Source organism: Crocodylus siamensis, chromosome 3 (assembly GCF_052110815.1).
Source record: "Crocodylus siamensis isolate JL-2025a chromosome 3, ASM5211081v1, whole genome shotgun sequence".
Lineage (NCBI taxonomy): Eukaryota > Metazoa > Chordata > Crocodylia > Crocodylidae > Crocodylus > Crocodylus siamensis.
Window position 1 is genome coordinate 69621629 of NC_143397.1, and position 144179 is coordinate 69765807.

Consider the following 144179-nt stretch of genomic DNA (forward strand, 5'->3'; position numbering starts at 1 on the left):
AATCTTATGGTGAAAAATAGTATGTTTTCTGCATGATTAATATTATCAGGCTGCAAGTAATAATTACCTTTGCTAAATCCTAAAGTTTACTAATTTATCAGACAAGATGAGAATTTTCAGAATTGTTATGGATGTTGAAAGAACTGTTTAGTATATGCCGCATAAAAATTACTAACAGCCACCATGAGGATTTTAATAGGGTCTAGTCTTCCATCATGGCAAATGAGTAACTTCAGCTGATGTTAATGGATTTCTGTGTGCATCAAAGATCTTTAAAGAGACGGCTAAGAAAGTGAAAATGCACCATCTTCATAGATTTTTTTCCCCATAATGAAGCAGAGTCAACTTGTAAGAATCATATACACAAAAAAGGTCATTCACTGTTCTCAGTTTGAAGCAGAACCCTCCCTGGGGTCAGTGATAGTAGTATGGTGACAGCTGTATAGTGATTCAAAGTAGGAATAGGAAAGCAGGAGACTAGTAAGTCATTAGGAACCCTTATTTTCCAAAAGCATAGCAACAACTTCTCTGCAATATTTTCCATTTCCCATATTGTAAGGAAAAATGAAAATGTAATATGACATTTTAAAAAATATATACTTAAAATAAAGCTAGACACTATTCCACATATTAAGCATCTAAACAGACATAAGACACCAAATTGTGATCTTTTGACCCCCTGTTCAAGGCCCTGAAAATTTATCAGTGCATCTACTTTTATACCATTCCATCATCTTTTCTTAAGACTAAGCTATAAAACAGCAGCAACAAGAGAGAGGACATATCCAGCTTTTGCATTAATAGTTTTTTTTAAGAATTCAAACAGGATGGATCAGTATCTGACTATGGGTCCCTAGTCCCCCATACATTTAACTAGAAAACCTTGTTTTTTCTAGTTTTCGAGGGTGAGTCAAACTACTCTACTCTGATGGCAGTGATTTTGGGTTGCTAATTAAATGTAAGAGACAAATAAGAAAGCTCACATGTAAAAAAACATGTTAACTGAGTCAAGACTGCTGAAGTGTATTTGCAAATAGCAGTTACTAACAATAAAAAATAACCAATATTTTATCATATACAACACGCACCTTTCCCCAGAACAAAATCAGTTCTCCCAAAACTAGATGTATATATTAAGCAGTGGAAGCTGATTTTCTGCCCAATATTGAAACACCTGTTTTGGTCCCTGCTCCATAGTGCAGCAGCTGATGCATTACAATTCAGGCAGCTAGAGAAAATCAATTGATTTAATGGCTCCTTGTTCTTCCGTCTAGGAAGTGTTAATGATAGTCTCTCCTTTTTAATGGTCCTGATGTTCCACAAAAGAAGATAACCTTTCTTGGAGGAATTTTGCTGTCTACTAAGTGTTCTTGGTCTCTCTCCTATTCCAAAGACTTGGAGAATAGCTATTTTCAGAATTATATATCCACCCATGAAGACCATTCCCAGGAGCAGCTAGGGTTTCAGCTTCTGTTAAGCAGGAAAGGGAGGGTGTATCAGCTGAAGGCTCTATCCCTGCTCTATGCAGCCACGATTCAGGACAATTTTTTTAAAATTAATTTTGCTGTTCAAAAACAAGGTATGCATTATATCCTGGGGTGTGATATGTGAAGAAAGTAGGGTATCAGTCAAGGCAACATTGACTGACCTCAGTTCACATGTTCTGCCACCAGACACCATACTACTTAAATATATATACAAACTTCTCAAGTGTACAATATACTTTTTTTCAGTTCCAAAATACTACTACCCACAGTGTGATCACAGCACCATCAGCAGCACAACCTTAACTCTTAGCTCAGCTTGATTAATGCACATATTTTTAACTTGAAAAGTATTTGCTTTAGTATTACCTAAGGAAATCAAAGATTAGAGTTAAGGTTCTGAGCTAGAGTGAAATGTTGAGGACTCTAGGAAATGCCAAATTCTCTAAAGGGAAAAATAATCAGGTTAAGAGAAAATGCATTTTGTATTATTGCTACAGACTGGTTAATGCAGAATGCTGAGTTTACTAAGGTATGAAATTGGGGCAAATGGAAAACAGCCATCTCTTTGTAGAACTAAAGAAGGATCAATAAATAATGACCCTGAGTTTTCAATTCTCTTAGCTAAAGAAACAGAGGCTAAAAGAAACTGTTTGTATGCCCATATGGAATTGGTTTCTTTCCCGAGTTTTGAAGGGAGGAGGGATTCAACAGGCCTTTTAAGAATATGTTAAAATGTTTTCAGAGAGGAATTTATAAAACAGTGGTTGAAATAGTAACAGGAGACTTTCAGGCATAAGGTAATGTGATGGAAAGGATAGTGCTAATATTACAATAAAAAGGAGAAAGAGAGAGACAGATGGATAGAGAAAGATTCTGCCTAAGAAGGGCAGAGAGCAGGAGAAAAATTATGCCTGGTTGAAATTCTCTGGGGTGTAAAGATGATGGCAGGTAATGTGAATGCGATGCAGTGGGACACAGGAACTTGATGGAAGGCATCTGAGAGGTGAAACGAGAGTGATGGGAGAGGAAGTGATGCTATGGATGGCTTCCACAAGAGAAAGGTAAACAGCTGACAAGCCAGAAAAGAAAAAAAGGGAAGTTAACAAGGTATCAGATCACCAAAGCAGATACAGGGGTTTAAGCCTGCAGCCAGAGAAGAGAAGGAAGCTACAGGAGGTGAGTGAGAAAGACGAATCTGATATTTAGACTGGAGTGAAACCAGTCGCTAGAGGAGAGATGCAGAGGAGTTGTGGGAATGAGCTTGGTGCTCTGCAATATTCAGGCATCATTGGGAGAAACTAAAGTAGGAAACCACACACATTTTTGTCACTCCCTGTGCCACTGTGTGCCTTACCCATCTCTGATATATTTGAGAATCAGGGCTGTTCTATTGCATACTGGCCAATATACATTTTTAAAAGGCCAGTATATCACCAGCCAGAGAGATATGGTTCTCTAGGCATATCTCCAACTATGTCGCTGCATCGGGGAGTAGGAGAACATGGACTACATTCAGCTATGGCAGTTCTAAGTGTTTCCTGATGCCAGGGCAAATCTGTAGCAAATTGGTTCTGCTGGGACATATATAGCTGAACCTACCCTCCCTGTTCAAAACCTCAAGCCCATCTTGGCCAGCCATCTTAGCAAACTAGACTACTCTCTCTAATTAAGACGCAGGGGACTTTGGCAAATTATAATTGTTATTTGTTATTAATTCTTCTCTATTCCAACCAATTTATACTAGTGCAAGAACAGACCCATGACAATAACAGGGCCCCTGCTGAGGTATTCAGTCTATTTGGGGAAGATGACTACTGCTAGGACCTCCACTGTATTAACTGAACTCTGCAGAGCACACAGAAACACGGAAAAACAAATAAGGCTTATTGTCACGTTCCCTCTACAGGTTCCAGGTGATAAGAAGGGCCTGCCGGGCCAAAGAACATGCACTGGGATACAAACTGTGAGGGAAAAGGCAGCATCTATTCCTTGGTTACATCGATGAGGACGAGGAAGAGATAGACTTGGACTATGACTTGCTGCTGCTGGGGTGATGAGCTTAAGCTGGAACCAACAGGTACCAAACTGTTCCTTTGTGCATTAATATGACTCCTATGTGTACCATATGTGGTGTCAGGTTGACATAGGAAGGACTTAGGCTTGCTGTGAGAGGGGCAATGGCTGAGCTTTTCTCATGTTTGGCTAGGTCTGCTGGACTTATACCCCACATTACCTTCATTCTTCACCGGTCCTTTGGAGCCTTGGTCTTTACACGGCTCAAGTATAGGTGTACACACCATGCCTGAGCGTTGACATGTGGAAGCATGGCCATGTTCTGACTTTGGAGATGTCAGCCATTCTAACCTCCTGGATGTGGTTTGCTGTTGCAAAGCCTGTAAGATGCTGCAAGTGTTAAACCCAAAGGAACACCAAGGAGAAGAAAGAGCAGTGGATAAAAACAGTAAATGACACTGGCTGTTAGTTTCTCTTACAGACTCAAGGATGTAATGAAGCTATAACATTAATTATCATTTAAACTGCTGCTTACCTATAGCAATCAGAGCAATTCATTCTGGTTACTTACACATTCTCTCTTAAACTGCACTAAATCAGAATCACCAGTAGTGTGAATTTATAAGGTCTGTTTTGCTGAAGATGCACTAATGACCCAGGCTGAAAAAGAAAAAAATCAATGGCACATTTCAATACAAAAGCCATCTGAGTTCTTAATAAAGAAATAATATGGGACTTATTTAATTCTCAAGAATTCTGTGTTTAAAGGACCCCTAACAAAAACACCTTTTCTTCCCATTTCTTGATGAAGTTAATTTGTACTGTGTCAGCACTGTAAGCTTTCTGAATATGTTCAGGACAGGCTGATAAGGGCAGATCAGAGCGAAATAATGTGTAGTAAAATCAATAAACGTTATTACTAGTCACTAAGGGGACTGATTTTATGTGTATAAAAGTAAAACAATTATAGCAATATTAATGGCAGATTCATCATAGTAATATAAAAATCCAAGTATGCTTGTCTGTGGGGAATCTTTAATTCATCCTTGTGTAGTAAGTATTCACTAGGTAAGAGAAATAGTACCCATTTCCTAAACAAGCTGTGACCTCTGGCAGTTCATGTTGTTATCAAAACAGATGCTGAGAGAGTTCAAAAACCTTGTCAAAAAGCTCTCTCAGTGGCACCCAGTCAAAGATAAAGTTAAAACCTACAAGTATCTGGCTAGTCATCTCATACACTAATTTAGTGTTTTGCTGCATTTATAAAAGTGGAAAAAATACATAGGACACTGTAAAATGTCCAGACTTTCACTTCTGAATAATGAGGGTAAGAATGCTTAAAGTTGGCGACTTATTTTTGTGCACAAATTACACTTCAGGGAAGTTTTATGGATGACACGTGGGGCAAAGTTTGGCCCAGGACATATAATGTACACAGCTGATTATTTCTCAAATGCAGGCATTAGTTATTTAAATAGAAATATAAGCCATGTATTGAAATCAGTGCAAAGACTTCATTGACAGCAGTAGATTTTGGCTGTAGCCCCACAGGTCTGAAAGGGAAAGAAAAGGGATGAGGTGATAATAAAGCAGGTTGGGCATGGAAGGGGTATGATCATCTTGCCTGCTATTCAAGGGAAATACTGCTAAACTGGTTTGCATGGCTGGGACCCAAGCCAGAAGTACTTCTAAGCATACTAGCAGCTGCATGGTGCCTCCAGACTCCATCACATGCACCTGCTGGTGTCTAGGACACACTCTATTTAAGTCGCCCTAAAGAAAGCAAGTTGAGACAGACGCCAAAACATACAAAAACAACTTTTTTTTTTATTCTGATTGCCAAATTATTTAAGGCAGGTATAAAAATGAAAGCATTCAATATACATTTTACATAAAATAAACTAGATTACAGCATAAAACAAGTAACCAGGCAATGGCATTAAAGTCTCTCTTCTAAAACTGGATAATTGTAAACATTAAAAAAAAGACTGCAGGACTATTCAAGTAATAGAACAATCACAGATGTCTTCTGGTATGCAGGCTATTGGGTTATTTGCCATTCAAGATTATCAAAAAAGACATTTCATTATTCACAGATGCTCATTATTTCCCCATTTAAAATCTATACATTATGTACAACACAGTTTTTGTGGTACTGGCAACCCCATGCCTTCCAAATGTATCTCTCTCACAATACACAATTACAATGAAACAGTGAGTACAGTAACATTTTACACTGATGAATCTTAATAGGAGCCACCAAATAGACATCTAAATTGTACCAAAGTGTCATCATCACAGTTAGCCTCTCTGAAGGCTTGTGGGTAATATTAGAAGGGTATGCAAGGTTCAGGCACACTGATACATAACATTATTTATTTACAATTAAAAAGCAAAAAGAGGAGAAAAGAAACAAACAGCCTTTTGTGGTTAACACTTTCTAAACATGACAAATACATTTCTCATTTACTGTGTGGTTTGCAACTTAGCAGCAGACCCTGTGTGCGAGCCTGGTTACTGATACAAAAAAGTAAAGAATATATATATATATATATATTTATATATATATACGCATATATATATATATAAAAAACAGAAGTCTAATTACAGCAACATTTGTTACTCTGATAAAATCTGCAATTTACAAAAATGAAATGACTGGTTTTTGCCTGCCATTAAGGCATTTCAAATTAACACCATGGAACTGATGTTTGTAATAAAGCGCTTCCTCATGTGATCCAGTCACATGACAATGTACATTTCCAAGCTCATCATTCTCTGAAAAAGAAAGAAAACGGAAGTTTTTAATGCATTGTCCCTCTTCTATCATTTACTGAATACACAAAATGCATAAAAAACAAAATAATAAATTTACATTGGCAAACTCTAATGGTCCAAGATCCTGAATCGGGTCTCCCTAACCCTGAGATGTTTTAAAGCAATAGAGTTCTGAGGAGCTGATTTCTGGTTTTTGAACCTTTAGGATCCACTTGGATCACATTTCTGGCTTTCCTTCCAACAACTATAACCTTGCTTTTTAATCAAATGAAAACAGATATTCTTGTATAGTAACTTGCCACCAGGAGCTGGGGCTCTAAGAAAGACATCAGGCATGCTTGGAGTTGGGATAGTATCACAGGATTTGTAATACCAGGTCAGATTTATCATGGAAGCACTGGTATAGACTCCACAGTTAGGCAGGATTTAGCTTTTCACTTAAAACAGGATATTTATTACATACAAGGTTTTCTTTCCCTTTAGAGGTGGAAAAACAAACCCTACCTAAAAGGAAGCAAGTAATTAAAAGGCAAAGACATGATTCTTATGTAAGTTCTAAATTTAAAATAAAAGCATCTGAAAATCAGTGAGCTAGGCACCCAATGGGACTACATAAGAGAAGTTTAGTCATATAGTTCCCCCTCCTTAAATAATTGTAATTCTTTATTATATTTCATAATGGCCTTAACGTTGCCAAGACCTAAATGATATTCTTTGAAAATCACAGAAGACAAGCCGTCTGTATCACTGATTAATTATCTACATTATGATTAAAGGACAACAGTAAAAGACATGTGTCATGTTAAGAAGAATAAAGCTACAATTAACCCTAAATCCCAACAACTGTTCTCTCCTCCATAAAAACTGCAATCTCTAGTGATGTAGACCTCCAGATGAAGAAACCTATTATTTGCTTTCTCACCTCCTTATTAAGATGTCTATGTAAGTGTAATTCAAGATTTACTGAATATTTACCTTCTTTGTGCAGGAAACATACCAGATGCAGATGCCTGAGCAGCCACCTGCTGAGTGGCAACAAGGGCAGCAGACGTCAACCCTGAAGAAAAGGAGCAAGAAAAGAATGTGGATATATTTCTGGATTTTGTGGTGTTCAAGGGAAATGGTACTGATAGCCGTCAGTGCAAAACAACATGAACCACAAACAGCAGCAAATCACTTTACACCAAACACATATGTGAAACATTTCAAGGAAGAAAGGTAAGACAACCTGTCTAGTCTGACCAATATGCCTGCTTACAATGTACTGAGCTCTCCTTAATAGGCATTTTACAAGAAAATATGGCATTCTACCTTATTGTATTCCTTTCCAAGTACTGCACTGCATGGTGCTAAATGGTTTGTATAAATTCCTGAATAGGAAGCTCAGTAGAAATAATGGAAACAACAAGAATCAAAAGTCACAGTGAATTACAGAAACGACATGCTAGCTGCTTGGAATACAATGCTTTCATAATAACTTATCATTTTTACATTTTTCCTACTGAATGAGCATAATGCATCCCATAAGGCATATGGAATCACTGAATCAAAGTTAGAAATTTCAAGACTTTTTACACAGAAAAATGACTCCGAAGGCACTGAGTGAATATAATGAATTAATGTCATTTTAGTTGCAAATTGTGCTAGTATGTACTTTGCTGCATGGGAGTGAATATGCTTTTTAATTCTGATAGAATGCAATGTTAGGGAAAACAGTCAACGACAGGTATAAATTAGGGAGAGCGAACAATTTTTTTCTAGCGTCTTTTATTGTGTGTTTTTTTCCTCCCCGTGTGAAACACCATTTGCTATATTCACTTAAATACAAACAGTTCACGTGCTATTTAGGAAGTTCAGGCTGTAAGAATCTCAAGGTTGACTGCAAGGTCCCGATTGTACATAAAAGTCTTCAAAATAAAACCATCTCTCTCTTCTCCATGCTTGCCATTGTTTGCAGAAGACTAATTATGTAAGAGATTTATATTTTTTTTAACTCCTTTGGGTCTTGCTAATCAGTGAGTGTCAGTTTTTATTATGACTTAAAATATTCATGTAAATGATATCAACGGTAATAAGTAAAATGTTAATAATTTTCTGACAATCAAGTTTTTAATTCAAACGCAGTATCACCCAGGAGTGAAAATATAGTTACAGTGTAATTTGATCATACAGCTCCTACTCCTAGCCAAGTATTTTCAAGCCTTCTTCCTAAACCCAAAAAAGCAGTTTACATTTAAGTAAAGGTCAATCTCTTTATTTAAAAAGCTTCACAGTATACTTGCTACGTTAATTAAACAGCATCACAACACATTGATCCTACACCTGGAAACCTCTGCTCACCTTGAAATGGGTCATATTGACCTGGGATAAGTGGGTAACCCATTCCAACGTGTGTGTGGTGGTGCGTATGAAGGTGCCGCTGACTAAAGGGGGAGTGACGATCCCGCTCTCTTTCTGCTTCCCGCTCACGCTCAGCTGCTGATTTTTCCACAGGCTAACAATAGAGAGATGAAAGAGAACTGATGTAATATATGTGAAAAAAAAAAGTGTGTGCGGGGGCTTATTAACATGCATACACACCCTGGTTATTTGGCATAGCCTATTGAACACTCAAACCATGGACCTGATTCTGCAGTTCATTCAAGCTGATCTGCACTACTCCTTGGGTGCCAAGCTGTCTCATAACTAGGCACTGGAAGATTCCCCAAGGTACAGGGATTCTCAGGCAGCACTTAGCACCTTCAAGTCATAACCTCCCCCACCAGTTTTGTAGGAGGCCTGGTCTGGGCTCCCTTACGCTCAGCTGATCTATGGCTCTTCAGACAGTCTATTTGGGCTGCAGACAGGGAACATAAATTAACTCTCACATTTCTCTAATTTGCCCTGGGGAACAAACCAGCACTCAACTGAGCTCAGGATCACAGGATTGCTTTTAAAAATAGAATTAAGGTCTGTGACCTGCTTTCATCAATTAAAACTGGCACCAATTTATCTGAAAGCAAACTAACCATGTTTGCTCCGACATGGAGATCTTCAAGACAGATTTCAGTAATCTGCTATTAGAAGATATGGCGCTGCAGCAAAAATATTGAAGGGATATTACCAAATCCCACAGCTCAACTTCTCATTGCATTATCTGTTTCAAACAGGAGCATCCTGGCAAACTGCAATAAACTGTGCCATGCACCAACAGGTCTCTCTGAATCTAAATTTCCATATGAATCTATTTACATAAGTTAAGAAGAATCTTAGCACAGAACCCTATTATACTTGTCACTTCCAATTTCTGCCAAGGACCCCACCTAACCTGAAATTATATTCCTTCAAGTATTGGTAAAAAGAAAAGAAAAGAAAAAAGAAAAAGACGACAACTTGAATTCATAACATGACTCCAAATATAGGCAGTTTTTGTAAGGTGATGTTCTCTCCCTTTTTCTTTCCATCCCCCAATGTATGTATTGATCTTCAATAACAACAAAGGAAGCCTTACAGCAGGGGACTTGCTGCGGTACTGGTTGGCATGCTGCTGGAGCAAATCCAGTGCTTTAGATTCAGTGGTTGATTTCGCATTGATGCTAGGGCTGGTATTGACTTTCTCCGCCTCTTCTCTCCCTGACATCTTCCCATAAACAGGATAATGAAATCCTGGAGAGAGATAGGCCCCTGCAGATAAACAATAAATGCCACATCAAGTTACCGTGTTTACATTTTGGTTACACCAATGTGGGAATTCTAATACAGGGGATAACATCAGAAATGGATCATATGACTATAACATTGTATCTTTGTTCCTTGACTTTCTTCAGCTAATTCACTCTGATGAATGGGGGTTATAAAGAGGGTTGAGCTTAGAGCCATTTCAGACATTTATGGGTCCTCTTAAGTGAAAGGAATAGTAACTATAATGGTTCTGACAGTAAGTGCTTAGAATATTTTTATAGGCAATAAACTATCTGTCAGTCTCACAGCAATAGCAGACTGTCAAGGGTTGTGGAAACTGTAGTTGGGAACTCTGACAGTTCATAAAAGGAGCATCTTGTATTAAATCAGCTTTCATCCACAGAACTTTCCCTTGCATAAGAACAAGCAAAACAAATCCTTGAAGCTTCTAATTTAGCTGAGTTGCTAACTGCCAGTATTAAAATGCAGGCACTACTACACTGTTAGTGTGTAAATCTTTATTAAAGTGCAAAAGCTAGTTCCAGAATACATACCAGGATAGCTGTGCATTAGAACAGGAGAGACGGCACGGTATGCAGGATGGTTGGGATCATACATCTGTGGGTAAGGATAAGCGTGCAAGTACTGGATATATGACTGATGCTGACTCATCGGTGAGGAAACTGCAACTCTAGCACCTCGAGAGTCCTTCCAATTTACAGGAGTCTTTCGATCATCGTTTTTTATCTTGCTGTCTTCCACTGATTGGGAATCAGAACGCTTGACTTCTTTAGGCTCCTCTTTAATGCTTGATAATGAAACAGGAAGGTTTGGTACGGAACTTTCCTTATTAGGTGTTTTTCTAGGACTGTCCTCTTTTAACTTTTTCTCCCGATCAAGTTCTTCTGATTTTTGCTGATCAAGGTATTTGGGCTGATAGACATAATGATGCCATGTTCTTGAATCTGGGTCCTGCTGTAGAGAAGAAACACAATTTTATTTGATTTTGTGTTTTGAAACATGTTCATTTTAGTATTTCTCATCTCTGAGGAAATACCTTTTTTACAGTAGTTTTAATAATCCACCTAGATTACACATATTAAAGGACAAACTTGCTTGTTACTAGGTCAGCATGCCTTTAAGCCAATATTACAATGTAATAACAATAAACTGTTACTAGTATGCAATAAAATTGCTCTATCTTATATCCTTCCCTGTGCCTTTGACTTGTTTAATCATAAAATGCATACATATGGTGTATTATAGTTCTGTGATCACATTCTACATAAAATACATATTTCAATTAATTTCTATAAAGAAATTTTCCTATCAGTGTGATAACACCCATAAATCACAATATTCAAGCTACTTAATGTTATGTCAGAACATTCACATTACCTGGAATGATAAACCTGAAAAATGGATGTCTCTAAAAAAAGGTAGTTATAGCAGCTCTGATCTTGCAAACAGTTACATATTAAAGGAATGTTAGACATTTAGGTACTCCCATTCAACTCAGTGGGACTATCTGCACATGTAGAATTATAAATGTGCACGAATATTTGTAGGATGAAGGCCATGCATGAGAAATGCACAACTATTACAAATCAATTTGCAAACATGTTATAGAGTAAGTACCTGATTTCTCTGCAGGGTGACATAAAACATAACTATCTTTATTGAACATTAATGGAAAGATGCTCTTTTTTATGTAAGGCATACATAGCTGATTATTTTTTTTTGTACAAGAGTCAACCTTCACAGCATAAAAAACAATGATAGATTAATTTAATAACCGATGATGATATAGTTGAAATAGTCAACTGAGTGTTTAGAAATCTTCTCAAAGCCAGCCATGTACCTACCATCTACTATCTACTTCCTATCTAGTTCCATAATCCTCTTTCACTTGACCCCCCTGAAAGCCAGTTTTTGAATGGGGAATCTAGGATACACCAAATGCCAGAATGTGAAGTAGCTACTGCTGAAATACTGATTTGCAGTAGAGACACATTAATATCATGGAGTGTACACTTGAATGGAGTGTATTCCTTCAGGCAGTCAAGGACCTGGGAAGGACAAGCATCACCACTGAATGAAATCCTGACTCTACTTAAATCAATGGGCCCGTGATTTTATCCACTGTGTAGGCCTGTTTTGCCTTAGACTTCAGCTAAAGGGTGTAGGAGTGGAGACAGGGAAGGATGCTCCCTTAATTGTTTTGGAAAGGTCAAATTAAGTTGGGATAAAAGAGGTGAGCTTCAAGTCAGCTCTTCAAAGTTCTGCTCATCCATCTTTAGTAAATGCAAACTGGCATTTAAAAAAAAAAAAGGTAAACTACTTTTCAAATCTATTTTAAGTTCACTGACAACAAAGTATGCTTATCTTGTTTGAAATTTCAGTTTTCTGAACTAGGCAGTGCAATGTTATTTTTACTTATTTCAATATAAAATATGGATTATGTTTAGTTAAGATTTTTTTTTTTAATGAATTAACTTTTAAAACCTGGATTCTGTCACCCTCCACTGGATATATCCTCCCTCTTCTACAGCCCTAGGAAAATATGTGTAGGAAAATACTCAAGAGATGGGGAGTGAGAGAAAGGAGCCCTCAGGAAAGATAGAAAAATGCAATACAAAATTACATCAGAAAAGCCTTTGTGTACAGTTTAAGAAAAGTTCAAGTTACAGTGACCTCACCTGTTTAAATCGTGTGGTAGGATCTACTCCAGTCTGTTTCATAGAGTCCATAACAGACTTCATTTCCACAGCTTCCTTTATAAGCTGGTGGTTTTCCATTTGTTTGGCTTTGAAGCTATCAGACTGAAGCTGCTGCTGGTGATTGGAAAGAATCTGTGACTTGCTTGTCTCTTCCGTTTTGTTAGGGACTGATGACCCTATTTTACCATTATTTTTGCTTGACTCTGGAGTTGAAGGCGCCTTTGAGATAGTAGCAGATGGGATATTTTTCTGCTTGTTATCATCCTTTCCTAGCTCCTTTAATGGGGGTTCAGTCTTTCTTTCACAGTCTCTCCCTGCTTGTGTTATTTTCTGTTCTGTCAGCCTCTGGTCCTCATAATATTTTTCATACTGCTGCCTGTAAGCAGGGTTGGAGACCATTAAGGACTTTTGGTCCATGTAAAGCCCATAGGCATACTGTCCATAATAAAGTGACTGGGCAAGTGCAGGATGTCTTTGAGTTATTACTGACTGGTGTTGTGGCTGTAAATTAGAATTGGGTTCATTTTTCTTGGAATCTGGTGGTTCTGCCTTCTCTTTCTTTTCAGCCTCTTCCTCAGTCTCCTTTTTGATCTTTAGCCCCTGTTGGGCACTGCTGTTCCCAGCTGCAGGGGTGCTGACCTGTCCAGAGTGCATGTAACTTGGAGAATAATAAGGATCGTAGCCATGGTAATAGGGAGAATGGGACTCTTTTGCTTGCGATGATTGTGCTGTGGTTGAAGAATGCCCTTTTACAACACTGTCCTTATTAGAAATAATATCTGAAGGAGAGCTGGCCTTGGACCTCATGCCCTCTGACCTGCTGTCAGAACCACCATCATCAGCAGCATCAGAAATATCTGAGTAAGCAGGGCTGTTGGTTTTAGCAGTTGCACTATCTGCACCATTTTGCGTCAACACATGCAGTGGCGCCATAGAAGATTGTCCATTCACCAAAGTGCTGCATTCCATTCTGGAGGCACTCCCTATAGAAGGGCTGGGTGCATTGTCTGTGAAAGTGTAAACCTTATCGGCTTCGGCTTTAATACTTGCCATCCTGCTCTCTTGAGACTCTGACAGTCCATTAGCTAACACTTCATTCTTGTTGAGATGGTCCTTTAAAAAATGTCCAGATAACTCTTTCCCAGACCCTTTTGAATCCTCTAGCTTTCCCAGCTTAGAATCCATTTTAGGACTTCCAGTCTCTTTGCTTTCTTTGTCTTTTAGCTTTCTCTTCTCCTTTTTCTTTTTGTCTTTGAGTGATGTGAGAGCAGGGTTTACAGTGCTTGGCTCTCCCATAATTGTGGGCTTTGGTTGAATAGGTTTTAACGGAGGGCTCTTTGGTGTAGCCTGAACAACAGTAGTTGTTAGCGAGGGCAATCCTGGTATTGTCCCTGTAGTGGTGGTTGTAAAGGCCGTAGTGGGTATAGCTATTAATTGGGGGGGAGTAGGAGCTGGAGCAGGGGCAATGGGTCTGGCTGTTTTAAGTTTTGAAAGGTTTTTATCCACTTTGCAATTAGTAGCTTTTTTGCCTTTGTCTTTATCCCCCAGATTTTTCTTGTCTATTAACCCTTCGGCTTCCAGTTTGGGCATTTCAGTAGCCAAACTGCCATCTGCTACTGAGCAATTGTCCAATGTGGCTGCCATATTAGAAATTACAGGGAGGCTGTTCAGTTCACTGTTCAGACCCTTCTTTTTCCCAGAATTCTTGCCTGTTTTAGAATTGATAACTGAACTTGGGCCATTATTCGTCAACTCCCTTTTCCCCTTGGGTGTCCCAGGGGTACTAAGGGAACAAGGAGATGTTGGTGCTTTTAGCGGATCAAAACTTGATAAACTTGTGCTTGGCTCACTGCATTCAAGTGCCACATTACTTAATGCTTCCTCACAGTCTGAAATCTTGTCTTCGCTGTCAGGCTCAAACTCCAGTTTGTTTTCTGGATCTAAATGTGCATGAGCCTGGTGGTACCGTAGTCCATTGATGTGCTTGTACTTTTTGTTGCAGTTGGGGTGAGGGCAGTCAATCAACACTGGAGAAGAGCACCCTTGGTCCAAAAAAGTACTCTCAGGCTTCCCCTGTGGGGTGGTTGGAGTGCTTCTCGAATTGGTACGAACACGTTTGCCAGATTTATTGTCCTCTGAACTGGAGTTCAAATCTAGCTCCATCGGAGGCTTGTTTTTCCTTTTATTTGTGGATGAGGGGCTGGCTTTGACATCCTCCACTGCACAATTTGGGGGTGTCCTACGCCCACTTGAGTTAAGGCTACCCCGCCTTCCCTTCCCATTGGCACCACCTCTGTTCTTATTCTGCAGTCCTCTTGCTTCTGTAAAGCTAGTGTCATTTCCAGGTGCAACTGCAGCTGCAGCAGACCTTGCCCGCTTTCCTCTGCCCCGGCCTCCTCGCATTTCCAGGTCACTCGTCGGTGATTCACAAAACCTACGTAAACAAGAACAGTCGTCAGAACAGACAGACTGAAAAATTATCAGGGAAACCATGAAACAAACACATGAAAACTAGGCAGCTTCACGCAACAGGCCTAGCAATACTGAGAGGGGAAGGATGCCCCTTTACAAATAGGAATACTTCCAGCACAAATAAAATGTCATTAAAGAACATTTCCTCTACAGTATTCTTAAGAGAGAGAGAAAATATTCTAAACATCCAAGAAAATACTTTAAATTCACTCAAATTCAGTTTAATTCTCCATATATTTTCCCATTCATGAAGCAAAAGGAAATTAAAAAATCCCTCCTCAATGTCTCCATTTGCAGTGTGTAATAGAGAATTACTCATTTCTGTGCTGTCTGGTTTCAATTATATACAGTTGTTTTTTATTAATCTAGGCACAGTTTCTTGCTAGAGACTGAAGGAGAAAGGAGAGAAAAAGCAGATCCAGAATGGCTGCCTACCTGGGGGGGGCCCAGTCATGTTTTGTGCAATCCAGCAGTGTCCCGACATAAGTCTTGTTCCGCCATGTAACATTTACCACTAGGACACCTGCAGGTGGGAGAGAAACAAGCATTATCACAGTTAGAACAACAACTTTTTCTTTTCTATCTTAAGAGAGAGCTCCATTCTCATTTTGTTTGCAAGTACTGTGGTCTATACTCTTCCTCTTTTGGTTTCACTGACCCCAAGTTAAAACCCACAAGAAAGAGAGAGACAGAATGAGTATGTGCGTGCGTGCGTGCATGCATGCGTGTGCGAGAGAGAGAGTGCAATCAAGACGCAGCCAACAGAAGGAAATGGTTTTTGCCATGTCCTGCTGTAAAACGGCAACACTCACCTCTTAATTTTGCTATTATTGCACATAATCGCTTTCGTTTGGCAGCCAGCCAGCATAAACTGAGTACCAGTTACTAGTGCTTAAATCAGTAGGTGACTGAGAAGAATCTGCTTTGTTTTCAGTGATACAACCAACAGTGGCATATCTGAATGCACACAGATAGACAAGTTTGTTATGCAGAGGTAGGAACATTGGGCTAGAAGGACTTCCTGGATTGTCCAGTTCAGTCCTCAAAATATGTACAAGTTATATTGTCTACATTCTCTCACCAACTGTGAACCTTGCAAGTCACACATCTGCAATGAAAATAGGAAAGCGATTTAGAAACAACACTATTTTTTAAGAAAATGCTATGCCAGTTTTAATGTAATTGATTCTTCTGTTAAAAATTAAATAAACCTGCTCAACAAATGCAGGCTCAGAATTTTGCTCTCTGAAAAACAAATGTACTACGTATGAATTGTAAGGGCTTTAAAAAAATGGAGTTTCATTCGAAACCATTCAGCTTTTCTCTCACCCATTTTTCAGAGACAATTCATAATGATGTTTGTGGACTAGTCGACATAATTACACCTTTAATTCATTAACTGCTGAACATAAACACAAGGTAATATTCTGAACCAATTCTCATTTCTTTTTAGAATGTACACAATGGAAAGTTTTTTCCACCCTGGCAGAAATAAGGCTTGGGGCAAAATGCTACCAGGTTCACTGAAATTTAAAAAAAATCTTGTTTAATATTGATTGCAAACCCCAACCCCATGGTTTTGTTTTTCTCCAAGCTCCCCTTGTCCTAGCTCTTGCTTTTCTACAACGGAAATAATAATGGCACTGTGCCAAAATGTTTCTAGCCTGTCTGCTGGCTTTGTGTTAACAGTGTGATTTCTAATTTTGCACTAAAACTATATCCCACTCTGCAGCACCAATGTAAAGTAAACATGTAACCTGCAGCTTATTTCCTCAGGGCCCTTTTAACAGCAGGAAAGTATTTGAAGTGCTGTTAGCTAAAGTACTAGGGAAGAAGGGATTTCCTTGAAAAATTCTCAATACCACATTTGAAAATAGTTCCCTGTATGGTTTTAAGTTCCTATTATTACAAGGTGACAGTAATATTCTATATATTGAGGCAACTTGGTAAAAAGGGCAAAAGATAAACCAGTCTTGAACCATGATTACAAACAGACTTCCAACATATGGAGGATTAATCTAAAATAGCTATTAGGGCAATCGATTAAAAATAAGTCTATTTTTAAGATTTCTTTTTTTTTTTCTATTAACCAGCTTAATAGCTGGGAAAATACATTTTATTCCCATGCCCTTAGAAAAAAAAAACAAACACCTGAAAAGGCTATGATGGGGGGGGATGATGTTTTTCTCATCATTTGCTCTCTAGGGCTTCGTGTGTGGTGTCAGGGACCTTTCCAGCTGCTTAAAATTCTTGAGCATGTCAGCTATATTTACAGCACTGGAATATATTTGTATTGCCAGAAGGTTACTGCATTTAGCTTTAGATGCAATAGGCTGAATCACCGTGTTCCAAAGTCTCTGATGTAGCACAAATGTATAATTAAAATTGCTTGAAAGGAAACATGAAAGAAACAACAAACCCTCCATTCTTAGAGTAATAAAATTAAAAACAGGAAAAGTCTGCACAGACACTTAACATTTGTCTGCAGTGAAAGGCTTTTGTTATTGCTTTCCCCTAAGGGTTTCACATTTCCAGCAAAAGCTGGCTTTGGATTGGCCATCTCCTGCTGGGAACACTATTATCTGATTGGCTGGGCTGAACACTGCAGCACAGACCAAAAAAGCAAGCACTTTAGATAAATGAGCTTCAAAGGAAAAAAATGATGCAACACCACAGTAGAGAGCAGTGAGTAAGTGAGAGGCTGATGGAGTGAGTGAGTGAGAATGTATATGCAGAAACTGTTTTATCAGGCAGGAATAATCCTAACAATGAGAGAGGCTTGCCTAATGCTTCCTGACTCTGTAAATCAAACACTGGTTTGTTTGCACTAACTAGGCTTGTCAACGTGATGAAAGGTTACTGTCTGCTAAACTGCTTTGTGTTTATACGCTAAGACCCATGTCACTGAACTGTTTAAAACAGCATTCAAACCTACTCAATATTGTAAGAACTGAATTTGCCCATTGGAAAGTAGGATTAAGCTGTCCTAAAAAACAAGTAGTTGATTATTAGTCATAATATGTGGTAGAGGGTACCATTTTATAAGTAATAGCCAAGCTGCAGCGGATACCTCAAAATGCGAAAAACACCCAAATCTCTGTTATTATTTCTAGGTAACATCCAAGCCGAAGCAGATGCCTCAAAATGCAAAAACCACCCAGATCTCTGTTATTATTTCTAGATGGTTTATTCAAGTAGCAGTATCACACTGTGATTCATAAGCAAATACAAGTAAACGAAGGTAGTTTTATCTTCAAGGAGAAGGGAAAGAGAATGTGCCTTCTGGGAGATCACATGAATCTACACTGGTCAAAGCAATGCGCCTTTGCATGAGAGCTCTGTAGCTGCACATTGAATTGCCTCCATAACAATGTCTGTTTCTAACTATGTCTGCAAGAAAGGAGCAAACATTTCCAGAGCTCCTCTCCTATAAATCCCCAAGTGGATTACTCTCATGTAGGGAAGTGCACATTCAGACAACATCTGACACTACAGCTAAATAAGAATGGAACATTCTGGCTTTGGAAGAATAAATGGTATAACATTTTACTCAAGTGTTGAAATCACATAATGTTTTATAACCCTGGGAACAACTTCAGTGTATGGACAAAAAATTAAAAGAGGAAAAAAAATGCCAGTAAAATCTATATGGGGAAAAAAGGGTTATTTAGTGCAAATTTCATTTCTAGAAGCTAGATGCTCAAAACGAAATGTCCACCTTCTCTACTTGCATTAAAATGGTATCTCTGCTGCAACCTTAATGTTTTCATTTCATTTTAACAGCCTGTCAGTAGAGTGATTCTGTAACTCTTGGAATGGCTATCGTAAGTCTTTTCCATTTCTAAATTATATCATCTAACCCATATCTCTGCTACTAAAGAATTGTTCCCTAAAGTCCATTTCCCAGTGTTTTGTCTCATCTTGTTATACATGTATAAAGCAAGTGGGGTTTTCTGACTTCCCTTCAGAGATTATGCCACAGAAACAGAGCCTTTTCTCTGTTAAAAATATTCTGTCTGAATGTACCCTTTATTAATTTCTCTTACTTTTGGTAAAAGCATGTATATCTCACTTTTCTTCCTTAATACATATATTCTTGCCTACTATTATGTTGTCCTGTATTTAGTAATGTTAACATATATTATGTATCTCTGTATAACTTGTTACATGTTTTAAATATAATAAAAAGGCATCAGAAATAGAATCACAAAATAACTGAGGTCAATAAGCATTTCAGTGATTCTTAGAAGACATTCAAGTGACCTTCTGGTACAAGAAAATCAATACTGCAAAACTGGTAGGAGCACATTCTTCCCTTATAAATCAATTATACTATAGTCCTACTCATTTTTGATTGCCCTTGTCTAAAGGCTCCAGTTCAGCAAAATACTTAAGTACATGCTTAACTTTAAGCCTGTGCAGAGCCCTATTTCAGTGGGACTACTTGCATGCTTTAAGATAGCTATAGGGTTAGGTCTCAGGACTAATAATTTGTCAATATTTTTTAGCAAATACATGGTGGGAATGGACCATAAAACAGAACAGGAGCCTTTTCTCCTGTTCTGTTTTAGAAAGACTGTGGAAAGGGAGGAACCTTAATTCCCTTGTGAAGGGAACATTTCTACAACTATAGGATAGCTTGCTTAGAACGCGGAGCAAAGAAAACAATCTGTTAAGGTTATCACAGAAAAGGATCAAGTGATCAAAAGGTGAGATGTAACCAGAAGACTCACTGGGACAGAGATAAAAATGAATACGAGGAAAACCCTTCAGTGAGTCTCTCCCTGCTGGACATGTCAAATGCTTGGCAGAAATAAAAAGGACTTCTCCACTCGTTGCACCTAAGTACAATTGTGGAAGGCCCTTATTTTCTTGCATTCTTATCCCAGCGCACAGCTCAAGTAACTGAGCTACAAACCAGGGAGCTCCCTAGGGACTGAAAAGGAAAGAATACTTTCCAGGTTTCCAAGACATTACACAGACAGTACTATAGCAACCTCTAATCTTGCTTCATCTGAATCCACATGGTACATAACTAGATTTGCCAGGCCTTCTTTGACCTTACTCCCAATACCTTCTTGTGTGCTAGACTGCAGAGCCCTTATATGTTACATGGTGCAGACACACTTCTTGCTAACTTAAGTGGCATTTGCAGCTTCTGAAGTTGCAAACTGGGCAAGAAGCCAGCTCTGACCCTTAAAAACAAAGCTTTACAAAAATGGAATAAAAGTAGATACCCTGCCCAATTTTAGTAAACTGATGCCAATAGGGAGTTTTAGCTAGTAGACAATATGGAATCAGGCTTCTATCTTTGCAGAAGAAATAAGCTTTGTAGTACATATTCCCGTGTATTTTGTAGAGGTGCACCGATAAGGATTTTCTTGACTGATACCAGTGGCTGAATATTAACCAGCCATATTGGCTGATACTGATCTAATAGCCAATTTATAGGAATGCAGTGTGGAGAGCATCCTCCTGCTTGTAAGCCTGTGTGGGGAAAGGGGTGTGGGGGAGAGAAGGGGCACGGAAGGCAGATTGAGGCCCCAATGGTGAGGGAGAGAGTAGGGCAGAGGCCGGGAAAGGGGTAGGCGCTGCTGAACTGGGGCAGTTAACGTGACCCCAGGAAAGGGTGTGGGGCAGAGCTGCAGGTAGCTCTTCCAGGGGTGCGGGTGGTGGGGAGGGGTCTGGCTCCCTGCCGCTGCTCACACCTGAGGGGAGGCACGGTCAGCATGTGCCTCCCTGGATTTGTGCGCAGGGTGAGGATGGGCTGCCCACTATGGACTGGGGGCCAGGGGCTGTACCAGTCTCTTCCCAGCAGGGGACTGGGCTGGGGCTGCGCTCAGGGCAGGTGACAGTGGCGGTGGCACTGGGGAGGTTTGGGGGGCTATGAACACCACAAAATTCCCTGTAGCTCCCCCATAACTGCCACTGCCATGCAGCAGAGCCTGCCTTGACTGAGCCTGCCCTGAGCACAGCTTCGACCAAGCACCCCTCCCCCCCCACTGGGAAGAAGCTAGTGCTGCAGTTCCTTGCCTTAAACTTGCAGTGGGCAGCTTATGCTCGCCCTGCACACAAATCCGGGGCGGGGGTACATGTCCCCATGCCTCCCCCACGATGCATGCAGCATCAGGGAACTACTCTCCCCCCCACACTCCCTGCGTCCCCTGGACAAGCTGCCCACAGCTCTGCCCAGTCCTGGGGTCACATTCATTGTCCCTGCTGAGTAGCACTTGCCCCTGCCCCACGCAATGTCAGGACTTGATCTGCCCAACCCATACCCCTTCTCTCCCCACAGACTTACCAGCAGGAGGCTGCTCTCCAAGATTCTGGGCTGCATTCCTGGCTGTGTGCATGCTGCAGCTGCACACATATATGCAGCATTTGTTGATGACATTATTGGCCAAAAACAAGCCAATTGCTGATAATGTTCATTTTCCTGTTATTGGTGCCAATCCAATATGCAACTGATATATAGGTGCACACATAGTACTTTGTAACACATACGAACACAAAATGGCTTCTCTTCCAGTGAGTAGGCCATACATAAAAGTACATGATTCTATCCTACTATGTCTAAATTAACATATCCAGTGCTTAAAAAGCAATACAGGCTCATGGTCTTAGATTCAGGGACTACCAAGTTCAATTTCTATTGAAGATCCAACCAGCAGTTACATCTGCTACAGCTGCACTTTTATTTTATATTCAGGTAGATGTTTACAAGATGAATGACTCTCCTTTATAACAGTAGGGGATGAATTCTTTCCTCTGCTTATGGCCTACTATTAAAACTTAGACTGTCCTATATTTCTCTTGCCACAACCCCCCAGCATAAGTAAGCTTGAAGTGGACTCCGGGGACTCCAGACGCTGCCACTACTACAGGCCACCATGACTTAAACAAGCCCAGCGTATCATAGGTTATGTCCTCAGAGCCCAAACAACTTTATTTTTCTTATCTAAAATAAAAAGGGGAAAAAAAAGAAAACTAAGCAAGCTACAGATTTACCTTTGAGTCAGTCTCAATAAATCCCTTGCAAATTGGCGTAGTATTACAATACAGCGATTATATCTCCTGGACTTAGTCTGACAGCTTGTGTCCCCATCAGGGATGTACTCAATTGTATGAAATGCAAGGATTTTAGAGGGGCATATTTCTTAGCTCACATTACTGTAAACTGTGCCACTCTATGTAAGTAGTAAAGACAAAATCTTTAGTGTTCCAGAACAAAATGAGTGCCAGGATGTGTAAAAAAAATCTCCTATGATGACCATCTCTTTAGTATTATCTTGAGTTCCTGTGTTTTACCTGGAAATGCCTTTTACATATGCACGACTAAGCAGACTGCTAATTTATGGCTTATATGTCACCTTATCATATTACTAAGGGAATCTGGGAAGGGGGGTACCAAAATGCATGTACTTATAACCCTGGCCCTCGACCCTGTGTGCACGCGCGCACACACACACACGCACATGCACACACACATAAATACATACTTCCTGACCCCGTGCGCACATATACCCCAATCCTATACACACACACACACACACACACACACACACACACACACACACACACCGTCTGCCAACCCTGTGGTTCCCAGGTGCCCTGATGGCAAGGTAGAGTAGGACAGCATGGAGGCCCATGGCTGGGCTCCATCCCCTGCGTGCAGAAGCTAGACTCAGCTGGGAGAATAGGCACAAGTTTTCAAAATAATGTAAAAATATTTTTTAATATTAAGTACATAATAAATAATATTGTGATTATTAAACACAGTCGAATAGGGTGAGATTGGGTTGCCATATGTAAAAGTTTTACAATTCTGTTAACTTACACTAGTCGTCATTTTTTCACCATAGTCCATTGACCAATTAATTATTTGCTGAGGAAAGATTATACAGAGATGCCTTAATGTAGGGGTAAGGGATGTATTTAGGACATAACCCAAATCCCACTGCAATCATTGGTAGATTTACTTTTGATTTCAGTGGCCTTTAGATTAGTCTATTAATAGCAAGCTAATTTTCTGTTAAAATGTTTGCTTATTTCACAGTAGTTGCATCATTCTGAGGTCCTTTCATTGCTCTTCAGCTTCAAACACATTATAGCCATTGCAAAAACGAATCTAAAATGGTTGCAAAAAATCCCACCCTCTCTCTTAAGGATATAAACTGATGCTTGCAATACCATTCTCGATAAATATTACTCAATGTTGTTATTATGAAGAGCAAAAACAGTAGGAATGCAGGCACATTTTCACTTACATCTGTATAAAAACAGATGCCACACCATTTTTAGAAATGGAAATATCATCAATTATTTCAGGGTGGGTAAGCAGGATTGGTGGGGTAGCGTTAGTGGGTCTGCAGTGGGGGGGGGGGGGGGAGGGGGGGAGGAAGGTGGAAGTAGGAAAAGTGAAGCCCCAGGGCTGAGTTCTCAACATGAACAGGTTTGGTTAGATCAGAGAGCAGTTAGCCTGATCTATGTAGTGGACCTCCATATGTGTACTAAGTTAGATTGAACTGGCCATTTTTTTCACTTACCTAAACTCCCAGAATGTACATACAGTTTGGCACTAAGATTGCCCTAACCTTAGTTAGGTCAAGCAGCAAAAGTCCCTATGGGCACCCATATGGCCCTAAACAGAGAAGAACCAGAGCAGGGCTGTCCTGCTTTGGAGTGGACAGCCCTGTCCACTTGGTTGGAGTGGACAGAGCAGTCCAGTCAGCGTGGCAAGTGGAAACTCAAGGAGGAGCCTGGGGACCCCGGTGGAAACAGCATCAGCAGCTAGAATGGCAGGAAAACTGGTGCCAAGGCAGTAGCCTGGAGGCCACAAGTTAACTATGCAGCCTACAGGTTGCAAGCTGGACAGCCCTGCACCAGAGGATTAATTTTAATAATCTAAAAGAGATACCATCTTGTTTGCTCTCCTGGCTCAGTTCCCAGCATAGTAATAAACTTAAGCCAAGTAATGCTGAGTATACAACACTCAGTATCAAGTCACCTGGTTAGTTATCAGGTTTGGAGAGCAAGTCTCCTCTCCAATTTGTGAACATCTTGGCTTTAAAAAAAATAAAAGTTTTGCTCAAAGTCCAGTACAATTAATTAATAATCAATCAGATGAGGAAGTCCACTTAAATGTTTCTAACATAGGCTATTTTTTATTTGTATCACAACAACTACCAGAGAAAAGCTGGAGTTGGTTTCATATATTATCTTCTTAAATAACTCAAAGATTAGATTACCTAGATTACCTCCATATGTGCTGGTGGAAATGTGTGTGCAGTTTTTCTGTTGTCAATAAAGCTTTCCATTTTAAACAAGCAAAAAATTAGCCCATAGTTTTTGCAAGAGACTAATTAAATTGGCAGGCTTACCCAAAGACCTCCGAGCCATCTTCTCACTGATTTTCCAGCAGAAGGAATCTTTTTTCCCTTCTTTATCAACAGTCTAACTCTACTGTTTAAACATGTTATAAGTGGAATTCTATATCCTCAAGATATCCAGCCTGGTAATAGTCACACCTAATTCCATTGATAGACTGCGTTCTATAAAGACTTACAGCTTTCAAATATCATTTGGTGGTCTGAAGTCACAGAGAATAGCTCCCAAACTTGTTTAAAATAATTTTACGCCAAAGAAAGTCAAATTCTGGCAAAGTTTTTCTGATTTAGTAACTCTCAAATGTTGAAAGACTCGGTCACCGTGAAGGCACATACACACTAAATCAGTTTTGAGTATTTTCACTGTCATACATTTTTGTACAAATTGCTATTTGTCCTCTCTCTGCTAGGTATGATTTATAAAAATACAGCCATGAGTAACAGCTGCAGCATACTGCTAATGATGAAATACACTGCCACCAATGGATTAAATTAACATCATGTACTTATGACTATCGACAAAGTTCCAGGCATACCTGTTTGACATCATTGTTTCCACAGTAATTAAAGTGTTTCAGGAGTCAAAATGTTTGAGGGAAGAAAGAAAAAGCTACAACTGTAGGAGAATAAGGCTTATAAAGTGAACTTTTTATTGCCACCAATTTAGCAAGAACACCATAATGCATGTGCTCTAAAATAAACAACACAGAATGGCACTAACAATTGCATACTACCCAGCATCTGCCATCTAGGTACAAAAACATACATGCAGTTTATATGAGTCCTTCCATGCAAAATATACTTCTGTCCATTGTTTTCAGTAACCTAAGAGCCAAGGAAAGACTTTACTTACAGGTCTGTGTTATCAGAAAACTACACGTTATTTTTTCAAATGGTTTTATTGTAAAACGTAGAAATCTCACTGTATGTACAGCAGCTACACAAGTAGTAGACACCAAAATCAGCAAATCTGGGAATATAATGATTGTCAGATGGCCAGAAAATGCAAGATGGTGGAATTTTCTTTCCCTTTCCCCATCCCCCATTTTTCTTTTCTTTCTTTGCCAGTGAGCTGGCTGACCAGCCCAACATACTGCTCAGACTCCCTGTGCCCCCCAGCAGCAATATGGGCTGCCTCTTTGGCATGCTGCCCTGGAAGGGACTCTACGCATGGGTGGTGTGCACCCGGCACGCTCAGCTGCTGGCTGGCCGCCCTGACACCACGTGGTGGCAGCGCCTGGCGTGGCCCGGGACCCCAGCGTGGCGCACACTGCCAAAAAGACCAGTGACCTCCAGTGGAGATTGCTGCATGGCATCCTGGCCACTGGCACCTTTGTGCACCACCTGGACCCGGTGGCCTCGGCGGCCTGCCCCTTCTGCCCAGGGGTGCTGGAAGAGGACATTTTCCACACCTTTCTTGACTGCTCCTCACTGCAGCCGCTCTTTGCCGCCCTCAGGATGCTGCTTCGGGCACTGGGCCGGGACTTCTCAGAGGAAATCTACATCCACTCCTTCCCGTACCAGGCGGCTGAGTGGGCCGCAGTCAGCCTGGCCAACTTCCTGGTGGGCCAGGCCAAGGTGGCCACCCTGAAGAGCCAGCAAAACCGGCCCGCTGGGACCGGGATGCATAATGCCCTGCAGCTTTTCCGCCTGCTGTTGCGGGCCCACCTCTCTCTTGAATTCGAGCATGCAGTCCTGCGGCGGACGGTGTCCACCTTTGAGGAATGCTGGGCTGTCAACGGGGCACTGTGCCGAGTCGCGGCGGGATGCCTGCTTTTTGCCCTGTGACACCACCAGCTCCTCAAGGTGCAGAGGCGCACCCAGTGAGCTGAGACCTTGGGCTTTGTCCAGGCAGGCTGACCCCTGATGTCCTGAGGCCCCCCTGGGTGTTCCCACTGGCAAGAACTGTGTGTGTGTGTATATATATACACACACACACACACACACACACTTATTTTGTTCTTTGTGGGGTTTGTTTTTTTTGTCTAAAGTGTGCGGGCAGGCCTTGCAGGCCATGAGCCCAGGCCTTGTCCTCGAGGCCCAGATCCTCAGACCGAACTGTACATAATTTCTACTGCCCACCATTTGTCACCCTTCCCGGAATAAATGTCTCTTAAAAGTCAAAAGTCTTGCTTTCTTTCTTACATTCTTTCTTTTTTTATTTTTTTTTTTAAGAGCCCTACCACTGGGGCAATGTTTGAATAGTCGCTTTAATCACATCCTGTAATCAAACCATCTGGAACACAGACCTGCAATTAGTCATCCTGGACACTGGGCTTTATCTGAAGACCTAACCTTCTGTAACAAATACTGTACACCAATGGAGCTGAGGAGATGGGGCAACATTAACAAAAAGAAGTGTAATGAAACACTTTATGCCCTGGTGCACCGCTGCTACAGTCATAAACCTTTGAGACATTGCTCTAGTGTTAATGTACACCAAGCTTAAAGATTAAAGAACTGACAGGCTAAAAATTGCTGGTTTAGAGTGTTGCCCAGCTGGTGGCTATGGTAGGTTGGCATTATTCTATCCACATTAATTACAGTCTCTTCAACTAACTGTTTAACATACTCAGTTTACTTATAATTTCCAGCAAGTTTTGAGTAATGTCCATGTATGTGTGTATGTCAAGTGTTTTAACCAAATGCCTGATTTTTCTCTCTTGTTTCTTATTAACTATGAAGTCATCACCACAACTTATTTTAAAACCACCAATGCCTCCTTATCTTGAAAATGATTTGTTATACATTTGGCAAGCTACAAGCAAAAAAACACATGCAGAGAACCTGTATTACATGCTTCCATTAACAGGGCATTCTTGGAATAAGCAACATTAACACAACAAAGATTATTTCTTGCAGCTATTGTAACTGGCCATCAAAGAGACAACCTTTTTATGCCACCTAAAAAAAAAAAAAAATAATCTAAAGATTTCTCCCAAAGCACACAGAGCAAGCATTGAAAACCATAACTGAAGAAGGCCTGTTTCCCCATGGGCCCGTGTGCTTTAATACACAAAAGAACACACAGCCACTTCCATCACTGTCACATCCCCCGCAGCCTTTGTTCTGAAGCCTGATGAGCTGTATTGATTTGGGAAAATCGTTGAGCTTCTTGGAAAACTAGACTCTAGCTTATTCACCACCATCTATTTCTTTCTCATGAAGACAGTTGGTCAATATTCAGTTGACTGGTCAGCTAAAAGAAGATCTTGCTTATTTTCTTTTTCTTGCCTCCCTAGTAACATTATCCTTCCCCAGCTCTAGCATAAAATACAAGAGCACATTAGGAAGGTTTGTTGCTAAGGGTGATATGAAATAGTAATGTCTGTGGACAAAGCTACCACCTAAATGCTCAAGTTTGTGCTTTTCTGGAAGCTAGGACAGCATAAAATAAAGCGCTAGTATGTATCTTACCAGTTTTAATGATAAAGATACTGCATCATTTACCATACATTTCTTTTCCATCATTTTTAAAGTGGTTTTGCTTAACGAGAAAGCAAAATCTATTGTTCTGTTTCTACCATCCAAACATTAATGTATATCAGTAGCTGATAACACAAAGGCTCCTAACTCAGAAAAGGCTAAATCCTGAACTCTTTAAAGTGGAAATAAAAGAAGACTCGATGCACAGCAGCTGCAGAGGGGTATTTCCCTGGCAGGCACCATAGATCTGACCCAGAATGACTGACAGACTTACCCACAACTGATTAGCTATGCTAATATACCCTAAATATAACCTATTTGGAACTAGGATTTCCTAACTGTGAAGGCCCAGCAAGCAACATAGGTCTTTCTTCTTAGACTGACCTAAAAAAATTACTGGATTTCGGCAATATCCTGCAAATTTTGGAGTAACTGCTGCTATATTTCTTGAACAGCAGACCACAGTCAAATAGACACTTCTATAAACACGCTGTAGATTTCTGACCTCAGGAACACAAACTGAAATCTATATTTATTTTATTCACACTTTTTCCTTGCTCAGAGCAACTGAAACACTTCATTGTTATTGTAAAGCTTAAAAACAAGACTGCAGATTTTAGGGTCAAGCGTTTTACTGTTTTAATGGTTAAAAATCTTTTAACATCTGGATGTTCTGAAGATGACCAAAAATCTGTTTCAGGAAAAAAAGCAAACAGGTATTGTTACTTCCAGCACCATTTGTTGTTCCTTAACTGTAATAATTATGTGTGATTCATATTCTTTAACATTAAAAGAAATGCCACATGGGACCCATTTTGCTATACGGAAATGCTCTTTTGTAATCTCTTAAATTTACAACTCGTTTCTCCAATAGTGTTATTTTGGTCAACAGCTCTTATCCTATGTTGCTGCCCTGTGGACCACATGGCTGCTGTCTTCCCTTTTACTATGGGGCGGGGGGGAGGGAATCCCACTGCCTTTTGCATTCCTAGGACCACATCATATGCAATAAGCAACGTAACACAAGGCATTTCAACATATCCATTACACTCCCTTCGTGCAGGTGATATTAATTACAGGATCTCTTCAGATAGCTGTTCCTCCCCCAAAAAGACTTTTTCACCTTAAAAATGAAGTAAACTAAAAGCAAGACCATAACAAGGCAAGACTATAAAAAATGAATAGTGTTTATATAAAAAGTAAGGCAAAAAAGGAAAACCAAAACCATTCCTTCCCACTCTGAAAAGCATTTTAGTAATTATCTGCCACCTTCCTTTTCCTTATCTCAGATGTCAGACCACCTAAGCCCTGTTTTCAGCAGAATACAGCTGAGGAACAGCTGCCACAACAGGGAGGCCCGTAGTTTGGTTTAAAAAACTTGAACTAAAAACAAACAAGTGAGGAAATCAATGATAGTGAAACTTTGTGTTCCACTTCTACATTTTCCTTCTGGAGGAAAAAGCCACTTACAGAGCTGGTAAATGCAAAAACAAAGCAAAAACAAAACCAGGAAAAAATAAACCTTCTGGTGCCCTTCAGCTTGTTGGTATGGGGTGATAAAAGGTTGCCAGGTGTGAAGATTGGCACAATTATTTGTCAAAGTGTGGAACAGCTAATGAAAATAAGGTGAAAGGAAGGGGAATAGAAGAATTCCGGAGAAGAAAGGAGAAACGACACTAGGAAAAAAAAATCATAAATCAGCAACAAAAGAACCCTTTCTAAATCTGTGGACTGTAGATATCAAAATGCAGTGGGAACTGGCAGACAGTTCAGCTCAAGCTCAAAAAGCTACTGCTGATCCATGTATCTCATTGGGACCAAAAGGCTCTCCTCATATAAATTATGATGCTTTATTTAAAGTCAAAGCATTTATTTGCTTTTGTGCCAGCTTTGGATCCTTTTCATCTCTAGCTACCAGGCCCAAGAGAGAACACATTCCTATAGCTCTGTTGGCAGCCAGCTGTGGCCTCAGTAAATCAGAAAGCCTCCTAACAAGCCATTCTTTACAAAGGCCAACTGCAGTTACTAGACATGATCGCTTCTCTATTATTCCACTCACTGGAATTTAAAAACAGCAATTTAAAACAGCAGCTGAAATTATTGAAAGCCATTGAGCTGCATTTTGCGTTTGTGTGTGCGCGCGCGCGCATGCACGCTCACACACATTAAGTTTCACATATTGTTTAAAGACTTCATTGTCCTCAGTCTGAGGAAAGGGCACGTAATGAGGAAAACACCTGAGCCAGATGCACAGAAGACAAAAGGTTTGGATAGAGTGTGTATGCAATGCATTTTACATGACTCCCTAAGGAATTCTTAGTATAGTTAATAAGGAACAAGTTTCTCATTTTTATTTGCCATTGGGCTTGGGGTCACATCTTGTGTTATTTTAGTAAAAAAATCTCTCAAGCTCTTAATTCTCCACATAACACAACGTCACAGAAAAATAACTAAAGCTTGACGCATTCTTGCCAAGTACAGTCAACAATAAGAAGTATGCTAGAGTTAAACTCTGGGAAGCATTTAGTTGTGAATGATTAAGGTTACTCATCTTCCCTTTCCAGTTTCCATGCCGTCACCCCCCGTCCTTCTCCCCACATATATGCCCTTCAGATAATACAAAAAGAAAAAAAGAAAACTCACAAAGAATCGAGTTTGATCTGTTCCACTTCCTGCCCTGACTTAAAAAAAAGAGAGAGAGAAAGAAAGAGAGAGGGGTGGGAGCTCATGGACATCCCTCACATAAAATTCCTAAAAAAAACAGCAGCCTTTTCAGGAATTGTTATTGCAAAGCCTAATGTAGACTACAAGTATACAAAATCAATGCTACCCATTGCTATAAGAACAATAACCAAGCTCATAAGAAGGCTGAAAGCTAAGTAATCTAATTCCTCTCTGAAAAAAATCAGTGTTCCTAGAAAATAACAGGTAGACTTCCCACCCTCCCCTGTTGTCTACATTCCAAAATTCCTATCTTTTAATAGGGAAAAAGAAACTCAAAATAGTTACAAGTATTTCAATAACATGCTTAGAGACCAGCTCTTTTCTGTAAACAAGCCTAATGAAGTGTGACTAATAGTGTTCTCCTTGAGCAGAGGAAAGGTAAAAAGGGCCTTTGTTAACATTTACTGAAGCAAAGTAGTCATTTTGCCCGGGCAGAACAAAAGTTAGCTAGTTATTGATTGACCAGCCTCAGTAGGTGTCAAAACTTCACAGTCCAGTTCAATTTTTTTTCTTTAAATAACCTCCCAGGTGGGTGAAGTTGGTAGAACGGCTGGTAAACCAGTTGGCTTCACCCAATATGAATGCAATGAAGAGGGAAGCTGCCAGACAAAACTAGTTGCCTCATTAGCGATCACTACACTTCAAGTGATCCAAAAGGTTTCCCTCCTTTTGCCTGTATTACTAGAACCATCTTCCTATAAATCTCCTTTGTCACGTGTGTCCCAATTTCAGTGTTTATTAGTAAGAGCCATGCCAACTTTCCTTGACCTGCAGTGATCCATGCAGTTACTACAGCTTCACTTGGCTTGTTTACGTACTAAAGCTAATCCACCTTTGACCTTCACGGTTTTAGAAACCAGAGTGTTTCAGAAACGGAAGACAGGCCAATGAGACATAACATTTAAATAAAATCTTAAGAATTTCTGTATTAGTAGTCTTAAAACAATCAGCTAAAAAATTCCATGCACTTTTAGCTACAAAGATTTTCCTGAACGGCCACACATCTCTTTTTCTTCTCATTCTAACATCACTCATTCTGTGGGAGAAGAAGTATGTTCCAGTGTGACTGAATAACTTCCTCATATCACCATGAGCAAAAATGAGGCTGATCATTCAGCCCTGATTTAATTCTTCCCTTGGTCATACAAACAAAGTCAAATAAAACTTGCCTTACTTGAGAATCCACACAAATTTCTGTATAAATTATTGACTGCACTTTGGCTTCATGTGAAGCATTGGCCCCTGAGGCTGATAAGCTCTGACCCCAGGTGGCACATCAAGTCCTCTCAGAAGAGGCAGGAACATTATTGCTTTGCACTGGGGATTGCAGCGTGAGAGCCAATCAATCAAACTCCTTGACAGCTTTTACAGCCTCCTCACATTAGACCTAAGTCAAACTCCATGGCTCCTATTGTTCACATTATTTTCTTTTTCTCTGCTCTGATGAAGTTAGGGCAAGTCCAAGTTTTCAAAGAGAAAGAAGGGCTATTATGACCAGCTCAGAGTTTATTGACTCTGATCTTTAGAACAATTGCCTGAAAGTCTTTTCCCCAAAAGTAACACATTCTTTAACTGCTAACAATCACCATAAAATAGCTCATCTCTTAGATACAGACTTTCAGGAAAGGAAGAAATAACTAAACACTTAAAACAACTCTTGTTATAAAATCGCCATGCATTATGAGATAGTCCATAATACCATCATGCACATAAACACAGTCAGCTTTCAGAGTTTCACTGACTTGCCATACAAATGCTGAATATTTACCAGAATTCAGTTAATACACCAAAACAACTATACAGATTAAACCAGAACACAACTAAAAAATATAGTACATAGTATCTTTGGAATCATGTTGTACAACAAGTAAACAGTTTATTTTCACTTCACTCTAGTACATTGTGGACGCTGACAGATTTGCAGGAGCTCCCTCTGCCACTGCCACCGCCACTCTTAACCCATAGTGCTTTACATACTGTTCGCCTGTTGGTGGGGGGGAGGGGGGGGAATTGAACCTGCCGGCAGAGGAGCTGCCCCTCTCCTCCACCCCCAGTGCTGTCCGCAGGGAGGGAAGAGGGGAGCAGGGGAGGGGGAAGGATCTGCAGGCTGGGGTTTGCCTGGCCTGAGCCGGAAGGGGGCTGCGAGGGTTGGGCTGTGAGGCAGGAGGGCTCCAATCCACTCATCCCCCATCCAGGTCAGGCTGGGCAAACCCCAGCCGGCAGTTCATTCCCGCTCCCCTCTTCCTTCCTCAGACAGCCCTGGAAGCTGGGCTGGCCTGATGCATCAGAATCACACCAGAAATTAATCCTAGGGAAAACAAGTTCCCTAAGGCACTCCAGAGTATAGCGCCTTCATCTGATCCCTCATTTGATGAGGATGAAATTGTCACGTGACTGGCCACTTTAAAAGCACTCTGCAGCCGTGCATGTGTCAAAACATGGCTGCAGAGTGCTTTCAGGGGGCCGATCGTGCAACTAATGTAACTTCTGTCTTCACCCTTTTAAGTTAGACAGTACCCTTTTTTCAAAATGGAAAGACTTTCAGAAATGATGGTGCCATTACTTCCCTCTAATGTTCATTTAATGTCTAAAGGTTTTTCTTAAACTGCACAACTTCAGTTGGAGATGGAATTATGTGAAAATTCATTAATTATCACAAAATCATGGGAACAAATGAAGCAAACAACATCAGACTACAAGTGAACATGGATCAAGCATGGTATCTGCTGAGAAATAGGAGAGCACTAAATCAGGGACCTCAAGCAACAATAAAGAACATAAATTTTAAGCAAGTGACCTGCTTCAAATATTATATCTATCATGACACAGGGTGGTAAATAAAGGAAGAATGGTAGCAGGAAATAGAGCCTACTTTGCATTGCACAAGCTGCTGCCATACAAGCTCATCCCAAGGAAAACTAAGCTACAGGTTATAAAACTATAGTCGGCTATGTAGGGCAGTAAAACCTGGGCTCTCTCACAAGCAAATGAGATACTACTAGATCATTTTGAAAGGAAGATTTTAAGGAAAATCTCTGGTGCACAGTATGATCCTATAACGTAAGAATGGCATGTAAGAACCAATAATGAGCTATATCAACTGTACAGAGACACAACCCTGACACAAAATCAGATCACAGCAACTACAGTGGCTGGGCCACATCAAAAGAATGGAAGCTATAGCTATCCAGACACCAGAGAAAGTGCTCTGTGGGGGTCAGAAGGAAGCAGGCCACCTGGACAACTAAGACAAAGATGTCTAAATGATGCAGTGTCAGACCAAATTGGAGAATGAAGGCACACAACAGATAGGAATGGATAAGCATAGTGGAGGCAGCCAATTTTGTCTGGGGTCCATAGAACTAAATTATCCATTGTCACCACCACCGTCCACAAAATCACAAAAAACACACCTGGAAGGGACCTCAAAAAGTCATCTAATCCAAACCCTTGCTCAAGGCAGTATTGATCCTCTTTAAACCATAACACTAAAGTGTTTGTCTAACTTAGTCTTAGACACGTCTAAGGATGGAGATTACACAACCTCTTTAGGTAATATACTCCAGTGCTTAACCAGCCTTATAGTCAGAAAGTTCTTCCTAATATCCAACCTAAATTTCCCTTGTTGCAAGTTAAGACTATTACTTCTTGTCCTGTCCCCTGCAGCCACAGAGAACAGTCTATCACAATACTCTTTATAGCCACCCTTCAGGTATTTGGAGATTGTTATCAACATACCCTTTCCACGGTCTTCTCTTCTGCAGACTAAATTATCCGAGTTCTTCCAACCTGCTAAACTACGATTATGATTATTTTAAGCACCTGGAAGTCACTGTAGTTAGTGTATGAATCTTATGATCACCAACAGTTAACTGATGCTACTGTGAGGTTCCACAGAACAGCCCTATAGATCTGAGCCCCTTTTCTGTAAAGAGCTGAACATTGCTTAATAAATTCCTAATTCTTACAAGCTTGCAAAGATGCCTCTGTGACTGAACATGAATATATTTTATTTTCTATTTATCAAAATGAAAAAAAAAAAAAGAATCGTTCTGAAAAGAATGGAAATCATCTGGGCAGAAATCACATCCAGAATTCTTGAATTCAATTGTTAGCTACTGCAGATATAGAAGAAACAGAATAGCTTGTTTTTAACTCAGCTATAGCTTTAGATGATTCTGCCATAAAATCTCCAGCCTTTAGGAAAGGATTATCTCATTTTAAATTATAAAACAGCACTTGATAGAGGACATGAATATTTACTTACTTTCTTAAACCTGAATACCAGTACAAAGACATTGAAGGACATTTTCAATTAAACTCTGTTCCATCCATATATTTGTTAGTGTCGTGACTTCAATATCTGAATGGGACCAGTAAGAAATTCAATGAGCTTTCTGGAAAGGTGCTGGTTGAGAGAACAGCAGTTTCCTTCTGTTAAATCCCCTTGATACAGCAGCTTGCCCTTTCAGCTGTCATTCAGCCCAGCACAGCTTTTCATACAAAACCAGAGGAGATCAAGTGCAGACTAAAAGCTTGTTTCAAATAAAGGATACCCCCCCCTTTTATCTTGCCATACTTACACCCTGAAGAATGAAAAGAATTCATAATTTATAGTACATCAAATAATGTGTTTTCAGATAGTGCCAAACATGAAGTTTCACAATTATTTCGGAAGACAACTGAATAAACTGACTGCAGTCAGCGAATAAAACACAATAGAAATTAAAGTATATTGGGCCTTTTAAGTTACTTATGTGACTGCTGTAGATATAAAAGCTTCTATTTTATACACATTATATTACTCTTTTCTAAAATAACAACTAAGTGCACACCACATCACATTTCATGTCCCTAAAGGCTGAAGTCTATCTTCTTCGACTTGGTTAGGTTGAGTAGAAAATGAATCGTGTTCTCATCACTTGAGTTGGCTGAGGCAAACTGGCAAGGCAGTGTGAAGAGGTATGCAGTGCCTGAACTGGAGATAAATGGAGGATTCCAGTTTAAAATGCTGTCAGACACCTTTGTAAGCACTACATTCATTATGTGAGATTTTTTAAAAGGGAAATAAGAGGGGAAAAAATCAGAGAAGAAAATTCTTTTCAATTTACTTAGCTTAGAGGTAATGTGGTTGCATTTATTATGAACACTGTTTGTAAGGGATGCTTCATAAAGCAAACAATACGCAAGTTAGAGGAATTAATTTTTTTTTGCTGAGCTTTCCAAAATAAACATCCATTTTAGCTGAACTACACAGGAGGCTGTGGAAGCACATTTTTCTCTCAGCTGATATATATGTACTAAACACAGCCTATAACCCACCTATCCAAAGCAGCTCCAGACAGTTAGCCTCACCCACATGTCCTTGCAATTTAATGAACAGTCATATCCAACAAATCTTACCAATAGCCTGACAGTAGTTATTCTCTTAGACTCCAGGCCCAAAAGAGAGATTTGTCATTGCTTAAATAAATTTTACAGATGTAATAGATAAAGGCAATAAAGAAAACAGGGCTTTTATAAAACAAAGTCGACAGAGCAGAAAGCTATTCCTCTAACATGTGCATAACCGTGTGTGCACGCACATGTGGTTGTGCGTACCAAAGGGAAATAGACAATGAAGGTTAGGAAGCATGAAATGATAGCCTTCTCTGCCTTTCAGGGAACGTAAATTTTATTTGCAGAATGTAAATCTTAAAGCCATGGTTTTTGATTTGCATGTGTGATCACCAGAAATTGATTTCAAGGAAGATTTAAAAGTATTTAACGTATTGCTCAAAGACGGAAGTTCAATCCAGCACATTCATTATTGTGAAACAGAGAAAAACCTAGGGCTGTTCCTATATTGTAGGTCTGCAGACATGCACAGTTCATTGAGCTTTTGGTTAAAATTAGGCTCTCTCTACACTGAGGCACATGTTCAAAAGCTTTAAAATGTTTTAAAACTGCTACAAAGAACCCCAGAATACATTTTTTAAAACACAGCCTAAATATGGTTACACCCCAACCTCCCAGAGCCAACACAGCTTTCAAAAGCTAAAATTGCTTCATGGCAGTGACCTAGTGCAGAGACACTTAAGACAAGGGATGTAGCTGTCATGGGTGATTTAAATTACCCAGACATCTGCTGGGAGGAACAGTCAGCCAGTTCAGACTGTTCCAGGAGGTTCCTGGCCGAGATACAGGACCTCCACTTAATTCAGGAGGTGCACAGTCCCCCCAGAGGAAATGCCCTGTTGGACCTGGTCCTGGCCATAGGCAACAACCTGGTAAGGGGCCTCCAGGTCCTTGACCACCTGGGTGTTAGCAATCATCGCTTGCTGGAATTCACCATCCAGCACAGGGTGTAAAGGGCCTACAGCAAGGTGGTAGCCCTAGACTTCAAGAGGGCTAACTTCAATGAGTTGAGATTAGTGGGAGAGGTGCTGGGGTTCTCGAGCGCAGGGGAACTCAGTGCCCAAGATGAGTGGTCATTCCTTAAGGAGACGATACTCAGGGCCTAAGGGATGACCATCCTAACAAGAAGCAAGGGGGGGCAAGAGTGCCCAAAAGACCCCCTGGCTCATCAAAGGCATCCAGGAATGCCTGATTGTCAAAAACGCGGCGTACACCCAGTGGAAGGGAGGTGCTATCTTGAAAGAGGAGTATACCTCTGCTCGGGCCTGTAGGGCGGCTGTCAGGAAAGCTAAGGCGGACACAGAGCTAGGACTAGCGTCCAAGATCAAAGATAATAAAAGGGCCTTTTTCAAATATATAGGGAGGATGAAGAAGGCACCAGGAAACGTGGGACCCCTGCAAGATACGCTGGGCAATCTGGTGGTTGCGCCAGAGGAGAAAGCAGACCTCTTTAATCAAGTCTTCACCTCTGTTTTCTTGTGCAGGGACCAGGACTTCCCGACCGTGAAGAAAGACAGACTTGAGGGGCATGCCTCCAGACCTCAGGTTGGGGAGGACTGGGTTAGAGAGCTTTTGGAGGGGCTGGATGTGTTCAAATCAGTGGGTCCAGATGCTCTCCACCCCAGGGTATTGAGGAAGCTAGCAGAGGTTATTGTAGGGTCACTGGCATGGCTTTACGAGTGCTCGTGATGCTCAGGCCAGGTGCCAAATGATTGGAAGATAGCCAATGTGGTCCCCATCTTTAAAAAAAGGGAGGATCCAGGCAACTATAGGCCTGTCAGTCTTACCTCAATCCTAGGGAAACTCTTTGAGAAGATCATCAACATCTGCGATGGGCCAGCTTCAGGGATGATGCTCAAGGGCAACCAGAATGGTTTCATTAGGGGCAGGTCATGTGAGACCAACCTGGTTGCCTTTTACAAGCAGGTCATAAAAGTATTGGATGCAGGTGTCGCTGTGGACGTAGTCTTTCTGGACTTCAGCAAGGCCTTTGACACTGTCTCCCACTCCATCCTCATTAAAAAACTAGGCAACTGGCATTGATGCCTACACAGACAGATGAATTGCAGATTGGCTGAAGGGTGGTACTCAGAGGGTGGTGGTGGACGGGTCATAATCGACCTGGGGGGAAGTGGGCAGTGGAGTCACCCAGGGCTCAGTCCTTAGGCCCGTGCTGTTCAATTTCTTTATCAGTGATTTGGATGATGGGGTGAAAAGCAACCTTTTAAAATTTGCTGATGATACCAAAATTTGGGGTGAGGTGAGCACGCTAGTAGGGAGGGACAGACTGCAGCAAGACCTAGATAGGTTACAGGGGTGGGCTAACAAAAACAGGATGCATTTCAATACTGACAAGTACAGGGTGCTGCACTTGGGCAGTAGTAACCAGCAGCACACTTATAAGATGGGAAACTCCCTTCTTGAGAGCACAGAGGCAGAAAGGGATCTTGGAGTCATTACTGACTCCCAAGATGAACATGGGCCGAAAATGCGAGGTCAGGGTTGGCAGGGCTAACTGGACCTTGTTGTGCATCGACAGGTGCATCTCAAGTAGGGCCAAGGAGGTGATCCTCCCCCTCTACACGAGGGGGAGGCCACAGCTGGAGTACTGTGTCCAGTTCTGTGTGCTCCACTTCAGGAGGGATGTGGACAACATTGAGAGGGGCCAGAAGAGGGCCACCCTCATGATCCGGGGACAACAGGGCAGACACTACAGTGAGAGACTGCGGGACCTGAACCTGTTCAGCCTTCACAAGAGGAGGCCGAGGGGGGACCTGGTGACTGTCTATAAACTCACTGGGGGGGACCAGAACCGTTTGGGAGAGACCTTGTTTCCCGTAGCGCCCCCGGCATAACTAAGAATAATGGCCACAAGTTGTTGGAGAGGAGGTTTAGATTAGACATCCGTAAGAACTACTCCACAGTCAGGGCGGCTAGAATGTGGAACCAACTTCCAAGAGAAGTGATGCTGGCTCCTACCCTGGGGGTCTTTAAGAAGAGGCTTGATGCCTACCTGGCTGGAGTCATTTGAACCCAGTTTTTCTCCTGCCCAGGCGGGGGGTTGGACTTGAAGATCTACAAGGTCCCTTCTGACCCTACTTCTATGATTCCAGTGTAGATGATGCCCTTTATGGTTGTTGGAAATACGTAGACATTTTTTGTCTTCACCGTGTGACTTGCGTCTCTACAGTGACAGTTTTAGTTGAAACCTTAATGTAAAACTTGATTTCTCTTTTCTTCATTACTACTTCAGTTTACCCCTAAACCAAATAGCTAGAAGAATCTATTAAATCAAGAAAACCAAAACAATGGTTTCGTTCAACGAGGTAGGTCTGGGGAGCATTAACACACACATGGCTAAAGCTAAATTCTGCTTCTTACCCAAAACAGAAGTACTCTTGAACACAGATGAGGCTTTCTTGGTGCAGACAGAAGTGCAGCTCCTAGCTGTAACTCAGAACATTTTTTGCCAAGTGTTCTGAGTTACAGTGTTACCTCAGACCAAATGGAAATTCACTACTAGTTCTAGGGGGCAGGGGAATCTAGCTGCAGGTAGGGAGCCTGCAGCCAGGTACCCATAAAAATAGCCCAGGCTCTCTGCCAGTGAGAGCTGTTTTCAGAATGGGAGGGGAGAAAGGCCGTGGAGGGAGTTCATTCTTGGAGCTCCCCAGCTGGTGCTGAAGGGTGAGGTGGGTGAATTGGAGCCTCCCCCCCACCCAAACCCTCAAGACTGAACTCCCTCTGGTCCATTTCCTCCCTCCCATTCTGAAAGCAGCAACAAGCTTGGAGTTCTGCAGTTATACATTACATTTGGAAATGTCTTTATCTGCTCCCTCATGCAAGTCATTTTTGAGCTGTTTGCAGCCATGTGCACTTGTGTTTGGCCACAGCTATAAACTGCTTTCTGGGCCAGATCAGGCAAAAATTGTTACTTCTGTCTGCACTCCCTGACGCAACATCAACAAAAATAACTTGCTGTATTTATAACACAAAGAAAACTGGTTAATTTCTATTTCAATAAATTGTATGAAGCAATAAAAATATTCGTAGCCTGTTTTGTGGTTTGTTTCACTTCCTTGCCTCAAAAATTAATGAGTGCCTCCCAGACTCTATCCAGCAACTCAGGTTTACATTAAAAAGCACCTTTCCCAAACAGATAAAACATACGGAGTTCAAAATCTCTCAAAACCTCTTTTCCCTTAAAGTTTCTTGAAGTATGTTGAGCAAATAGCTCCCATTACCCTCTTTATAGTTGGACTATTTGTGGCTGTACTCAAGGGCAATTAATTTGTGAAAGTATTAAAAAACCCCATCAATTAGTTGTTAGTCTATATGAAAAAAAGACTGAAAAAAAAATCACATTGAAACTGAGGTAGATCTAAGAAGATCACATGACCATAGCCTTAATGTTCAGATAGTTATTTAAAATCTTGAACGCTTTCCCTGTGGCATAGTTCAACTCTAGCAATCCCCAGATAGGAGCAAACAAAACAAATATATTGTTATATGGGACGGAGGTGGGGGGGAGGAGAGGAGGGAATAATAAAGATTCTGAATTTAAACAGATTAAGTTTAACTCTTACCTGCATGTTTTATCATCATTTAAGTTCTTGGACCACACGAGGAAAGCTGTTTTTGACAAGCCACAAAAGCAAGGCTTCTGGGAAATGGTTTGTTCTCTCCCTGTAAATCTCCTGCTGCATTCATTTCCTGACCTCTCTCCTAATATAAAACTACAGCTCACTCCCTACATGATCATCTTTGTCAGAACAGCTTCTATTCAGACAGCAGCTAATCCACTACAGCTAATGGTTTCTGTCAGGAAGAAAGCAAGGGAGATGATACCATCATTATGCTATAGAGAATGATCTACATACTTTACATGGATCCTTTCTTTTGTCAAATAAAGCAATGCATAAAATTCAAAATCCATTTTTCTTAATACTAAAATGTTTAAGCATTTTTTTCCTTAGCTGCCAATGAAGATGCTATAACTTGGTTACATCACAGGGAACTGGGGGTTAATCGTGGTAAATATTCCTCCTCTTGCAATCAAACATGTAGCATGAAAGGACTTTTCACCCTCTCCATCTCCTTGGTCTTCTATCTAGGACTATTTCTATAATTTATGTGTGTGCGATGATGACACCTTAGTGTGGGGGAAGTGGGGTTTCAGAAAGAATACCAAGAAATTAATCATATGGCTGGATAGAATTCAATAACCATCTAGCTTTTGACGGATTTGCAATTATACTTTATCTGGACAATATACAGAAGTTTTACCTTAAGGGAGTGGTCAGCTACTCAATGCACAGTAACCATTTAAATGATGCTAATGCGCAGTAGACTAATTCCACTGCAAATTCCCTCCACAAAGCTCTTATAAAACAGAGCATGTTCTGGTTTACTTAAATGGTGATGTAAGTCTTCAAGAAAGAAATACGAGAAATGATTATAGAAATGAAATGCAGGAGAACATCCAGAGAAATCCATGCTTTGCATAAAACGAGCCAACTTGTATATAATGATCACAGAATCATACAGTTTTGTGTCATCCACAAATTTAATAAACACTCAAGTCCAAACTCCCAGCTTTTAAGGAAGATTTTAACAATACTGAACCACAGTTAGAACTGGGAAACCTCACTAGATATTTCTTCCCAGGCTGACATTGTACTGTTAATAAGTCACAAAACAGAAGATGTCTCATTCTTCAGATACCCTTCTTCAGGCAATATATATGAGAAATGATTGCTTGGAATACAGGAGAGAATCCAGAAAAATCCATATGTTTTGTATAAAATTAGCTAAGTTGTCCATAGCGATCACAGAATAATAGATTCAGAGAAAAATAGGGCTGGAAGGGACCTCAGGAGGTAATCAGGTTGAAACCCCTGCTCAGTCTCAGTCTTGCTTAAACCATCCCAGATAAATGTCTAGATTTCACTTTAAAAATTTCAAGGACAACTTCTCTAGATAGTCTGTTCCAATGCTGAACCAACCTATTAATCAGAAAGTCCATCTTGATGTCTAACCTAAATCTTTCTTGTTACACCTTATGCCCATTAATTCTTGTCCTGTCCCAAGTGGAGATAATGATTGATCATCATCCTCTTTATAATAACTCATTTTTATATTTGAAGACTCTTCAGTACCTGCCTCGGTCTTCTCTTTTGTAAATTAAATTATCCTAATTCTCCCAACTTTCCTCATGTGTCATGTTTTCTGGACCTCTGATCATTTTTCTCCTCCTTTCAAATTGTCCACGTTGTTCTTGAAGTGAGCTGCCAAAAATGACACAATAAGCTAGATGAGTACCATTCAGTGCAGAATAAAGTGAAAGGCTCTTCTTGTGGCTTGTACTTTACATCCCAATATATTACTAGGTTTTTGGAGGCTGTTTTGCAATAATACTGCATTCCTGCCTCATATTCAGTTTGTGATCCATTGCAGTCTTCCATTCTAACTACTCATGTCCCATATTTTGTGCATATGACTGTCTTTTCCTAACTGCAATTCATTGCCCTTATCCTTACTGAATTTCATTTTATTTCAGGCCATTGCCTAATTTATCATGGTCATTTTGAATTCTGATCTTGTAGCAAAAAGTGCTTGCTATGCCACCCAGTCTTGCGTGATCCACAGATTTAATAAGTGAGCACTCAGTTCCAACCTTCAAGTCATTAATGAAGATCTTATCAGTACTGGACCCTGGATAGACCTTGGGAAAACTCACTTGATACTTCCAGTCTGACACTGAGCCATTAACGAATACTCTTTGAACACAATTTTTCATCCAATTATGTTCCCACATTAGAAGTGTTTAGAAGTGTTTTTATTTCCTTAAAAAGGATAGTGCCATAAGCCTTACTGAGGTTAAGGTATATATATCCATGCTCCTCTCTCCTCACCCCATCTGTCATAAAAGGAAGTCAGATTGGTTAAACATGACTTGCTCTTGACAAATCCATATTGTTTGTGATTTATCACTTTATCTTTCAGATTTTGACAAAATGTTTGATTATACATTACTATACCCTACTATCCTTTTAGATAGACCAGTCACTCTTGACTTTGCTAGCTGGATTGTCCTGGTTCATCCTAAGTAGTAAAGAGGAGAGTGCTGTTGCCCTTGACTCATTCTTCGTTCTTCTCCCTCTCCATGGTGCTGGAACTTGGAGACAATAACACTAAGAGAAAGTAACATGATGACTGAGAAAATCCTATGAGGCGCTGTCTTGACATGAGAGAGAAAATAATTTGAAAAGAACAAGAGGAGTCAAAAGATCCTGAGGTGGCAGATGTGAAAATCTTTTATATGAGTGACTCATCTTATTGATGTACAGAGGGTGAACATCCATTAGCCTCAATAACATATACTTAATTACATCTTTGAGACCTTGAAGGAAAACATTTTTTCTTCTGTCCAACCAAGACTCAAAATGTAGCCAACACTACTAAAATAAACAGGCCAACACCAATAAATACATACTGCTGGTGTCTCCCAAAAATATCTAGTTGGAAATAGACTGGGGAGCTAAAGGAGAGCAGCAATAAATTTCACTCATCCTGCCAGATCAAAACTAACAGCTCTCTTCACAGAAACCAGTTAGTATTATTTATGTCCTTGCTCAGAATCAACAGTATATTTGGTGACCCTTAAAATCTTGTGCCATGTTTGCAGCATTTCCTTTCCCAGTCTTTCATAACAAACCTGAAAAGCTTACTCTACTAAAAACTGTGGCTACAGGGAAAGTGTTCTTCGAAGATGCTTACTAACTAGATGCTGGCATAAAAAATAGAAGCCTAATCAGGGTCTAAATGTAGCCCTTCCACTCGGATGAAGAATGAGTACAGGTGGGCCTTTTATCATAAAAAGGGTATTCTTACTTTTCACATTAGCCTCTAACTGATAGAGTAGGTCATCTGACTAATAGGTACAATTTCAGGCTCTGACTTCGGGCAGACTATTTTCCACTTTTAACCCTTTTTTTTTCTTCCTTTAAGTGCTATATAATATCCAAACTGCATCAGTTCAGGAACTGAACCTCAAGCCAACTGCAGACTGATATTGGGATGAGCAAAATGTCCTTATGTTTCCTAGGCCATAAAGAAAAGTAAGAATATGATGGGAAAAGCACACACTCAGCATTACACGTTTTTAGATTTTTAAAGTGCACTGGCAAAAAGCTGACTCTATGTAGGAAGTCACCATAACAACTAGTGTGGCTCTAAGGTGTAGTAAATGCTTTTCTACATGCTTTGCCTTTTATCACGACAAATAACAAGAGGAAACTATGTCTTTTACATTGCAATTTTATTCAGATTTTTAGTGATAACTACTCAGCTCCTAGAAGGATTTAATTCAGAAAAATATCACATGCATTCTCCCCTCTACAGTGGTGTCTGACGAGTTTTAACTCTAAAAAAAAGGAAAAATGATTAATTTTGTTCTAACTTCACAGGAAATATTTGTCTGACCAGGCAGTGCGAGGACAGGGGGGACAAAATCCAGAATATCCTCAGTTTACCAAAGAGCTTTAATTCAGAAACTTTATCCTTCTCTAAATGAACTTATTGTAGCTATGGAGTAGTGGGCATTTTGCAAAATAAATGTAGGCAAAATAACTTTACAATTACACATGTGATCGGTAGTACATATTGGGTGCATCTACACATGCACTTTACTGCGGAACTGACTAATTTGCACTGCAGTAAAGCATCAGGGTCTACACAAGCGCTAGTGTTAGGGTGCAGTAGTTTAATTAACTCTGCCCTAAGATAATACTACAGCAGAGTAATTAACTCTGCTGAAACATTCATGTAGGTAGTGACCGGGGCACGAGGATGCAAAAGTGTGAGAGCTGCCTCCTGCCCAGCCTCGCACTTAAGCATCCTTGTGTTTCAGCCAGCCCATCCCGCACCTGGAGCCCAGGGCTGACCCACCAAACTCCCTGCCAACCCAGGGCTGCTCTACCCTGGCTCCATCTGCTGCAGTTCTGGATGCACATCAAGGTGCTGCACCTGGGAACAGCTGACTCCAATGCAAACTGCACTGGAGTTTATTCAGGCACACTAATTGCACGTATAGATGTGCCCACTGTCTCTCATCTTGCGCCACAATACAGAAATACAGATTATGGGGCAATATGACAATTAATTAAATCCTACTGATGATATGGTTGATAAAATACTATTTACTGGTTAATTTGACACTGAAGTGTGTTTCCTGCATATGGGCATTTGGGGCTGAGCCTCTGTACAGCTTCTATTTTGCCCATAATCACCCTATATTAGAACTGCAGTTAACTATTACCCTTTTCACTGAGTTTATCAAAGAAGTTTTTTTTAAAGGACAGAAGGAGAAAGACTGTTGGCTTTGCTGATCTGCTTAACAACAAAAACCTCCTGTGAGGTCTTCAAAAATAACAGTTCAGCAAAAACTGAGTGTATTGCAGCCACTGAGTCAGCCCCTATAAGCCCTTTTCAAAAAGGCTGCTTTCAATGAATCCATTTTCAATGTTTTTTTCTGTTATTCTTATATAGGAACTTTCCCCCCAACTCCTTTTCTCTTTGGAAATTTGGTAACCATAGTTTCTGTATCCTGCTGAGACTTGATATGTAGAGCTGTATTCTACCTGCTATTAAGCTGCTGATAGCAGTGTTTCTGTTGCAATTTATGAGAAATGTCAGTTGAAGGCAGAGAGTATTGTACACACTATATTTTCCCAGCTGGATACCTCCGTGAACAGAAAGCAAAAACATGAATACACATGCACCATAGGTTTGAGGAGGGAGAGATGGCTACAAGTTAGATTTGCTGGGTGGTCTACACCCAAATGAGAATGAACACAACAATAGGAAGATACAATCAAAATGATCGTGAAACAGTGGATGTGCCCAACACAGTAATGCTATGTCACTGATTGGGAGCCCCATTTTTTTAGAATCCATAGCTGCTATAAAAGTAGAACTCAGCATTATCTTTTTTGGATTTACAATATAAAATTCTCTGTCTGACCCAGTCTTCAGGGTTCTATTTAACATTTATTACGAAAATGTGTTTAAATACAAAATGCAGGTGTCTGTTTCCATATGTATTTATTTTTAATAGAACAAGTCCTGACTTGCCAAATACAGGAAATACAGCCAGTTTTGAACTTCCCATTCAGGCTTTCTGAAATCAATTTCCCTCCTTTTATTTTGTCAATATGTTTGCTAGCAAAAACATTTTAGTCTTTCCTGGGCAACAGATACTTCATTGTAAAAGCTCATGGGTTTCTGCATCAAACAACTGCTTTGAATTGAAGGTAATGGAGCTTACAAAACAATGGGATAAAAGTCCAACTTGGCTAAGAGTGATGAAAGAAATAATGTGAAAATGCCCGCTGTGTGTAACTTCTAAAATTACAGCACTATCATTTTCCCCCATAAGTCTGTACTCTGAGTTACAATATAAAACATTGACAAATAAATGTTATCCAAACACTATCTGTAACGGATCCAAAGATCTGTGGTCCAGGTTTTAACTCTATAGAAATTATTACATTAGACCAAATGTTTCAAGGCAATTGATTTGATCAAGTCTCATGGTTTGTGCTTACTATGTCCATAATACATGAAAATATTCAGTTGAGCAAACTACTCCAGATGTGAAACTCAATAGTAAGAAGGGACAATTAGAAAAGCAGAATCATGTATTTAAAAACATGTTTCTTAAATAACTTTTGTGTCTTCCCAAAAGTTGACAACTCCTGCCACAAGCAACTAGCTTCCAAATGTGTAGTTAGTCTTTGTCAGTCCCTAAATCACCCTCTCTATTAAAAACACAAAACTGAAATAATTAAAGTCCAAAACCTACTAAACTTGAAATGTACATAGTCAAACTGAGGAGAGAGCCAATTACCATTTAAATAACAACATGAAGTTCTTTGAAGGAAGGGCCTTTTGATCTCAAAAATTCAAATGAGGAACAGGGAGAATCTGAGTTCTCTAAATTTCCAGGGAAAAAAAACTGTAGAAAAGAACTATGACCCAAGCTGTCTGTCATGTGCTAAACCCCTGGCGTATTTTACTGTTAAATATAGCTCTCTTGGCTTATAATTAGTGACAATATCAGCATCAATATCACAGATATAAAATGTTTAAGTACTTCTTTTCTGACAGAAGATTTTGGGAAGGGTAGCATTAGAAAATATTAAAGTTGAATTTAGTTTGATTTATTCTCGCTATGAAACATTTAATTTTTTACATCCCCAAGTTGTTTGAGTCACACTTGTTTTTTGTGTGTAAATTTTACACATGTGAATGCTTTGTTTTATTTCACATTCATAAGTAATCTGGGTCAAAAAGAATTACAAGCTGTGTTTATGGCAGAAATAATAATGCCAGCCCTTTTGAAGAGGAGAATCAAACAATACAACTGTGGTAAATCGTGGCTCTAAATGCTGTCATTTTTTTATTTCTTTTCTGAAAAGCCATGAATAGTTGATGCTTTTGAAGACTACTTTAGCCTTTGACAGATTATGGAGTTTGCTGATGTCACGCCTCCTAATTGACACAATGCAGGGTCTGCATGGCACATTGCTACAACATTTGTTTTACAAGTGCACATTTCACAGGAAACCAAGGATTAATTTTCCCAAGACTTACAGGCATGCACTTCCAAAAGGGGAAAAATAAAATTGTTACGTATCCATACAAATCAAAATTCATAGAATGGTGGCAGGCAGCCAAACACACTATTTCAGGTCTGCTCTACCATCTGCTTGGCCTGTTAACTATTGGAAAATACAAGCAAATTGCTTCTTTTGCAACTAATTTTTAGGACTGCTTAAAAACAAATTCCATGATACAACTTTAATAAGACAGGATGCCTTGGAATGATCAATATACCTTCCAGCACTGAAAAAGTTAGACAAACCATCACAACAATGAATATCAAGAAAAAATGTTCTCGTCTCCATCATGAAAAAGGCACTTAGCCAAGAAGCTATCATGGATCAGGAGACAGTCGTATCCTCTAATACCAAACTGAAAGTTATTCTCAACTCATTGATGCAATTTACTGCATCAATATACATTAATTAATCTACTTCAGGTTTTTAATTTATAAATTAAAAATAAACTCTTGCACTGCTTTTGACAACTCAGCTCTGCACCAATATATAGTAATTAATTTACTGCAACTTCTTAATTCATAGATTCAAAAATAATTTGACTAGAAGCATTTTCAACAGCCGCCCATAAATCAGCCTGCTCTGCTTGTAAAGTTCAGCTCAAGAGTTATTGTGTCTGTTGTGCATCTAAAGGTTCAAAGCAAGAATTATTCATGCATTCATTCATAGCCAAGAATGTATCCCAGCAATGAAATTTACCCTTCAAGGCTGACCCAAGCTTTACCACTGGATTGACTAAATAACTGAACTGGTCAATGATATGCTCTATCCCTGTTTCAAAAGGCTCTATTTTGGGTGAGTCTAGCTAGAATTCTGACCAGTGGTATGTAATGGCAGAAATCCTAGAAATGTAAACAGTTGCTCTTTACAAATAACGCCAAACTGTGAATAATGGAACACAAACAAACCTCTCGGTTTCAGTTTAGGTTTTAAAAATATTTAAATTATAGGACTATAAAATGAGTTTTGTGGAAATAAGGACTAGAAATGCACTGTAAATGAAAGCGAAGGTGTTATTTAGAGAGTGCCCCTATATGCAATACACGTTAGCATAAATTAGGAAATGTTGCCGGCACAAGAACATCAATGCTGTCACCTCCTTTCCTACCCACTAACTGGATTGCTTTTCTTTTCTGTGCAGGGTTTTGTAACGGCACCACTACAAAAGGACTGGTGTGTTTGTAGAATAGTCAGAAGACTTCCAGGCAACTACGTCCTTTTCCAGGGGGAGGAATCTGGTGCAGCACATTCAGTCAGCATTCCAACCTTTCCTAGCTACAGTAAGCCAATGCAACTAGACTGAAGATTAAGGAGAGGGAAACAATTACACTGTGTGCTACTGCCAAGGATGCAAAGACTCTAAATCTCCTTGAAGCTGAAAACAAATTAGCAGCTTTGCCTGCGTCAAGCTGTCTGTCCAAATGGAGGTTGCTTCACACAACAGCATTACTAACTGTGCTGCTCTAAGATAACGCTTTAGGGATACAAAAACATTTTCTCTAGCTTATTTCCTGTCACTTTCTTGTCTAGACCGACAGAACAGTTTGTAACCCAGTCACCACCTTCACCCATGGAGCAACCAGGCCTGGAATTACTCTTTTCCCTGTAAAGGCCCCCCTCACCTTGCTTCTACTAATCTAATAAGACCACTTGGTCTGGCAGAATCAAGATAAGCGCAGAGAAATTGGTTAACTCCGTTTTCTGTTTCTTGTTTCATAAAACCCCCACCAACATCAGTGTTAAATCCAAATGTCTATGTGTAATCATTTGCCACCTTTAATCTTTATCTGAAGGAGAAACTCTGCCTATTCTTGTGGAAAAACCTCTGTTTCAGATACCCAGCCATAAATGATGGAAATGCTTCACTAACTCATTTCTCCTGTTAAGACAGAAGAGGTAGCAGTAAGGCACAAGAGTCAAGCAAAACATAGGTATTGCCATCGTAAGCCCACTGCTTTTCTAGCCAGTAGTTTGAAACAAATGCCTTCCTTCAACAAAGTAGAGCATGAGGCCTTCAAAGCTTTTCTAAAGAAAGAAAAACTTAAAAGTAATACAATACAGCAACAAGAACTTCCAGAGCAAGCAGAAAACTGAAGAAACTACTGCCAAGTAAGAATTCAGTATTTTGTTTCAGTTACTTGTAGGTAATTTGCAGTGGGGCGAGTTAGTAGGGTGCACTGTGCTAATTAAGTAGGAGCCTTGGACTTCTGAGTGTTGGCTTGCAAAAAGTTTGAAGCACTATGAAGATGCTCGTATGTTTGTGGGGAGAACTATTTTGCTCTGTTACGGTGTTTCTACATTGCAAGTCGTTCACGAACCGTGTTTAAACCTGGTTCCAGCCGATATGGTTTCAAACAAATCCATGCTGGACTGGATGATTGGAAATGAAACTGTTGGACCAAGACATTTCAAAGCTCATGTTCAGCTTCCATCTTAATTAGCCATCCACAAAAAAAAGTGGAGCACAGCTTTCTGTGAGAGTGTCTGCACATAGCTGTCAACTTTTGGTTTACTGCGAGGCCAATGTACGGTTATATAGATAATCTGGCACATTTACAAATACAAAATTCTTGCTTTTAACCACTTCTATGGGGCAGGCAAGTATTATCACCTTTACATGATAAGAGGAAACCAGGCAGACAGGTTTAAGTCAACATTTTTCAACTTCAGTCTCCTAGTCCACATTTTAGCACTGATCTGATTTACAAAGGTGGTAAGCACCTACAGTTTCCACTGAACTCCATGTAAACTTCTGATTTTCAGTCTCTAGATTTTGGTGCCTAATTTCATACCCCACGGTCTGGACTTACTAACCTTTAATTACTCTCCTTTTTCCTCAGCTATGTGCTTAGTCCAGTAGCACATGATGACAGTCACCTACTGAGCTACCCCTCCTGATAGCCAGAGGTCATGCTGTCTTGTCCACAGAGCACCCGACTCAGGTGCTGGCAAGAAAGAGCATAAAGTGGGTCCAGTGGTGGTTTGAGCTATATTATTTCCTGAAGACATGAACCTTCTTTAAAAAAACCTAAGGGCCCAAGGCCTTATGATGTTTCTGAGCTCCAAAGGCCAGTTACGGGAAGGAGCTGGTAAAATAAATTAATATTAAAAAAAATCTGCGACACTGTAGGTTTCCATCACATTACATCTTCCTAAGGAAAACAGCTTGGAAAACATCCTCTTTTAATGAAAGCTGACATTCTCCTTTACATCTCTAAGTCCTCCAAATGAGCAGGGGTCACATAGCTTCAGGCTCTGCAAGGGCAGTTCTATTTGAATGGAAGCTCCCCTTTAGACAAAAGCACATGAGCAGAGCTAGGTTCAGTCCCTGAGAGAGAAAGCAAACAAGCAGTAAACCCTAATGAAAAGCTTTGTCCTATGTAAACACAGACGTTTAAGTTGCATTTTTACATTCTAGATTAACGGAAGATTTCTCAGGAACTGACTTTGCTTGAAGCTAATTTTCTCTGAGTCATTGTTTTCAGTGTTAAGGTGAGAATACAGAATTGCCATCTACAGACAATTAACTTCAGTTCAATTTTATTAATGGAAATCCCTGTGATATTCAGTCACTTGGGATTTTTTTGACACCTTGACCTAGTTGGTATGGTAAAATGTAAACAAACAAAATACATCCTATGGATGATTTTGAATGAATAAAACTATTTAAACACAGAAAAATATCAAATGCATGATCTCCTTGAATTTTCATGAAAAAGGAACTAGTTAGCAAGGATTTTACAGCTACAAAGTACATGGGGAAAATTTTTTTTGAAAAAAATCTCTTTACTTATTAGAAAGGGACAACAAACCCAGTCCAAGAACTGCTAATAATCTACACTCCCATTTCTGTATTTATTTTCATAAAAAAATCTACATGAGATTTGAAAGTGTGTATAGAAGTAAAGCTGAAAGAAAATCCAAGCAGACCCTTTGTTTTAATATAAGCACAAACACCTTTAAAGTTAGTTAATACTTCTTTACAACAGAGGAATAAAATGAATCTAGTAATACAGAAAAGCGCACTCCATTTTTAAAAATTGTTTGGTTTATATTTCTTTCCATAAATCTGGAGAGGTTCTGGGATATAAAAATGATGAACTTCAATTGAGGTTTTCTTTGCGCTACTCCATTTAATAAACTAGACCCAGCTTCTCAGTTCAAATCAAGAAAGCCATTTCCCTCGAGCTTTTCTTCTGTGGATAGTCTCCCTCTCTTCACAGTCAACTTTATCTTTCTTCCTCTAAGACAAATATAATCTTGGAATTTCCTAGCCAGCCTAGAGGCAAAGAACTGAAACTTTTCCTAAAATTTTAAATTGTTTTCCCCTTATCGTCTTTGGATTTTCTTTTGCCAGCTACAGTTCCTAACTAGTAACCAGTTACTATATGTTTAATAATCCAAAATTAATAAGCCCTAAAGCCACTGGTAAATCTAATATATTGAAAACTCTGGGCTAAACCCTGCTCTTTTTTAGCAGGCTTTGAACATATGGGCCAAAAACACATGATAGAGAGAAAAAAAAGGAAGTTCCCATTTGTTGGTGTTTTGTGATCTGTAGCCATGTGCACTCCAGCAGCAAGGGGGACCGAACCTGTTTCTCTCTCTCTGTTGCATACTGTAACCTAGCATTTCCCAAGCTAGGAAGTGTGCCCCTCTTGGGAGTGGGTGGGGAGGGGATAGGGAGAGGGCAAAAACTTTGGGACCTGCATGAATGATGGTGACAATAGGCAACCCCCCGCCACCACCGCACGCACACACACACACACACACACACACACACACACACACACACACACACACACACACACACACACATACTTCAGGCACTGATTCCTCTTCTTTTGCCACCAGTTATTTTGCGTTCCCTGTACTTCAGGTGCTGCCACTTCCCTCAGCTCCAATTCTCCTGTGCTCCCTTACTCCAGTGGCAATTAATGGTAGGGGAAGCAGTGGTGACGGCTGAAGTCCAGAGGAGCCCAAGACTACAGGCGGCTTCTACGGCTGGGTGTAACTCACAAGGTTGGGAAAACACTGCTGTAACCCAATACCTACAGCAAACAAGACCGGACATTTCTGAAGGAAATCCGAGACAGTCAGATTCTTACAGAATAACAGTACCGTGGTAGGGATCATCTCTGGGACAAGCTAGGTGGGCTTTCCTCACTCTAAGAGTATTCATTAAATTTAAAAAAAATGCTTTTACATATATAAAACTTACTCTGAAGATACTTTTCTGTAAATAACAGGTGACAAATGTGGACTCAAGCTGTGTGTACTTTGCACTGAAATGGTGTCAGCCCTAAAAATCTGCTGCTGTCGTGGTTTTACTTTTGAGCACTGATTGGCTTCTTGGTCTAAAATCAACTCTTTCACTGTTCATAACCTCACTGCTGGAGCAGGCTCAGTTTCGTGCTCAAATAGCTTCAAGCCAATGTTTCCAATCTCAATTATCCTCCTTCCTCTTTCTCTGCACCCTCCCCACCCCCATATGTTTGTTTGAACAAGGAATAATTTTCTCTGTATGTACAAGCAGTGCTGGGAGTCTTGCTCTCCAGCAGTCTGGCAAGAAGGAGCTTTTTATGTGAGCATTGTCTGGAATTTGTTAGTTTTTCACATTCTATGCCTTGGGTTATACCCAGATAGCCGCACTTAGTCTTCTCACTGAGCTGTGAAAAGTGGCATTTGCTGGTTTCCCTTAAACAAGCTGGCCTTTACTACCCTGACTAAATAAAACACTTTGGATGTTCTTGATCAGCTACAGTCAGTAAAAACCGTGGCTATGTTCTGTTTAGCATTACATCTGTGTCTATCAATATGATTCAACAAACTGAATAAAAAATGATACACAAATGAACATACAGGATATATGCAACAGATACACATTAAACAATGTCACAGGGAGTTCCCTACATAATGGAATGACAGATGTGCCACCTTTATAATCACTAATGAGAGGCAATATTTTGATCGGAACTTAACATGTTAATAATGCTGTTACAGTCATTTTGTAGATACTTAACTTTACAGGTTTCCTTTACAAGAAAAAAAGAAACCACTGTTGCTGTGGGTCAGAAGGGCTAGTTTAGCTTTTCTTTATAATAGGGCCCTGCTTAGATGTTCAAATTAAAGCTGGCTAGAAACCAGCTATAGAGTTGTTATACATTTTCAAGCACTAACTTTGTAGCTGATTGGCTCTTTTTATAGCCGGATAATCATTTTTATCGTGATAATTACTTTGTACTTATGGCTGGCCTAAATTTATTGTGCAATTAACCAGTTGTGTGATAATTACTTTGCATCTGTGGTAGGTTTTACTTTGCACTGCAACTGGTCTAAATTTATTGTGCGATTAACTAGTTATTTGTGATATATATGTAATGTAGCATGGGGCAATAAGTTCAAAAAATGGCCACCACTTTTTAATTTTTTTCCAATTACATGTTCAGGTCTAGTCTAACATGAAAACACTGCAAGAACTAGAGTAATAAACATGAGCAGACTGAAACTGAGAGAGGAAAGAAATTCTAGTCTGCTGTGATGACTTTTTCAAACATTTTTGGAAAGGGACATCTTTGTAAAAGTGTCAGCATGCTACCCTGTCAATTAAGTTATGACAAGTCAAAATATATAGCTGTAAGAGATACAGAAGGGCTCTTGCTGTTATACTATTTTTGACATTTCAGGCTAAAAATAAAACAATAAAAAGAAGAAAACTGTTAGAAAGGAACTTTTTAAGCAAAAAAAAAAGAAATCAACACCACTTGCTCCAGGCCTTGTTTATATAGAGAGTAGTAAAAAAAGCGACAGATCCAACTTAAAGAAAACAAAGAGAAAAAAAACAATAAAAGAAAACTATACTTTTTGTTTTAATCATTTAGTTTGAAAATCACTCTACTGAATTACTAGAGTATCTGTGTTTTGCATCAACACCTTATAACAAAGGATGTTTGCTTTTATATTACACTGTTCTTTCCATCATCTAGGCCCATGGTGCCCACTAATTTTTAGCCAATTACAAATTCCAGCCTTTGGGGGGCAATCCCAAGGTATGTAATTACCCAGATGGTGCATAACACAAATTAATCTTGGTCTTATACATGGCCTGGATCATTCTCAGCAATTTGTACATTGAGCTGCTGAAGCAACTGCCTTAAGTATCTGTACAATGGACCAAGCAAATCCTAGTGTCCAAGAAAAGTTGTTGTCTGATTTTCTTTTACATGGCACATCTACATGAGATATTTACCATGTAGCTGCCTAATTAGCTCCTCGGTAAAGCCTCACTGACTACAATACCTCAACGTCTACACATGTAAATACAAGTACTATCCTGCGGCAGAATTCTTTAGTGCTCAGCAATGCATGTGTAGATGCTGACCCAACTGCTTGGGGCATGAGGGTGCATCAGTGCAGGGGCTCCCTGTCACCTGGCCCTGCACTGGAGCACCCTCGTGCTCCAGCCAGCCCCTCTGTAGCACGATGAGTCAGGCAGGAACTGCCCCATGCTGGCAGACTGAGCCCCCAGGTCCCCTGCCAGCCAAGCCTGCTCTGACCCAACAGGTACTTCATGCTAATAGCATGTGTAGATGAATCCACTGACCAAATCGAGACGTGCACGTACGTGCAGTTTGTGGCACTGCAAACCTCTTTGCAGTGCCGCAAACAGCATTTGTTGCACATTAAACCATTTGCTGCACTGCTAGTTAACAGGGCTGGAGTAAAATTTGCTACTGGGATTTCCCAATAGCAAACCCCTGAAACAAAAGCAGCACAAACCACTCCAAAGCGCTGTGTGGTGGGGCAAATGTGGAGACAGGGGAGCAGGAAGCCCTAGACTGCCCGCTCCCCTGTCTCCATGCACTGTGGAGCCCCTGTGCTGAGGTACCCTGCACCCCAGCCAGCCGCTCCCTGGCTAGCTGGGGTGCAGTGTACTTCAAGAAAGGGGAGCAGCCAACCATGGGCTGGGTGCTCCTCTGTCTCCCCATGCCTCCAGCATGGGGGGGCTCCACTGAGTGGCCCCTGCACTGAGCCACGTAGAGCCCTTGCACTGAGACACACTGTGGCCAGAGCTGGCTCTTTTCCCCGTCTCTGTGTGCCTCAGCACAGGGAAACGTCTGCTTCATGTGCTGTGGTGGGGACTGTGGGGGGCATTAAGGCACTCTGTGCCCCAGCCAGCTGGGGAGCAGGATGTCTCCAGATGGGGGAGCAGGCAGCCCTGGACTAACTGCTTCCAGCTCCGCATGCCTCAGCACAGGGACTCCGCTACAGAGCCTCACGTTGAGGCACATGGACACAAGGAAGCAGCCATCCCCAGGCTGGCTGCTCCTCTCTCTCAAGGCACACTGCACCCCAGCCAGCTGCTCCACAGCTGGCTGCAGCGCAGTGTGCCTCAGCACAGGAGGCTCAGCACACAAGCTGCCTGCCAGCTATCGCCACGATGAGGCACCCTGTGGCCTGGCCAGAGCCCCTTGCAGCACAAGCAGCAGTATGACATATTTACTCAAATAGGAGATGACCCTAAATATAAGATGGTGCCCAATAATTAGATCTGATATATGGAAAATTTATCAATTTGTTATAGTTTTCCAGGTATAGAATCCAATTATTGGAGATTTGCCTTGCTTTTGTTCCCCCCTCTGACTACTACAGTACAGAAACTAAATTGGGGGCGAGGTGTTCAGGTGGCTCCCTGAATTTCTTCCCCCTACAACATCCTCCTGCTCTTACGGTCAGACCTTGCTTTCCCCGAGCACACGGAAATGAGAGGCAAATTTGAAAACACTTTGAAATCAACATATATGCAAATTACTATAGGTACTTCATTCACCCGGAATTGATACATTTTACCATTTCTGAAGCTGCTCCAAGTTTTAGCACAGATACTAGCTGCTTCCATCTCCACATGCCTCAGCACAGGGACTCTGCTACAGAGCCCTCAAGCTGAAGCACATGGACACACTTTTAAGCAGCACTTTTATACCAATTTATGTCCAACACAAACTATGCATGACATTAGTCCAAAACCAAAAAGCTCATGGTTTACCATATAGTTCATTGGGTTGAGCCTCAGCAGAGCCAGCAGCATTTCAAACCATAAGGACTCCATAGCTCAGCACTGTTCATTATGCGTATGTACTCCAGATACCCCCACAAAGGAGCCACTCATGACTGGAAATAGATGTTCTGTCACAAGTCCTGGGATCCTCCAAAAATTTATATTCAGATGAGGTACAAGGGAACCTGATCTGGCTCCATCTCATGGAAGGTGGGGCCACATTGATTATATGCGACAATATGGGAAAGGGGGTGACACAGGGATTCTGGGTGAACTGTTTGCAGCCCTGCTTAGTGATGTCTGCCAGACATTTTAAGGTTGGTGAAGAAACAGCAATCATTAGAAATGGGAAAGGAAGGCACAGCTCAGCCATGGGAGTGAAAAGGAAGTAAAAATGTATTCAGTGTAGTGGCTCACCAGTGTAGTGCTCATTGAAAAAAGAGTTGACACTGAGGAGGGTTAAGTGCAATGGGCACTACCACATATCTTATTCAGATGAGCTGTACCAACCTATACTCAGGGTAGGTTACCATCAGTATGGTTGCCTGACATAGGCCATGTGTTTTATATCCATCAGAAGTGTTGGTTGTATTTAATCAACTTCACAGTTGGTTTCCATTACTGACCACATACTGCTTTGGGCTGCAGTTTAATGATAGACAATGTATTTAATGAGGTTTCCTTATATGCAATTATAAGACAAGAAGCTGTTTTTCCCATCCTGATGGGAGGGGTGGCTTGTCTTATATTCAGATAAATATGGTTATTTCTCATACTAAATATTTCACTAGTAGATCTCTCAAGTTTGTCTTTAAATGTAATAAGTGCTCCCTCCAACGCCTGTGCATAGCACTATGAGCAAGAACAAGAAAAGCTTGCAATATTTAATAATATGGGATTGAACATCACTGAGAAATTACTGAACATGGGTAACTTAATCAAATTTCTGTCTAATATCATGCAAAATCTATGCTTCTTCAATAAAGAAAACAGGGAAACAAAAACACATTTCTTTCTACTATTTGTATTCAACGCTCTTTTCAGCAGCGTAAGCTTCCCTGCTTCATTATATCTAGTGAACTGTATCTAGTATCATTATATCTAATATTTGTGAGTTTTCCATACATGTTTTGCATATGAGAGAGAGAGAGAAACGTTTGTGAAAGGAAGGAAAATTAAATAGGTTGAAAAACGTATTTCAAATTGATTGTGCTCTTTTAAATAGAGTTTGCAAAACCAAAGCTATACAGGACTACAGAGAGAACTCATGTAGTGAATAGGTTTTCAAAATATGCTTACATACAAAATATATGGACACAGGAACTCAGGAAAGCCACCCATAACAGATTCAGGCACACTTGGGTAAATGGGTAAATTAAGGTGTCGGGGGGGGGGGGGGTCTCAATTTGTGTATTTCTGCAAACTTATGGCAAATTTGGTTCCAGAATAATTTTTTAAGACTCCAGTACAGATCAAATTAGCTCTCTAATAAGAATCTGCATGATAAAGTAACAACAAACCTCCAAGTCTTAGTGCTTATATTTAGAACAACTCTAAAAAAGGCAACGATGGCAACACAACACCTTGAAAATAAATTCATTTCTCTATTGTTTATTATCTAATGACAACAACAAATTTATCCAAATTATACGAGAAGGAAGAACGTCGATCCAGAAATGTGAGAACTTGAACACTACCTGCTGACAGCTTGTTTTGCACACAAAGGGTGTGTACACACATACTAAGTCAACGTAGCTACTAAGGCAACTTCACTACTAAATTGACTTACGTAAGTTGGCTTAAGCCACATCAAAACATACACGCATGGTGGCATCTATCTTGTGAGCTATATTGACTTAACTAACGTAACACAAATTAATATACCTCGGAGGTGTACTATCTTGTGTTGCGTGTAAGTTGCCTCTGCTCCACATATGTGTGTATGCTCTGACAGTTAAGGCAACTTAAAAAAGTTTAGCCAGCTTAACTGTCGGTCAGCACACACGTTCACACTCGAAGGCAGCAAGGTGCCTGATGGCCATCTCCCAAGCAGTTTTCAAGCAAATAAGTCATCATTATAACAAGTACTTCTTACAACTTAAGACTGATTCCATTATTAGATGCAGTTCAAAAACCTTGACATGACCCAAGGCAACTGAGTGTAACAAACAAAATAACAACAACAACAATCACAAACAACACCAGCAGCAATGTCTATGTACTTTTGAAAGTTCCCTTTCAAACCCATTGTTCGGTCTAAGCAGCCTAGTACATTTATGCACTCTATAACCATTTTACAAGCAGACGACTTACTTTAGCAAGTACCTGATTAGCTGTATTTCTAAATTTCAGAATACAAACTTGTTCTAGAGAAAATATCTCGTGATAGATAAAACACGTAAGCAAAACACACACTTTAACACTACCAAACTGTTTTATGTACACGATTTTTACTACTGCTGAATGGTAGCTTATTGTATCACATCAGCTACCAAATTTCAGGTTGACTTGCCTATAAACTATTCCTTCATTCCACTTCTAGAAAGTAGCTTCAACTAGCTCTTTCATTCTCCTTTTTTTCTCCACAACCATTAATAACATATTGAAAACATTCCAAGCCCCAGCCAAAAAAGCATGCTCTGCATATAAAAAAAACACTAAATGCCCACAGTACCTGCATGAAAAATAAACACAGCACATTTGAGAGGTGCCCGTATGATAAGCAGCATTCCCAGACAATTATATTTGTAAAATCATAAAATTGTTTAATTTTAAAGTCCCCTAATAAAACGTGACAGACTTCAAATACCAGTTTCTCTTTATACAGCCTAAAATTAGAAACACTTTGAGGAAAAATGGTCTTGTTTATTTAATTTTCTGATCAAAATGACTGGATAGATTAACCTGAGATAAATAAAATAAAAAAATACAGAAACAACTCGGCCACACTTTTGTCTGAAATTCAGTATGCTTTTTCTTTTGGACCTGTTACTTCATAACCAGGAAAAATAAAAGCAAACATGATCCTCCTTATAACCTTGAAGAAAAGAATAAATGCAGCAGAACATGACAGTTAGGGTAATGACCCAAAAAAGGAACCAGTTATTTCAACTACTTGATATGTTCAAAACATTCATTCACAAGTACACATTAATTCTATGAAAGCATCCATCCAGTTTAGTAACGAACCCTAAATAAAATATCTAATCCTCTCTCTCTCAACCCGCTGTACTGTTCTCATTATAGCTATAACCACCACATACCCTCTGTTTCCATTCCCACTGCTAGTTATTGCAGCATATGAAAGCTGCTCAGCACGCACATTTGGTTCATAGTTCCCATATGCTACAGGATATGCAGACGTCCTACAAGCACATTCTAAACACCAAACGATTCATCTTACCAAATGGCTAGATCACATGCAAAATAAAACAAATATATTAGAACTTGGACGAAGGTCAGAAATTCTCACATCTTTGACTGTTGTAATTCTGCTGCTGGGCCTTGCAAAGCCATGGTTTGCCTTTTTTTTTTAATGGGTTTGAAGGGGGTCAGGGGCAGAACATGGAGATGTTTGAGGCAGGGCTAGGGAGCAAGGGAATGGGGACAATGGCTACAATAGAAACTCAAATCTCAACTGAACATGATAAACAACAAGCAAGACTCTGAGCTCAGCTACACTGCTGGAAATTCTGGGTAACTTCAATCAAGTTATACACCCATGTATAAGAGGCCAGCTTGTATTCATGAAAGGACTTTAACAAAATTCAGTGCACAAAGATTCATACTTGCTATTATACAGATCTTCAGAAAAAAATAGCAAATTTTAAAACAGGTAAATACATGCATGCATGTGTCCCCAAAATGTCAGCTAAATCATAATGGAAACTCTATTTTCTAGGGCAATATTCCATAATACAGTTATGCGTAATACTCTACCTTTGGAAAGAGTAACAAAATATCCACACATAAAAATTTCTCCATTTAAGGATGATAATTTCTTTTAGACAGAATCAGCCCAATTACCTTGATTTTTTTCCACATAATGTTACTCCACCTACACTGGTAAAAGTGAATATTTTAAAATCCTGTTTCAACTAGTGTTGTAATTATTCACACCTAGAATACTCTCGTGTAATATCTGTATGCCTATATTAAGAAGCAAAGGTTTTCAAAGGTCATTAAAGCAGTTTTTCATTGCTTCCTCAGTTGTTCTAGAAGACTCCTAGAGGGTGGGTGGGAAGATATTAATGATATCAGGGGGTTAATTTTTATTAAATAACAACATATTTTAAACCAGAACACTGAGAAAAATGCAGCTGGAATATTACCTTTGCCAGTGTGTTGGACCTTGACAGCATACTTCATGTTTGGTCCAGACCATTAACAAGAAGGGCTTCTTAAATTCAGTGGGGTCAGAAGTTTAGTTTATTTTGCAAGAATAACACTATTAACAGCTCCTATTCTTTCATGTCACCAGAGTTAACACCCACACATTCCAACACTGGTTAATGCAGGCCAGCCAAGTGAAGACTGGAGCTACTAAGGGCAGTCATTTTTGCTGGGATATTTTAAAACAGAATTTATACTGTGCTTTGAAAACAATCTAAAAGGATCAATCTACCTTATGAATCTGTTGTAGACCTACAGAGAGAGAAAGATGGATGGATGAGAGCATATAAAAGCAAGTAAATCTGACTCTGTATATTGATTTTTCAAAGGACAGTGTAGAGCATTTTGGTGAGATCTTATATATCACTGCTAAGGACCAAATGCTGTTGTGCATATGTCTCAAGAATGTTAGTATTCATCACCAGCTGATGCACTGTTGTATGCTTTCATTATGTAGTTTTGTAAATAATCTGGTTTTCATTGGAGGAAGTTACAGTTTAATACACCTCAAAACAAACAGGATAGAATATCACAAGGAGATCTTTGTGTAGCTTTAACTAAGGAGATCCCTTGTGGTTGTCAGATAATCAAAATTAGTGGTGGTTTGAAGTACACAAGCAGGTTTTTTTTTTTTTAGAGTTCTTTTCATCAACAAGAGGAAATCCATGGTTTAATAATGAAATCAAAATAGAAAAATCTGCCTATCACACCATCTTCTTCTCTCTGTTTCCCTTTTTCTAAATCACCAACCAATCAGTATGAAGTATACAGCATCTCTATTTGAGTAACCATTTTCTAAATATTCTAGATAAATTAGTCGGATTTAGCTTCCACTTCTTCATTTAACAAAGCCCGCCTTTCCGAAGAAGTGTTTTCTTCTTAAAATGTTCGAAACAAACAATATGCAAACAGAACTCGCAACAAAAACCTGAATATTTTTATAGATTGCTACATAGTAGCTTTATAGCAAAATATAGTATGTGAGATCTAGAATAATTCAGCTCTAGTGTTCATTTGTGCCACTCACGCAAACATTCACATAATATACTTATTCCTCAAGGCACCCATTTAAACAAAAGTGTTTTATTGTAATACATTTCTGCTATTCTGCTAGTGAATCTTTAAGATTATGTTTTACTGAATACCATAAGATATAGTTAATTGTTTGGTCGAAATAAATGTATAATGCTCAACACTGAGACAAAAAGATCCTTTGCTCTTGTATAAAGTCAATAAACATACTGCCTTAACAAGATTCTTTACAAAAAATGAATAGCTCACCAACTTATCTATAAACCTGGGACTGACTCTGCAGATGAGAGTATCTGAATAGATTAGCAAACCACCTCCAAGTAATACTCCAACAGAAACAGCAGAACAAGAGACCCTATAATATTTGTATGTAATATATGATGTGAATGGAAAATGCAGTTTACCTTCTTCGGTTTCATGCCACACAATTCCCTCCAAGTTCACACTGGTGCCAGGCTCACAGGGTCCAAGGCATTCAGGTTCTGTTACTACTCCAACTTCACAAGTGTTTACACCCACTGAACGAGTCCGTACCAAAAGCTGCTCGACTGGTGCTGCAATATTGGATGAAGATGGGGAAAAGTAGGAAGGCAGAATCTGAGGTGTGATACTGCTGGAAATCGGAGGTGGAGGTGCAGGCACTGTAAACAGGGGATCAACCTGAAAACAACAGACAATTTTACTATAATGGTGCTCAGATTAGAACAAAATAGAACAGAACATGAGAGTGCTTAAAACTCTGCTACAGTGCAAACAAGTATTCAAGTACATTGTGGGGTGATTTCAACCTTGCATTAGGACCTCTTTTGGCATGTAGATTCATACTGCACATGAAGCATTCATTATGGAAAATCTGTTATGCTAATCAAAAGAAAACACTAAAGTTCTGGAAGAATATGCCCCATTGCCTTAGACTGCTAACATAAAATAATAAAGAATTAAAGCCACCGTTTTTCTTGGCTCTGGCAGAAAAGTGATTTGTGGATAGAAATTAATGTTTCAAAAACAGGAACTGCATTTTTTTTCAAGAAAAACATTTCTGAAAGCACACAAGGATATATGAATGCCACACTTCTCTGTGCACCATAAAGAAATTATGTATGTGGTGCATCTCAAATACTCAATATACCATACACAATCCCTTGTCATCCAAGCATTTAACAGGCATTAGGCTTACCCAGCTGATAATATACAGACAAAAAATTATACCCATGCCCTTACAATAACAAAGATTACAACCCTTACAGAAATCAAAACTACCCAGCTAACTGTAAAGGGTTACCAAAATACAAATTACAAGAACAAAAATTATTAGCCAATACATTTTATTTGTATGCTGATTTAGAAACACCACTACATTTTTGCACTGCTTTCATGAAATTGCAAGAGATTTTCCACATATGGGGCTCTACCTTGTGGGGTGCTGAGGACTCAGGCTTGACCTAGCAAAGACTTTACTGTGTGATGGGGATTTTTAAAAAAAATTTTTAGGTCTTTTCCATTCTGTAGACTCATTTCCATATTCACCCCCAAGCATTTCAAAGCTCAGTATTTTACTATGGACATAATATTCTCTTTGTCACACAAAAAGGAAGTAAAAGGAGGAAATGAGCTCCTAGTTAAACAGCTGAACCAGTCATCTGTGTCAGTTTCTTGTTTATATCTGTGAAGGACTCTTCTACACCGTGGTACATTAAAATGATAAACTAATGTGCATTTGGCACATCTGATCCAAAATTTCACCAAAACATCCTCCATCATCTGAATGTTTTAAAGGTTAAATTTCCTGTTGTCAATTCTGTAATAAAATGTCTTTAACTCTTTGTCCCTTTGTTGTACTGTATCCCTAATGATAAAGATGAGGAGCAAAGACATCTAGAAGCCATGCAGCAGATGCTATGATTTATGTTTCATGTAAATGCAGCTCAATGCAGTTCAAAATTCATATTGATGTTTACTCTTTTAAAATCAACTTGACAAATGCAGACCTAGAGAGGGGAAAAATTGGAGGGACCATGCTAATTTCTGCATTCTTTATGTCACATATAAACATTTAATCACAGAATTTAATTTAATTCCTCAGCCTGATGAAGGGTGTTAGTGCCTGAAAGCTTGCAAAAAAAGATTTTTTTCCAACTATTTGAGTTGGTCTAATAAAAGATATCATATTTACCCAAAGAACCTTGTCTGCTTATGTCCTTAGACCAACATGGCTACAACCCATTACCCTTTAGTCACAGAAAGCATATTCATGATTTCAAAACTTTCCTTTTGAAAAATGTTGATTGACTTCCTTCAAGCAGCAAGTTTTACTTGTTTAAGCATTGCTCATGCATCTAAGAATTGGACCATTGAGCTGCGCACAGAAATCTAAATATATAAAAGGCCTTAAACTGCCTCTTTTACCTTTGGCCTAACTGGTCATAAACAAAAAGGAAAGGAATTCTGGCTGCAAGCCTGAAAATCAGATTAAGTTTAGAAGCAGCTGACTGAATTGTGATCTCAGTTACACTGGGTTAAGTAGGGTAATTAAATTCAAATTCTTAAGATAGTTATTATATTAGGACTAATAATATTTCTGGGTTAAAACACAGGAAATTGGGGGGGCGGTATTTTAAAAACAGACCCTAAAATGTTACCCGCAATTTTGCAACCACGCTTATCCACATCTATGCTTTTGCATGTAAACTGTATTATCTACCTCTGGATAGCTATCCACCTGATCTGCATATACAAAAGTTCACTTGTACACATGCTATTTACTTCCTTGCAGTGAGTTCACTGCATTTTAAAGATTTTTTCCCCCCTGCAGGCAAATATAAATGAAGAAAATAAATGAACAACTGAATCAATCCACCAATCCTGAAAGCCTATTAGCACCTGCATACATTTACAGACTTAAATGGAGTTACTAGAGCATAAAAATGATGTAACAAAGTATTTTCATACCTCATACTTTTCTTTTACCACCATTAAACTTAAGAGATAGGCAACAGTAAAAATAAGGAAGCATAGCAGTATGGAATTGAGAGCATGCAGGTAAGTCAAATGTCAACTGACCTTGAAAAACACTTAGTTCTTGCAAAAATTCTTTGAACCAAATAAGCATTACATAAAACAATGCCTATTCATTCAGAGAATAGAGAAGAGACTGATTTTAAACTGCAGAGATTACGACTGTAACTTGCCAGAAGGGAATTCCCTTGTGGAAGCAAACTACTACATGGCATACAGCCCTGCTACCTTAGTGTAGGGATTATGGCAGAGCTCCACTCCACCAATCCTCTAATGGAATAAAGTGCCTTAGGGACAAAATAGAGGAGCTCTTAATATACTCTGTGTCATGCTGGAGAAAAACCAGGCAGCAGAACCTGGTACGTGGAAACCTCCACTCCATCTTGCAAGTACTGAAAAAACCTAAGTCTGTGCCCTCATAAAACTGTGTAATGCTAAATGAACTGCCTGGCTGCTAGTTTTCACGTGGCTTTGTAAAGCTGATCACATTCCTGCTTCCCAGATGACATAATTCTTCTATAGCATGCACCTATCACAAAGCAAGAGGAAACAACGTGTTTATTGCCGGGACACTAAGAAGAACAAATGTTGTAAATGAATGAAGCCAAGATTGGGAGATACTGTTTTCCCATTCCCAAAGCATTTCAAAAAAGAAAAAAAAAAAGGAAATTCATTTTTAACAGTTTACACCCTCCCCCAAATACCCTATTTGCTACAATATTTTGCACTGTTCACTTGCTTCTCTCAACTTGCTGATAAATGTCCAAATTTTCTTACTTACTAAAAATACGCCTCAACTAGTACACTACAACCACAAGGAACTGGGTTAAAAAAGCTAGAACGTGAATATTACAGGGAAAAAAAGGAACTGTTGTACTGTGAAATCAATATAAAAAAAAAAATCACTTGTACAGAGATAGATGATTTTTTGACTGTTCATATAGTCTCTGCCAGCGCAAACATTTCCTTGCTTATAATAAAAAGTGTAGAACCTAAATATTGCTCTGGTTTCCAATTTTTTAAAATTATCCCTTCTTATTTGATCATCATAAAGGCAGGATAGCAAAGTGGTAGTTCTCAGTGATCATCACTGTGGTATCACAATTGTTTTTATGAATTCTCAAAAGGGCACTGATGTAAGCTATTAGAGGCAAAGAGAGAAGCAGGAAGGCAACCATCTCCAGTGGAAAAAAGGCATGTAAGTCTAACATCTGGTGGTGGCAGTCTGTCAAACTGAGGAAAGTTAATGTCAAGAACAGACGCTCTGCAGTTTCTCACTGTTATTTTTGCATGATTATTCCCAGGTGTTGGTACATGCTGAGCAGTAGCCTCGCTATTTATCACACAGGAGATTCCAAATGGGTGGGGGAGTTAAAACAGAGGAAGGTTATTTACACAGATCATGGCTCTCAATATACACAATCAAAGGGCTTAAAAATCTACAGAAATATTCAAGCAATATTTTTTTCAATCATCTTATTCAAGGGCTTTTTGAGAGCCGATTAGTAATGATGGCTACAAAGCTGGAGTGTTGTTTGTGGCAGCTTTCCAGTGCCTAGTCTTTGATTGTATCAGGCAGTGATGGTTGTCAGTACTAGAAAGCTGACAGAAAATGAAGAACGCCTGCCAACGAATGTATAGAAAGTGCTCCACTGCGCACTCCTCTATCTGAACATGACAAAAAAAGACATTTTAGTGACTGCACTGTGAAGGATTCTCTTTAGGAGGAGGGTAGAAGAGAAAAGCACTGTCACCTTAACTGGAAACAAGAATGGCTCTTTAATGTATGTGGTTTTACTTTGGCTTCTCTGCACTTCTGGGCTAAGTATACAGACATTCAAAAAAATGGAGGCAGAAGCGATCCAATCTACTCATGTTTCTCTAGGCTGTGTAGACTGAATTGTGAGCAAACGAAACATATGTTTGCCCTTTGTTGCAGGGAGGCAGGGAAATGCCTGCACTGGCCAAGACCAGGAGGTGTGGGGTGCTCCTGCGTACCTCCCAGAGTGCCAGACACTGAGGAGGGCAGCTGAGCCCAGCCAAGCAGGTACCATCCCGGACTGGCCTGGTGCACAGCCCCAGCCCACTGCTGTCAGCCATAGGAAGGGGGAGCCGGCACAGAATCTCTCCCCAGCCCTGCCACGGCAGCGAGGGAGGGGGAAAAGTGGAGGCCCCCACCTTACGGACCTAGCTTCCCCAGGCAGAACTGGGGTCTGCACAGCTAGGATCTTCACCTGGGCACATGGGAAAGCCCCTGCCACATGCCCCCCCCCAACTGTGAAGACCCCAGCTGGGGCAGGGAGAGGGGAGGCATGGCTGGGGACTCTACTTCCCCCTACACTGCTAAGAGGCAGCAACTTATAGAGAGCCCCAGCCAGGTAGCCAGAGGCAGCAGAAAAGAGGGACAGGAAGTCCCCACAGCACTGGCTCCTCCAGCTGTGAAGACCATGGCTTGGGGAGGGGTCTGGGAGGTACTCTGTCTCCCCCCCCCGGCCTCCTGGCTCACAGGCACAGGCAGGACACTGGGCTTAGGAGCAGAGGCTTTGCTGGCAGGATCAGCAGGCCTGAACTATTTTGGACCAAGGTTGAGAAGTAGGCTTAAACTACTGGACAGGTCTCAGACTTACACCAGTCACCAGCCCCCTTTTTTAAAATCAACATAAATTTAACTTGAGCGTCTTCACAGATTACAGCTGTAGAAATATATCATGGAGGTTAATATCTCAGGAAGGAATATCCAAAGCCACACGGAATCATTTCATGACATGCATGAAAGTCATGATGTGACCTTTCCCAAAATACATCCTCCATTACAAATCAAGCAGCACAGGCTGCAAGCTCACCTTAAGATTATAATGTACAAGAAAATGCAGCACCCTAAAGTGGCATTCACTTTTTTTTTTTAATATACATAAATGAATTTCATTTTCATTGAATCATCTCTTCTAAAATAAAACTGGGGGAGTTTGGAAATTACTTTCCAAAATTTTGAGACCAAATAGCATGTAGTTTGGCATTACCGTAAAGCAGTGATTCTCAATCGGGGTGTTGCAACATCCTGGGCTGCCTTGAGATCTTTTCAGAGGTGTCATAGGATAGCATGCAATATTAACACTTTAGGTGTGCAAATACGATTAACAAGATAAACCCAGCTGTTTTGAATAAGAGCCCATAGTGTTAACCAAATTCTGGTGTGTTGTGTGGTCTTCGAGTTCTTTGCAATACAAAAAACTGCTATACGATTTTTCCATAGTAAAAAAAATGAGTGAAAACTAAGAGCTGGCATATTCCAAGGAGTGCCTTGAGTCTAAAAGGTTGAGAACCACTAGCCTAAAGTATATCTGTCCTCCCTCCAGGTAGTACTGAAAAAACAATAACCCCAGACCGCCTAATTCTAAGCTTCCAACAGTGTAAAACAGGAGTGATACTATTGAAATTAAAGGAATTACAGAGGTAAAACAGTGGTAACAGAAGTGTATGACATTAAAGACAATGCTGTTCCTGCTACAACCCCTTGAAAAAAACTGAAATAATACTTTTGTCATGATCAAAGAAGAATCTGAGTTTCCTCTGAAAAATCTGAGTTTTTGAAGAAATAAGAGAAATGTATCTCTCCATTAGTGGAAAATTTTAAGTACTGAGCTAATGAAGAAAAACAATTCGGTGTCTCTAACACCTTACAGCCTGTCCTATTCTCCACAGCTGTATTTGCACTATTGGCAAAAAGAATAAGGGCAAAATTGAATACAATTCTGTTTTTAATTTTTATTACTATTTTATATTGTTTCATTTTATTAAATTTTATGTATCATCATATATTATGTTTGATTTTACTTTTGTTTAAATTACTAGAATGTGTAATTTTATTGTATGCTTTTACCAATAACTACAAATTATGTCATTTTATTATATAATTTTATTGTTAGGTCTACTATATCATTTTGGCAAAGGTGTAAATAAACTGCTATTAATAACAATCCTTATTTCAAAACCTTTTGGTCACTGCTTACTGTAGTACTACCAAAAGAAAGTTTAAATTAAAAAAAAAATGTTTTTCCCAAAATTCATAGAGAAAAATGTTAGGTCAACAGAAAAATGTTTAAAAAACAGAACGCAATATTAAATCTTTTAAGCCCTTCAAAAGCAAATTATGGAAACAAATATAAGTCCTGCTGCCTTCTTTCAATAAAGTAACCATGTCTGTCAATCCCAGGGGTGGGCAAAATGCGGCCCACGGGCCGGATCTGGCCTGTCAGACCATTCTATCCGACCCGTGGGGCCCCTAAGAAAATTTAGAAAATTAATATTTATCTGCCCCTTGCTGCCTGTCATGTGGCCTTCAATGGCTTGCCAAAACTTAGTAAGTGTCCCTCCGCCTGAAATAATTGCCCGCCTCAGTCTATCCCCTACCTGTCTTCAAGAACTTCTATACCAGTCCAGTTGCTGGGTTCTAGATCCTTTTAGCCAACAGAGTACACAGTCTTTCAAGGGCAACATATGTATAATCAACATGTATAATAAGGCTCAGACTTCAGATGAATACCTCACAAAAAGTATTTTCACGGAAACTGGGCTGACCGCACTCTTTAGGAAATGAACAATGCTAATGAGAAAGATTATAACATGAACTAAAACCTTTCAATAAATTCTGATACAGGGATTGAACTTACTAGTAGATGTTAAACTGTATAAATAAGGACTTTAAACTTGTAAAGAATCTCAAGAAAAAGGGAATTAACAGACAGAGAAAATTCCTCTTGTTTTTCAACAACCTCTATTAGCTTACATGCTTGGGACTTCCCAGAGCAGTTTCACCCATTTTAGCATGGGAGAGATTAGCATTTGACAGCTGCCAGCAACACCATTCTGCCAAAGCTGCATCTGTGAAAGCCTGCATGGCAACTCTAATGTTTGGCAGAGGCCTGGGATGATGCCTAGATAACCACCTGCAAATTTCTAGTGAACATGCTTCCCTTTTTTCAGCCCAAGAAAATCACAGCGATTGTAATAAATGGCCCTTAAATGTCTCTGGCACAGTTTTTTTTTTCTCCTGGAAACACAAGTCTTCTTGGAAAAGACTATCCACTATCTCAAGTTGCCGCCTGGCCCTTCTCCAAGCCTTAATGACAAATAAACAGCCTTCAAAAGGCCCTGACATACACTATCCTGAAGAGTCACAGCATTCTAAGGACATCTAAATAATGAGAGTCTTTCTTTGTTCTGATTGGGGGAGAATGTAAATATAAGACTCTCTCCTGTTTCCAGTGGAAATCTGATGTCTCAGTCTGAATTATAGGAGAGTTCTAAGATCATGCTTGTTTTGTGAAGGATCAGATACAGCTATTTCCTGAGAGATGCCTGTAGTTCTATGGCCTTCCAGATGAACGCACCCCAACAAGGAAAATAAATTCTAAAGACAGTAGTCACACAGGTGTTCTTCTCAGAAGGAGTCTCCTGTGGTTCAGTGGTACAGTCCCTGTCTACCACACAGGAGACCTGGGTTGGATTTCCAGACACTTATACAACTACAACCATGAAGGCACCAAACACCTGGGCTCAGTCTGGTCTTTGGATTCTGTCTCAGTGGCCTAAAAGGAAGATGGAAAGTCTAGGCAACCTCCACTCCTCCAAAAATTCCTGCCCAGGCATATGCATCCAAGGTCTGGGTGGGACTCCTGCATACAGCATGATCCAGTAGGATCGACAGTTGCCATTCTTCTCAAAGATTTAAGGATTGGAGCCTTCAGGAAGCTCAATTAAAATAAAATGTGGTATCGAACTATAGAAAATACTCCACCAAACCAGTAACAGCTGATGTTCAAAACTGAACTTAATGTAGGTGAACTCAACTCCATGCCCAGCCTCACTTGTAGAAAGTTGGAGCAACCTTGACACTCTGGCCTAGGATGAACGTGTCCTTGCTTTATCACATTACTGTGATAAAGTTTTCCGAGCTTTAGTATGTACATGAAGGTGATGGATTCCTGCATTGTACCATGACTAAAATAACATCAATTGATGAGCTTGTTCCCTTCAGGTTTTTACTCTCCATATCCAAGCCAATTGTGCAAATTGTGGCAGATTGGAATAATTTGTTATCCCTTGCCTATCAGACATGCTCATACCTATGATCACTATCTTCTGGGACAACTGCCTCCAAAGCCAGTACAGAGCCTATAAGCACTAATACTACTACCTTGGTTAGCTTTGCAGAGTCTTACACTGTTGTAGCCAACAGTGAAGTGAGGCTCAGGGTATACTAAAGGATCTGTATCATTTGCTCTGGCCTCTTTATACCTACTACAATTTCAGTCCTTTTCTTTTCTGTATTTTTTCTGTATATATTCCAAACCATTTGTGACCTGCCCCACTTCTGTACATACTGTTGAATACTCTCATTTCAGTTTTGTGATATCACAAACATACCGTTGATTTAATTCCTAGACTCTCCAGTTTGCATGGATCCTGATGAGCCAATCCATCACAATGTTTATTTTTCCTGCTATATGGCTCACCAAGACTGTCTGTATCCTTGCAGTTACAATGTGATCCCCTGACTCTTTCTGTATGCCATAAACACATCACTGTCTAATTAGGCCCTTATGGATGAAGCTTTCAATGTATTCTGAAAAGTTAACAGGATTCATCTCACCACCTTGGACACTGGTGCATTTACAGACCACTTTATTTTTGCATTCACTGATCATAGGTTATAATTTTGTCTAGACAGGCTTCCCTGCCCACAGTATTGGCATCTATGATAAGTAAGAGAAATGGTTACCCATATTAGTCTGAAGTCTTGCAGAAGAAAGGGTGTTGTATCTTACAGACTAACTAAAACAGAACTGCATAAAATTTTGTAAGCAACAGTTTACTTCAGATGAGATGAAGGGACTGCCTTATTTGTGCTAAATTCCTTTCAGTGTTCTGCTGTCTTCTCCTGGGACCATCTAATGGAACACAAGATCCAAAGTCAGGCAGGTATTTTGAAAACTTTATCCCACTCTTTATTATCCTCAGTGGGTGCACTTATTGTGCAGTAATTTAGGTTAGTACGCAGTGATTGAAAATTACTGTGCAGTATGGATGCGCCTCTACACGGGTATGCCTGTACTGCACAGTAACTATAGCATCTTATGCCAACTTGGACATAAATTTGCTACCTGCATAATGCAGGTAACAAATTTACACCCAAGTAATTACTGCACAGCAATGCACATGTAGATGCATTATGGCACAGTAACACTGTGTGGGCAGCTGACTTGGGATTAATTTTACTCCCAAACTGGTCCACACACAGCATTACTGCGTTGTAATGCCTGCATGTGTAAACACCAGCCTAAAAGCTGCTTACTGCACAGTAAATTACTGTGTAGTAAATGTATTTGTAGACATGCTCCATCTGTCACACACTTATTCAAATGGTTCTATTCTGCTTTTGGTTACATCATTGTGAATCCAGAGTAATTCCACTGAAAAGCAACTGAATTTGCCTCAGTATGCTTGTTTTAACAGGGAAGTGAGAAAGTCAGCTTTGCCGGTGATATTTCAAGGAGCATTACAAATTCCTTCTGAAAATAGTCAAAATGCAGTGAAGGTTTTTTATTGGAAAAATCCACCCAAAGTGAAGTGCTAAAATTATTTTTTGTTCATTCATTTTATTTAAATAGAATTTAGTGCTGGTGAAAAAATGTTTACTGATAGCCTTGTAAGAGTGAGACTCAAGGAATAAATTAACCTGCAACACAAATACAAAGGAATGTACAGAAAGTAACTATATAGGAATGAGCAGGGCAAATTTTCCCATCTACCCATGTGTTACCAAAGAAGGGCCTTACTGCACCTAAAGCAGTACCTTTAAGAAAGAGGGGGAACTGAATTTTTGTGCCCTTTTCATTCTTATTCTAACATTAAATGTCAATAAGGTTACAAATTAGGTGACAACTGTAACTGGGTGGAGAACATATTATTTGGTTAGAGGCCACTGAACAGATACTTGATAGCCAAATCTTTTTTTCTCTGTTAGACTTTAGGATCCATTAACATCTGCTATCTAGTCCCCCTGAAGCTTGTTTAGCATTTCAATGGTTTAACTTTTTTCACTGATTTTGTCTAGGTACTAACGTGACCTCATTACCATACCATCTAAGAACCCCCCACCTTCCCCAGGACATTTTTATCCCCATTAGGGAATTTTATTTTATAGATGGAGAACTGTGATCAAATGGTTTCACAATCACTAATAGAGCCAGGAACTGAACCCAGATCTCTAGTTTCAATCCAATGATTTAACTACCAGGTAATCTTTCCTCCATTCACACATTATTTCATGTATTACTGTTATCACCCAAATGTTATCAGCATTTACAGCATTTGAAAGCTTACCAATCACGGAAGCACTGTTTTCGCCAAATAAGAAAACAACAAATATCTAGACAAGTTTCTTTGCGTGAATCCGATATCAAATAACAAATATCTATTAAATGAAGTAATTAAAAGTGCTCTAAGTTTCATATATCGTTTTCTCCAATTCAGTGCTGCTTTTATTCCCTCCTTTAATGTGCTGGCATATTCATGTTCCTTTGCAGTCATGGTATGACAGAGCCCACTACAAAAACACTTCTTTATATTTGGTAGAAATTCAAATATTTTGCCCAAGTGAAATGAAAAATAAACCTAATCTAAACTGTCATAAAATCATGAAATGCCTCTGGCAGTTCTATCAAAGTATATAGACATGTACAGACCCTTTGAAGAAATGAAACTGCAGTTTATCAAGTGTGATTTATAAGCAACACTGATTTAGCTGGGAGATAACACTGCTGTCTAATCATTAGTAGTCAGACAACAGCCATGTGAACACATCAATTATGGGCCACTGCCAAAAGCCCTTGAGATCCTGGAGATTAACAGCCAATCCTCTGTTTTACAAGCTCACATCAAAAAGAATATTAATAAGAGGAGGGGCAATGTGAAAGCTTGTCAGAGTAATTCAGCCACTAAAACAAGGCATTTTTTTCTTCTGCTCTGCCTTGAACCGGTCCATGAAAGAAGCTGGCATCAGCTACAAAGTGTAGAGCTGCCAATTTCTCAGAAAATGTTTTTCATTAACATATGGGAAGTTGTAAAGGGCTGCAAAAGCTCTATTTGGAGGATAAAGGCGACAATTTTTATGCATTCTTTTCTTTAATGCATCAATCATCAACAGCAATCTTTATTCAAATATTTGGAAATTAACACCCATGCCCAGAAGTACTTGCTGCCTTTTCTCTTCCTCAAAGGCAGCAGGTTTTTAAAATCAGAAATAAATTAGGCAGTCTCCAAGATATCAATCTGACTAGTCAATCAGAATACCTAAACTAAAAGCTCTAACAAATAACCATCACCCTGTCTTGTTTCATCTCCAAAATCGGGTTACTTATAGAACATTGCCTGGCTGCTGCTTATAGACTGACTTTATTTCCCATCTCAGGTGACTGAGAAAGCCTGACTAGAAATCTATTCTCATTACCATGGAGGGAGGGATACATCAAGACAAAAATATGCCTGCAAAGGGAACAATATTACAATACTTGCTTCTTCACACAAACCAAAACATTCCCTTTGAGATAAGATTCAATAACACATTGCTGGGAATTAATAAATAAAATAATAGCCATAACCACAAACAATTTTAGAGGCTGATCCACATTTACAAAGCTTAGATCAGTAGTTCTCAATTGTTGGAGGCATCCTACATTACATTTGAGATATCCCTCAGAAAATGTCAGCTCTTAATTTTCACTCTTTTTTACTGCAAATAAATAAATAAATAAAAATTGGGCAATTCTTCAGTTGCAAAGAACTCAGAAAGCCAACAACAGGTCAGAATAGTTTTAACACTATGAATTCCTATTTGAAATCTGTACGTTTATCTTGTGAATCATGTTTGCGCACCTAACAGTACTAACATTGTGTAGCACCCTTAAGGGGTTCCCAAAGCACTCCAAGGGTGTCATAACATCCTGGTTCAGAATCACTGGCTTAGAGAAAGATGCGATAAAATGTATGGTTTTAAAACATATTTGCTAATGGCTGTTTACCTCCAGTATATTCTGAGAACCAAGGAAAGTTGGAAGACCCAGTCCCACCAAAATTAAATAACTATAAACACAGAGGTACTTCATTTTCAATAGCAAATCTAATAATGAAACACATAGGAGACACAGATGACTAAACAGATAAGGTATATCAAGCAACTAATTGTACATGCAGATTCATGTAAAACAGGAGTGGTCAACTGTGGGCTTGCAGGCCAGATCTAGCCCCCAGGACCTTGTCAGTTGGCCTACAGGGTTCCTCACAGGCCCATGGGGAGCCCCACAAGCTATGGACCTGTGAACTAGATCTGGTGTGGGGTTCGATCCCAGCATATCAGCTGGTGGTGTGCGGCTCCAGAACCCAATTCTGGGCACAAAGGGCTAAGCAGGGGCAGCCTGATCCAGATCCAAACTTGCAGGTCCAGTTCTGGGGCACAGGGTGTGATCTAGCCCGTGGACTGACCCCACAACACTTATTTGGTCCACAGGGTCTAAAGGCTGTTATTTCTTTAGATCAGTGGTACTCAATCGTGTTAACACTTGAGAGAATTTAAAACTCATTTTTCCAAGTCATAACATCTTTAAAAGCCTCAAACAGGTGGCCATTCTGTTAGGAAAAAGGACTTTTCAACTAAGTTTCAAATCAAATTACTAAAAAGCTCTTATCTTAGTTCATCTTCAGATAAGCTATTCAGTAGTTCAAGGCTGAACAACAAAGATTAAGCAATGAAACCCTGATTTTTATACTCAATGGCTTGGCTAAAATATCAAAAAGCTTGCTAAATAAAGTAAAAATACATAAAAGTGTTTCTAGTTGGTGTTACTCTAATTTTCATTGGCCAGTTCTTATCCTCTATATACACTATATCTTGTTTACAATTAGACCTGTTTACTTTTAAGCAGCTTTAGCAAGACCTCTAACCTAGTTTTTTTTTTCTTTTCCATTCCCTGTTTCTTGAATTTTCTAAAATGGCTTACACCTTGTGACATCCTCTGGCCTCATCATTTCCTTTGCCTCTTCTTCTTCTCTTACCCAAACTTTGGCCAAGGAAAAGCAAGCAAATGTTATATCAGATCGCCATCATGCAACTTAAGGCCTACTATAGTTTAAATGGCTAGGGTTCATTTGTACCATCTGACACATCTATGCTGCAATCCAGAGGAGAGCTGGTAGCTTCTACCAGGGTGCATAGAGAAGTGACAATTTTCACCCAATCTGGTCACAGAAAGCAGTTTACAGCTGTGACTAAACACAAAAGCAGGGGGGCAAACAGCTTAAAAAATGGCTGATCAGGTGACAATCTGGCCTCTGATTGTATGAGGTATCAGATAAAGATGTTTCAAAGTGTAGTGCCTTTTGTAACTTTTCTCTCTGGACCTCCCAACCTGTCATTGTTTTCAGAATGGAAGGGGAGAAAGGGAGCGGAGGGAATTCAGTCTGGGTATTTTTCAGCACCCCACCCTTCAGCACCAGCTGGGGAGCCCCAAGAACAAGTGGTCTCCGTTCTGACAACAGCGAAAACTGGCAGAGCCATGACCATTGTTACGGGAACCTGGCTTGCAGGCTCCCAGCCCATGGCTAGGTTCTTCCCACCCTCTTCTCGCTGGAACCAACAGTGAACTTCTGTTTGGTCTGGGGTAAGGTTATAACTCAGAATGCTTTGCAAAAATTGTTCTGAGTTACAGCTGGGAGCTATACTTCTGACCTACCTTTAAACTACCTGGCTTAGTACCAGTAGCAGTGAAGCCAAAGCAATGCAGACTTCAGTATGGGCTGAACAAACCGAGGCTCTGGCAGAAAGAGGTAGTTAGCAATGTTAGTCTGAAGTCAAGCAGAAGGCAGGGTAGACTTGAACCTTATAGACTAATAACTAAAAGCATCTGATGAAGTAAACCGCTGCTTACAAAAGCTTATGCTATGCATTTGACTTGGTTAACGAGTCTCTAGCCCAGGGGTAGGCAACTTCCAGCATGGGTGCCAGAGTATGGCACATGCACCTTGGGGTGAATGGCAGGGAACAGGCCAGGGCTGCGCTGCCACAACAAGCTCCTGGCATGCCAACATCTTACAAGCAAAGCTTGCAGGTGTTTTTGGCTGTCACTATTAAATTTACCTTGGGCCTGTCTACTCAGCAGTTCCTAATCTGTGGTATGAGTAACACCCATGGCATGCAGACAACCTGACAGTGGTGCACATTAACAGATGTATTACTATTACTTTATAATGACTAAGATTTGCTGCTGGTACTTAAGGTTGAACTGAAGAATTGGCTGGTGGTACTTAAGGTTGTATTGTTTTAAATTGGTGGTGTGCCGTCTGTCAGAGTTTGGGAACCGCTGGTCTATGTGTGAACCTGAGCTGGGGCAGAGGATTCTAGGGGCCTCCAGTTCTGCTGAAGGTGGGCAGCCCTGGCTTTAGATATTTCTTCACTATAAAGCAGTATGATCTTACCTCGAGTTGATCAGTTTGCGTAAGTTACATCAGGCTGAATGAAAGAAAAATTATTTTTCTCAGTACAGTATAGTAAACTTAGTATGCCATATTGGAATATTTCAACCCTCTTGTAGAGGTTAAAGGGAAACTTAATCTCTGTGTGGGAGGTGTCTAGAAATTCCATGCTTCACAGCCTCTGCTAGTCACCTGTAGAGGACACAGAATTTTTTTTTACCCATGAATACATTATTTGCCTTTCATTATAGTTGCAATGTGTGTAATCCCCACCGCTACCACCTTCCCTTGAAGCATTGGAGGGTGCGGGTTTGGCTGGGAATTAAGAACTCAACAGTCGTCTGTGGCAGATTTGTCTCATGTAATTAGGGTCATATCAAATGCTAGATTCCGGGTCAAATTCTATTTTACTTATTAGACACATAAGTGAATTTAGATGGCTAACTACGATTTGATTCCACCCTGAAAATCTATTTACACGTCTAAGTTTGTAACAACCATCAGCTTACTGTGAAGTTTAAAAAAAAAAGCAGTGAAGAGGATGAGGACCCACTCACCTTTTGTATTAACAGTTTTTCAGGATAGAATAGAATTGCACTAATTAGGCATATAAAATTTGGTTTCTAATTTTTACAATGCCCCCAGCATTTATCCTCTGAAAATCAGGAACCTTTAAGTTGCCACGGCTTTGACAACCAAAAATAGAGATCTTCTAAAACAGTAGCCAACATCTGAAAAAAAAAAAAAAAAACCTCTAACACTTTGAATGACTAAATATAGGGCCCGTTAATCCAAAACCCATTGGAATCAATGGAAAGGCTTCCACTGACTGCAGTAAATTTTGGGTCAGGCCTGGAATATGCACAGTTCATCCGTTCACCAAGTTCAGACTCTTATAGCAATCTCTTTATTAGAGCAACTAAAGGGGAAAAAAATCAAATCAATCACTGGAATACTTTATAATCTGTTTTTAGGTCTTCTAGAGATAAATACATTTATTTCTTCAAAATAGTTTTAAATGAAGAATCAAAGTGATAGAAATCGCTGATGTAAAACCAATATGTACGAAAGTCAAATACAAATTATAATGGCAAATTAATGAAATTATATGGTTTCTAAACCAGAGACTATGATAATGCCTATTTCCAGAATCCTGGACTCAGGAAACACCTCTTTTCAAATTCTCTATTAGAAAGTAGCTGATATACAGGTTTTCAGCACTGTGTCAGGCATTAAACACTTATTTGATTTAAGACAGTGTTAATGACTTAGCCAATCACACACTTTTATAGTTCTACAATATACTGTGTTGTAAAAATTAAACCAGTGTTTATTACACCTCTGCTACCTTATACTTTTCTACTCACTGCATGGCCTTTTACCTAGATTAAAGCAAATATTGTACTACAGTAAAGCATGTAAGAGATATATTGGGTTGACAACACTTCTGAACATGTAAGACAGAATATTTTAACTGAAAATATTAGTTCTGTGTTCAGATAAAAATAATCTATTCATTTTTTAAATTTTAGGGGTCTACTAAGCATGAGAGTGTAGTAGACTTGCTGGCAGATGAAACATCAAGCAGCGTCCCTGCAGTATTACTAGTGCCTTAGATTATTGAAACTGGATGAATTTAACAATTGAAATTGCTTTTCATTATTTTCATTTACTTTTAGCATTTCACTCAATTTGGATGTTTAAAACAGATTAGTCAATGTCATATTTGCATGTCATCCAGGACGTGCAGACAGTTGGCTTATGATGATACTAAATCTTTATGTAATTTGTGCATGAATAACCTCAACTAGATATTTCTGGGGAGGGACTCTACTGACAAAAGCCATTGTTGCCCAAAGAGGTTCATTTTAGTGAGGCCTAACAGACATGGGCTTCATATATTGGTTCAACCCAAAGTCTTTTAAATAGAATCAGAGCAGGTTTGGGGTCACAGATCCTACAAATTTACATTTTGTGGTAACTACAGTGCATCTAGCACCAGACAAGCTGAATAAGTGTTGGTAGTCTTTTACAAAATCTCCTCAGTGTAGACCTGGTTTGTTTAGCTGGTATGCCTGAATAGGTACAGCCAAAGGTGTACTGGGAACAAATAGCCCTTCTTAAAAATGCTATTGGTGGATCATCATTATTAATGACTGCAGGCAAAGCAAGAAGAGGAGCACAACTGCAGGGGAACCTCTATAGAGGATACTGCTTGATGACTGAGAAGGCTGCCCAAAAATTATTTTGGAAAATAAATATGTAGACATCTGGGGTTGGTGGGGCTAGAACAAAGGAGTTCAGTACTAAACACTGACTCATGTAAACAGAAAAAAAGACAATAGAAAACTATCACAAACATCTTAAAACTGGATCTGGATGTGCACACTATTCTGGGACACTGAGCAACAGAGGATGGAAACAAAACTCCCTAATACACCAGGATTTTTTTTGGCAGGCATGCCGCAAACTAGCCTCACATCTTTCTCAAGAACCTCTTTCCCTCCCAGATCTGCTGCACTGCTTTCTGCTCCCAGCTCTGTGCTTTCTGCCTGGTCTGTTGCTCTGCTTTCTGTGTTGTTTCTTGCACTCTCTGCTACTTTGTTTCCTGCTCTCTGCACCACCTGCAACTGCGTTCCATTTCCTGCTCCCTCCCCAATCTGATGCATGCCACACACAAAGGCTGCCCATGCCACTTGTGGTACCTGTGCCGCAGGTTGACCACCCCTAATGCAGAGCACGCTTACACAGCCCAATGAAGTGCTGTGATGAGATTCCCAGGACTGAAGGAGCTTGAATCAGTATAGCCACATCAGTTAGACAGCCACCTGGATTATCTAACCCTCCAGAGAAGCAAAACATATTAGCCTAGATAGAGTATAGTAAGTTGTGCAGAAAAACCCTGAAATTGTTCCACAAAGATGTGCATAAGTGCTCTCGATGATTACGCTGAGCACCCAACTTGCTATACTTGTATTGCAATTAGTCCTGTTGCATTCATATTCTGAAAAACATTTGTGATTTCCCCTAGGCAGATGTGAAACTACAGCTTGTATAGTTGGTCATAAGTGAGTATAAATTCTTGCAAATAAGAGCGACTGAATGAAGGTCAGTGCCGCCTGGATACAGCAGTGACCAGAGAGGGTCTTGACAAGGCATTTTCCTATTAGTTTTGGTGTATAGCCCTCAAACATGGTAAAAACTAGATTTGTTTGAAGCAAGGAAATGTTCCTGTGGGTCTGAATTCTGGATCTAAAACAACTTGATAATATCTGTTAACTACCTGACCTCTCTCAGTTGCCTGGGTGTAAAATGGGAAAAACAATATTTGCCTCCAGAGACAACAAGAGGGTTATGACCAGGGTTTAAAGATCTCAAAACCCATGACTGCGACTAGACTTTCCCAGTTCCCATTTTAGTACCAAAGCAATTAGCCAATGCTCAAAGAAAACAAAGTGCACTGACAGTTTTACCCAATCTGTGCACAAGTCTGAATGCAGATAGATGCTGACCTTTTTGAACATGCGGGCATAATTGTGGGTGGTAAGTACTAAAAAATCTTGAATTCTTTTGAAAAGCTAGTGCTGTGAAATCCCTATAAAAGCTAAACACGGGTTAAACAGTCTTCATTCAAACAAAAATCCACTGACTTCAGCATGGGCTTTGCCTGAGCAACAACAACGAGAGGAAACTGGAATTTGGCCTTTAATTTGTATTTTAGTAAATTTCTCCCACACTGGGCAAACATTGAGATCATGTCTTGGCTTGCCTCTTCTCTTTTGCTATTGCTTTTTTTCTTAAATGAAAATAAGAAATAAAAAACAGAACTGGAAATAGATGTCATTGTGTAAATCTTAATAAATTAAGCTATGTTCTTTCTTCCTTTTTTTTTTTTTGCAGACCAAGGATTCAGCTTACGTCACAACAGCACAACAAAGGAGAATGTATTGGCTTTTTCTGTTACACTCACATTTGCATGAAAAGGAGCAGTCAAACGAAAATTAAGCACTTAAACAGCTTAAAAGGCACTGGTTCAGAATACTGTACTTCAATGAAATGTTCATTGTTATTCAGTGCTTGGCAAATGACATTGCCATCAAATACCAGTAGAAGAACCGTGAAGAATAAATGCTATCTGAAAAAGAGGCTTGTACTTATGCAGCGCTAATGACCATCTAAAAGAGCGATTCTGCATGGTTACATCCTCTTTTAAATTCACAGCTGCAGTTTCACAAGAGCAGCCATACATCATAATCTGCAGCCATTTTAGGCTGTCCCTGTGCTTTAAGAGAGCAATATGGGCAGTAAAGTACTGCTAAGCTGTGAACTAAAGTTCTCAATCAATAACAAGTTTATTTAAACAGCAATGATTGGGGAGGAAATATTCACATTTTACAACAAACAATATAGATAGTACAGCAACAAAAGCAAATGGAAGACAGTGAAGAGACTCCTATTTAGCTTCGCTAAAGAATAAACATGCTCATTATTAGGTTTTGATTTCTAATTAAGTGTAGCAGGAGCATAGCATGATGTGTAAACTGTATTTTTTAAAAGGTCAGATAATTGTATTTTAATATGAGATATACACATAATTAGCTATATAAACACAGCTGATTAACTGACATACAAGGGACTTTTTAACATCTTGGGAATGAAGATTAGTCTATTGCACTTTGAAATAGTTCCTTACTCAAAGCCAAACATATGGACAAAAATGTTAACATTCACTAAATTAGTCACAGACTTTGTGGGCAAGCTGAGAAAGTAAAGGCTATATTCAGTGCTGAGATTTTACAGCCACACCCACCACAGGAAAACAATCTTTCCAATTATGCACGCATTTTCAGGCCCAAATAATATGGAAGCAACTACAGCTCACTGCACAACAGATTTCTGTGGTTTATTAGAGGAGTTCCTTAGATCTTTAAATCTTACACTAGGGTGGGGGGAAGAAAAAGCAGCCTGGCAGTTCTTTCAGTGTTTATACACCCTTCTTCCAATTAGCAAAAGGGTAGCTTGGTCCAAAAGCCACGGTAGCTAGCTGTGATGAAGCTGGTCCCCACAGCTCTAAAAATGGCATTGGTCATCTGTGCAGTAACTCCCAAGATACCTTTTTTGTATAAATTTGGAAGAGGAAGTTCAAGAATGGAGAGATGGGCCGGTGCCAGTTTAAACTGTGGGAGTTCAATTGGAGGTTAACTGTAGCCAGGGAAGACCGTGTTTTGCTTTCAGCTCAGGAGTTCTCAAGAAAGTCATTGGCAATACATGCTCCTTCCGGTTTTCTTACTGAGATGAAAGCGTTTTGGAATCTAAAGACACACACATCTATATGACAGCGTGTTGGAGTACTGAAGAGAAACTAACTCCTCTGTAATTAGTTAGGAACATATGTTCCTCTCCTGTGCAAAGATGCACCGAGGGGAACAAATTACTACAAAATGTCCACGGGTTTGAAAGGGCATCTGTGAAGCTACATTCCTACCCCTGCTTAGCAAAACTGGAAACAGCATGGTCGGGGGTGGAATCAGAGACAGCCAGAAAGGGCAAGGATTCACAGGAAACCCTCACCTTAACCTGAAAATCAGAAAGCCACAAGGAGGTCCATTACCCAGTGCCCCTTGCCACTGTCAAAAAGGTGTGGTTTTACTACAGGATAATTAATGCACATCAGCTGTACCTCTATAAAACTCTGGTGGAGACAAAGTACTGCAGGGTTTCTGTGAGCTAAATTCAAATGAGGTCAACCACAAGTGGGGGTTAAGGTGTCATTTGTAGTTGAAAGTGTTACACCTAGAAGTATTTTCTATTCTATGTCATGCAGATGTTTGTCTGTGAAAGAGGGGAAATCTTGATTTTTGAGCTTCCTTTACTCCTTCCCTTTTTCCATATAACCTGCTGAAAGGGACAGGGCAGCTATAGGAGAGAAGAGAAGGGAAAATATGCTGTATCGCTCCCTTTTCTTTCTACATGGCCCTACCACTAGGATACCTGTAGTTCCATCAAGGTCCTAATTTCTCCCAAGGCAAAACAAATCACGGCTTAGCACAACTGTCTGTTATAATACATAGACTACTGGTTCTCAACCTTTTTTATACTCATGGAACCCATCCATAACTTTTCTGAATTTAGTGGCACCCTGTTTCAAAACTAAATTTATTTTTTACAGTGCTTACCTTCTCACTCTTCAACCTCCTTGAAAAAATCTTACAGTGGCAGGGCACCCTTGAGAGTATGGCAGGGGTAGTAAGGCCAGGACCCTCCTGTGCCCCATTTTCTCCACTGTCTTCCCCCTTTCTGCTTCTGGCCATATTTGAGGGGGCAGGTACAGCTTTGAGTGCTGTGGCTGCTCCTTCAGGGACTTCCAAAATGATGCCTGAAGCCACCTGCCCTGCAGCTCCTCCCACTAGCTCTATGACTATAGGAGGAGCAAAGGAATACACCAAAAAATACATCTCCATATCTACCCACCCACCTACAGTAGAGCATGCCTCTAGAAGCACGGGGGCAGTCAATACAGGAACTGCCAGAGGTGGAGCACCTCTGGAGCAAAAGCTCCCAAAGAAACCATCAGGTGTGCCACTTCTCCATGGAATACTAGAGCAGGCACAAGCCACCCAGCAGATGAAGGAGCTAGCTGAGAATCCCCAATTTAGATAATGTCATGGAAAGATTCTTTAGTGGAGAAAAAAGAAAACTCAGATATATTAAACACAAATACATACTAGTCTTCCCTGGCTCAAGGAAAAAAATGCAAGGTATGCTGCAAACTGTTGCAGCCTAGGTCTACTCTACCAGATTAAACAATCACAAATTTTCATTGTTTATATTTCAAGCCATTCCCAAGGCTGCTGCAACCATTGGGTCACCTTAGATGCTGTAACAACCCTCCTAGGTTAATTGAGTTGCTTTGCATCATTGGCAATTCTTCAGGCAGAGTGATCTGGAGGTGCTCATCTCCTCTCCAGCTATGGACAGTCGTTGGCTCACAGGGAGCTCATCCATCCTTTGACAGGTCTTGTTCTTAGTCCCGCTGGGTTTCTGCACACCCTCCTCACCCAGGGTAGTTCAGGTGGGGATGCCAGTTTAGTAGCTGACAACCCGATCATAGAACAGGCTGTACTGGTTTACATGGTGCCAGACAGCAGACCAAGAGAGACCTGACCTAAGAAGCTGTGGATATTTATATTGCCTCTATTATATTATTATATGCAAGTGCCCAACAATCTTCAAAGTGCTTGTCCTCTCAATATCCTGGTAAGACAGAGAAATGAGAGAAGTGCTATTTTCTTTCCTCATTAAAAATAGTGAACTGAGGCACTGGGAGGTATCAGAGCCCTCAGGAAGTTTGTGGCAAAACTAGTTAATGAAGTGGAAATCCTGAGTTTCAGGACTAGTACCCCAATCACTGAACCATCCTTCCTCTCTTTGTTATTGACTAAACTACTGCTCTGAAAGAACAGAGCACATTCCTCTGACATCCCAAAATGCTGGCTGACTAGCAGACAAAGTGCCAACTGACACCTGGTCAGATAACTGTCTCAAATGGTCAAATAACTGTCTCAAAATGGAATTCAATCAGAGGTGATGGCAGAGGAGCCAGAAGCACTGTTTTAGAAAGAGTGGGAATGAAGAAAAACCTCTTCCTTCTGCACTCCCCGCCCCACCGCGAGTAAAGTTGTGATGACAGTTGCCAAGCCTTGGAAGAAACAACTGCTCAAGATCAGGGTTAAGAAAAAATAACTCACCCAAATTAGTTTAATTTACATAACACATGATTCTCATTTCTTTCCATCTCCACTTAAATCACTATCCTTTGACATTGGTGCCGTTCCATTCCTGCCCGCTTCCTTCTGCTAATGACCCTTTAATCTAACATGCATAACATGCGGCACCACATGCTGCATGGCAGCATTCATCTGGACGCAGCTCTCAGGAGCAAATTTGGTCCTGACGGGCACATGTTCAGATGTGTGCAGGGGCCCAGTTTAACGTACCTTAATTTTCTGCACAGAATATTCAGGCACATTAACTGTGGTCTCAGAATTTCAGACTCTTGTCTGCTAGTGCTTAAATCCCTTTGTCAATATCAATCTCACTGCTGAGGTTTAGGTAACCCAGGAAGTAAAAAAGTTCAGGATAAGGACCTATAGGACTAATATCATAAGGGCCTTATTTTACTATTAATTTCCGCATAAAACACTCATTGTCATCCAAAATACTAGTTAGTTCCCCTAACACACAAAAAAAATAATAGTTTTAATTGCAATGCTTATCTCAATATTCTCTGCCAATTTCTGAGTTTTAACTTAGAGCATTTTTCTCTACTGATTTTCGTGTGAAAGCCCCACTGGGAAAAAAAAACAAAAAAACTAGGGAAACCGACTGGTTATGGAAGAGAAACAACGAGTCTAACCACATACTGAATGTTGTCGATATAAAAAATGTGAAAAAGTGTTTTCACCTTAATCCCTTGACATTCTAGTAGTCTTAAATGTAGATCAGCAGTTCCCAGACTGACAGATTGTACACCACTAATTTAAAAGGATACAACCTTAAGTACCACCAGCAAATCTTAGTCATATAAAGTAATTATAGTAAATCTGTTAATGCCTACCACTGACAGGTTGTCTGCATACCACTGGTGGTACCCATACCACAGACTGAGGTACAGTAGGTGAAAAAGATCAAGAAAGTGATTTTTGAATTGTTAGTGTCTCTCTGCACAGAAACTCCTTGCAAAGAATTTGTATAAACATATATGCACAGATAGCAAAATGCAACCAAAAGCAGGGATCATCAACTCAGTGGGAGAACACAAAAGAAATTATCATATAAAGAACTTACAAAATTTACAAAAAAAAGAATACGTAATATAAACTATTAAATGCCTCTTGATGAAATCTTGGGAGTGGAGAGCTATATTAATTACATGTTTTAATTATCCAGATGATTGAAAATTTCATCCTAGACTGTATTATATATTCAACACCTCTAGTGCCATTTTTAGAACCCCCAAAATTGCTCCAGCAGTGCTTGTCCATGCATAGACTAAGCTAGGTGCATTGCCAGAGACCAAATTCTGTCCAGGAGTAACTTCAGCAACGTAAGTTCCAGAGATGTTCACTGACACCTCACTTTTGTGCCAGTCCAGTTTTCTTATGTAAATATGGATGAGATCTGAAGTTATTCAAAGTCTGATTTTCAGACATTATTTTGTAAGGTAGCTTTTAAAATCAGCTAAAAACCTGGCCTTTAATGGCCTGAGATCAAGCTCAAACCCAAGATGTATGCAGATCCATTTCAATGCTGATAAACTAATACAAAAAACCTCCATAAATTTAAACCCAGACATTTCTACTGCAGGTACTGAGAAACGTTCTGGAGTTCTATTTAGTTTCACTAAAATGAAACCAGACACAGAGAACAACAACAACAACAGAGTAGCAGCTGTGTCTGTTTTGCTCCCATGCCTACAGAAAAGCATATTAAGTCAGTTAACATGGACTACAGATATATTTAAAAATTACACATTTGTGAAAATGTAATTTCTAAAAGATTTTTCAGTGACTGTCAAAACACCAAATGCTTCCTCACTTATTTATAATCTGACTTCACAGAGAAACAGTTTTATGAATTTAACTACGACTATGTTAAAATAGACCCATTTATGCAAAAACGGGTTTCCATTGCAAGAAACCGTTGACTTACAATTTGAAGAATCAGATTACTTTTTCAATGTCAAAAAAAAATACTGAGTTTCTCAGAATGACTAAAACTGCTGCTTTCAAACCTCTCTCACTTAAGCAGTCGTTGCTCACACAAGTAACCCCACACAAGTGACTTCTATGCAACTATTTATATGTGTAAGAAATGTGAGAACAGGTCCAAAAACACACCATATGTTGTCGTATCTTAAACTCAGTATCTCAGAGTTGTCTGAGTACCCTGGATGATATGGACTTTTTTTTTGGTGGTTTAACCACTTCTTCCAAATTCTAAATGCAACACTGCATTTAAAAGACTTTTCTTGGAAGGATAAGAGCTTGTTAAATAGAGTTTCAAGACAGAAGAGCTTTCGAGCTGCCATAAATATTATCACCAGCCATTTTAGTCTTGATGAGTTGGATCCATGTCAGCAACTACTTCTGTTTTTCTCAGCTATTTTACCAGCCCTTTGGCTTTCATAGCAAACTAAAGCACACATTAAATTTCCAAAATTACCTAGATCAAATCCTCTACTGTTATAATCAACAGTAAAACTCCCTTTGACCTTTACATCAATAGTAACATTCCTTTTCCTTTATGGCTTTACCACACTGATCTACCAGAAAAAATATAGAGGATGTATATAAATCAAGGGTATTGTATTCATTGGAACATCGGTTGATTAATATTCTAGGGTAGTGAATAAACATACATTTTACATACTTTCAGCAATTAACATAGCATGGGATAAATCTGGCCTATCAGTAGTTAGCAGGAGGCTTGAACACATGAAGAGGAGTAATTTGGTCTCAGAATTTCTGACTCCTGTCTGATAACTTTTAGCACTGTACCATACAGCATGAGGGACACCAATCTCTGTTTCTACTGGAAGCTTAGCCAACAACCATGGGATTAAAAATGTGTAGTTGCATTTAGACAAGGTTCTTTCAGTAAAAGGGGTCTCTTTTACTAGACCAATTAAATGTTGGAAAAACTCTTCTTTGCAACCTTTCAGGTACAAATACTGTTCTTCAGGCAGAGGGAGAGCCTTTGCCTGAAGAGAGTGCTGGTTTTAGAAGGGAGTCTCTCCCTCTGCCTGAAGAAGGGAGCTTGTACTCAAAAGCTTGTAAAGAACATTTTTCCAACTATTTTATTGGTTTAATTAAAGATACCACATTTACCCAGAAAATGTTGTCTGCTGTATGTCCTTAGACTAACATGGCTATAACCAACACTCCCAAACAGATGCAAGTAGAAGATACTACTATGGTGGGGCCATGCTTGCAAAAACAAACAAAAACTCATTCAATCAAGGTCCACTGGCAATAGCATAAAAGTTTTCAAGCACCATGTGAACAACTTAATACCAGAACATAACTTAAGGTAAAGTTCTTCAAGGTTCATTTACAACACAGCTTTCAGTCAGTTGTATATGATGTTGATGTTTCTTTACTAAGTATGTATCAGATAACGGACTGTAGATTAATGTTCCAGAAGGCAACAGCCACACTGCCAAGCAAAACAGAACCATACACACACACATACACACACACAAAGATCATAAAACTGTACATAACATACAATTTCTCAGATAATATTTAGCACCCAAGCTCGAAGTCAGCAGGATAAAAATCAGTCCCTAAATACAATCTGAGATATGGCCTCTCATTTGGACTATAGCTATATATTTGTTGTGGGTGTGTGGTTTCTCTTAATTTCCTAAAAGGGCAGAAGCTGATATAAAGAAAATTAGCTTAGGAGTAAGATTCTTATTCTTATATTAATCCTATAGCAGGCTATAACTGTGTCAAGCAGGAATATTTTTAATAGCATGCCTCACTATTTCCCATATGTTTATTTATTTAGCTAAGGATTAAGAGGGCAAATATTTAAAGTTATAAGAGTAAACAGTTTTCCATGGAGCAAACTCCATTAAGAGAGTTAAAGTTGCATAGCTAAGCACAAAAACATCAGGAAATGTCACAAAGCTTCTTTACATCTACCCTCATGACAGTGGGCATTACAGTACATACTTTAGCACTTCAGTGATGTGATCATTTCCTGTATCTGAAATGCAACAGATTGAAAGGCTCTTTTCTATATCATAGGCCTCATCCAAGTTGAGCCAGTTTCATTAAACCAGTTTAGTTAACCTAATACAAAACCATATGTCCATTTTATTCATTAAAAATTAGCTAAACTAAAACTGTATTTACAAGTTAACTTAAACAAGCATAAGGTTTAAACAACACTTTTGTTCTGACAACTACATTAATTTTATATCTATCACACCTTAATTTAAACCAGTGCAACTATATATATAGATATGCCTCTTTGTGTATCATCTTCAAGCTAAATCTTGCAGAGGTACAGTATCTCTGTACCTGTGATAAATGGTCATGAAGTGATAAATGGTCATGAAACAATGATGACAATTAAGACTGTAGTACACTTTTGAAGGCTGAATTTTTTGAAGGGATCTAGGGGATCTGAATGCCCAATTCAATCCCTTTAAAGCTGGCTTTGGAATTCTAACCCTAAAAGTGCATAAAAAGCTTCACTTCCAAAACATTCTGTGGATTAAGAATAAAAGTGGAAAGTCTTTGTCAGTATTCACTGAACATTTAGAGAGAGTAAGGTGGGGACTAACTGCTAGACTGGGGCTTAAATTAGCATGATAGTTAACTACTCCCTCCTACAAATTAAACTGAAGGAAATGCGTGCCTGTGCAAATGTGCACATGTGCAGGTGAATATGGTTTGCTGCCTTGTTGGCTGCCTATCCTATATGACCCTCAATAACTGATGACTTTTAGAAAAAGCTTTCTTTATGCAGCTAGTGTTTGGCTATACTGCAAAATGTGTGGTGTAGACTAAGGTATTTGAAGTAACTTTAAATGAGTTGCTTGGACGTGTTGGCTAATTTATTGTTTCTTGGCTCCATGGTGCCATATCCATATTGCTTCAGGTATTCAAGATACTTCATTTAAACCTAGTTTAGGGATACCTATGCCACATTGCAGCCTGCAGTGCTGTTACATCCTAAATTAGCCATGATCACATGCAGCATTTCCTGTCCTTATTTCAAATTTCCTCAACAAAAAAAGGGAAAAAAAACAACCCACCACACACAGCTTTAAAGTATTTTTCAAAGGTTTGTAATCAGCCAAATCAAAGCCAGTAAAATCCCCTAACCAACCAAGCCAACACTCAAAGGCCATTTTTGATAAAGGATTACCTTCCAAGCCAATTTGTCACCATGGTTGTTTGCTAAGGACTAGTTTAAAAACATACCAATACCATGACAAGGCATTTTCCCCACCAATACTCTCTCATATTCCAAAAGAACAAACTAACTTTTCTGCTAAAACTTTTTTATTTTATTTTTGGGGGGGGGAGGGAGGAGGAAACTGCTAGGAAACTTTCAACTCAAAAGGTGAAAGTTTTGGAAATTTACAAACAACTGAAAAATAGGAGGTTAGAATGGAGAATCTTAAGCCAACTTTAACGTAGAGTCTGGAGAGGACACTATCACTCTGGCTACAATGCCTTCTTGCCTTTGATCATCTAAATCAATGAGTCATGAAAATGATATCCTGAAATTCACAGGCCACTAGTCAGCAGCTTTTTTTTTTTTAAATGTTGTACAACAATAAAGCAGGAACTGCAGGCCCTTCTTAATGTTAGTATTGGCCACTAATTAATTAGGATATTGAAACAAAGGCCCATTACAGAACTCCTCTTTTTTATTGTTTAAGAGATTCTGTGAGCAGGCCAAATTGCATTTCAGAGACAGGTTCAAGAGATTATATTATGTTTGTTCAAATTAACAGAGGCATTTCTCTCTCTCTCCGCCTTGCTTGCTCTCTTCTCAACTTCAGGAAAAAAAACAAAACAGGCAAGCTCTCTTGCCAACAACTAGTGCCCCTTAGCTGGAAGCAGCTCAAGTTGTCAGGTTCCTGTCAGACTCTAGAGGCGTACCAACACTTCCCTTCCCCCACTCTTTTGTTGTTTCTAAATACATGCACTTTGCTCAGCAGTCTTCACCATTAAACAATTCATTTTTTCCCCTCTGCCTTCTCTGGTTTAGCAGAAAGTAAAAATAGCAAAACGTGGTTGCAAAATATAAAGCCAGACATTCATTTCCTGTACCTCTGTGCCTCATTCTTTCACCTCCTTGTCCATAGGATTTGGCTACCAAATAGGTCTTAATCTGTAAACAAATGATTTGCTCTACAATTAAACCATTCATTTCTTTTTTCTTTCTGTAGCTGCCTGGCTGCTGTCCAACGTGGAGGCTCATAGGTTCTTCTATTATTTAGTGCTCATGATGGTTAAAAGGCAATAAGCTCATTTAGAGTTTATAAAACTATAAGCCATCAACAAAAGCATTTAATGCTTCTCAGAGGCACCCTGGCTTTTGCCTGCAAAATTAATAATGTGTGTATGTTGTGTTTTTTATGTACTGGCCCTCATTAAACACTTTGGATGTCTTAAAGTCAGCTATTGTAAGCTGCAAATACATGCATTCCACTTAAATTTTAATTGTCTATGAATTCTCTTTTTAACTAAGAAGTCATAGCAACTGCAATTCACCCTGGTTACTGAATTCAAACTCAATAGCTTTGATGTTTTATGGGGGGAAAAATGTTGCTGGAGCATTTACCAACGCATATGAAGGTAGTGCATGTCTTAGAAAGCTACAGGCACACTACGTCTCCAAACTTCATATCCCATAATCTTATTTCATCACCCAAGAAAAGCAGAAATGTCAAGGTCATCTTCTTCTTGATCTTTTTCAGTCCTGGGTGTTGCTGACTGAAAATAAGTTCTAAAGATTCTGCATGAAGCAGATGCTCTCTGTGTTTGTGTGTGCATGCATGTGCATGTCCGTGAGTGCATATGTATACCTACATGCACAGATAAAGAAACTTATAGAAAAGATATGGGACTAATATGCTACCACATTGATATATGATAGGTGATGATTTTTTTATTTTATTTTTGGGTCTATAAATAAAAGACGTATTGATAGTGTACCTAAAGCTAAGTTTGCAGGTGCAAATCTCATTTAGAAATGACAGGTATTTAGCAACATCAAGTTCAGCAATTTATTTTCAATGAAATTCTGCAAGCCTATTTAAAGCCTATTACGGCTGCTGACATCAATCTGCCAAGCTGCAGAGTGCTAAGCTCTAGGAAAGATTTGCACCTATAAATTTAGCTACTGGTACTGGTTAAATATACAGCATTTCTCCATATATGCTACTAGGGACATAATACAGTGCAGTAGAAATGGTAGTTTTCCCTAAACAAGGATTATAACAGTTCAATGCTTCCCCCAGTGTCACATGAATTAGGGTCTGATTCAGCAAGATTGTATTCAATGCAGTATCCTTTAATGACAGTATCCCCTACAAACTAGTACAGCCATCATGAATGGAGTCCTGCAGGCCATGAGGACTGCTTCCACAGGTTAAGGTTTTGCAAAAGTACATCCTAAGATATATAAAAGGGATACACAAGAGTGTGCATGTGCACACACAATTTATTATCATGCTGCCAAGACCAGGAAATAAGATGACTCCAAGACTCCTCCCACCAATCATATAATTACATTTAGAGTTGTAGATTTTTTTGGCAGGCAGAAAAAGGGCTGGTAATAAACAATGGATTTCTCTTAAGCAGTACCTTAAATCAGACTTAAAGTGTTAGCATAGTATTCATGCCAACAGAATACAATTTGTTGGATACTGAGTTGGCAGAATGATTATAAAGGAACACAGTCTGGTTAAAACTAAATATACAATTTCTCCATATGCAACAAATTTTAAAGCATTTTTGAAACCTAGAAAGGTTTTTTTTTAACATATATAACCAAAGACATTTAATTCTATGCTAAATATTAGAGTTTGAGGAAACAAGTAAACCTTTGGAGTAATTCGACAACAGTTGGCAACTTTTCCTCTGAAAGTAAATCCAAGGGCTCAAAAAATAAATATTCAAGAGCATTAATTTGTTTCTAGATGTATGCGTGCAAGTAAAACAGCAGTCATAATGTGGAAATTTCAGTCACATTTTGCAACTAATTGGAAGCAGATTAGAATTCTCCCTCAGGGGAACATTGTCAAACTAGAAGCTGGAGCAAATGAAGAAAGAGGTGAAAGCATCGTGAAGAGCTGACAGATTTACAGTGCTCAAGGCAATAAACGGGTACTAGATGAAAATGAATGTGCTTCACTGTACTGCATGCAGTTCTTTCAGTCATATCTCAGTAATAACAGCATATAGCTATGGAACTATTATTTTCAGTGGGGTGGTGGAGAAGGGAAATGTAAGTGTAAAGCAACTATTCATGCTACTTGTAAAAATCATAAATTGAATTATATTACAGGAATACTCCCAGTATTAAAATAGAACCCTATTCTTTAATCTGTACTCATGCTGAGTACTTATTCATGGCGTATTATCTTAGGGACTACTAAAGTAAGCAACACCTACTTAGCATGAGTAAGAGTGTGAGACTCCACATGAACAAGAACAGAAAGAAATAAAAGACTCAAAATCAACTACCATCATCCCCCCACAAGAAACACTAGTAATGACAAGATAACCTGAAAACAAAGAAATAAGGGGCCACAAGTCAATAAAAGAAAACTGAATCTTTTCAAAAAGGGGACTAATAGGAACCACTGGAGCAGAATAAAGAGAGGAAAATAAATTGTAGGGGACAAGATAGACATGGTGTAATGCAAACAGCTACATGACTTGCTTTCTACTTCACTGTCTGGCATCTGCTGCAGAATCCTGGGAAAGACTGGTGAAGGATTTGGACAAGGAGTGCAAGTACATACAAGTGGCCACATCTCACCTGGTATATTTTTAAAACAGTAGCATATTTGAATTGTTAACACAATAAGTAACTGCTCTAGTGCCATCAAATTATACCTCGATACCAGCTGAAAATTGGAGAATGAGAATTTACCTTTTTTTCACTCATTTGGGATTTGAAAACAATATTTCAGCATGATCAGATCACAACAGAAATTAGGTATTTTCCCTTGAAGTCCACAACTCAGCATAATTTGACCTTAATATGTATGCCACACTACATTCAACATAGGGAAGGAATTAATGTAAATAAACACATCAAATCTGTTCAATATATAAAACAGACTTATGGTATATCTTTCATGGTCCTTACAAGGGGATAAAAGCCAACCAAATAAACAATGTCTTAGACATTTGGCCTATCTAACCTAACATTTCTAACACCATTACTGAATCATCAAGACCATTACTGAATTTTCAACTAAAATTTCTTGTGTGTGTTTACTTCCATGTTTACACTTTGCTGCAGACAGAGATCTAATTTCATCTCCATCTCCGCCCAAAAAAAGAACTGGCAATGAAAAAAAGCCAGAAACACACAACTACTACTATTGCTCTACAGTTATAAGCCTATAATAAAGCCCATATTTGATAGTATTATCCATGTTCTGTGGCGAACCACACGCAAATAAACAGTTCTCCACAAAGAATGAAAACCCAAAGACCAAGCCTTCCAATTCAAACAATATTATTCTTTTAACATGAGCCATCCACAAAAAAATCAGCCAAGAAGGTGACAGGAAATCCAAAAATAATTTGGTCTGGCCCTGTACTCTATGTGAAAGGAGGATACAAGTTGCATTTCATTCTTCTTAATGGTTGAGGTGGAAGAAAAAAAACAAAACCTATAAAAGCTAAGTTTATTTAGCAACTACTTATAGTAGTACTGCTCAGACAAGCGTCAGAACATTTTTTCTAGTATAGGTCAGCATAAATATTATTGAAGGTGTTTTTTGAGTGGGATGAGCTTGTGGCTAGAAAATAAGTTCAGCAAAACCTCCAAATTAAGTCAATGGCAAATGTGAAAGACTAACAGTGTACAAAATTAAACTGCATAGTGCGAGCAACTAAACACAGCAGATGTGCCTCAAGCTTTCTCAGAAAACTGAGCTTAAACTTGGGAGTTCTCTTTAATCAAAAGGATGAAAGAAGGTAACTTCTAGGAGTTTACAAAAGTGTGACCAATTGATGCTTAGTCTTCTGTTGCTAATTGAAGCACAAGAAAGAACCAGTTTCTGAGGACAAACTACAAACATATACTTTTTATATTCCACTGCCACATGATAAAAACCAGAATCAAGCTGACTGGTAGAAAGTTGACTGGCAACCATAGACCAAGCTATTATTTCAAACTATCATGGGAAGGCAATAAAATTGCTACCAGGTCTCCTCAAGTTACCCTTCAATAAAAAAGAAGCCATCAGGGAAATAAGAGGAAAAGAAAACACATCAAAACCTATAAAGTTCCTTTAAGTAAAATTATACTTCAGTGGCACAATGCCATCTGCTTCCTGGTTAACATGATAAGACACTTCCACAGTCTGAATATCAGCTTTTAAAAACTACCAAGCAAAATAGAAAATGTAATCAATATATTTTCATTTAGACTTTGAACTGTAAAAGCTGCATTCACATGGCATTACTGAAATATGCTTAAATGTCCCTGTGGGCAAATTTTTCTAACACTGCTAGTTGACAATGAAGATTCCCAAGAGGCAAAATGCACACTGCTCAAGCTGGGATAGGCCTGGTGAATAATAGTCAGGCTCAACTGACATAAAAATGAGAAAAAAGACAAACTAGATTCAGTAATAATTCAAATCTTTTCAGTAATTATTTATTTCCTCCAACTCAACTAGCCACAGCTAAGCACTATTTATCAAAATTATTTTTTATTTTCAATTTACTAAGAAAAAGAACTTCAAGTATAAGTAGACATTAGCATTGTTTTGAATAGTCTTTGAAGACGCACTGCAGATAAAAAGACTGGAAATGTGACATGTTTTTTTCAGGTTTAGTAACATTGCTTACATAAAGAAAAAGGGATGCTTATATGATTAAATTTTTCACACTGCAATTTTCTTTTTAATCCACAATGTGGACTCAGGATTTTAGCAGTTATAAGGCCTCAGACAACGTGGGGGGGGCACTATGGATGAAGCTCAAAATTCTTATCTAAACAGAAGTCCATCATAATTCAACACGTGTCCCTAATTTAAGTGATCTACTTCCAAAGCTAGTTTTAAGCAAACTTCAACAGCAATATAATACATGTGTATGTATATCCAGATATGTATACAAACACACATTCCTACACCCTTGAATTTTCTATCTTGCTTTCCCTCTCAAAAAAATGAAAGCAACTTGATTATCACTGAAGCTACCCTCAAAACTTTTACATTCTTTCATTGAAATGTAAGAATTTGTTCCAATTGCCAACACTGTTTGGTCTGAATTAAAGAGAATCTGCAACAGACAGTGATTAGTAATGCCTCAGCTATGGTACTGCTCAGGCTTCAGTATTTACCCAAATGACAAATCATTTGGTGTGTTTTTGGTTGTAGCTGTGTTGGTCTACACACATAGGCCTATGGCCTTAGACCAACATGGCTACAACCAAAAACACAGTAATGTGGAAGGTATCAAATTTTGCCATTTGAAATGGAAACTTCACAACATGAAGAAATACTCAGTTGGTCTAATAAAAGATATTATATCTACTCAAAGAACCATGCCAATTCATTTGGTTGCACTCACCTGCTGATCTTTTTATGGGTTTGACTGAAGAATACATGTGATCTAAAGAAAGGTTTTTAATTCTAAACCAGCTTCAAAAGGGTGCATCTACAAGTGTAATTAGCATGACATGATAAACTTTGACACAATTCACACTGGAGCCAGCTACTCCTGGGCAGTGTCTGCACATGTGCCTAGGACCACAGCAGTTGGAGCAGGTGATCAACCTTGGGCTCCAGGTGGTGGCACTGGGCAGCGGAGGGGCTGACTGGGGCACAAGGGTGCTGCAAATAAGGGGGACTAAACAGCAGGCAGCTCCTGCAGCCCCTGACACCATCTACACATGTGCTGCAGCATGTGTAAATTACTCCACCAAAGTATAGTACTGTCCCCAATGGTATAGTACTATATGGTGGAGTTAACTAATTTACTGCAGCCTAATATCGGCATATATGTAGATGGTGACACTTTACTGTGGAGCTAATTAGCAGTAAAGTACATGTGTAGACACACCCAAAAAGACTTAAGTTCATGTGGTGTGAATACACAAATAAAACATGTATTAACTACACTATTTCAAGTGTAGTTTTCAAAAAAGGGATGAAAAAGAAGTATGCATTAATGAATTCTAACCAGTTGTTTATATTGTGTATCTATATAATTGCCTGTGAGTAATAAAGAGGGAATAATCATGAGTTTGCAATCCTTACTTACAAAGAGACATTATGCACAGATTGGGGGGGGAGTTAACCACTGTTTCTAAATTATACTTATTAGTAAAAGCCTTATATTGTAAATATAGCAATCACCTCAGATTTTGCAATATATGGATTCAGATCTTCAGCTGGTATAAGTGAATTAATAAAGCTACTGCTTACTGACACCGAGGATGTAGCCTGCTATTTCTATTTTAAGAAATAATGCACAATTAAGAATCTGGATAATCACATCAACCTTTCATGAAGATATATAATGACATGCTGAAGATTCTGGCTATCATAACTGTATATTATGACATTATATAAGTATAGTGGAAAACATGCGTTGTGCTTAATGGATTAAGCACAGAATTACCCACCACACCATCTGATAAGTCTCTACAAGCTGTGATTTAACAGAAATTATCCTTGCTAAAGAGCAAGAGAGACCCTGAATTTACTAAAACATAAATTCAACTGGCTACCATGGACCAGATAGGAAAGATTGAACTTTGCGTGTATTTGAAGCTGTGTGAGACTGTGAAACTGTAACGTAGATAAAATCAGTTATTTATACCAGGAGTCAGGAACTTTATGGCCTCTGGATCCAACCCATGAAGCCACTTGATTTGGCCCATGGAAGTGGGGCTTCAGCAGCATGCTGGCTGCAGGCACCTATAATCAGCCTATGTAACTGTGGAATGGGTCTAGTCAGTATGTCTATGGAGTGTGTCTACAGAGGCATACCTTCACCCCTGCACTTTATGTTGTTCAAATGAACTGTACATCCAGAAGTGAACCTCCGTCGAATGAACGGGAGAATAGGGATTATATCTGATAAATCCTTTCATAGAGCAAGCTCAATAACAGTACAGGTACCATTAATACACTGCATGCAAACTAAGTTAAAACATTATGGCTTGAGCTGTAAAGGATATACATGCATGGTAGATCTCACAACTGTTTATACAGTAGGCATCTCCCTTGGGACAGTCAAGGTCTAATGCAGTGGTTCTCAACCTTTTTAGACTCAAGGAACTCTCAGAAAGATGCCAGTTCCCAGATTTCACTTGTTTGGGAGTTTTTTTGCCTACAGAAACGTAACAGACCAATTCATCTGTTACAAAGAACTCAGAAAGACCACAATTGACTAGAAGGGCATCCTTGAAAAGACTGGAAGGCATGGCAGTCTGGCTGTGAATCATGGGTCTAATGTTGTATGTGGCCCCAGTCTCCTAACTACTTCTTCCCTGAAAATTTTCAGTCTTGATTTCATGGATTTTATTTCCTACAAACTATTCATACATGTAGTCCCTACCCATGCAGGTAGCCCACAACCAATGCCTAGTAGCTCACAACTGAATTGAATTCTTTGACTAACTACATAGCAATTGAAGTAACTATAGTATATGTAGCTGCTCCAAGACCTGACAACTTGCAGCAAGACCATTTTTTGGTTTGCAGAGCCTGAACCAAGTTATAAGTGTACAGGAAATGTGTTAAGACTCATACAGCCCATTGCACTCTTCGGTATGGAACACAGCTGTTTTCTCACTGGAAGTGTTAAGCAAAAGGACTTCTCTTAGGGATAACGCAGAAGCAGACCTGAGTAAGTATCCCTGCCTCCCATCAGACCCATAGTTTTGTAAGGAGGACTCTTATGTTCCCTCACTCTCTTTCGCTAGTAACGTGCAGGCCCTTCCTTACACAACAAAGCATACCTTCTCCCAAGGGTAAAAGTGTACTTCTTGAACAAAGCTTGGGCTAAATCCCGCTCCTACTGAAATCAATGGGATTATTTGCACGAACAATACAAGAAGCATTTGGCTTTGTATCCACTTTTACAAATGCAAATCACAAGAATAACACAGCCTAAATGCAGGGGAATATCATGCTTAACGTCCAAAAGACATGTTCAATTAATGGAAAGCAGACCAGAGATTCTCACGTAAATGTCAATCTCACCCATCCTAGGGCTGACACATTTTTAAAACCCAGATCACACATTTCTTAACAAAACCCACAGTAGTTGTCCCATGCAAAGAACCTAGGCATTTCAGATTTATGATTTAAGTCCTTGTTGATAAAATAGCTTTCCAATTATCATGGCCCTCACAGGAAACGCAGGAATGCATTATGTGTTAATGATCACAACCAGGGGTCCATGCTTTACTCTTTTGTCAGAACTATAGCAGATCCTCCCCGCAGCTTCACCATTAACATGTCTGTTTCCTGTCAGCCCACTCAGAGATAATGTCATTTATCTCAGGGCGGCACAAGACCAGTCATTAGCTTCAATAAAAGACCTCAAACAAAGGCCGGATGATGTTGTTTTATCCAGGGCTCATAATCTGCAGCCAAGAATCTTGTTGCCTAACAGTTCAGAACTTAAAGTTATCTTTAAAACAATAATTTTCCAACTATCAACATTCCTAGGCCACTTCTTTGAACAGCAGAAAAAGTCTCTGCATGGAAATTTTTAGTTAATGGTTTTATCATGTACAATTAGATAACTGATAAGAGCTTACTAAAGTTATGCTTTGAGAGTCTTTTCCCCTCTTGCCTCTGAGGGAAAATTTGACAGAATAATTCAGATCCTAGCTAAATAGTAAGATCTTTGAAGAACTGACCCTCATTGTGTTTGCCTCCAGGAGCTGATTCACTATTATAAATTCCTCAATGACTGAGCTTCTGGAAATGTCTTTAAATAAAAGTGGAACTGGTTAAATATATGTATGAACATGTGTTTTCACAGTCTTGCTCATATTATTGCAATTCAGAAAGTTTCTATAAAGTGCCAGGTGAACTTTTTAAATAATAAAAAAGCAAGAGTCAAAATATGAGCAAGCTATTTGATTCCTATTTTATGTTGAAAACTAGGAACAGATGGTACTTTCTATGTTACTTCAATCTGGTTATTGAACACCTCTGTGGTTACGGGACATTTTTGCTTAGTGCTTTTAACATACATTTCATTTATTGGACTATAAAATGCTCCTTTGGCAAAATAAGTCTTTATATAACTCTAATTAAAACAATCTTGCAGCAAAGCAGTTTAACATGAAGAACATGCTTAACCCCATGACATCTGGACAATCAATCCTTCCCTTTTTACTGGGTATTTATGAAGTTATTAAAATTGTAAAATTACTGATGGCCTAAGTGAAATATATTTTTCAGTAGTTTAGAATAACCTTATCGCCTTCAGTATTTTGTTTTATAAATGTTGTAGATTAACTTCTATTGTGCCCCTGCAACTTTTGCCTTGCACAGGAGTTCAATAGAAGATCTGGTCAAAGGTATTCTTAGAGGTCAGTAGGTTCATGCAGAAAGCTTTCCCCAGCCAAAGGGCAACACCTCTTCACCCAGCTCAAAAAAGCAGTGTCACACTACTAGACATCGCTACAGAACATTAAGAACCTTGAGCTGTGCTTATTGTTAGACACCCATAGTTATCAATGTTTTTAACAGCTAAATCCCTTATGTAGCTTTCAAAACAGTTTGCTGTCAAACAACAATAGACTTTGTCCTTTAATTACAGCAAGTGACCTTTTTGCCCTTTTATTTCACAGTGAATAAACTACACCCAAGAAGCAGAGTTTTGCAGGGGACAAAATACGTGAAAAGCATATCTCCATAAACTCATTAATCAAAACACGTTCTTAAATGATTTACACCCACTGGTAAACTGTGCACAGAATTCCCTAATGAAGTTAAAAAAAATGATACAAGGAGAGAAGAATAAAATTAATGATACCAGTCACATGTGGGTTAATTTACCGAAGACAACTTTGTGATGTGAAATGCAGTCTTAATGAAAAGCAATAAAATAATACAGGAAAGGTATATTCCACCCTGGAAGACTACCAGCCTGATTCATTTTAAGGATGCAAAGCAACCAGATTTTACAGCCATATCTGTAGCCTTATACTTTCTGTACTTCTATTGTTTTTCTCCCTTACACAGAAGGTTTCATATCCCATGTTTTATGGTAAAACGGTTCCCCTTTCACCCCTGAACTCCCCCAAGCCCAGCCTTCCATTCTGAACAACATCTTCTATATAATATTACTGGCAGAAATCTGAACCTCTCTCAATGTAAATGCAGTTAAAATAATTATAAAGTCAAAATTAACAAACGAAGAGTTCATGCCGGCAAATATTTACTGAGTAACTGCTTCCAAAAAGGAAAAGAAAAGAAGAAGAAAAGGGAAGTGGAAATAGGGAATAAAGAAAGGGAACAGGTTTTAACACCAAAGATTGTCCAAGTGGTTAGTTTACCTGTCAGAGCTATTTTTTCAGACATGTCACTGGAGGCTTAACCACACAATGGGCTGCTCAAATATAGCTCAAACATCTTAGAATTATAGCATACTTTGACTTTATCCACATATTAGGGGAGTGGCGACTTTTACAACATACTTGCGGTTTCTGCATAAAAGAGCCAGCAGAACACAGTCATTGATTTAATTAGGCTTCATGAGATCCAATTTATCATGTTTTACATGCCTTTCTGCAGCAAGGAAACAGAATAAATAGACCAAAAATAGACATTCAAGCATGCTGTGAAAATTAAACAGTGACTGCAACTCTTGGGAATCTGCTCCAAACTCTGTAAACAAAAGTCATCAAATGTCCCAAACTACCACATACACAAAGAAAGTCAGGTTTTAAATTTTAGACTTTAACCAACTTACACCTGATAAGGCCAAAGTCAAATTTATAAGACAACTCATTTGTGAGCACTAAGAGAGTTAGCAAGTAAACACCCAAGCTGTAAAATTATATATTAATTTACAGTCAGAAAGTGTTTTTTGCAAAACATATCTCAGTACTCATGTGCGCACAGCCCAATTCGGAAAACTGATTTAATCTTAAATCCCTGCAAACAGTCTCTTATTAGCAAATCCTTTTTAAAAAAACTGAAGTTTCTTTGATAGCATAGCCTGGATTTAAAGTTACGAGTTCTTCCATTTTCAAATGCCAAGTGTGCAGCTCTCTTTAAATAAACTGCTCTGGGGAGGGAAACGCTAAAGGAAACATTAAGCCAAAACACCAATGTGATAGACAATGGGAAGCACTGCTGGACTCATAACGTGCTAAGTAAGCCTATATTAAAGTCACAGTGTGCCAATACTAGTTTCTGGAAATGCAAGCGCCAAGACTTCTATAAAGACAACAGCTAAAAAAATATAGTGTCCTTGGCTCCAAACTACTCAAAACATGTTTGTTCTTAATTATGCATTATCCTATTTACATTACACTGATTTAAGATTACTTGCATGTATGTGAACGCATTCTTCATACAATTTCCTATGTGACTAGTGAGTGAAAAGGACACAAAAACTAGAGAAACCACACCACTCTAATCTCTGTTGCCATGACAGCAGCCTTTGAGATACTGAAATGTTCAGATTGCCAGCTAAACAAAATTGTTGAATGTGAACATTTGGCTGAAAGATTAAAAGGCTAAGGGGGTTGCAAAAGGCCAGTACCTCCCACATTCCAGGCAGCCACTGAATCCAATCAAATGGCTCTGACTCTTTAACCACAACCATTGTGAAGACTGGATTAGGGCAATTTATCTAGATAGTTAAAGCAGATTAGAGGACTGCAATTTGAAGACTACTGGCAACAAAAGTAAATGCCTACTGTACTAAGTTAATAAAAAGACCATGAGATTTCAGAACACCTTTCAGAGTGAACAGAAGAACTTTAATATATCACAGTGTAAACTTACACCTATTAAAGTAGCCTAGTTCTTCCCATGTGTTTAGGGAAGCTTATTCAAATTCACCTGTAGTCTACAGGCTGTAGACATACTCATTTTAAAAGGTGAAAAATACACAAACTCTTAAATTAATATTTGCCCCTCTCACATGACTTTTGCACCCATCCTGTACGTGTTGGTAACCCAAGAGTTTATTGAAGTGTCATATAATCAATAAATAAAAAAACCCAGCTCATAATGTGTTATTCCCAGGAACTTCAAGCCTATGGAGTCATGCTTCACGCTAGCCAGAAAGTTTTCCTGTAACTTAGAATTCAGCCAGAGGAGTTGTAAATGAAGCTCATTTAAGAACAATTCTGGACAACCAGGTTACAAACTAACAACCTTAAGTGGTATGAGTTTGTTTTGTTTTCCTTTTCAGTGGTAGGTTGTCTCTGTTTAGGACAACCTGTAGAATTCATTTGACTCTTAATTAAGGCCAACAATAGTCTCCTAGATCCCAGAGAAGAAACCTTCTGCCCTCGGGACAGAAGTATTGCTGCTGACACCAGAACCTGCCTGAATGAGCAGTAACAATAGCCAAGAGAAACCAGCTCTCCCCCCACCATTCCTTAACAATACCAGGCCATTTATTCTTACAGAAGGCATCCTTCATACATTAATAGAAAGAAAGAACACACACACCACTTGATTTCTCTCCTACATTTCATCCACTAACAAGCAAGTTCACTTCCAAAAACCCACAGGCCTCAAATGAAAAAGACTGACAGACAGGAGACAAATTAGTTCTCCACATTTTGAGAGAAAAATATTTGGTATGTATTTCACACATGTATAGTGCACTCCTCTTTCCCCCCCACCCAGATCCCCTAGAAAATTAGGAGCATGGCAGGTCTTCTAACTCAGTCCTCCCCATCCATTCTCCACCCCAGTTTTTTAGGGACTTCTGGCTGTTGTGCACACACAGGAGCCCCCAGTACAGTAAACACCCCTGTGCTAGAGGAGTGGAAGCCAAGTTTCTGCTGATGCATCTCTCCTCCATCCCACAATCAAGGAAGAGTGGGAGAGAAGTGATGTGAATTTCTTCTGTGCTTTGGGAACACAAGCCTCCCCTTCTAACACAGCGGTAAAACAGAAAACTCCCAGACCTAGCTAGATCTGAAGCTTCCCCCTCCCCACACACAACAGACATACACACAACCCCCTAGCTAAGCTGACGCTCCCACCAACACACACATGCAAATCCCAGACCTAGCTAAGCCTGAAGCTTCCTCAGCATGCCCCTACCCAAGTTTGAAGCTCCCTGCAACACACACCTCAGACCCATCTAAATCTGAAGCTCTCCCCAAAATAACACACCCCAGACCCACACACACACCTCAGAGCCATCTAAATCTGAAGCTCCCCCAACACCCCCTCTGACCTATCTAAATCTGAAGCCCTCCCCAAAACGCCCCCCACCCCAGACCCACCTAAGTCTGAAGCTCCCCCAACACATACACACCCGCTCCAGTCTGCCAGCATGTGCTGGAAGGCAACGTTAAGCTGTGAACAGGACCACTTGGAACATCTCCTTTGCTCCTTTAAAATAGAAGAGGGGACCAGACACAACACAGCACAGACAAGTTTTGCCACATTTGGGGATGGGGAGAGAAATTGAAGATACAGGGGAACCCCCCTTCCCCTAGAGACCCAGCACAAATACATGGCAGAAGTGACACTGAGAGCCGGGCATACAGCTGGGGGATGCTTCTAATAGACACAGAGAGACACAGAGAAGTGGGGGTGGGTGAATGGGGGGGGGGAAGAAGAGCTTGTCCTACCTTTTCTGTTTTCAATTTCTTGATTCGCCTGTGGCTCTCCTCCTCCTCCTCTTCCTTCTTTACCAAAATAGAGTTTCCCATTAACCCTGAATCCGGGGAGCTTTTGCTCACCTCCCCCACCGTGGAGGAGGCGCAGTGGAAGGGGCTGCTGCTCCCACCACCGCCTCCCTTGGCCCCGAAGCCATAGAGATGCCCGGGGGGAGCTTGGCTGCTGCCCCCCCCCACGCCGTTGGGGTGGCCCTGCTGCAGGTCATGCTGCTTGTCCTTCCTGGATTTCCCCGCATCCTTATCCCGCTTGGAGCCTCTGCTGCCCTGGTTTTTACCTGGTTTCTCCTCTTTGTTTTTCCCGCAAGAGGCAATAGTGTTGTTGTTGCTGGTGGTGTTATTATTGCCGTTTGGGTTGCTGCTCACACTTTGACCCAGTGCTGAATTCATGCCAGTTGCCTCTCCAGGGCGCCCTTGGACTTCCTGCCTCTTGCCAGCACTGCTGATCTCAGGAATCCCATACAAGGCAGCAGAAGGCAGAGATTTATTAGCATCCTTAGAAGTTTTACTCCTTTTCACTTTTGATTTGCTAGTCTCTTTGTGAGAGGCATTCCCCTGGGGAGCAGGGGGCTGAACAGAAGCAAATTTTAGGCCCTCGGCTAAGGCTGAGGGAGCATTAGCCCCACTGGAAGCCAGCCCCCCACAATCCTTGGAGCTGGCGTTGCTGCTGCTGCTGGTGGTGGTAGTGGAATTATTCATCTCAAATTTCTGTCTGTCCTTCTCCAGATCCGCGTCCAAATCGATGATTAAATTCCCAACCCCGATTTCCCAATCATCGCCACTGTCATAAGTATCAACCGCGTTTGGATCCACACCTTTTCCTGCAGTGGAAGTGTTCACTGACATCCTGAAGATGAGATCTCTAGAATAAAAATCCGATGAACTTTCCTTTGGAGATGAGGGGACATTCGTTTATCTCCGTTGGGCTTTTTTTTTGTTTTTTGTTTGATTATTATTTACTTCTTCTGGTCTTCCTACCCCAGGTTTATACCCTGCAGTCCAGGTCCACCTTTTTCCTGTGAGGAGGGGAAAAGTCGAATATTTCTTGTCTGGGTGTTACCAGAATATAATACGATTAATACAGGGGGGGAGGGAGGGGGCAAAGTAGGGGGAGCGAGATCATTCAATATTTCCAGGGTATTTATTTTTTTTAAGTTTGTTAAACCGGAGGCTGTGATGCTTCTATATGGAGCATCTTGCAATTTAGTTGTATCCCAACATCCACGATTAGTCTTAAAAAGTCAGATCCAAAGAAAGAAAAGGTTGGGGGGTACATACTTTAAATACATGATTTAAATCCACAAAGCTCAGGAAATACAGAATTAGTGCTGGAGCACATGTGAAATATACCCCCCCCCCACCTCCTGGACCACCACCTAGGCACAAAAGAGAGAAAAGGACACAGCTTCACCCTTCACTGCAATTCCATGGATTTGTGGCTTTAAAACCAGCCTCTTGAAGTTTGGTGACTTTTCTTTTACCCCAGTTTTACTTAACCTACTTTTTCATGAGGAAGACCTTTTTTTTTTTCCCATCGAAACAATGCGACTTCCCTTTAAAAAACAACAAAACACAACACAACAATCTAGGCTGAAAAAAAGTACATTCAGTAGAAAATATTTAACTCCACAAGGTAAAAAAAAAAAAGAGAGAGGTCTTCTTTTAAAAATAAATGCTCAGTCTAACACTTCTAAAAAAGCAGTACGAATGTACTCTTAGGTCACACAATTGCTCAGTCTGTTAAATATAGTATTACTGACTGTACAGGAAACTGATTAAGACATACACTTTAAGTGATCTGCACCAAGGTGGCCTCAGTGACCGCAAATGAGTGTGTGTTTGACAAAGCTTAGTTAAAACGATTTTTTAAAGGGATCTATCCTTTTTTTTCCTTTTTCTTTTTTTTTTTACAGTTGACTGTCGAAATAGTTATACACATAGATACATATTGCTTACCTTTAATCCTTTATCATTTTTTAATTAAGCCAGCAAATCAAAATGCTGTCCCCACTCGACTCAGCAACCATTCTGTGCCTCATTTTACTTAAAGAGTAAGTGATCAAGCAGCAGAAACCAAATAACATCTCGTTCAACACATCTCCCCCTACTTTGGCACACGGAGTCCTTTTTTTGTTGTTGCTGTTTGTTTGTTGTGTTTTTTGGTTTTGCTTTTTTCCCCCTCCTTTCTTTAAAAAAAACCAAAAAAAAAACACACAAAAATTGCTGTTCCTCAACAACTTTACAGGCTGGAAGAGAGATATTTCACATTCAGAACAGAAGCATCAAGCACCAGGCTCGTGTTCCTGAGCAAGCACCGATGTAAAAGAGCAAAGAGGAATCGTTCAAATGGGTTGGGTTTTTTTTTTCCCCCCAACTTCACATGCCGCCTTCAGCTCCAGGCTTCAGAGCCATCCTGATCAGTAAGTAATGATCCCAGGGAACAAACCTACAGGCGTCCGGTGGTTGCAAGACAGAATGTGCTAACATCGGGATAAATTAGTGAAAGGGAGGAAGGAAAAAAAGAAGAAAGAAAGGACTGAAAATCTGGGCTGGATTCCGCCTGTTAGTCGGGAAGTGGCAGTTTTTTCGCCCGTCCTGACAGATCTGATTTCTTGAACTAAGTTGAGGGAGAAAGAAAAGGGAAGAGAGGGAGGAGGGGAAAGGGAAAAAAAAAAAAAAAAAAGCAAAGCTAGGAGCAGGGTGAGGAAGAGGAGGGGGGTGGAAATCAGTGATCTGATAAAACCGGTTATCAAAACATTTGGTGGGAGCGGAGGAAGGCGAGCGTGCTTTCTAATGAGGTAAATCTTCCAAGGATATGATTTGCTTCCTTTTTTCTTCTTCTTTTAAGTAAATGTTAAAAAAAAAAAAAAAAGGGAGGGAGGGGGTGGATAAGAGTGTCCCAAACTGCTGTTCAGGAAAAAAAAAAAAATCCTGGAGCTCAGGCTAATCAGTCATGTGGTGAGTAATTAGAGTCCAAAGAGATAAAATACACGACCCTTTTTTCAGGACAGCTTTTTTTTTTTTTTTTTTTTGTAGCTCCTTATTGTTTCAGCAAACGTTGCATCTTTTTTTGATTATTTATTTATTCCCTCCCTCCTTTTTTTTTTTTTTTTTTTTGCCTTGAAGTCAGATGGTCTCGGAGCTTAGCTTAGTATTTTTAATTAGCTGGCGTTTGGAAGCTAAAAGCTGTAATGAATTGTTGATGGATTGGAAAGCAGAGAGTTGGTTTGCTAGAAATGGGAGGGAGGGGGATGGGCGAGCCAGCAACAACCAACCACCTAAAAGGAGCGATTTTGTTACAGTTCAAGCCTTTCACATCACGTGAGGATCAAGGGCTCAATTGGTTGTCTTGAGAACAAAAATGGGTGACAAGCGTATCAAGAAAATACTGATCTGGTCTTTAAAAAAAAAAAAACTTAAGGTCTATTTCTCTTCCCCCCCCCTTTTTCTCCTGCTGGCACGGCTACAAGTTATGAATGTGAAACATTTCTCTCGGCTCTTTCTGAAGTTGGGAAGGACTGAAATGTGCTGAACGCAATGGCAAAGCGTATGTTTCAGAGAAACACCTTATAAACCTTTCCTCGAGTTATCTGCAATTTGTCGTGGATCGGATTGGGAGGGGGGTTACTTTACAGGCTTCAATGTCTTCTTAAATAAACCTTGGAAATGAGAAACTCAAGTTGTTGGGGGGTTTTGGGGGGGAGATCCCTCCACTATTAATAAATGGGGATCGCTATCCCCTCGTTCAGCCTTGCATTAGCATGTGAGAGCAGACAATCAACCTCCAGCTCTGCTAACATTTTTTTTTTTAATGATCTTCTTAATAAGGTGCTTTTCTTTTTATACAGACTGGTCTGGAATTGTGTCTCATTTCTTTCCCCCCCTTTCGGCTAATTTAAAACCCACCCAAAGGTGATATGTTTTAACCCCCCTCTTCCCCCCCCCCCCGTGCACCGTCAAGTATGATTTGTGTGGCCCCAGTGCTTTCTAATATCCTTCAGTCAGCTCGTGGGATTTTTTTTGTTTGTTGGTTTGTCATTTTTTTTTACCCAAATCACTACTTAGTTAATGCACGAAAAAAAAAAGACTCGTAACACTTCCCCATTGCATGAAAAAATAAATCCCCTCTAAGTGCTATAGACACACCACGCAACCGTACTTACGATCTGTATTGGATCGAGTTGACCTTTTCCTCCTAACTGCACTGAGTGTGTTTTTGTTGCAGCCGCTTATTTTTGGGGGGGGTGGGTGGGAAATCCCCCCCTAAATTTCTTCAACAGATTTATGTATGGAAAAAAGAAAAAAAAATAATAAAAAAGAGCACCAGAGACCATGAACCTTCCTTTGTCAACAGCCAAATAATAATAATAAAAAAATCAAAATCCCCTTACACATATATACACACACACACTACACACCAAGCTGCCTTTACTGCAGCAGCGAGCAGCAGAAATCAGGACTGGGGAAGGGGGAAGTGTGAAACAAGCACAGACTCTGTACCTGAAAGGGACTTTTCTTTGTTCCCAATGCCCTTTCCCTTCTGCCCAATCAGAGGCCAGCTTTTATGAAACTGGGCTCTCTGATTGGCTAACTGCGCCTCTTGGCTGCCGGAGGGGGTGAGAGGGAGACACGCACACACACACGCACACACACACTCACTCTTCAGACTACATTGCAATCCTCAGATTCCAGTCACACACACACACACACACTACATTGCAATCCTCAGCCTCCATTGAGTGCTTCAGCCGGCAGCCTCCTGCTGCAGCAAGATACATATCACGTTTCCCATTTCAATTACACCATTAGCCCATATAACATTTGATGTAAAGCAAAACGGAAAGAAAAACCAAGCAAGGAGGGGAGCAGCCCTGACAAGACTCGCACAAATGGGAGGAAGGCTTCTTCCTTTTTAAAGAAAAAAAAAAAGAATAATTTCAAGGCACTTTTCTAAGCAAGGATGAATGCATTCCTTCCCCCCCCCCCGCGTGTCTTTCAAAGAGACCATTTAAAATCTCACTCTATGTTTCAAATGCACCCCCTTCCTCCCTTCAGTGCAAATGATAACAGCTTGCTAGGAAATCCAGGGAGAGACAGAGAGAGGCTGTTAATATACATGGGCGATTATTTTCATGTTTAGTGAAGGAGAAAAGCAAACAGTGCCTTAAGAAGGGGGCTAAAGGCAGGCTCAGTGCTGAGCAGCCTGGATTCTCCTCCTCCCCCACCTCTGCTTTCAGGGACTACAGCCTGCTTGGATTTTTTATTATTATTATTATTCCGTAGCTGTAATGCTTGCCCTCCTCGTGTATATTTTACTTCGTGTTCATTTCTAGAGCATGGCTTAAAAAAACCAAAGCCTCCATTTCATTTTTTGGTTGGTTGGGGGAGAGGGGTAACCCTTTTGTTTCCAGTTTCCTGATTGACTGCAGCAAGCACTGAACTGTGAATGCAAGCAACCATATAGCTACCACGTGAACATCCTTTCAGAAGAATTAGTAACACAAATCTTTCCTCTCAAGCTTTGTGCTGCTTCCAGAAAAAAGAAAAAAAAACCCCTCTTACTCAGGTCTTTTGTTTAGATTTGGGTCCTTTATGCTTCAAACCTGCGACTGAATTTAACTCTTTAAAAACTTAAGGCAGAAGACAATTTTTCCAACAATTTACTTAGACAAATAAAAGATACCACATTTACCCAAATAACTTTGTCTGCCTAGGAGCTTAACCCAACATGGCTACAACCAACACCCCCCAAAAACTTAAGGCACAGCTCTTGCCTTTCTTAAACTGGTCGCTTGCCAGTGGCAGCCCCTCTTCCACTCCCTTTGCCCAGAACAGATTTACTTTAATAGAAAATGTTAAAGTTCAAGTTACGAAGTTGAAGGTACTAGGAAATATGGAGGACCCAAGCAAGGGGCTACATAGGAGAGGGTGAGGATAGGGGTGGGAACATAACAAAGTTATATATCAAACATGCAGCCAACAAATGTACATGAGCATCTTTGTAAGAAATCAATGCACGGTAGGACAAAAGATTGAGAATTCAGATACTGCATCTCTGCAGTCACATATGACAAAGTCCAGTATGGCAGTCACTAGATATGCATTTTTATGTTCTGATCTGTTAGCCACTGTGGAATTTCAATGTATGCATTTTCTGGTTAATGTTTCTATTCAACGGGTGTGTGTTTGTGTGTGTGTGTGTGTGTGTACGCATGCGCGGGTTTGCGTGCATGCACTCTGAACACCAAGAAGGTTTTTTTTTTCCTCTCCTTGAACAAATCATGGAAAACACAGCCTGTAAATCATGCTTTCCAGGTAGAAGTTCCTGATTTACTACCTGCAAAGGATACTGGCCAGCTGAGTGAAATGGGCCTGCTGGTGCCCATCTCACATGCTAGATACTTTGCATCAAATGGGTGTCAGTGGAGAAGCTGTACATAAGCAGTTTGGAAGTTACAGTGACCCCTCCATCTGAATAAAGATCGCCAGTGATGCAGTTGTCTTACCGAAGCCCCAGCCTCTTACACCTGAACACAGCTGTTTGCAGTGTTTGCTGGACAGAAGGCACCTTCCCCTCTGGCTAGAAAAAAATTGCAGTGGACTGGGTATGCCACATATTATAGCTAAGGACCCATATAAATTAGGACTTGCTTACATTTTGGACAACTATTATTTTAAAGACTGTAACCCTCGAGAACTGATTTCCCCATTTGCCCATCTGAACTGGGATCTGCTGAAAGGGGAGAGCACCCATCACCCCCTACTCTGTTATAGCAGCAATCCAAATCTTTGCTCCACTTCCATGTCTCTCCACTTCCAGGCTCTTAACAATGGGAGTAGTTTGTTGGGGAATTGCTCACAAGGCCCTCAGTCTCCCACGGTTTTATCACTGGGGAGGGGAAAAAAAGGCTATTGTTTAAAAATCTACCCCTTACAAAAGAATTAACAACTGTGTTAACAAATCTGTCCTGAATGGTTCTGGGAGAAGAGGTGTTGGTTGCAGCCCTGTTGGTCTAAGGAAGCAGGCAGACCAGGTTTTTTGAGTAAATGTAATATCTTTTATTAGACCAACTAAGTAGTTGGACAATATGTTCTTTGCAAGCTCTGGGGTACAAACGCCCTTATGCGAGAAGAGAAGTGATTCTTTTGCTTAGCTCTTGAGTTGTGATGCAGACAGGGTCTGCTGCCTGGAGTTTCCTTAGTCAGGCCATCTCATAGCTTTTTGCTAGTGTAAGTATTTGCAAACTGCCTACTTCCAAGCCAGGAGGCTAGAAGTACTGTTAAGAACACTGGCCTGCCTCAGTTGTTGGGATGTGTGATGTGAATGCCATCAAAGGGCTGTGAAAATCTGCAAGTGTCAAAGAAAACTTCCCCTCTGCAAGCACCCCTTCCAACACACACTTATATTGCAATTGTTCTAGGGAGGATTTTCAGATCAGCAAACAAGTTGCTTCTTTTTTTACACTACTTAACAGAGATCACTGTTGCTTTTTTTTTAACAATATGTATTTTTCAGATTTAGGTAATAGGCCTGATTTCCCCCCCCCCCCCCCCCCCCCCCCCCCGCAGATCGACCTCTATTTAGACACGTTTCACTTGGGGCTGTTTCTTGTCTGCAAAATTACAGTCATTTGGACATTATTATTACAGTGAGTAGGAGACAGATTGTATTTAGCATTGGGTGGGGGGGAGGGTTATTATGGGAAGTGATCTGCCACGGTCAGCACATAATTTCAGCCTGAAGAAAATTGCTTCTGAATGGCTGGTCTGTTAGCCAGCCAAGGAATGGTCACTGGGAGAGATTGCAAAAAGGCTTCTCCTTTATCTGCATGATACACTCATTCTGTTTTTTCAAAAGGATGGTCTATTGAACAAATGCTTGTGAAACTGCTGTCGTGTAGGTAAAATACCATCACACAAGCCCAGTAACTCAGAGAAAAAGAATAGATACAGTTTTTGGGAAACTAGTGTGACTTAATGCATGACTATTAAGCAGGCTTTATTTTTTAAAAGGAACAATTATACCATACCCATGTGAAGGCATTTGGGATTACTACTGCACATTCAGCATTCACACCTCATGACTGGTTGCAGAAAGACTGCTTAAATCAACTCCCCTCCTCTGATTTAGTATTTAGAAGCTTTTTCACCTTCGCTTATTTTGGCCCTCTCTCCAAATTAAATCATAACTTCGTATTTTACAAGACAGACAAAAGGCCAATAAATGGGTGAGGTTTTTTTCTAAAATAGGAAATATTCTTTCTAATAAATGCAACTCTAGGCTGCTAAGCATGTTGAGGCAAAAAGCCTCACTATTTATATATACAGTTAGGGATGTGCATCATACGTGAAAGAAAAACATCCCAGCAAAAATCTATTTTTAGCAAAAAGAATGCAGGACTATTATGTTGAAGCCTTCGGCTGTTTTAAGCCAGTATTGTTGTGAACAAGCGCGTCCTCATTTTTTTTTCCAAAACAGCTTTTTAAGAAGATGAATCAGTGCAATCAAACACAGAATATTTAACAAGCAACAGAAAGGTAGAAAGTTGTTTTGTCTATTTTCTCAGCAGAACTCCTCTTTTTCCTTCCTTTAAAGTCTTAAGTGAGTCTGCAGTCCAGCAGCCAATCATCATTATGGAAATATGCTTTTAAGCCTTGTCATTGGCTGATCCTCTGGCCAGTATGTTCAGTTCTCTGCAGCACAATATAGCAGAGTGTGCACAAGGGCCTGGCTTGTGTCTTTTGTGGAAGAAACAGTCAGATCATCTTATTTGTAATATTCCAAAAGTATTCACTCTAAACAAGTGGTTTACAATATTAACTATAAGCAACTACTTCTCAGGGCAAATGTCAATGTCTTGGTCACTCTGAAATGGCTGATTTTAAAATTATCTAGTTTTGTAATTAATTACTTTTTTAAAATTGTGAACTGTCTTAATTTGTAGCTGGGTTTTTGTTGTTCTCTTTTTTTTAGAGTTCATTTTTGACTTTCCCCCTCTTTTTTTGCTTCATACAGGATTTTTATACCGGGAGAACAAGGAAGCGTATGTATGTTCTGCAAGTCTCAATGCTGAAGATAATATATCTGCCAGGATTAAACCAGTGGGTTTTTTTCTTTTAACATGGTATATAACCCATTTTACACTCAAGGTTCTCTCATATTACTTTGCAAAACATTACATTATGTACTGTAATGATTGTTTAGACAAATAGATCAGATATTGTATACTCAGGAAATAATTCACAAAGAGCCTAATATGGTCACTTTTTAGATAAAAATAGATGCACATTAGCATCTATTTTTATCTAAAAAGTGACCATATTAGGCAGATTATCATTTTCTCATTTGGAATAGTGGCATGGAGACTTTGACTTCCATCTGAATAATCAAAGGAACCTCACCTTAATGTCTTATCTAAAGATCACCAATACCTCTGATAGTGGGACACAGAAGTGAGTATTGCTCTGTGTTGTATATGAACACAAGGCACCTCAGTGGAATTTAGAAAAGAGCAAAAACATGACCTGAGGACTGGAGGGAGTGATTTATAAAAGACTTTGTGTGTGTATGTGTGATAGACAAGGGCAAGTAAGAGTGAGGGGGTGAAAATAAGAAACAGAAAATTTCAGCTGAAGATTAGGGGGAAAAACTGACAGTGAGATGTATTAATCAGTGATATAATGTCCCAAAGGAGGTTATTAAGTCCCATTGCTTGGAATTTTAAAATTAGGCTGGAAAAAACACTTGAAGAATATACTGCAGAATGCCATTCTGTGCTGACAATGAAATGGGCTGAATGATCTAAGTCATTGCTATCTTCAACTTATATGATTCTCTGAAATCCTAATGTAGAGTTTGAACTTCTAACCTTTGTCAGAGCTGTAATTGTGACCCTGACTTCCTTGTAGATATTCCATTTGCAATCACAAAATTTCAAAACTGCAGTTTTCCTCAGTTTATTTTATAAATATTCAGATCATTAAAAAATACACACTATTTTCTCAATAGAATGCGTGATGAAAAACAAGCTATTTTAAAATGTTCATAGACTTTTTCTTATAGATACTTAATACTATGTTTTACAACCTATTTTGTAACCTACTGCTTTCACATAGAAAGTCACATAAAATATTACAAAGTTTCACAGGCAATTATAATCAGTAATACAAGTGATGTATGAAGGTACAATATTTTATTCAGGTAGCATCCATAGTTACGATAGTGCTAAGGTGAACAAGGGTTACAAAGGGCAATGGCTGGGTGCCACACTTTAGATTTTCAAGGAGAACAAATGAGCATGGGGAAATGAAACTGAGGCTCAGGGGACAGGATTAGATTGTTTTATTAGAGAGAAAGCTAGGAGTCATAGGCCAGGGAGAGAGGAGATGAGTCTCAAAATGGAATTTGCAGAGGTAGTCAATTAGGCATAGGGTGCAAGGAGCTGGAGAGAAGGATTTGTTGTCTAGCATGGAAAGGAAAGAGAGCAGGCAGAAGTCGGACACAGAATGAGTAGAAGGATTGGGATAAGGTAGCTATGGAAAGAAGTAAGACCTGATAGTACATTAGCAGTAAGACAGTTGTTCCTAGGAGGCAGACAGTGACCAGGAACTTGAAGTAAAGAAAGAAAGAGTAAGGGTTTATAGAGATGGGAGCGTAAGGTATGCCAGTCTCTGAGTAGAAGGAAGACGACAATCTACTACATCTTAGACTCTAAAATGTAGTAGATTGTCTTCTTCCTCCTAAATTTAGACAGAGTGAAATCTGGAGAATTGTGACACTGACATTTCCTCTGGGAAGGTATACACATGTATTTGGGAGGTCACATCTGGCAGATATTCAGAACCAAGAGGCAAAGAAAGAAGAGAGAACCTCAAACTCCTGAGCCTGCCCCTGCTCCCGGGGCTCCCCCCAGTACCTCCCCACTTACTTGTGGTTGCCTCTGCTGTCTGTCCCAGGGGAGCAGGCAGGGAAGGGTTAACCTACCGGCCCAGCTGCCATTGCTGCTGCTGGGCTGCCCTTCGTCTCCAAACTGAGCCCAGCCCAGAGAGCAGGGCCAAGGTGCTGGTGGCCAAGGAGGCAGGTTAACCCTTCCCTGCCTTTTCTTCTGGGACAGATGGCATGAACAGCCAAAAGTAAGGGGGATGGCGGGGGGAGGAAGCAGGTGAATGGGAATCAGGAGTGCTGGAGAGGGCGGGGAGATACCAAACTTCGCTGTTTACAATGGAAAATCCACAACATGAACAAAAAAAAAAGCCAGACAACACGGTGATATCTACTTCCTAAGCTTGTAGGGGAAACATAACATAATGGTACTTACCATCTGTACCCCCCTGGCTAACACACTCAACTCCAACTATGCGTGCAACTGTGGAGGAGACCCTCCAAAAAACTGGAAAGATTATCAGCCTATCCTTCTTGTCAGGCAATTTTCTGATTGCAAATGGAGCCCTTTTTATGTAGCTTAGACTATATTTTGAAAATGTGGATCTCAGTGCGTCTGTTTTCTCTTCTGTAAAATTGGGTAACAGTGATTCCTTACCTTACAGGGGGCTTTGAGGTTAGTATTTATAAAGCATGTTAAAGCCAAGTGCAATGTATTACAACACCCAGATAGTACAGCAGGGGTATCTTTAGGACTGTGTATAATATACAGCTTATACACCTATTAATAACATGGAAGGTGAACCATTACCTCAGGTACAGGTAATCTGAATCTGCTTCCTTCTGTATGGAAGAGAAATTCACTTGCTTCAGTGACTCTATCCATAGACATGCATTAAGGAAGTGCGCAGCATAAAGTCAAGGGAATTGTTTCCACAGAAAATATGCACATCTTTAGGCTTTTGTGTGAAACCGCTCTGTGCCATGGATCTTAGGACAGCTGCCTATGTTTCCCAACAGCTGCCAGGACACAGGAAAGGGGCTGGATCAACACAACTGGTGCATAGGCACATCATCTGTACAAATATTTCTGTGCCTCCTGACAGCCTTTTAGAACTTGGAACAATCCATCACATACAGGAACAAGGGAACCTGGTTCTTCGGCCATCCTCCTATAGAAATACCACCCCTTGAAAAGAAACACTTGGAAGAAATTCCACAGTGATCATTCTCATCGTGCCCTTACTGCTCGACTACAGGACAGCTTGGCCCTTATTTGCCAAGAGTGCTTAAACAGCTGATTCTCAAACGCTAATTAAATGACACAGACATTTCATGCCTTAATGAAAAAGGGGCCCAGTCCAGATGATAAAATAGGGTTGTGCAAAATCTATTTCTAATATGCTGTTTCTCCTCCACATTTGAGATGCAGGAATACATTCATAAACAGACAGGTTTCTTATTTTACACTCTTAATAATTTTTAAAGTTCCAGTTTTGGAGGGGAGAAAGGACTCTATTTAAAAGATTGAAAAGTGATCCTGTGAATTAAATCTCACACAACATTTTTGCCCACATTTTCATAGCCTTTGATGTTGTTGGTTTTTATTTTTAATGGTGATATAAGAGACACCTTTAACTACAGCAGTATTAACTAACTAATGATAGACGGTTTCCAGTTCAAGAAGTGATTAAATACAATCCTGTGTGAAATACGTCTGCCTATAAATCTGGTTTCCTTGCTTAATCTGTCTTTTTTCATCAACCATTTTACCAAGCCATTAATTTTGCTTTATTTTGATGGTTAAAAAAAGTCCTAGGAGGTTAAAAGCCAGTTTGTAATCAATGGAGGTTGATATTTTCTTATATTCCTGTTCAAAATAGTATTTTTTTTAACTATTTAAGGCAATGGCATTTTATTACTATAAATCAGGCATGTATTTATTTATATGTGTAAGGTAGAACAATTGGGGGGGAAGTGCTTTCTCAAGTGCTTTCAGAACTGATTTCTGTATTCAGTATTCTTCCACTTCCTTTTTATTAAACCTAGATTACAGGTCATCTCTTTTGAGATGACCTCTCTACCTATTGGTTTATAGGAATGCACTACAAGTCACTACATGGTGTAAATAAATGAATAGTGACCTTCTCAGTAAAGACTAGATTTTGATAGCTGTGCTCCTGTAGTGTAGTACCTTAGCTCTATCAGGAGCGAAAGTACTATGCCACAATTCCATTGATTTAATGTGGTGGGGGACAGTAAAAGAATCTGGCCTTGTGGAAGAACATAAAAGGAGCCAGATATTTTTTGCAGAATATTTACACGTGTTCACACATTTCAGAGCGATCACAACACTTCAAAGAAATATTACATATGAAAGCAAAACGATCGCACTTAACAATAAAAACAACCAAGACTGCAGAAAATTATTTCTAATTTTCATTTTCTAAAAGCATTTATAGAAAAAGCTGGGAGGAAAACGTGATTGTATTCCTTTTATTTCTCCCTGTTTTAGCCTTATTAAAAGGAGAAACTATGCATCTGAAAAGAAAAACACGAAGAGGAGACCCCAGTGCCATTACTTTGGAGTGCTGAGAGGTGGAGAATGAAAAAGCCATTGGTTTCAGTTTTACTACCACAATGGCCTTTTATGAGAGGGATTAGATACGCCTAGAACTGGTGCAGCATTCATCGCTGCCCTGGACAACACTGGAAAAAAAGACAATAAAAATCAGTTTGTCATAAGGTTAAATCACCACAGACTTGCTAGATTGGCTTTTCAGATTGTTTTTCGTTTGAGAAGGGCGAAAAAAAGAAAGAAGGAAAGAAAGAAATATGGCCTAAAAGATGATTTCTCCCTCGTCTTCCCCCCTCCCACCCCTTCTTTTTTTTCCTGCAAGACGTAGCATTCAGAAAACATGTTGAGCGAGTTGAGGCATTAAAAAGATCAGTCTTTGGCTGCTGAATGAAAGACTGTTGTGTGTGTGACTCACATACTAAATGGAAATCTGCCTTCAAAGCCTATTTTACTGCCTAATTATATATACACAAAATGTAGCTGTCTGTTTCAATCAAATCATAGGAAAAGGAATAAAACTCCTCTAAAGATGCAATTTTCATGGTTTGTCATAACCTCAGAACACACACTGCTAACGAAAAAGGAGGAAGTACAGCTGCAAGGTCCAGATAAGGCTCCAGTAATTGTTTTTCTTTTAATTATTACTTTATAAAGACATTATACCTCCTGCTCAGAATATGGAAAATCAGTGTCCTTTCCAGGATGGTATGTTTGTTTGGGGGGGTTGATTTTTTCCTTTTTCAGAGAAAGCTCGATATGCATTTTCAGGCATAGACAGCAGATATTCTAACTACTTTTAAGTAACCTCTATAATAACAAGACTTCACCAGATCTCTGGGGATTCATGGTCTCCATACATCTACGTACTGAATTGAACAATCTTAGGTATGGTACCAAACAGAGAAATGAAAAATACATCTTCAAGTGTAAAATAATTGTTTGCAATCATCTTGGGAACTTTCGAGCTGGACAACATGTGGAAGCCTTTTCTTTAAACAGTGACAAAAAACATATTGCTAAATTTCTGGTTTTCTACTTCATGTTTGAATGGGATGTGGTAGTATATAAAAAAAGCCAATTATTTTTTTCATCTTTTAATATTCACAGATCTTTTTAGAATAACTTAAACTGTAAAGTTTAATAGGCCATTACTAATTTACATCCTCTTGCAGATACAAATCATTAAAATGAAATGATGTTTTAATAGCTTACTCAATATACATCTAATTGCTTCTTAAAAGTTTCAAACTCAGGATGGCATTGGGTGTCTCACTGAACTTGCATACGCTGGTGGAATGTCAGTGGAATTACTCATGGCAATCACAGGAGGGAATAGGGTCAAACTTAGGCCCCAAGTTTTAGTTTTAAAAAAAGGGCACTTCTATCCCCTGGCATTATTTATGTACAGAAGGAGCAATGTCCACTAATACAGAATTAATTAAATAATGGGTCTGGTATGTTATACCAGGTAATGTATGTACAGACATCTGGAAATAATCTCTTTGGCAAACCCTTCTTTCATACAGTAAGTGTAGCTTTGACAACAACATAATGCAGTGATTTAGGGACTCTCTCCATGTCCAATTTATTAATTCTAATTTATTAATTCATCCTTGATGTTACCCTCCCAGGGATCACAACCATGATGTGGTATTGTCAATGACTTTGAGAGCGATGCCACCTGGAATTTTGTACCCCAGCTAGGGTCTTCCAGAGTGGAAGAGTTGAGAATGAGGTTTCCAGACTAATAGTGACCCAATATATAAAAATAAAAATCCTCAATGACAGAGCAGACTGATGAAGAGAGAATACTTCACAAGGGGCATGTCTACACATGCATTTATGGCAGCTTAAATTTACTGTGCAGTAAGTAGGAACAGGCCAGCATCTACATGTGCAGGCAATTTGGGACTAAATTTAGTCCTAGGTCAGAGCAGCCTGCCATGTGCCCCTGTGGTCACCTGGGGAGCTCCAGCCCCCGGCCCAAATGGCTGCCATCCCTTGGGACTAACTTTAAACTGAAATTGAAGAAAGAGTCAGCTGTTAGCACCTGGAACTAACTTTATTCCCAAACTGAAGCCAGGAGAGGCGGCCAACCAGGAGCCCTGGGGCTGGGCTCAGGCCAGCCCCCTAGTAGCTGGACAAACCCATCTACGCATGCGTTATTGTGCAGTAACTAATTGGGTGTTAATCTTATACCTGCATGATACCCGGCTCCAATTTGCAAGTATCAAATTTATACTCAAGTCAGCATAAGTCACCATATTTACAGTGCAGTATAGGCATGCATGTGTAGTTGCGTGTCTGTACTGTGCGGTAATTTTGGTTACTGTGCAGTAAATGTGCATGTGTAGACATGCCCAACGGTTGCAAAGATGGCTGAAAGCTGCAGTGGAATAGAAACCTACTTTCCTTGCCATTGAATTAAGGCTTCCTTCCTGTGAAGTATTTTGTGGCTGCTGATGTGCAATGGTAACCTCACATTAACATTATGGAGTTATAGTTAAGAGAATTGGCATATTCTATTACTGTGTACCACGCTTTGCTGACTGTGGCTGTGGCATCTTTCCTTCAAACAGACTCTATGAAGGATTTTTGAAAAAAAATGACTATAGTCTAAGTAGACAAGGGAGCACTTCCGGATAAGCATGCATGTGTGGTTTGCGGTGCTGCAGACCCATCTGCAGTGTCACAAACCTCATGTGATACACATACAGGCATTCACTGCATTTCTAACCAGCATCATGGCAGGTTTTTCTGACACTGGGAGATCCTGGTGTCAAAAAATCCTGCAGCAGAGAAAAGCCGGACAGAGCATGTGGTGGCAGTATGCAGTGCCTGAAATTGGAACCTGGCTGGCTAGAGCCACACTCTAGCTGTCAGCCAGACCCCATGCACCCAGATCATCACTGCTGGAACCCTGGCAGGGAGGTGGAGTGTGGGGTACATTACCATAGCTCACTTGGGCAATGCAGTCTGTGCCCCATGGTGCTCTGCATGGGGCTGAGTCCTGTCCACTCAAACCAGAGCATGCTGCACTGCTTTCCCACTGGGACCTGCAGCCCAGCCCAGCCCAGTGCTATTCTGCTCCCCCTGCCTCCAATGACAGCTTCTAATCCTGTCTCTGCCATGCCAAGCCAAGGAGGTTCTGGACGGGAAGGTGCAACTGCAGCCATCTGGGTCCTGCTCTGCTTCCCCTGCTTCCGCTGGTGGCTCCTGTTCCTGATCTTGTCTTTGCTATGCTGTGCTGATCTTGTCTTTGCACACTGTGCCGATCTGGGTGGGCGGCCATGGACCAGGTGATCACTTGAGACATGATTAACTGGTTGTGAGCGTGTCATGGGTGGGTGCCGAGGCCTGGATCTACCCCAACTTGGATTGCCCTATAGGTGCCTGTCACCTATTGCCTTTCTCATCTGCCACAACTTGCTGTTGGGATAAATCAATGCAACAGGAGGCAGTTCACCTTAATGCCATACTAAGTCAATTGAATAAAAGGCTTATTAGTTGGCAGCATCAGTTCACTCTTTGGTTTCACGTTTAGGCTTTACAAGCCACTCAAGGAAATAGCTTGTCCTGTTGCAATCTCAGCCCATTTTTAAGGGCCTTCCTCTTTAAGGACTGGAAATGCCCAACAAGCTCTGTTGCCTTGGGAATGTGAAGCCTGGCACCATTGGCTGGGAACTCCAGCACCCCTACACTCCCTCCACATCCACCAGGGATTAACAACAATATATAATAACAGAACATGCTGGGGCCATTTGCCCCTCTCTCTCACATGTGGGAGCACTGCAGATGGGAGCTTCTACTCCCTCTCTCTTCTTTCTTCTGGCTGGCAACAGCTGCCTTTAATTCTCTATCAGGATGCTAGATGACCAGTCTACTTGCCTCTCAGCCTATAGTTGCTTCACTGCACCCTCAGGTGAATTCATTGGTGAATGAATTCACTACTCAGAGCTGGGTTTTCTTCCCAACCTGGCAAACAGCAGTTGCCATATTCCCCACTGTGCCTTGGGGTGTTGACGGGGCTGAGTAAGGGGTACAGAGTCCTACTCATTGCTCTGCTATACTGGTTAATCATGCCTTAAAAGCAATGTGTAGATGAGGCCTATAAATTACCAGCTTCCACTATCACACACCCTTGAAAAAGTTAAATTAGGGCCCCAGAATGTCCACATGGCTGGAGTTCTGGGAGAGGCTTTTTTAAACTACAAAGAAGACTAAAGGTCAGCAATAGGTCTAGGGCTAGAGATCCCAGATTTCATGAGAAGGAACTTCCCAGAGCATCTGAGTATCCCTAGAGACCCTCAACTCTCTAGAGAACCTCAAATCCCTAGAGTCCAGGCAGTTCCTGGACTCTGTTCAAACTCCAGAAGCTTAAGATATATTAGGCCCAGTAGTTAAAGATCCATCAAAGGTGACTTGGAAGTGTCCTTACAGGGTGATCAATGAGATCCATGACACATACCAGCTGGAAAATGACTGGGATTTTCAAATTACCTCCAACGGATCTTTATTTTTTGTTTCTTTCCACTCTTGTTTCCCCGTCCCTAGCCATTTCTTTCCCTCCTTTTTATGGATTTTCTTTTTTTGTTTGTATCCTTCTCTAGAAATGGCTTAGAATGTTTTGCTAGCGTAGTTAAGTTAGAGTTTATTTTAGAGGTATACTCATGGAAAACAACATTGTTTAAATAGAGGAAAAATGACTGATTCTAGTAAGCAGCCACATTAGGATAATGTAATCATGCCTCAAGCTCCTTTGGCTCCTTACCCATTTGCTAAATAATGGGACAGAGTGTGATAGAAAAAAAGCAGGTGGCTGCATCTCTCATTGATGTCAACATGATAAAAGGGGTTGCTGAGTAGAACTGGTCAGAGAAAATGAAAGGATGTTGTCAGAATTTTCTTATTTTTTCAAACAGAAATGTTCTGTGAAAACTACTTCAGTTTTGACAAAAAATATTCTGGAAATAAGGTTAGGTTCTGATTTCCAGTCAAGTCACTACCCCAGGACCTTGGTAACTAGGCTGGCCCAACCTTTAAGGATATAGTACTCTGGGGAACAGGTGCTGGGCTTCCAGCATCCACAGCTCTGAGATCCCCGTGCCTTGCAAATTGTCTAAGTGACACCTCCCCACCCCACCCCACACACACACTCTTACAATGCTTCAATGCTGTATGGCGGCAGACTGCCTTGAAGCATGGGTTCCTTCCATTCCCTGTCAGAGAGAATTAAAATTTTTGTAGGTTTCATCCAGAATTGGAGCAAAAACAAATTTCAAAATAGCCAACTGAAATTCATTTTTTCCATTCAGATCTATTGTTGAGCATCAGGAAATGCTGATAATAATAGAAAGCCCATTTCAGGGGACTGGTGTACAGTTAATATTGACTAATGTAGCACCAGGATATTGTTGTCAATCCAGGTAGTAACTTGTGTTTATCATGAAAATACATGCAAGAAACAAATGTCAGCTTGCTACAATAATTCATCCAGTCCAATTCACTAAGGCCAGGGTTCTTACCTATCAATTTAATTCCTCAAAGTTCTGTATTTCCTTGGAGAAACAGGTCCAAAGAAAAATGGCAAACCTTAAAAAATGTTAATTACTTAACCATTTAATAAAAACCAAACCTGTCATTGCAAACCTCAGGTGACGTTACCCACATCAAAGAATGCTGCAGAAATATCAAACGGAACCCAAAATACAATATTTAAAAATAATGATCTAATAAAAACATATATATGTATTTACCCTTGTTAAATAGAAATAGCTTTTTCACCCTTGTTAAATAGAAATTCTGCCATTTTTTGAAGTGTAATGGCACTAACAACCCACCATAATATTGCTGTCCCACATTAGGTCCAGATTAGAGTTAGCACAGTAGCATAATATAGTTTAGTGTGGTTTCATTCTGCATTATGGTTTTCATGTAACAATTCTCCCATGCTCAGTAATAAAGCACGAGAGGAGAGAACTGAAGAAAAACTAATATGTGCTATGCATACAGAATTCTTCTAATTTAAAACTACTGAAGTAATTGTGAAACATTCCAGATTGGAAGCCTTGAAAATGGAAACATTTGAGTACTTTGTATTTATATTACTCTTTCCAGGAAGAGTCCAAGCAATTAATTAGTCTTCCAAACACCCCTGTGAAGTACAACAGACTCCACAGATGCCACAGGAATTGGTGTCTTTGAAGCTCCTTGAAGCTATTTCCAATTCACAAGTCATTTAGTATGGGGAATACAGGGAAAAGCAAGTCACTGGAAACTGTTCTGGGGGCATGAACATATGGTGAGAAAATTTCTTTACTGAGAAAATTTTGTTACCTTACACATGTGAAGATCATGAGAATAAGAGGAATCCATATGCAGAGAAGCTACTCAGAATCAGTTTAAAGAAAGAAATCGCACTCTTCTGCCTTTTCCAACACTGCTGTAGTTTGGAGTAACAGGCCTTCTCTCTGGTGAACTGTAGGAGGAATATGAGCTGCAAAAGCCAGGGAATCAGGAGCCTCTTCCTTCTCCTGAGGCATTGAATTGTTCTTCACCTCTCCAAGTCACCAACCTCTTTACTCTGAAGTGTGATCTACCAAAAGCTCAGTGCACCCAAAAGTCCTTAATGGGCTCATCTACACATTTCTGCATAGCAATGTTGCTACAGAGCTGTGTTTCCAAAAGGAAGTACTAAAGCACAGCACAGTATGGGCAGTTACTGCACTGTGCATATGGTGCATAGTTAGATTTCACTGCTATGTTGCTGTAGCAGCACGCTATACCAAGGAAGAGCACTGCTATGGCGACATAGCTGGCAATCACGTGTAGACCCGTGTGATCACTATGTTGATGTAGCGCATTGCTATATCACCACAGGGCGACATGTAGATGCACCCAATAGGACTTACAGTTGAGGGGATTTCAAGTACAAGAGTCACTGAGCACTGGAGTAGTCTGTCATTGTGCCTTCTATAGTGAGTAGAAGTCGTAGGTGGGGACGCTGACAACATGAGTGGATCTAGGATTTTGAAAAGGTGGGATGCAGATGGTGTGGTGCATTACTACATATAATTCATCACATTTTTCTCCCATTAAAAATGAATTAGAAGCTTTACTAATATGTTAGGGGCCTAGGGCTATATTATTCAGTTTCAGATCAAAGCAAAAACAAGTATATCTTTATTGGAATGTGAATTAATGTACTATATCATGTATAAAAACAACAAAATAGGCAAAAATAATCAAAAGATGCTGTCTCATTAGTCCTATAGTCACTATAATTACACGTACATCTCTTTTTTCAGATTCATAAAACAAATTCTACCCTTCTTGAGCATTTTGACACCACATCCAATGCTTCACTGAAAATAATATCCACATCTAAGTTAATGTTTTTAGCTAGAGTTAAAACATTAGTCTGCAGGGCTATGAAATTGGAGCCACATTAACCGGAGCCCCTAACATTCAGCAGGATTGCAGACAACAGGCTAGCTTGATTAGTGGAACATCAAAGCCATTAAAAAGGAAACGGGGAATTAGCACTTGTGGAATGAACAGGTTAGAAGGAATCAGGTAGATTATAATAAGCTATCAAGTCAATTGACTCCCTTACTGCTGCCTGAATAAATAATGCTGCTGCCACTGCCAGGCAACTGGTTTTAAACTTTGTGTGGACCAGGAATCAAATGGGGGGAAGGAGGGAGGTGCAGCTGCAGCACTGCAGCCCCCCTGGTTCTGCCCCTGCCTGACAAGGACTAGAAAGTTCATCAGGAGCCATTACAATTACCCAAGATCATGTGCCTCTTTCCTAAGGCCTCTTAGGAGGTGTTCGTTCATAATGAAGTTCCATTTGCTATGCCTCAGAAAATGGACAATGTTTCACTCAGCATTTGAATGCCCTTAATGAGGAATGACTCCAGTACTCTGTCTGTCTAGCTCATCAGGGATTTGTAACGTTCTGATATGTGCTGCGTGTTACAATCTCGAGTGCGCTGTAGTGATGGCACAGCAGGCCATAAAGCAGGGTAAACGCTACACAGTTAAGATTAAGGCAATAATATATGTTGAGGTTATTGATAAGGTGGAACAATTTGTAATTGGTGCAGAAGAGGATATGAGTAGCTGATTTTCTCAGGGCATTGCAAAGGGACAGAATTAAACTAGTCTGACTACTTTAGTTACATTTCCATAATTTCAAATGTTCCATTTTCTTTTAATATTGTTCTGAATTTCCTGGGTTTCTCATTTTTTTAAATGTACTCTAGTGCTCTTTAAATTGTAATATATTCTCAAAGAAAAGATATGTACCTGTAAACTTAATGTCAGCTTAACAAAGATGTTCTGCATTTTTATGAGAATTATTTGTGGTTCAATTACCCTTTTATGGTAACATGACACCCTAAAAATATACAAACCTCTAATAGAAGTTTATGAGACTGGACATAGGAATAGTTACATTCTACCATGTACAACATAAATACATAGATTAAGTTGTATATTTTATATTTTAAGCATGTACCCACTTTGAATTATATCTGTTTGAAATGTGAAACATTGCACTATATGTGTATATATGTAGAAAAAGAGAGTGTATAAGCAATAACTGATTTAAAATGTCTGTTGAATACGATCAGTTCTGATAGGTTTTAACATTTCATGGGATAGGTATCTAAAAATGCAGTAAAAGCTAGCAAAAGAAAGGGAAAAGATCCCCTACAACCTAACACTTTGTATACCCAGAAAGAATTGTTTTGGTTTTATTAAAACCTCACAAAATGAGTTAAATAAGAGAAACACTAACAAACCATTAAATATAGATGAGCTGACACCAACATAGCAGAAAAATCCCAAATCATGTCAAATGGTTGCTGCAGCAGTGCAAGCATATTTTGTTACAGTGCCCGCTCAGTCTTTTACCAAATGTCTAATTTCAGATCCGTTTCACGTGCTTTCCTTGCAGGGTTTAATGTACGTGATTAATCTTGACTTGGCTTAATACTGGTAGGAATGTGGCAATGACCTCAGCTGAACACTGGCAAAGTGATTAATGTTACATGAACTGGGATATTTTTTACTCTGGATCCTGAATAAACACAGACATGCAGTATTCAGTTACAGACCTTTGCTCAATTGAAAATGTACCACGGTTTCAAAGAGTAATGTTTCAGATGCAATAAACAACGTTAGAGGAAACATGGCTCTTGTTAAAGAAAATGCTGTTTCAGGCTAAAGTCCCAGTGATCATAAAAGATATATGATGCAATAAACAAAATGAACCACAGGCAAGACAGGTCCATTCGATGACTAACCACTGATTGAATTTTCCAATACTCCTGGACATTCTGTGAGATAAACTATTCACAAAAGGTCCCTGTTAAATATAAGGTTGTCATTTCTATTTTATTTTTATAGTGAGGTCCAAGACTGTATGATTTTCTGCTATTGGTTGTTTGTGTTTTTGAATTTTTTATGATGTGGGAAGACAGGCAAACAGTTGCTATGATTGTCAAATGTCTTAAATCAAGTAGAGAAAATGCAATAAAACACAGTTTCCATGGCAACGCATTGTAACCTAGTACCTCTGGATTATGAGCCAGCTCACATCTATGATCATTATTTGTTGACAGGCATAAATTGAGCCTAAAAGCATTAATTTCAGAGATAAAACTGGAATGTTGAGCTAAGTTATAATAATCTTTAAATATTACTAAGGTAGCAGCAGCAAATCAACGCCAGTTATGCTGCCATTTAAATAATGTTAATAAACTAAATAAAAACACTATTTTATTTGCAAGCCTTTCAGGGAAGATCGTGTAACAAATATATACATCTCCCAGACTGCAAACAGTAATTGACATGTATTCTTTGTTGCTAAAAGAAACACAATAGGAGCAATTATACAGCATGATATATAAGACATTTTAATCAAATAATGCGATTCTGATTTGTGGCTGTTTGACAAAAACCTAGAAGGAAGAACAGATATAAAGAACCCATTCACCAAGTGCACCTTCCTGTTTTGTGTTACATCCCACTGGATTATCCACCATGCTTTTTGCACGAAAGCAGTAAAAGAAAAAAAAAGGGTGATCTATTTGTTGAAATAGAGCCTGTAGTACAGAAAACACACATGCACTGATGTCATCATTATATAAATTACAATGATAAAAGTGACTGATTTTGACAACTCGTTAAGCATTAACCAAAGCAGTCAGCAGTGATAAGTATAGTTGTTCCTCATTACTGCTACTACCACCACTACTACTACTGCTATAGATTCTAAGGGCATCTCTGGTGGAATCCCTTCATTTAAGCTTGGATCTGTGAACCATTCTACGAACCTTTTAGGGGGCTGCTTGTGGCTGATATTCATAAATACATATTAATCTTAGCCCATCCCAAATAAAAATCCACACAGAGAACTGCTTTACAGTTCTCGGTGTTACCTGTTCCAATTCTGTAAATCTTGAGTATTGCCTTCACATTTCTGCCAGTTTACACAAGTTCAGTGAATGGGAGTGTTAAGATGACTCTTAAATAGAGGTCTCTGTTCACAAGAACATTTGGCCACACAGCTCTGGGGACTATTTTAAGGAAGTCAGATTGTTAGCTGTTTAGTTGCAAAGAATAAGTTTGATCAGCTCCAACCACTGCAAAGACTCAATTCAGTAAACAAATGTACCAGGCTCCTGCACCATGGAAGCTCACACAAAGCAGTTTAAAGTTTTCAGCAGCTAGCGTGTGAATGGTAAACACTTCTTAAAACACAGATACATTTTCTGGTTGGATAGCAATAGTTCTGCAATAGTTCCTCCAATATATTATGAAAGAAACTTGTCTCACAGAAACACAACATATGGACTATCCTGACCTCTTCACATGATAGGAAAGACCTATTCAAAATCTTTTAAAACATGGGGGTTTTTTGTGTATATATATTATTTGGATTGTTAAAAAAGGAAGAAAAGAGGATTACTGATGTGATAGACTTTGTTGGCAGTAAATAAGGTATTAGGCATTCTAGTTCTGACCACTGTTGCCCTGTGTATGTACTGACTTTTTACATACATGGTGGGAGGAGACATGCAAGACTGTCTTTGTTCAAATGAGATGACATTGGAATTCAACTATGTGAAGTTCATGCACATATCCAGACATTTTCTGAGTACTGGAAGGGAAGTATCTTTTACCTAAACAGTTTGGGGAAAGCTCAAATAAATGAGCAAGTGATTTACACCAGTTTTTGAGGTTAGGGAAAACTGTGTGCTGACTAAGGATACTCACTAATCTTTTCAATGAGTCACTGAAGGATGTGTTGTACTTGAACAATACTTTCAAAGAAATAGGTATACAAAGGCATTTAATCATCAGTGGGTGCGTCCACGCGTTCAGTAATGTGCTTTTGCTAATGTGCATTAAATTTAATACCTCTAATGTGAGGTTTGAATTTAGTTTGAAACTGAACTCTTGTCTGAAACCATGTCTGAGGAATCCAGAATATGGGATGAAGATAGATACCATTATCATTTTCAAGACAATATGTGATTCTCAAACACTAAAATGATGGGTAAAATGTAAAAAAACTAGATAGCTAGCTAGTTTGATAAACCTTTTCAATAAAGGGAGGTTAGAAATATGTTAGCATCAAACTCAGGCTTTTTTAAAATTGGAAAATACTGTAATCTTTTGGATGACTTCTTTTGAAGCAGGCATTAGGGGAAGCAGGGTTTTTCTTTTTTTTTGGCCTTGATCAGTTATGATAGGCAGGATTCAGTTTCATCTGTAATAGGTGGGACCTTCCTACATGTCTTAGTGCTTTTTTGGGAAGTGTTTCACCCAAATTTTGCCAAGACCAACAGATTGGACACTTTTCCTGGTTCGGGAAATCTGCCAAGAAGACTCCTTTAAATTCTTCTGATTTTTGTCTAGAAAGAAGACACTAGCCTGATTCACCATTATATTAGTTGTTTTTCAAAGTTCAGTTATATCAAAATCACTGGAGTTACACAGATGTAAAACTGGAATAACACAATAGGGAATCAGGTAAATAGAAGAATGTGTCCTGCTCTTATTTGAAATGATCCCTAGGGCTGCATCCACATGAGTGGTAATGTGTGGTCTGTGGTGCCTCAAAGCTTTTTGAAGCGCTGTGAAACACACACGATGCATGTGGATCCATTCGCCATGCTGCATATCTGGTGACAAAATTAGATACCAGGAAATCCCAGTATCTAAAAAAAAAAACAACAAAAAAGAAGCAGGGTGGCACATGTGGCTGTGGGTGCCTGGATTGCTGCCACAACAGCCCCGGGAGGCCCCCAGGAGCACAGGTAAGGCTGATAGGGCCAGCCCTGGTGCTGTCTCGAGCCTCCCCTACCTGACCTGGGGCAATTTGCTGTGCACCAGAGCATGCATAAAGGGATGTGCCTGAGGATAAGTGTGTCCTTAGGGAAATATACATTCCTGCTTGTGGGATACACCCCAGGGCAATGTCCAGACGAGCGTGGCTGTGCAGTATGTGGCACCGTAGACCCATCCACAATGCCACATACTGAACATTCAGCCCCCCCTACCCCACTTGGGGTAACTTGCCACATGCCAGGGGGCACATGGCACAGGAGTTCTCTGATGACATGTAACAGCAGCACAAGGTGTACCGCTGCTTCTTGTCCCCAAGGAAACAAACATCCATGCTCATGTGGATGTGGCCCAGAAGTGCAAATCATTTACAGAAGTGAATGAAGGGCTATCATGAAAAAGGAGGAAAACACCTATTTTCTCTTGCTGAGAGTAGGACATGGACTGAAGTTGCAGCAAAGTAGATTTAGATTAGATATCAAGCAATATTTCTTCACTGTTAGAACATGGGGCAATGGAATAGACTGCCTAGGGAAGTTGTGGAATTTCCGTCATTGGAGATGTTTAAGGAGAGGTTGGATAAGCATTGGTCAGGGATGACCTAGGTACTCCCTATGCTCTACTATGGGTATTTCTGGGCTTTTCTGGTTGCCACATGATACTGGGAAGGACTTTCTTCGCCATCCTGTTGCTAGATATGTTGGGATAGTGAGGGTTACCTACCTCAAAAGCACTGTATGTTGATTGGAGACAAGGCTGGGGATTTTGACTGGGGTGTGCCAGTGTTTCTGCTGGGACTTAAACCCAAAGGTTCCTGGCTATTACGTCTTCTCCATCCACTCAGACTCAAACCACTTGCCATATTTGGGATCAGGAAGAAATTTTCCCTATGGTCAGATTGTCATGGACTTGTGGGGGGGGGGAGGGAGGTGGGGGTTGCCTTCCTCTGTAGCTGGGAGCATGGCCCCTTCCTTGGATCTCACAAAGGTATTTGAACAAACCTTATAACAGCAGGACTTTGAGCACCATTGTCCCACTGCTGTGCCTATGGCAGGTTAGGGTATTAGGTGGCTATGTCAGGGTTGGCTGTGTAGTTTTACCAACAGATTAGATAATGGATTTTGTATTGGATAGTTTGTACTGGGATATTTGAGCCTCTGGTGGGAGGTTTGGACCAGATGACCTCTGAAGGATCCTTCCAGCCCTACTTTTCTATGATTCTACATATGCAAGTTGCATAGTTCATGTTAATTAAGGAGTATACTATACAGCTAACCTATCTGGCCTTTTGGACAGATTATTTGCAGAAAGAAAACGTGTGCACACAAGTTAAAAAAAAAAGAGCAAGTCCTGAGTAGAAGTGCTTTACAGTGAAGTGTTAAAATTTACCATTTCAGTTATGTATTTATGTGTGTTTGAATGTTGATTATGGATGCAAAATCTGTAACAGATCTATTAGTCTACCATGTAGATCATTCTCTTCCTGCAAATTATTTACACACTAGTAGAAATGTCAGTGTCTCTATCTGTTTTTTTAATAAGACTCTTGAAATAGGCTCAAATGCTAAACCCCTTGGCAAAATCTCATAGAATTGTAGAACTGGAAGGGACCTTCATAGTAGTTTGGGGTCAGAAGGGACCTGAACAGATCTAGTCTAACCCCCCCGCCACTGGCCAGAGCACACGCTGAGATCACATGACCCCAGACAGGTGTTTGTCCAACCTTCTTTTGAATTTAGCTAAGGTAGGAGCGAGGACCACTTCCCTAGGAAGTTGGTTCCAGATTCTAGCCACCCTAACAGTGAAACAGTGCCTCCTAATCTCTAACCTGAACCTATTCTCCAGCAGCTTCTGGCCATTGTTCCTTATCACCCCAAGTGCTGCTGGGGGGAATAGGGCCTTTCTTATTTGCTGCTGATCTCCCCTAACGAGTTTGTAGGCAACCACCAAATCTCCCCTCAGCCTCCACTTGCTGAGGCTGAACAGGTTCAGGTCCCTCAGCCTCTCCTCATAGGGCCTGCCCTGTTGCCCTCCAACCAAGCAGGTGGCCCTCCTCTAAATCCTCTCAAGGCAGGCCACATCCTTCTTAAAGTGCGGTGCCCAGAACTGGACGTAGTACTCCAATTGTGGCCTGACCAATGTCACATAGAGGGGGAGTATCACCTCTCTGGACTGGCTTGAGATGCATCTTTGGATGTGCAACAAGGTGCAGTTGGCTTTGCTGGCTGTGGTCTGGCATTGAAGGCTCATGTTCATCTTGGAGTCAATAATGACTCCAAGATCCCTTTCTGCCTCTGTGCTCGCAAGGGGGGAGCTCCCCAGCTTATATGTATGCTGTGGATTTCTTCTTCCCAGGTGCAGCACCCCGCATTTATCTACATTGAACCCCATCCTGTTACAATCTGCCCACTTCTGTAGTCTGTCTAAATCTAATTGCAGCCTCTCTCTCCCTTTGAGCATTCCTACCTCTCTCCACATCTTAGTGTCATTGGCAAACTTGGACAACATGTTTTCCACCCCCTCGTCCAAGTTGCTGATGAAGATGTTGAACAGTGTAGGCCCCAGGACTGAGCCCTGGGAGACCCCACTATTCACATCCCACCAGGTCGAGTATGACCCATCCACCACTACTCTCTGGGTGTGCCCCATCAGCCAATTTTTGACCCATCCAACTGTGTAGGCATCAATGCCACAGTCGCTCAATTTATTAATGAGAATGGCCTGTAAGATCATCAAGTCTGGTCCTCTGCCAGGAAGTTATTGGGCTCAGACAAGCTCAACAAGGTGTCTATCTGCTTGAACACCTCCAAGGAAGGTGATTGCACCACCTCTGCACCACCTCTGCTGGGAGTGTGTTCCAGATTCTGGCAACCCTTACAGAGAAGAAATTCTTGCTTATAACTAGCCTGAATTTATGCTCTATAAGTCCATTAGTCCTCATCCTCCCTTAAGGTTCCTTCCTGAAGAGTTGCTCATGTAAATCTTGGCATTCACCCTGGTGTACTTGTAGGCAGCTATCAAGTCACCTCAGCCTTCCCTTACTCGGACTAAACAGGCTGAATTCTTGGAGTCTCTCATAGGGCCTATCCTCCATGCCTTTGACCATGGGGGGTGGCCCTTCTTTGTACCCTCTCGAGCTTATCCATGTCCTTCTTGAAGTGTGGTGCCCAGAACTGGACCCAGTACTCCAGCTGAGACCTCACCGGTGCTGATTAGAGAGGGAGGAGCACCTCCCTGGATCTACTGGACACACATCGGCTGATGCAGGCCAGAGTTCTATTTGCTTTCCTAGAGACCTCATTCTGCTGCTGGCTCATATCTACCTTCCGGTCAATCATAACCCCCAGGTCTCATTCAGATGCTGTGCCAGCCAGTGGACCACCACCCATCGTGTAGCTGTGGTGAGGGTTCTTCCAACCCAGATGAAGGACTTTGCACTTATCCCTGTTAAACTTCATCTGATTCTGTTTCACCCATGAATCCAGTCTGTCAAGGTCATCTTGGATCCTTACCCTATAATTCCAGTGTGCCCGCTTTTCCCCACAGCTTGGTATCATCCACGAATTTAATAATTGAACTTTCCACCCCCTCATCCGAGTCATTAATGAATATATCAAAGAGCATGGGTCCAAGCACCTATCCCTGGGGGACGCCACTGGAGATGGTCCTCCAGGATAAGTCCATCCCATCAGTTAAATCACCCTCTGGGAACGGCTTCTAAACCAATTGTCCACCCACCTCACTGTAGACTGGTCAAGTCCAGCACCCTTCAGTTTATTTGAGAGAATCTTGTGGGAAACAGAATCAAAGGCTTTACTGAATTCTAAGTAAATTACATCCACTTTATGTCCCTTGTCCAGATGGCTACTTACGTGGTTGTAGAAGGACACAAGGTTTGTCTGGCATGTTCTACTCCTGACAAAGCCATCTGATTGCTTCTTAACACCCCGTCCATTTCCAGCTTGTAAATGATGGCCTCCTTAAAAAAATTTTCAGAGATGTTACCCAGAACTGAGGTCAAACTGGGTAAAAGTCTATTTATGTCCTTAAATAGAAAATTTATAATTAATTAGTACACATAAGAAATAACCACATTTCTAAACAAATAGCTTTGTTTAGTGTATCATTAGCCCCCCATTTATAGTGCCACTACTTGAGATGACTTTGTGTAGTAGCATAAAAGGGCCAACCAGGGCAGTAGCTCTGGACACTGTCTTTTGGAGGAGGTGGAGGGGGAAAAATACAAAAGCAGCTGTTGTCCATTGCATTCAGCATGGCAGGAGCTGACAATGCATCTGGCTGCCACAGGCATGGTGCTGTTCTGCGCTGACTTTATGCTCATGCAGGGCCAAATGAAAAACCTATTGAAGTAATTGGTCATTAAGATTTTTCCCTCTAATTAAAAAATGGCCTCATCTACTTCATGAGAAACTTCAGATTAAAGGGGTAATCTATGTGGAGTCACAGAAATAAAACCAGAATATGTCAGCATTAAAGTTGTAGGGAGTTGGTGTTTCTGGAATTATCTAAGATAACACATAGAAGAATTAATGGATTGAAACATTTGTTTATTGTGTGACTTTCTAAAAATGTTCATAATTTAGATGGCGCTTATTTGCTCTTTATTGCTGCCCCTGAGCTTGTGTTACAGTAGTTGGTTGGTAGGGTTGGAAGGAACCTGAGCACATCATCAAGTCCGACCCCCCTGCCATGGGCAGGAAAGGACGCTGGGGTCAAACTACCCCAGCTAGGTGGTTGTCTAGCCTCCTTTTGAAGATCCCCAGGGTAAGGTCGAGCACCACTTCCCTTGTTAGTTGGTTCCAGCTCCTAGCCACCCTGGCTTTGAAGTAGTGCCTCCTGTAAGAACAGCAGGGATTTTGTTAAGTTGTTTTAGCATTGTCCCAAGTTGCCATTTATCTCTTGAAGTGGTGTTGTGACCTCAGAATGAAAGTCAGGGCCCTACGTGCTGGAGCATGATTCAAGAACTGCTGCCTGCTACCAGTACCCAGAAGGTACATAATACCAACTGGTAGTTATTAAGGACAGCGCAGATCTGACTCATAAAAGGGTACAATGACCACTGTATTGCTATTATGACTACCAGCTATGCCACCTTGCCCTGCTTTCTTCGTAACAATATGTTATACTGTGAGTCAGAGGTATAGGTTGTAGTCGTGTTGGTCTAAGGACAGGCAGATAAGGTTCTTTGGGTAAATCTGATCTCTTTTATTAGACCAACTCAAATGGTTGGAAAAATTCTTCCAAATAAAAACTGAGTCATGTTTTTGATGTTTTGCTCAATACCTTGTGTAAAATGCTTTTCAATCTGATATAATTAATTGGATCTAGGTTTCAGTATATAAGGTGGTTACAGAACAGAATAGGTACAGAACAAAACGTGGCATAACTGTCTGATAGGGGATACAGCCCATCTGCCCAACCGTAAGGGAGTACACTTTGTTCTTTAAATACAGCTTTGCATTAGTTAGCCCATGGTATTTAAAACTCCAGAATCAATTATGAAAAAAATACCCCTCCCACCACCTTGAAAAAGAACATGAGATGGTTGAAATGAAGATCTATTCAGATTCAGGTGGGAGAAGGAAAGCCTGCTTTGCTGGCATGCCCTTGTTCCACCTCCTATCATTAGTAATTCTATTCCATTCTTATCTGATTATGCAGGGACACATTAACTCACTGGCAAATGAATACACTATGGAAAAAACTCGCTCAAATGCAAATGGAGCAGGAGTTGCTGATATTGAACACAAGAAAGCTTCTTATACTCCCACTCCTCTACTGACAGGGAACAGCCAGCTACAGTGACAAAGTCTGCCCTTCCCACTAAAATAAGAGCCCTAATCCAACAAATATTAAGGAAATTGTGACTTTCTGTAAAAAAGACATCTGATATTCAGTAACTTCTTAACATTCAAATATATTACTTACCTGACATTACATTTCTAAATGCCACATTTCAACCTTTAAAATGAAGCAAAGAGCAAACCTAAGTAGCATGTGCATTTGGGACCCAATCCTTGGGTGTGTGAATATGCTGGTCCCGATTCCATGAGATGAGAGATTAAATTCGGTGAGAGCAGCAAGGTCTCATCGTCCTTCAGAATTAGGTCCAAGAAGAATCGAAGGTACTCAGCACCTCACAGGATCAGGCTGCATCTTAGCAAAAACAAAGACTGCAGCATTTCTTAACATGGCTTTCTTAGAGCTTATTTTGTGATGATCTTTCATACACTAGTTATACAAAAAGATAAAACCACTTTAAAGGTTTAAAGTACAGCTCGTGTTTAGCATGTGTGAATAAAGCTAATCAAAATGCAAAGAAAAAGAAAAAGGATTAAAGGAAAGGCTACAGATGATACACCAAAATGTGTACATTGGAAAACTAGCTCACATTTTTTTCAATGTTTCCTTTATTCTAATCTGGTCTTTAAACTAAGCCAAAGTCTTGACAAAGGCTTAATAGACAGCAACTGCAATGCTGCATTCAGAATGAAGTTGAATCATTTCTGAGTAGCACTTTGTTTAACATACCACAGCTTTCCTGGAGATCTTTTTCATACTTTAGAAAGATGACCTTGAGTGGCACTTTTCAAACACAATAAAGGCCCTAAATGCACAGTAAAGCATAAAGCTAAGTATAATTTTTTTAAAGGGAACATGCACTTTTACACACACCGTACTTGTACCTTTATAAGCTGTAATTCATATGCTTGTAATTCAAGAATCAATCCCTTATGTACCTAGATCGTTGCTCTCTGGGAAAACCCATATGCAGTGTTCATAAAAAGGTACAGTGTTTGAGTTTGTATAGGCATATGCCTATTTGTGCATATAGCCCTTTTGTACTTTTAAACATGTGCATGTCCATTTTCTGCACAGATACCATATGAGGAGAAAAAAAAATCTATATACAGCAGAAAGTACGCAAACACACCCACCCTATCACTTGACAACACAAGATTTAAAAAAATAGGGTATAACAGAGATGAGGAAAGAAAAATCTCAGAGTGCAAATTGTACCCCTTCTCAAATACTTGCAGAATAAAACCTGTTTTATTGGTTTCCACCTAGACAGCTTTCTTACAGAAAATGATTATTTGCTGTTTTATATATGTTGTATCATCTTTTTCATAAGTTTTTCTTTATCTGACAATGATTTAATTTACATCATCTTTTAGGTTAAGACAATTAAAACTAAGAACCCACACCATATGATCTTACAATTTATTTAATACATTGACTTCAGAGAGCTCAAATACCTTTGATCTATTTGTTTCATGGTGTTAGTTGGCTTAACCTTTTTAGATTTCTCCAAACAAAATAACTTGAGCTGCAGCAAGCTGTTTGGCAGAGATCTGAACTTTGAAAAGAAAGAAAGAAAGAAAAATAAACCTCAGGGCTCCTTAGGTTTCTCCTTAGGAGAAAATGTATTTACTCTTCTGTTTGCTTGTTGGGCTCATGTTCTTGCTTTCTTTCTTATTATACCAATGCCAATTCTATCCTTAGATTATGCTCGTATACCAATGCTACAGCTTTGTATATGGGGATATGGGGAAATAACAATACAATTTTTAAAGAAAAAGATGTTAAAGGTTAGTTTCAGATTGAAACAGAGATTCCTGCCCATGCTTTGCATTTCATCTATGGGGAAATTCCAACTGAAGTTAATAGTAGTTGTACAAAAGGATTTCCTGTATGCAGAACAATATGACTCTTTAGCCCAATCACTTTAAAATACTGCCTCTTCCACTTTGACACATCATTGATACTTACAAAATACCAAGAAATGGAAAACCATCATCCATTCTCTAGGTTGTACATCTAGGGACAAAGAATATGTACTATACTTACAGGATAGAGGACTCCAGCCTTAGGAGCAGTGACGCGGAAAGGGACTTGGGGTCATGGTGAATAGTCAATGAACATGAGCTCCCAGTATAAGACTGTGGCCAAAAAGGCTAATGCAATCTTTGCAGTGACTCTTCAGAAGCAGTCGAGAGGTTATATGCCTCTGTATTTGTCTCTGGTTCAAGTCCTGCTAGGATATAATGTTCCAGCAAAGATACTGATAAATTGGAGACGGTTTAGAGAGAAGAGCCACGAGAATGATTAAAAGATTGGAAAACAGGCTTTATAATGAGAGAAATAAGGGGCTTAATCAGCTTAGTTTAAGAATGGGAAGATTTTGGGAGAGGGGAAATTAATCAGGGTCTTTAAGTTGCAACATAAGAGGCATGTCTACAGGTGTTATTAATGCAGGGAGCTCAGGGGGTCAGCCTGCCAGCCCGGTGCTACTCCAACCTGGCTCAACATGCTGAGGAGGGGCTGGCTGAGGCACAAGGGTGCTCCAGTGTAGGTCTAGCTGGCAGGTAGGCAGGCCCTGCACTGAAGCATTCTTGTGCCCTAGCCAGCCCTGTCAGTATCTACATGTGCATTGCAGTGCATTAAATAATGCCGCTGTGGGATAGTACTTGTGTTTACAAGTACTAACCTATGGTAGGGTTAATTAGTTTACTGCAGCCTAATAAGGCCTCACATGTTGATACTGAGACTTTACTGCGGAGCTGATTAGGCAACTCTGCAGTAAACGTACTGTGTAGATGCACCCAAGAAGTAGAAATCTGGTAACAGACATCCCTTCAAAAAAATATCCAATGGTTTTAAGTGGGAACTAGAGAATTTCAGGCTCTAAACAGTGTACATGCTTTTTAGCAGTGAGGCTAGTAAGCATTGTTACAATTTACCAAGGTTTCTGATAGATTTTTCTTCACTTGACATTTTAAAAGTTTTTTTCCTGAAAAATGTTCTCTAGTTCAAAGAAGAGTTAATTCAGGAAGATCCTATGGTCTGCATTGTGCAGGAGGTCAGGCTAGATGATCACAATGTCCACTTTTTGCTTTATAGTCTATAAAGTGATAGGTCTAATTTCTCACTTCTCCCTGAAAAATGAATTCAGTGCCTGTGAAAGCTAGCTGGTTGTCACCTTTGACTTAAGTACTGTATTTGTCTCTAGGTTGAACAAGTCCAGCATGACATAATTCCCTGCATACTTGCCAAGTTTTATGCAGCTCCAGATGTCACATCTATACAAATTATGTGACAAGCTCATTTGGAAATAGTTTACATATAACCAAATACTTTAGCTTTTGGTTCCATGCAGTTTCATAGTTTGTAGGGTTGGAAGGGACCTGAGCAGATCATCGAGTCTGACCCCCAAAATGAGGGGGACAGACCATGGAGCTACCCAAACCAGGCAGTTTTACTAGGAAGGGTAAGGGGAAAGGACTGTTCCATGGTAGGTAGCTGGATCTCTGTGTATAGCTGATTCTGGGTGAGGGATCCTGGGTCCATTTCAAGTACTCTCTTCTGACCCTGCCAGCCACTTAACACTGCTGAGAACATGATTCCTTCCTTTCTAGGCCTGAGCAAATGCACCAGATGCAGTGGAGCTGCCTGCTTACTACTGCAGGCCATGGCATTTGGGAAGAAAAACTACAACCCCAGCCTGCTGGCTAGCAAGAAATGTGAGTATCTGGTTGGGCTTGGGAATGTGTGACAGAGCTACCAGGTATGTGACACTTGATATGTGCAACACTTGTTGGCCTCATCCATGCCAATGTACATTATTCTTGCCAATGTGTCAGGAGGTGTTCTTCTTTAGGGGTGAGAAAGTAGCTTATGGGCCATACAGTCCTGGGTCTATTTGAGGAAATTTATGACTGCTTATTTGGGCAAATTCTACTGATGGTTTTATTGGTAGATACTTGCCCAGTAAGAACTGGGTAAGGATCAATAACTCATTCCACATGAATTACTAGATAACCTTCAAAGGATAATGATATTCAGGCATTAGTGACCTGCATAAGAGAGGCTAAATTTCTAAACAAAATTTCTGTGTAATTTATATCCTTAGTTTGATGGGTGAGTTTTAAAATGGAGGCATTTTGTACTATTAATGCCCTTCAACAAATTCTTCCAACTCTCCATACTATCCTCAGGTCAAATACAAAACCTCACTGGGCTAGCCATTTTGGTTGGAAAAGAGCAAAAAAGTCCAAACAATAATAAGTCACTTTAAATAGTATCTTCAATAGTATCTTCTGATGTCTGTGAATTCCGAGTCACACACACACGGCTCTCACAGCTCCCGAAACGTTCCAACAAGATTCTGTGGTATATGTTTCCAATTTAGCACAAAGTGTATACTACTGAATATTTGACCCCTTTTCTCTTAGAAAAAAGTATTTTCACTTGATAGTTATACCAGAACACTTTCTCCATTATTGTGAAAACATCTTTCCCCCCTATTTTAATTACTGCACATTCCATTGCAAATTGGTTACTGTACTCTTCTTCCTCATGTGCTTCCCAGTTATTTTTCATTTCAGGTGTAAGATACAAAGCCTTATTAATGAAGCAGCAATCTGTGATCAGCATCTGAAAGCTCTTTATATTCTGTGCTAACAATGTTTTGATATACTTTTCCCCACGCCCCCCTCCCGCGTTTCCTTAGCTGCCTTAGCTGCTTGGCCATGTCTGACTTGCTGATGATGAAGCCTTTGCTGGCAGGTTGCCCAGATAGCAGCTCTCCTGTAGATTCCAGTCTCTCTCCAGGAGTTGCCTGCCTTCAGCATAATGGGCAACATTGAAAGCAGCAAGGCGTTTGGTCGACAAGGTCAGAGTGCCTTTCATTCCTGCAATAATCAACCAGTGTAGCTCTTCCTCAGACCTGGGGAGAGAGAAGATAGAGGTCAAAAGAGCAATTACATTTCACATTGACTCCAGGAAAGGCTTGGAACACAAAACTGAAAAGAAAAACAGCATAGAGCTTCACTCTTTCACATTCCTTTTCTGGTCATTATTATTAAAACAGTGCAGCAACCATGTCCATTATAAGCATTATAACATGAAGAACCATTTTCCTCCACTGGATGAGATCTTTCTTCCCAGACATTTAGCACTGTCAGCATATTCCAAAGGAATGTAAATGAGATACACCACATATAACCAGACACAGTAAGTAAAGGCTATTAATTATGTTAAAAAATGTTAACCCTAGCAGACTGTGGAACAAGCAGTTGTGTTAATTTCAGTCTGTAATCAGTCCCTGAATTAGCATAACTTTATTTATTTAGCATTAAGACAACAATTTAGAAAATATAATTTAGTTGGAAATGTCAGTAATTTTCTGCTGGTATATTGTTGTTGCAAAGTTACCTTTATTTGACCTTACAGCTGCCAGGCCTAATTACTTTAATGGTATTAATTGTACTGACCAGGCTGATGGTATAGCTTGTAACTCTTATTACTGCCTTGTTGGTATCATTGCAAAATGTGTCATGTGAGTTTCCCAGTCATGTTCCATTGTTTACTGGTACATTTTAAAGCAGAGGCTTCCAATGTTTTATCAAAAGAAAAAAGAAAAGAAAAGAACTCCTTGAAGCATACATCTGAATCAGCCCTTTAAGCAGAGCAATCTACAAAGTCTAATGTTAATACAGTAAGATATTAGAAGAATGTAACTGATCCCATTTATTCAATGCCCTTCCCTTCAGCTGTATGAAAGCTGAATTAGTTCAGTGTTGACAAAGGATTAAGAAACTTGGTAGTGACATTCTTCACAGTAAACAAAACCTCCCTCATTCCACATTTCACACTGAAGGCAGCCACTTGAAGAATATTCATTTCTTTGTTTCCAGCTATAGAATGCAAACATGGCTTTATTCCATGGTTTCCTATGAAACAAAATGTGAATACAATGTCTCTATCCCACAGAACACCTGGTATTATTCACTACTCTGTTGAAAACACTTGAACACTGAAGGACTGAAAAACATACTTATTTTATCAATCATGACAAGCAACAGGATATTTTTCTCCTTGCAGTGTTACTTCTTAAAGACAAGAGGAAAAAAATACATGGAATTTGGCTCACGCTCTTTTTTTAGAAACTACCTAGGAACTCTGCAAATGCAGTATGATTAATCACAAGTAACCATGATACTACTCAAGGCCAAATACTAAAATCATGTACTCCTTATGAAGGCAAAACTAAATGAAATTAAGGCTTTGACTGAGTCAAAAGTGAGTAAGAAATTCAGGATTTGGCATAGAGGCCATGTACACAATTGTACAATTTACCCCCATATTACTATCAGTTCTAACACTGATTTAGCCAGGTTAGCATTTACATTGGCAGAGGCTGTATTGAAGACTCAACTGTGGTGTCTGGCACCATCTTCTCCAGCAATTTAGTAAAGCCTGCTGAGGAGAGATTGTAATCAAACTGGTAATACAGTGTATTTCTAGCCACTAGGGGCATTCTTACACATGCGCCGGGGTAGAGGGTGTACTTTAATTAGAGTGGCTCTCAGGAGCTGTTCTAATTAAAGCACCCACAGTGTCTTGTGTATTCAGTGTCCTGTGTTTCAAAGTGGTGGCGGGGGCACTTTAACTAAAGCTTGTTCAATAAGCTTTAGTTAAAGAGCCCCCGCCACCATTTTGAAGTGTGGGGATGCTGAATACACAAGATGCTAAGGCTGCTGGAATGTACTAATTACACGGTAATTACAGTGTGTTGGAGCAGGCATCCCACACATATACAGGCACCCTAGGGCTTTCTCACTGTGTTTATTGCTGATTCTAAGACCATCTGTTTGAATGGGTAAGACTTTTAAAGTATATTTTACTAGTGAAGGGAAAGATTTAGTGCAATTGTTTGTTTTACAATGAAACTTTGATTCTTCTCACTATTTCTTTAAATAAAGGTGGACTTTACTGATATAAGGATAGATCACATGAAAGAAGACATGCAACAAAAATAGACCATAAGGAATAATCCTGCACTAACAGGCAGCTCAACGATGTGACTCAAAGGCTAGGGACAGAAATTACGCATACACTGGTTTAAGTGATCAGAAACTGGTTTAAACCTATAACAAA

The 144179-nt window shown here is 39.9% G+C and overlaps 1 protein-coding gene and 1 long non-coding RNA gene across 8 annotated transcripts; one reads left to right on the top strand and one right to left on the bottom strand.

The window, feature by feature from the left end:
- Positions 1–5307: 5307 nt before the first annotated feature.
- Positions 5308–109816, bottom strand: ZNF608 (zinc finger protein 608). 5 transcript variants are annotated; one of them, XM_090038467.1, is made up of 10 exons: positions 109560–109816; positions 105352–106412; positions 62628–62883; positions 15566–15653; positions 12638–15092; positions 10493–10913; positions 9769–9941; positions 8619–8772; positions 7254–7335; positions 5308–6278 (listed from the first exon to the last, which is right to left on the bottom strand). In XM_090038467.1, exons 2-10 carry the CDS (start codon positions 106240–106242, stop codon positions 6272–6274), a joined length of 4527 nt encoding a protein of 1508 aa, XP_089894593.1. In that variant the 5' UTR covers positions 106243–106412; positions 109560–109816; the 3' UTR covers positions 5308–6271. The 5 variants fall into 5 exon arrangements, with proteins under 5 accessions (XP_089894593.1, XP_089894597.1, XP_089894594.1 ...); XM_090038471.1 differs by lacking the exon at positions 109560–109816 and adding an exon at positions 107353–108517 and having other exon boundaries at positions 7276–7335; positions 10493–10910; XM_090038468.1 differs by lacking the exon at positions 109560–109816 and adding an exon at positions 107353–108512 and having other exon boundaries at positions 10493–10910.
- On the top strand, positions 107680–119955 carry LOC149868376 (uncharacterized). Of its 3 annotated transcripts, none has more exons than XR_016441240.1 (4): positions 107680–107816; positions 108867–108943; positions 114413–114521; positions 118794–119955. It is a non-coding gene; the product is annotated as an uncharacterized LOC149868376 (long non-coding RNA). The 3 variants fall into 3 exon arrangements; XR_016441239.1 differs by having other exon boundaries at positions 114413–114498; XR_016441238.1 differs by lacking the exon at positions 108867–108943 and having other exon boundaries at positions 114413–114498.
- The last annotated feature ends 24224 nt before the right edge of the window (positions 119956–144179 follow it).

Excerpts from the sequence above, each read along its gene's own strand:
- ZNF608 (XM_090038471.1), bottom strand. The coding sequence starts at position 106,242 with ATGTCAGTGAACACTTCCACTGCAGGAAAAGGTGTGGATCCAAACGCG. Across the intron at positions 15,093-15,565 it reads CATGACTGGGCCCCCCCCAG|GTTTTGTGAATCACCGACGA; the intron begins GTAGGCAGCCAT and ends TTGTTTACGTAG. Across the intron at positions 6,279-7,275 it reads TGCTCAGGCATCTGCATCTG|AGAATGATGAGCTTGGAAAT; the intron begins GTATGTTTCCTG and ends TTTCTTTTTCAG.